Raw genomic sequence first — 106974 nt, forward strand, 5'->3', positions numbered from 1 at the left:
ACTTTTAGAACTGATAGTTTGGAGGTGAGGACTGTTTTGGGTGGAGGCAGTTAATACAAGCTGCTTAAAGCAGCTAAAACCCAAATAAAAAAATAAATAAATAATAAATTTAATAAATCAATGAAAAAAATAAAATTAAAATTAAAAAGTCAGCTGAAAAGTCTTGTAAACAAAAACATCTTAACTTGAGGTTAAAACCCTCGACTGAGTGGAGTGAGTGACCCTAACCCGTTACATTAGATTACATTATATTACATTAGAACAGGAAGAAAAGACCAAAACAGGGCAGTGGTCTGGTTTAAGTCTTCAAGCCAAACAGTCTACGGAAAAACATTAAGAAGGAGGACCTCTTCACAGGTTTTTCTTTCTGCTCTTTGTCTTTTTCTGCTTTTTTCTTATTTTTCTCTTTTTTCTTCATCTTCTTGGTATTTTTCTGCTGGATCTTTTGCAGATCTTTGTCCAATTCTTCAATCTTTGTCACAATTTGAGCTTCTGTGTCCTTCATTGTTTCCTCCGTTTCTTCAATCACCAGTTCATTACTTTCTCTGTTTTTCTTTACCTTTTTCTTTCTCTTTTCCTGATTTTTCCCTTTCTTAGGTTTCTTTGGAACATCCTGCTGGAGTGTTTGCAGACAATTTTCCAATTCTTTCATTTTGGTCATGAATTGAGCTTCTCTTTCATCCAACATTTCCTCAGTTTTTTCTAAAACCAGCTCATTTTTTTCTACATTTTCTTCTTTTTGTTCATTTACCTCCACCCTATCATTTTCCTCCATCTCTTTATTTTCCTCCATCTCTTTATTTTCCTCCATCTCTTCCTCTTCCTCTATCCATTCCTCTTCTATTATCACATCATAGTCCTCCAGGTTCAAACATTGGTTTCTCTCTGTGGTGTTTCCTTCTAAACTTGTGACTTTGTCCTTCAGTTCATCCACGTGATCCTCCAGGTAAAAGAGGCTTTCTTTGAGCAGCTCTGTGGTTTTGATTTCTTCAAACAGCTGGTCTCTTAATTCTATCCTCTCTTTATCAGTCTGATTGATCTGATGGATCATTTCAGGAAAGTCATTTTGTTGTAGTGAAGCTTTCTGGAGGTTCTCCTTCAGCTGCTCCTTTGCTTTTCTAAGCTCCTGGACTTCCAGAATCATCTTAATGTTCCCCTCTCTAAAGCTTTGCGTCACAAACTGAGAAGCTTCAAGAGTTTTTCTGAGCTCCTCCACCTCTGCAGGCAGCGTGTTGGTTAAAGGAGCCACCTCATGCTGGGGAGCTGCTTGCAGTTGTGTTTTCAGCTGATTGTTTTCCTTTTGGAGGTTTCCCACTTTCAGAACCAGCGTAGAGTTCTCATCTCTAACCATTTCTGTCACTCCCTGGCTTTCAGTCACCACTTTCTGCATTTCTTCCAAATCCACATTTTGGTTTTGGTCTCTGAGAATCCGAACTTCTTCTCGCATCTTTTGCAGTTTTTCTTTCATTGCGTTGAAAGATGTCTCATTGCAAGAAAATGCTCTGTGTTTTTGGTTTAAATCTTCGTTTTGACTACGAAGTTCTTGGTTCTGTTTCTGCAGGTTGTTGTTCTTTTCCTGCAGCAGCTGGTTTTCTAATCTGCAGGCTTCATTTTTCTTCTGCATTGTTTCAGCTTCCAATGCTTTCTGTTGGATCTGCCGATGTTTCTCTTCCTCTTCCAGTCTGATCTGTTTTCTGAGCTCAGAGATGAGGGAGTCCGGATCAGAGAAATTCTGCTTTACATGGGGATTAAACCCGACTGGATAGGGATTGTCATATCCGTGATCGTAATGGCGGGGATATCCAACACCATGGTGGTTCTTCCTAGGCTTCTGGCCATGAAAGTTCTTTTTGTTTCTGTTGTTATAAGCCATTTTATCAGAGATGTACGAAATATTCAGTGTTCTTTGAGAAAGAGCGTAAATATTTGCAGGTTTGATCTTGAAAAAATGCTTTAACGTTGGGAACGAGCGTTTCAGTACTCTGCTAGACGTAGCTTGAAGTCACTGAAAAATGGATTTTAGATGTTCAGTCAGGTTATATGAAGGTTCTGCAGGCAATAAAACTGATGTCACATAGATGTCATGTTCTTTGATCAACATCATCATGTGATGATGTAATCATGACATCATCACATGATGATCATCATCACATTCTTCCAGAAAGGCTCTCCGGCTGAGAAACTCTTTCATGATCCACTTTCCTGCAGAGGCATCAGATCCATAGCAGCTTCAGAATTATGTTTTCTGTCCTCCAAAGATCCACAAAGGCTCTTTTAGGAGCCATCCACAAAACCTTCAAGAGCTTAAAATTTCTCATTTTCTCTGTTTGTAGTCCTAACTTTTAATGTACTACATTTGTGTAGAAGTTGATAAAGTAAGAGGCTAAAACAGGCTAACTAGTACATTTGTAATGAAGCAGAGCTGCTCTCTTCTATGGTCTCAGACTTTAAACCCTTCAACATCAGAGCTTTAGCTCCAGGGTTCACATTCTTTCATCTACTGTAATTTTTCAACCATACAATTCCAGCAGATTCTGAAGCAGCCTTGCACTGATGTGTAGCACAGTTGTGAAGTGTTCATGTAATCAACGTTTATCAGTATATTAACAATGACAAAGAATTGTTCTTTTCCTCCTATAATCACACTCCTAAATGTGCTGCTCAGTAGCATAAAAGTAGCGTTTCCTCTTAAACAGTTACCTGCAGTCTAAAATCTTTCTATTTCAGTGAGACAGAGTCTGAGGTTTTAATGATGGCGCATAAAGTTGCAATAGACTGGAGCTAAAGTTTCTATGTTAAAAGGACATCAAATGTTTCAAAGGCTTTTATCCACAATTCCATGACATTTATGCAAAGGTTCAGCATTCAAACTCTACCTATACCTCAGTTAATTATCACTGTATTTAATTAAGCATATATGATTTAAGTGACATTTTTGTTTTGTTTTCTGTCTTTTTAATCTATGCATTTCATCATTTCTGTAATGAGTTTGATAAATATGTGTAAATTCTTTATTGCTTTGACTACAATGCTTGAAATAGATCAATAAAATCAATTTGCAGTTTTGGCCCTTCTTTTTCAGGACCTCTGCTATCCGACTGGGCATGCTCTTTACCAACCAAATCCTGACTGATAGCAACCCATTGTTTCTCAATCACTTCTTGGAGATTTAGTGGGTTTTTGTAGCTCCACCCACCTCTTGAGGGTTGACCACAAGTTCTCAATGGGATTAAAATCTGGGGAGTTTCTAGGCCATGCGCCCAAAATTTCAACATTTTGCTCTCCAAGCCACTTAGTTCTCACTTAAGCCTTATGGCTCGGTGCTCCATGATGCTGGAAAATGCATTAAAGTTGCTGTTGGAGGGTGTTCTGGTACCATCATGGCTGTGTTTTGGGGCTAAATTTTGAGTGAGCCCACTCCCTTGGATGGGAAGCAACCCGACCCATGAAGGGTCTCAGGATGATTTACTGTTGGTGTGACACAGGATGGATGGTAGTGTTCACCTTTTCTTCTGCGGACAAGCCTTTTTCCAGATGCCCCCAACAATCGGACAGAGGCTTCATGGGAGAATCTGACTTTGCCCCAGACCTCAGCAGTCCATTCGCCAGATTTTTGGCAGAAGATCAATCTGTCTCTGATGTTTTTTTGGAGAGAAGTGGCTTCTTTGCTGCCCTTCCAGACACCGGGCCGTCTTCCAAAAGTCTCACTGTGATGCAGATGCGCTCACACCTGCCTGCTGCCGTTCCTGAGCAGCTCTGCACTGGTGGATCTCTGGACCTCTGATCTCGCAGCTGAATCCTCTTTAGTAGACCATCCAGGCGCTTGCTGGACTTTCTTGGACGTCCCTGAAGTACCTTAGCAAGAACTGAATCTCTTTCCTTGAACTCGCCTGTGAAGCCATTCTTATGCAACGCAATGATGTGTTTCTTTGCAGGTCACCATGGTTACCAATGGAAAAACAATGATTTCAAGCATCATCCTCCTTTTAACATGTCATTTCTGCCATTCTAACCCCATCAGCCTGACATTTCGATCTGCAGCTTGTCCTCGTCTACACTCTCACCTGAGTTAACAAGACGATGACTGAAATGATCTCAGCAGCTCCTTTAATGAGAGCAATGAAATTCAGTGTATAGTTTTTTTTGGGATTAAGTTCATTTTAATGGCACAGAAGGACAATGCATTTCATCTGATCACTCTTCATAACAATCTTGAGTTTATGCTAATTGCTATTCTAAAAAACTAAGCAGAAACTTTTCCTATTTCCAATAGTTATATCAATCTCAAAACTTTGGACATTTTTCAAAAGAAGCTAAAGTCCCCTGTTTTTAAATGTGCCATTTCATTAATGCTTATTTTTCCTTTTCTTTGACTTACTTTACTGAGTTTTTAAACATTTAAATGTTTTTATTATATTGACTATTGTTATTATTTCAACAAAATATACCTTTTCTTTAATAATTCTTGTTATTTATGTTGCAATAATATTGTTTATCTATATTTTGGGTGGCAGTTGTGGTTTTCCTGCCTTCAACTCGTCTCTGCAGTCTGACAGGACTTTAATTCAGACAAACGTCTTCATCTCTTGAGATTTTGTGAAAACAACTGAACAAACCAGAGCAACAGAAAGAACAAAAGGATGTTAGAGTTTGTTCACTTCAAAAATCTCCCAGATTTTTATTCTCTATGTTTATGATTTTGTTAAATATTTGAAGTACTGCAGTCAGTTTAAATTAAACTCCCTGGTTTCAGAAAAAAAAAAAGTTCATTTCTTTGTTGTTCTAAGGAAAGTATTGAAGTAAACTGGGATAAAGGAACAACTTCTGAAAATGCAGACACATAATTTTTCTAAACGTGTATTTAAACAACAGTTTCTTAAATATAAAAATAGTTGATACTTCATGAAGACACCACAGGCATTGTCACTGTGAGGATCTGGGCAGAGAAAAGGAAAAACAAAGTGCAGAAGGACCGGAAACGGGATTATTATGCGAGTCATTGATTTAGTTGCTTTGACATCGGCAGACTGTTGGCTTCGTTTACCTGGGTCTGGTTGTTGAACTGTGCCGCTGTGTTGTCCTGATCAACAAGAAAGGGGTGGAAGACGTCGAGGTGGAAGAGGGAGGGCCGAGCGGTGAGCACCAGTCGATCCTCGCCAACATCCAGAAGCAGCGAGCGAGACGACGGCTGCAGAGGGGAGAGCGGCTCAGACCTGGTGACCACCTCATCTGACCACATGCTGCCAGGGGACAACTTCCCAAACAACAGCACCACCTTTGGGTGAAGCAAGCTTCCCTAGAACTGTTCTGGATCAATGATCAAATACTTTTTTGTGTCCGTTTAAACAATTCATGAGTCATATTTGTTGTCCATCCATCTTCCTCCAGGTCCCGGTCAAAGGAAAGATGACTTCCCTCACCCCGGTCACTTCCTCCAGCTCCTCCGGGGAGGCCCAGAGGTTTTCCCAGGCAACTCGAGATATGTAGTCTCTTCAGGGGCCCCCGCCCAGTGGGACATACCCGGAACACCTCCCCAGGGAGGCGTCCAGGAGGCATCTGGACCAGATGCCCCAGCCACCTCAGCTGGCTCCTCTGGATGTGGAGGAGAAGCGGTTCTACTCCGAGCTCTCCGCGGGTGAACGAGCTTCTCCTCCTATCTCTATCTAATTTTTTATGTATTTCTCTTTAATGTAAAACAGGATTTTTGTGTTTAAAACAAACTATAAATAACCTTCGCTGACAGAACAAACTGAGAAGCATTTCCTTCTACACTGAACAAAAATTCTAAATGAAACATTTTATTTTAGCTGTTAGATTAACTTCAAAGTTTGGAAACATTTTCTCCAAATGCAAATTGTATTAGTTGTTGTCTGACTTCATGTTGTACCAAACTGATGTCAGCAAGTGTCCGTGTCTCTCAAAGACTGTAAATGACATGTACAAAACAAATTCCTTCACAAATAAAACGGATCACAGCAGTCTGTGAAAATGAGGGAGGATTCAGAATCCATGCTAAGGACAGATTGTGGACTGAGAGGTCTTACCACTCCAGGGAGATGTATCTCTGCTACGAGGTTCTCAGGGTGTCCAGTAGGGGGCTCCACCAGTAGCCTGAACTTTGGTCTGAAATCACACGAGTTTATCTTTGGTGAACAATAAAACACAGAGACTTCAAACATATGAAGCACCAAAAACATTTGATCATGTTCTTGTAGCATTTTTCTCGTGAAGGAGGACATTTAAAATAATTTACTGAGTTTCTGAGTTTTCTTGATTCAAACCAGGAGGAGATGAAAAAATGCTGTTTATAAAAGCTTTCTTCTGTGACACGTAAAAATGAATAAAAGAGTCTTTTAGGATCTCAAATCTGTAAAAGAGCGTCTAAATCCCATTGTGGACACATCAGAAGACTACAGAGGAACTGAAGGAATCTCTGTATGTTGGGGACAAAGCTTTCAGACAGCACAGTATCAGACAGATTACTGTTTGCTTCAAAGGCAACAGTTAATGACCCACAGATCATGTCAGACGACCACCCACTCTGCTTGAAAATCTCTCAGGAAACTTCCTCAATCTGGAACTTTGATGCCAGATGTCATCAAACTATTTTGAAAAACAGACGTGGTACATCCTGTTGCATTGTAGAGGTTTCAACCGGTACGTTCTCACCTTTTACAGCGGGCAGTAGAGCTCTCCCTACAGAAAAATGACAGGATTTAGAAAACAAGTCTCCACGTCAACATTTGTTTGGTTCCTTCCTGTTGTGAACACGTACTGAGGCTGCAGAACCTGAATTGTCGGCCTGCTCTTTGTGCGAATGTTCTGCTCGCTCACAGAACCCAGGAACTTTCTGTTCTTCAGCACTTTCCAGTCTGCAGAAGAACAAATGCCGTGTAAAGGATGAGCTTCAGCATGAACACCGAAACCCACACCGATTTACCTCTGCTCAGCTCCAGCTTATATTTATTCTCCAAACCCTCTGCAGACACCAAGATGACAAACTGCTGGAATAAAGCGTCTTCCTGAAACACAGAAGAACCAACTTCACGATGAAGAAAAACCACCATCACTTTCATCTGAATCGGAATTTGTGCAAAACGGGGCAGAAAAAAAAGGTTATAGATGACATTCAAATCCATCCGCTTTAAACAACACATATCTGCACCACAAACACACAATCACACAATCCCACAGCCACTCATCCATGCACACGCGTGTGCACACACACCTGGCACTTCTGGAAGAAATCCTGGTTGATGACAACATCATAGGCTGTGCAACTCTGAGAGCCTGAAACCAAAATGTTGGATTAAAACAGAAATGACTGAAGAAACAGATTTAAAAACTGAGACCATGAAAAAAAACTGTAAGTGAGTAAAACTTTGGCCTCTGGCGCTGCAGACATAAGATTTGTATACATTGAACTCTTCAAATGCACACACGTTATTTCAGCAGTGAACTTACAGTAAACGGTCCTAATTTGCTGCCTGGAATCGAGACCATCTATAAACAGCGCAGCAGGAGGAGAGTGACTGAAGTCATCAAAGACAGACACCACCCCACCCACGCATTGTTCCTGTGTGGGGACTCAGGCCATTTCCTCAGACATCACAGGCCTGAAAGCATCCAAGCACACAGTCCAGCAGTAGCAGCCTGTGTAGCACCACAGGCTGCTACTGCTGGACTGTGGTGCTACACAGAAGAACCTTTGTTTTCTAACACTTTGGTTGCCTCAGATCTCCTGAGATCATACTGAGTTAGAACAGCATTAAAAAATGCCAGCTGTGTGAAGCTGAAATGGGAAATGTTTGAGTATTTGAGATATTTGAGAATATCTGAGCTACGTACTGTTATCCACCTCTGTGTGCGGCTCTCCGAGGCTCATGGGAACTCTGTAGCCACTCGGATCCTCGGACTGCAACAGATCCACCAGCTCCTCTCTGGACAGCTCTGGAGGGGGCGGAACCGAGCTGGACTGACAGATGTTGATGAAGACTTTCTCCTTTCCTGGCTCCGTAAATGTCTTCACACACATACCTGGCAGGATTGGAGGACACAAAGTAAAAGAAATATTTTAAAAATATGCTTATAATGAGGTGACTGGGGATTGGTGTACTGTTCCGTTTTTATGAGGGAGTGGGAGAGCAACTTTAACATTTTGTCCCAACCTTTTGTTTTTGATTAAGTGCTCGGAGTTCAAAGCATGGAAGCACTTTTTTCATAAATAGAATTTGATTGAATTATGGCCAAAAGCTCACCAGGCTGAGGACGGATGGATTTGGAGTCTGAGCTTTCCGTCTGCAGCTTCCCCATTGTCTGCAAAGTTTTTTTTTTTCAAAAAAGAAAAATTAGATCCAAGATTTGAAAAACTTCAGAGAAAATGTGATCAATACAACATGTTGCTGCTGGATAGCAGACAAGTAAAGCAACTTAAACTACAACAAATGTGAAGCTTTAACTGAGTAACAAACACAAAACTTATAAGACACAAGTGTGTAAATATTTCCTCCTGTTGACTCGATAGAAGGTTCCATCCAGATCCTCTGGTCTGCTTCCATGAAGACTTTCAAAGACCTCAAAATGTCATCCTTGCAAAGACCTACAGGCTTGTTTTTAGACGTTTTATTTAGTTTTTAGACATTTTTAGACCAGGTTTGAAGATGTTTTAACTTCTCTTTGCTTCTTTATCTTTCTAAGCGTTTCTCAAACTCAGGACGGTTGAGATTTTTTTTTCTCATTCACAGCTACTGTCTAGAAATACAGATGTGTTTCTCAAAAGCCTTTTGCTCCAAACTCAATAGAAACACTTCATTTATAACGAAAACCAACTAACATTGCACTATAAGTTACGGTTCAGCTTTAAGGATGTCATTTTAAAGTTCAATAAAGTAAGACTGCCATTCATTAGCTGCGTTTCCATTGACTATCAAAATGGGAAAATTGGATTTGCGATGATAAATTTGCCTCACGGAAACACGACAACTTCGAAATTCACGTTTCTCACGCTTATCGAAAAAAACGTTTTTGCGCTTGGAGGAGGTGGTTTTTAATATTGACATATTTCCAAAAACAATTTTTTCCAATTGAATGCGTCATGTGACCAACAACCAGATTGGGATGCGTTTTTTGGTAGGAACTGACGGTGTTGGGTTCGACCAATCTGTGTTTTTTGTGCAGGAACTACTAAAGTAAACATGATCCGTTTAGTTTACGTGTTCGTCATGATATCATCAGTCTGTTTTGTTCTTCCTAACGACTTTATCTACAAACATTACAGAGCTGAGCATTGATATGAAGACCAGTATGAACTGTTATTTTTGTGTTTATGATACAGAAACAAGTTCCAGCCGGAGTTTGTCTCAATGTGAAGCTGCATCTGAAGCTGCAGTGGCAGAACAGCGGGGTATTCCAGAAAGCAGGTTATGCTAGCTCCCAGGGTAAGTTTGAGGCTAAGGAAGTTGATAACCTCAGCTTTCAGTTCCAGAAATGGAGGCATGTTTCAGGGTATGCTTAGTTCCCATAGCAACTCATGCTCTGAACATAACCTGGTCTGGAGCAGGTTTAGTTGAAGCTTAGTTTGTTTTCAGAGAGGTGAAGCAGCATGGCGTGTCCATTTGAAGATGATTTAGTGGATGAAGAAGCTCAGATAATACTTTTTCCACCGTGAGAGGGTGATAAAACCACATATGGATGTTGGAAAGATAAACTTTATACTTTGATCTAACTTAATTATTTGCTTCAGTTAAGATAAATATTTTCTTTTAGTTAAGTCAGCTTAAAAATAACACGTAGTTATCAGACAGTTATTTTGCTTTCATTCAAATTAACGGCCGTGGTGCAGCGGTAGGGCGGTCGGCCCATGATCATAAGATTGCAGGTTCGATTCCCGCCTTGCAAGCCCATGAGTCGAAGTGTCCTTGGGCAAGACACTGAACCCCACCTTGCCTCTGGTGGTAGGCAGGCGCCTGTGTTTGGCAGCGGAGCCGCCATCAGTGTGTGAATGTGTGAGTGAATGGGTCTGTGACTGTAAAGCGCTTTGTCCTTGTAGGAAGAAAGGCGCTATACAAGTATACGCCATTTACCATTTACCATTCTATTAAGTGGGTGTAACTTTGGTGCTGCTGTTATATTGACACCGCAAGGAATTGTGGGATACCATTCCCTTTGCCTGTCTGGACAGATTTGGATTTAACTGTGGGTTTTTGACCAAAAAGCTGTTTTACTGTGTTTTGCCGAGTTATTTGTCCTGTTACGATTAATTCTTTCTGCACCATGAGTGAGAGGGAGGGAGAGGATGAGTTTAGCTAGCAGCTCCACTGCTTAGTGGTGTACTGTATTGTTAAAGTAGGAGAAATGGTATATTATTTCATGCTGCAAATCTACATTGTATCTTCCATGTTATTGTCATAAAAATGAGAATATCTGTAGGCTCAAAATTATACATTTGAGAGTTCAAGAAGTACAATAAATTAAGATGGAAAAACATTTAATTGAATTGGAGTAATATGATATTTAGTTAGATAAATATGTTAATTTGAGTTACAAACAACTATTGAGTTGGAAAGATACATAAATTAGGTTGAATAAATTTAACTCAATTACTTGTTACCAATAGAATTAATTCATTTAAGTTGAATAAGTTATATATATGCATCACAATGAAAATAGAAATGAGATAGAAACTCGTGCGTTTACTTTGTCCGTTTTCAAAGCAGCAAGCATAAAAAGAAATATGATCTCCGCTTGGAATTATTATAGGATGAATCTGTTCACATTCATTTTTAATGATAATAAACAAAATCATAATAAAATGCACATCTGCTGGTGACATAACCTTAAAGTGGTTGATGTGTTGTGCTGCTGTGAAAACAGTTTCACATCTAAATGAACAAAAAAGGCTTTTGCTGCAGTTTACCACCTAAAACATTAAACAGAGGAAAATATTTGGATTTGAAATTGATTTAATTCAAACTATCAAAACAAAATCAAACTAAAAAAGTCAAACAACAGATCTTTATATTAACTTTTAAATAAGCTGTAAAATAGCTAGTAACTAATCAAGTCTAACAAAACATCTGAAACTGCTAAATCCAAAAAGTGGACAAAATCAGGTCATTGTTGTAGATTAAACTATGAATTTTGTAGATTTGATTCCAATGTTTTGGTATTTTGGGGAAGATAACAGATTTCCTGAGATGACCCCAAACCTCTGGTGTGACAACAGGGGATCATAATGTGATCAACAATTGAAAACGTAACATTTAAACATCAGAAGTGTACTTAATGTGTACCTAACCCTAAGATCAGGGGGGTATTCCAGGAAGCATGTTTAAACTAGCCTGACTTTGAGCCTGAACTCTGGCTATAATCCGCCTGAACTTGCTTACTCTGGGTATGTCGGTTCCAAAAGACCGGATATGAGTTGGTGTAATTACGCTTGACTTGGTAACCCTGGGTTAACGCACGGTACATAAAGACATTCTCAATAGATCGCCGATTTCTGGAGTCACCATGGAAACGCGTGGAGAAAAAAAAGAAAGCGCGACACTTGAGACGGAAGTGAGACGGAGTCTGAGATTTTAATGACGGCGGTTAAAAATTATAAGACCATCAAAAAAGTAACACGGCTGAAAAATAATTTAAATAATTTAGTTAAATTTATTCAAACTCAATAATTGTTTATACAACTCAAATTTACGTATTTATCTAACTAAATGACACATTACTCCATTAATCCTTTCTCCATCTTAATTACTTATATTTCTTGAACTTTCATATGTCTAAGTTTGAGCCGGCAGATATGCTCATTTTTACAACAATAAAAAGAACGGAAAAAAAAATGCACCGAGTGCAAAAACTCACTAAAGAATTTTCCGTCACTGTCATAACAGCACTAAGCGGTAGGGGTGCTATATAAACTCATCATCCTATCCTTTACTCTCACTCATGGTGCAGAGATGTAAGCATAGTAGGACAAAATAGCTCGGCCAAACACGGTGAAACACAGTAAAACAGCTATACAACTAAACACATTTTGTAAAAAACCCACACTTAAACCCGAATCCGTCCAGACAGTCAAAGGGAATGGTATCCTACAATCCCTTGCGGTGCCGATCTAACAGCAGCATCAAAGTTACACCTACTTAATTGAATTAATTTGAACGAAAGGAAAATAACTGTCTGAAAACTATGTGTAATTTTTAACAAAAAAATTTCTAACAAAAAAAATGATTTATCTTAACTGAAGCAAATAATTACGTTAGATCAAAGTAAAAAAGTTTATCATTCCAACAAGCATATGTGGTCTTATCACCCTCTCATGGTGGAAAAAGTATTATCTGAGCTTTTTCATCCACTAAATCATCTTCAAATGGACACGCCATGCTGCTTCACCTCTCTGTAAACAAACTAAGCTTCAACTAAACCTGCTCCAGACCAGGTTATGTTCAGAGCATGAGTTGCCATGGTAACTTGACCTACCCTGAAACATACCTCCATTTCTGGAACCGAAAGCTGAGGTTATCAACTTTCTTAGCCTCAAACTTATCGTGGGAGCGAGCATAACCTGCTTTCTGGAATACCCCCCAGCTTCTCTCTGCTGGAATGTAAACAACAACTGGTGCACAAACATACAGGTAAACAAACGATACCTGCAACAGCAGCTGCTGATAGAGTTCCTCCTGCTGCTCCAACTCCAGCTCAGTGTTAAGAAGCGACGAATCTGTCATGTTCGGTCCAGTTCGACTGCAAAATATATGGAATGGAGACAGACATATTCATCATGAACAGAAGCCCTCCACAATAAAACCTGTTACTTAGTGGAGATGTTTTAATAACACAGTAAACCAAATTAAACACGAATTAAATCATAATAGTATCCCAGTTCATACAAAAAATGAATTTAAAATAATATATCTAAATATTCATCGGGTAAAATTGTGGGATGTCATTTAAACATATGCTAATAATTCACTATGCTAAGCTAATCTGCTCACTGCAGGTTAGCTTAGCCTCCACGTACGTACACAACATCCTTTATATATGCAAGCCATTTGCGCTCTACTCTTTATGTTTTCTCCTTTAAATGCGTCCACTGATATCGAAATACAGTTACCTATTTTAAAATAGGGGGGGCTTACAGTTGACGCCGAACGCTAACTCCCAGACACGTTGTTTATTTTGAAAGGTTGATGTCGGAAGTCCGGCAACTAAGTTCCGACTTCAACCTTTCAAAATAAAATGTTTAAAGAATGTTTTGATGATTTCAGACTAAAACAGACTTTTTCGCTCACAGAATCAAGACAAATAAAAAGCTTTGCACATGCACCTCACAGATGAGATCCCTATCTTTAATGGATTGCTTTGAAATTTGAACCCTTATTTTATTTATCTTTAAAAACACACAGGGGGTCTAAATCCAAAACATACTTTAGGTTAGGGGCAGAACAAGATAAACATTTAATCGACACGCTAAACCTTAACCTTTAAACCTTTAAAACGTAACTTTTTTTTAACACAAATATGAATAAAAGAGGAATATTAATCCAGAATACATCAAGCTAAACTTTACATAACGATTAGTATTTTGCACTCCATAAAAATAATACAAACATGAACATGTTGCAGAGCAAAACAAAACAAGCCTGGAAATATTAATAAAAAAAAATAACATATCATTTTGTTATCTTTGCTCTTTTGTCATTTTTTTAGAGCTGGACTCCTGTCATTATTTATGGCAATAAGTTCATTTCTGCTTGGTGTGTGACGTCCTGTGTGTGTCTTTGTGAAACGGATCAGAGGGATTTGATTTATTTAAAAACCTCTTATTGGGAATATTATTTTTAGGTCTTATAAAACTTTCAAAACTAAATCATATAACTCATCAGTGGGATTACTCCAAAAATATTTAGCATTTTTCTAATTTTGTGCAACACCAACAGTAGAAATCCTCCAAAAAACCTCAATACATTTATAATCAAACGATCTATTGTTTAATTAAAATCACAAAAAGTGCAGGGGCCTGTTTCAGAAAGGAGGTTCAACCAACTCTGAGGTTAAACTTGAACTCTGAGTTGGTCAATCGAGAGATTAACAACTCTGAGTTTTCTGTTTCAGAGAAGCTGATCGGAGTTAGATCAATCAACTCTGAGTGGACTGATTCGGAGTTAAGCGTGAGCACTGCGACTATAAGAAGCCATTATCAATCGAGCGCAGATATCACGAGTCACCATGGCAACCGTGAAAAAAAGAGGTCTGCGTATTTTTAGCCAGCTGAACTTGACGTGCTGCTGCAGAGTCACAGTGAATATGAGCACATATTCCAGAAGAAAAGCAACACCGCTGCATCTGCAAAACAGAGACAGTTAGCGTGGGAAATCATACCTGCTCAAGTTAATGCCTAAGTTTGCATTTAAATCATTGTTATAAAATATTGGCTGTAATAACTTTTTAAATAGCGTAAGGTGTGAAATAAAAAATGGCGATATTTAGGTGTACTTTTGAAGTGTTATTGCTGGTGTAATTGCATTAAAGGTCGGTAATGTTTAGAGGACTTTTTTGTTAACCTTCCCCTCTTGCAAACGTTGGTCAGTTTAATATTAATACATTCAATTGTGTTTTTAAAAGTGAACTTTTGTCTACCCTTGTATTGATCAAGTGGTATAGGTTTATATGGGATTAAGAAAGTAAGCAGCGCTAGCAAATTGTGTTTCCAAAAAGTAATTGTTACATTAATCTAATTCAATGTCCCTGATTTCCTTTTCATGTAGATGCAATCCTGCAGGAATTAAAAGATCAAGGCAGCAGCTAAAAATCAAGTATAAAAACATAATTCAATCAGGTCAAATTTGAGCATGTCATGGATGTACGCTTTGTTGACAATATTTGACATGTGAAACATCTACATAGCAATACATATCTAATGTTGTTTTCATTGTATATATGTAATTGACTGCAACGAAAAACGGTAACGCTCAAACAAAAACGTATGGAGAAATGACAAAAAATCGAGTCTAGGTCTCAAAATCCTCGCACGACGTAAATGTAATTCTCTATGAATTATTGCAGCCTCCTCGTCTATTGGGTCCTCCAAAAAAGGACAAGCCATTCTTGTCACTTGTCTCTTATGGAAGCGATTATGTAGCATAAATAAAAAGAAAAGTCAAAACCAGAAATGCTTTTTCATTTTCAAAATGAAGCTGCATTTTTGACTCAAAAATATAATGAAAAAGCAAACCACCAAAATGCTTTTTCATTTCCTTCCTCAACACAGCTTATTCTGTCACTTAATTAAAATTAAAATGAAAATGGTATTTGACATTTCATTTTCAAGACGTTCTCTGGTAAATGTGTAGCATAATTCATTTAGAAATGTCTCATTTGACAATTAAAATGGATTAACAGAAATGCTTTTCTTGTCACTTGTCTCTTATGGAAGCGATTATGTAGCATAAATAAAAAGAAAAGTCAAAACCAGAAATGCTTTTTCATTTTCAAAATGAAGCTGCATTTTTTGACTCAAAATTAAAAAGAAAAAGCAATATTTCAAAATGCTTTTTCATTTTATACTTAAAACCGCTTATTCTGTGTCATAATTAAAACGAAAATGCAAAGAGGGGATTGCATTTGCATTTTAACATCCACCCCGCGCACCTTGTCACAATATTCAATTCGAAAAAGCATTAGCAGAGGGGAGGCGGGGCGATGACGTCACTGCTTTCTCCGTGTGTCCGGCTGCTGACTGACGCACACACACACCAGGATCAGACTGTGTTAGCGGCAGAGGGGAGGGTTTTGTGATGGTTGTGAACTTCTGATGAGTTTCCACAGCTTCTCAGGACTAAGTAGCTGCATGTCCGCCTTCTGCGGTCCTCCTCCGGACGCACCGCGGACAAGCTTTTGTTCTTCGGACCGCCAGCTGCCTTCGCACAGCGGAGCGCGAAGCTCCGATGATCGCTGAAGGCGGAAATGCTGCTGCGATCTGAGAAACCATCATATGAATTTGTGTTTCCAGTGGTGTCCAGAACAAAATAAAGACTGATTCCCACATATTTACACATTTATCTGCAGCTTCGCGGTGAATTTACTGTTTGATTTATTAAGATCCAGGAATCCAGGTTTGAGCAGGCCAGGTCCAGCGGTTTTTGAACAGGACCCGATTTTAGGTGATCTTAATGTGAAAAATGCAGCAGAATGTTCCTTTAGTGCCCTCCCGAATCAGAAGCTGTGAATCGTAAGCAAACTTTAGCGTCGTCTGACCGCACAGATTTAAAAACATATGATCGAGCAGAGCAGGCCGTAAAATATTAGCATAACTAATAAAAGCACATTATCAAGATAGTCTCCTGCAGCTTCGCACTGAGTGAGTGTTTTTGGTCCAACCAGCAACGTTTAGCATCGAGAAATCTGCTGTCTGTTGATGGAGCTCCAGCTGTCATCAAACAGCAAATTCACCGCGAAACTGCAGATAAATGTGTAAATATGTGGGTATCAGTCTTTATTTTGTTCTGGACACCACTGGAAACACAAATACATATGATGGTTTCTCAGATCGCAGCAGCATTTCCGCCTTCAGCGATCATCGGAGCTTCGCGCTCCGCTGTGCGAAGGCAGCTGGCGGTCCGAAGAACAAAAGCTTGTCCGCGGTGCGTCAGGAGGAGGACCGCAGAAGGCGGACATGCTGCTATGTAGTCCTGAGAAGCTGTTGAAACTCATCAGAAGTTCACAACCATCACAAAACCCTCGTCTCTGCCGCTAACACAGTCTGATCCTGGTGTGTGTGTGTGCGTCAGTCAGCAGCCGGACACACGGAGAAAGCAGTGACGTCATCGCCCCGCCTCCCCTCTGCTAATGCTTTTTCGAAATGAATATTGTGACAAGGTGCGCGGGGTGGATGTTAAAATGCAAATGCAATCCCCTCTTTGCATTTTCGTTTTAATTATGACACAGAATAAGCGGTTTTAGGTATAAAATGAAAAAGCATTTTGAAATATTGCTTTTTCTTTTTAATTTTGAGTCAAAAAATGCAGCTTCATTTTGAAAATTAAAAAGCATTTTAATTAATTCATTTTGAATGTCAAATTAGACATTTCTGAATGAATTATGCTACACATTTACCAGAGAACGTCTTGAAAATGAAATGTCAAATACCATTTTCATTTTAATTTTAATTAAGTGACAGAATAAGCTGTGTTGAGGAAGGAAATGAAAAAGCATTTTGGTGGTTTGCTTTTTCATTATATTTTTGAGTCTAAAAATGCTTTTTAATTTTGAAAATGAAAAAGCATTTCTGGTTTTGACTTTTCTTTTTATTTATGCTACATAATCACTTCCATAGTCTCTGTGTGACGGAAATGTGGGCAATGAAGGTTAAAGCGAAAATTACCGCTTCGTCTTTAAAAAGGGGAGGGGACCGGCGGTAACCTTGAGTTTAGAGAATAAAACCTGCTCCCGACCAGGTTAGGTTCACAGCCAGACTTCAAATTAAAAATAAAAAGCAATTCACTAAACCACTTTTACTTTTTCTTCTTCAACACCGCTCATTTTGTCACTAAATTAAAATGAAAGAAAATGGTATTTGACATTTAATTTTCAAAAAGTTGTCTGGTAAATGTGTAGCAAAATCCAATTAGAAATATCTATTTGATAATAATAATAATAATAATACATTTTATTTCAAGCGCCTTACAGGTCACCCAAGGTTGTTGTACAAGGTTAAAAATAAGAAAAACAGAATAAAACATCAATAAGAAATTAGCAGAGTAAAAAATGAATAAACATAAAGATAAACATCAAAAAGACATAAAAACAAGATAGAAAAACAGACAAATGAAGTTGTGTTGACAGGGTGGAGCCAGGTTATGGAGTGCTTTGAAGGTTATGAGGATAATCTTACAAACTAATCCTTTGTTTTATGGGAAGCCAGTGTAAGTTTTGAAGAATTGGTGTGATGTGGTGGGATAACAGGGTCCTGGTGATGATGCGGGCTGCAGAATTTTGGAGAAGCTGCAGTTTCTTGCGAGATTTATTGGGCCAACCAAACAGGAGGGAATTACAGTAATCAATTCGAGAAGTGACAAGACTATGAACAAGTAAAGCAGTTGTGTGAGGAGTGAGAGAAGGGCGGAGACGAGATATATTGCGGAGATGAAAGAAAGCAGAACGGGTGATGTTATTAATATGAGATTGGAAAGAAAGTGAGCTGTCGAGGATGACACCCAGACTTTTGACCTGAGGGGAGGGAAGGACAGAGAAGTCGTTGATAGAGATGGAGAAGCTATTGGATTTGGAAATAGTGGATGGAGTGTCTACAAGGAGGACTTCAGTTTTGGAACTGTTGACTTGGAGAAAAGTGGAAGAAGGGAGGAAGGAGGAAGTGATGAGGAGGGTTTAGTAGAAATGTAGAACTGGGCGCCGTCAGCATAGTGTAGCCGGGCGCGCTCTTGCTGCTGGGTGCGTGCCGCATCGGCTAAAATCTTCGGCGTTGTGTCTTCAATGAATAAAGAGTCTCACACAGGGATTGCCATCCATTTAAGGGGATTTACTGTGTGAAAACAAAAATACAGCACATAAACGTCGCTTCAGGTCTCACTTCCACACGCTCCTGAGGAAGGCGGAGAGAAAAACCCCACAGTCACATGTGAGACCATGCATGCTAGCTCAAGTCCCGTCAAGGCTAGCATACCTCTGAGTGCTGCATTTGCCCATAACAATATATTTCACAAGATAAACAAAAATAGAAATGATGTTAGTAAAAGTTTTATCTTGTTAACAACATTTTTTTGATTTTTTAACTTTAACTAAACTCCCCTTTTACCCAAACTGGTTAGAGCAAAATCTGCTGCTTACCTCCTCTCGGCAGTCCTCACAGAGACTGAGGGGAATGCCGCGAAAAGACAGGAAATAGCAGCGAACCACCAAAATAAAAGTCTCTGCTTAAAACATTCCCATAAAAACAACAAAATAAAGACAACAAAAGCGATTTGGGTGAAATTAACACAAAAAAATATTACATGGGCTACATCAGCAATGGAAATTAATGTTGTGTTTATGGTAGAAAGAACCAAGAGGGAGGATGTAAATGATGAAGAGAAGGGGACCTAGGACAGAGCCCTGGGGAATACCAGCAGAGAGAGTGAAGGTGTTTGACATATGAGGTTTATTCATCTTCTCCTTTACCGTTTTTTCCCTTTCGGGGTCACGGGGTTGCCGGAGCCTATCATAGCCACCTGGGCGTAGGCAAGGGATACCCTGGACTGGTCGCCAGTCTGTCGCAGGGTGGAATATCCTCAATCACACATCCATTCACTCTCACACTCACACCTAGGGACAATTTAGAGTTGCCAATCAACCTATGTAGCATGTTTTTAGACGGTGGGAGGAAGCCGGAGATCCCGGAGAAAACCCACGCATGCACGGGGAGAACATGCAAACTCCATGCAAAAGTTTGCACGGTGGCGCAGTGTTTAGCGCTCTTGCCTCACAGCAAGAAGGCCCCCAGTTCAAGTCCCGGCTGGGGGACATGAAAAACTACATCAATGGGGGATATATGAGGTTTAATGTCGATAAATTGACTGCGGTCTGATAAGTATGAGGAAAACCAGAGGGGTGTGAGAAATGCCAATAGTTTGAAGTCTGTGAATAAGAATATTGTGGGAAATGGTGTCAAAAGCAGCAGTGAAATCAAGAAGAATGAGAATGGACAGTGAACCGGAGTCTGAAGCTAAGAGGAAGTCGTTTGTGATTTTTAAAAGAGCTGTTTCTGTACTATGGAGTGGGCAGAAACCAGATTGAAAGTGTTCGTAGATGTTGTTACTGGAAATATGAGCACGGAGCTGAAGAGCAACATCTTTTCAAGGGTTTTGGAAATAAAAGATAAATTAGAGATTGGACAAAGATCATTAAAGTTGTTTGGGTCAAGACCAGGGGCCTCATTTATAAAACTTTGCGTAGGATTTGCGTCAGAAGTGGCGTACGGATGAAACATAGGACGTGCGTACGCACAGAAATATTCGGATTTATAAAACCGTGCGCACGCACATCCTACGCATCTTTCCCTTTATAAATCACAACCGATTCTAAATGCAGCGCAGCTTTTGCGGCTACATGACACGCCCATAGTTGCCCATAAATAGTCCGTGAAACGCCCACAAATTAATATTCATGGCTTGCTAAATCATGGCACACACCGAGGGGAAATCAAAAAAACGTAACTTCAGTCAATGTGAAGTAGAAGTTATCGTTGGCTAGGTGGAAAAGAGGAGAAAAGTGTTGTTTGGGGCACAGTGTGGGCATTACTAATGCCAAAAAGGCACGTGAGCGGCAAACGGTGGCAGACGCCGTAAATGCTGCAGCCTCACAACCTGGGACCGTGGCCGAAATAAAAAAGAAATGAAAGAAATGATCGGACATCAAAGTCGAGGCAAAAAAACGTCTAGCGCTGCATCGGCAGAGTGTGTCCTCCACGTGGGGGGGGGGGGGGGGGGGGGGACCGGAGCTGACCCCTCTTGATGAGAAACTGACCGCTATTATTGGGGAATCCCTATTAAGTCCCCCTTATCGGCGTCCTCCTCCGCCTCAGTCACCTGACTGAGACGGAGGGGACGCCGACGCGCCAGGGTCAGGGTGACACAGGTAAGAGAAATAATTAAAATGAATGCAGTCAAGTCACATGTATGCAGGCTACACAATTACAGATTATTAATATAGAACAATTTTATTTTAGTTGCTGGGTGTTCCAGCGGGGCCAGTGGTTACGATGCTGCAGCTGAGCAGCCGTCTGGCCCCAGCGTCTCCACGGCACGCGGCTCTCAACCCTCCAGCAGTGGACGTTTCCTCACCGATGCATTCCTTGAAATGCAGAGGGAAGTCAGTAGTTCAATCAGAGAGGTGGCCAAGGAGTTGGGCGAAATCAAGATCGCCCTGACTGAAATAAACTGCACGATGAGGGAATTCTTAAATAAATAATATTTTCCACACCTCTTTTTCTTTACAAGCGACGCATCACTTCCAAACGCTGGCGCACAGCAGCAGCAAATGGCTCAAATGCGTGGGGATGGGGTTCAGGGTCGGGGCCAACACAGCAATCAGCGCCAGGGGGTAGAGGCACGTTTTTAAGCTGTGCCACATTGTGTAGCACAGCACATGCCAGCACGATTTGGCACACACTGTCACTTTCACGTGTTTCTTCCATCTGCCGACGGTGTCGCCGTTTCTCATTTCACCCGTTTTTGTGCGTACGCCTGGGTCAGAGCTTGCGTGGAGGACCGCACATTTTCCCGTCAAGTTTGCTTTTTATAAATCTCAACTATTGCGTAGAGAGTGGCGTACGCCTTCTTTTGTGCGTACGCAACGTTTATAAATGAGGCCCCAGGTTTTTTTCAAAACTGGAGTAATAGAGGCGATTTTTAGAGAACGTGGAACAGTACCAGCCATGATAGAGGAGTGAATAATGTTGGTTATTGATGGGAGAAGAGAAAGGAGACAGGATTTAACAAGAGATGTAGGAATGGGATCCAGTTGGCAGGTGGAAGGTTTAGAGTTTGTAATGAGGTTAGAAATGGTTTGGACAGAAGGACAGGAAAATCTTGAAAAGGTCGTTAGAACTGAGGGAGGAGTGAAGGTGTCCACTCCAGAGACTGCAGCTTGGCTTGTGAGCTGTTGATGGATTGTAGAGATCTTAGAAACAAAGAAGGACATTAAAGCATTACAAAAGTCAGGTGAGGAGAGATGATTAGGAAGAGAAGAAGGGGTTTTTGTCATATTGGAAAGAGGTGAGTAAAGGGTCCTAGAGCTATGTCGGTTTGAGTGAATCAGGCCAGAGTAATAAGAAGTTTTAGCAGAAGCTATAGAATCTTTATAGAGGATAATGTGGTTGTTGTACATGTCCTTATGAATTGTGAGTCCAGTTTTATTTTGAAGTCTTTCCAGTGGCCTGCCTTTAGCTTTGAGCTGACGAAGTGCAGGCGTGAACCAGGGTGCAGAGCGGGTGAAGGAAACTAATCTTGTTTTGAGGGGTGCATGAGTGTTTAGAAGTGACTGCAAGTCATTGTTATACTGTAAAACCAGGTCGTCAGGTGTGGCATCAGGATTTACTCTGGGAAGGTTGTTGATATCGACTGAAAAACTAGCAGTATTTATGTCTTTAATCTTACAGAATGATATGATGCGTGGACGGTTGAGTTTGGATAATGTGAGCAGGAGATTAAAGGTGATGAGCTTATGGTCAGTGAACGGGAGTGTGTGAGGTTTGCAATCAGAGCAGCACACTTAGTCCAGAGTGTCTCCTTTGCAGTGAGTGGGAAAATGAATCCCAGGCTATCTAAACAGGATAAGAAGTCTTTGGCAAGAGGATTATTACAGTTATCCATGTGGAAATTAAAATCACCAAGAGTAGCAATGTTCTGAGACTGTGAAGTGAAATGGCACAGGAGAAGCGAAAAGTCAAAAAGAAAATCCTTGTTGTATTTGGGTGGACGGTAGACTGTAGCAACTTTGGTCAGCGCCTCTGGCCTGCGCCTCTGGGAGGCAGTGAATGTTTGTTTTTCTCCCAGCATGTCCCTTCACAGAAGACCTGACTGTAATAATAGTCTTAATGGGATAGACTGGGGGGGTCAGCAGGTCTTGGAACAGAAGAAGTGTTGATGGTTTGTTGGGGGATGTTGGAGGAAACCAAATCTAGTCAGCCACTTCCAATGACCGATATCTGCACGGATGAAGATACTTAAAATGAATGACAGAAATGCAATTTTAGTTACATTTTCACAATGTAACTGCATCAAATGACTCAAAAAATGAAGAATCAATCCCCAAAAATGATTCTGCATTGTCTTCTTCAACATCGCTTATTCTGTGTCATAATTAAAGCGAAAATGCAAAGAGGCGATTGCATTTTCGCTTTCCCCACCACCATTCAAATAAAGTCACATAATTCAATTCCAGTTGCATTTCCAGGGGGGGAGGCGAGGCGATAATGTCAGTTCTATCTCTGTGTGGTCGGCTGCTGAGAGACACAGACATGTAGGAGCAGTGAGGCCAGGCTTGTAGCTTTGTGTTAGCACCAGGGGATTAAAGAAAGTTTTAACATTTAAAATATGAAAACTTACCATCAAAATACTGTGGAGGTGAACAGAAAAAAAAAAGACAACTGAATTGGCTTCATTTCAATGGAGCAGGAAGGAAAGAATTTCGATGGGTGATGTCACACTCACTCTATTTGGTACTTTCATACAAACAATGCATATGACCAACAACAGTAAGCAACAAGATCCCTGCTCTGCAGCATTTTGGATGCATCTACTTGTGGATGACTAGATTTATGTACGCCTGTGTTTGCTTGCATGAGCTGCATGGAATCTGGCAACTGGCAAAACTGCACATCTGGATTCAGGAATTTACTGAGTCAGCTTCCTCTGGCGTCTCAAACTACCAGCAAAGTTAACAGCCAAGTGGCAGAACTGCTGTTTTGCAAAACAAAACAAAAAAAACTACTTTCTGTATGTGGCGTTGCCATCTATGCGTGTTTTCCTAATGCTCAACATCCTCCACCTTTATATGGTAAGGAAAAATGAGAAAAGACTTTTGTGTGTGGTAGGGTGTTCTGACGTCCATGATAAATACTGGTCTGTGTGTGTTGGTTGCCTGTACACTTTTTTCTTTATGTCGCTATCTGTTGGGGCAGGGTCATCCGTCAAAGTCCGACAGGTGACTCCGCTTTAGTGGCAATAAACTGTTTTTATGCACAACCACCAGCTGATGACTGATAAAGACGGAACGCGTCAGTCGAAACCTGTCAGGCATGTTAAAACATAACATTAGGGCGACAGTGGCTCAGGTGGTCGTCCAATGACCGAAGGGTTGGCGGTTCGATCCCCACTCCCACCAGCCAAAAATGTCGTTGTGTTCTTGGGCAAGACACTTCACCCTCCTTGCCTCCAGTGTGGCTCCACTGGCATGTGTGAATGTGCATGAATGCTCCCGGTGATGGTCAGAGGGGCCGTAGGCGCGAAATGGCAGCCACGCCTCTGTCAGTCTGCCCCAGGGCAGCTGTGGCTACAACCGTAGCTTACCATCACCAAGTATGAATGAATAATGGACACAATGTAAGCGCTTTGAGTGTCTTGAAAAGCACAGATAAATCCAATCCATTATTATTATTATTATTATTATAACCCATGTCTGAAAACAAAAGAACCAAGAAGGCAGTTAGTAACTACGACACTGAGAACTTTCTTGAATACATACATGTCATAACAACACATCATAAATCATTAGAGTTATTGTAAGTACTCTGCCTCAGTGCCAGGGATGACCACTTTGCATTCAGTTTGTTATTTTGTCTAATGACAGTAGGGGGAGCCACAGTTTCCCTCTGTTCACTGTTTGTCATGCAGCAGACTCGTGTCAGGCTCGAGTTTAAATGGAGTCCAACAGTTTTTTGAACTGCTAAGTTCTTCTCGTTACTTTGCATATTTTCTTCATAATTCAGTTATTTCCTTAAATTCACTGTGGAATATTGTTCATTTGTCAGTCTGAAGCAAAGGAATTCAAGATTTTTCTCTTTTACTTTTGGTATCTGGATTTTTCTTGGGTTGTTGGATTTATGAGGAGAGCTGCAAGAGCGTCAAAACTGAGGACTTAACACTGGAACTATACGTAACTTTAGTAATAACATATTTTAGAAATGATGTTCCTTATTAATAAGCCTTGTCCTCCCAGAAAGTTGATCCCATGCAACACAAGATCTAAACAGCACCGTTCTTCTCATACATTTGGATCTTGAAAAAGGAACAATCAAATCACCAGAACTGACCTGACAAGTTTGATATTGATGACAACACCCACTTTATAATACTTTATTTACCAAAAATGGTGGGCATTTTCTAAAGATGGCATTATGCATTAAGCATAGAAGACTGAGTTTTAAGTTTTCTTTCAAAAATAAAAGTATAAAATAAAAGTCGATCCAAACAAGTACCTTGTGGATTAGCACATGACATAAACTTTGTTTCCGAAAAGCTACCATTGAAAAGGACTCTCAGTGTTCTGCCATTGCAATAATTTATTATCAATGAAAGAGAGAACAGTGATAGTCCATAACATTTGAGCTTTGCCAACAGAATATCATGGTCGATTACATCAAATGCAGCGGTGAAATCCAAGAGTACAGCACAAGTGAGTTATGAGTTAATCACTGGTCTACCATATGTACTAATGCAGCATTGGTTGAATGGCCTGGTCTGTAAGCATGCTGTGCACTAGTAAACAGATCATTTGAGGTAAATAATAACAATAATTGATACTATTTTTCCCACAATGGGGAAATTCTTCTCCACATTTGACCCATCCCCTGCGGGAGTGGTGAGCTGCAGTCAAGCCGTGCTCAAGCGTCACAAGTCTTGCCTAAGGGCCCTCACTGGGTGACGTTAATTGTTTGCCATTGATATGGTAATTGCCCCAGTTTAATCCCCTCTGGGAATCGATCCCTGAATTTCTGCATGGTAGCCCTCACCTTACCAACAGAGCTACCCAACCACTAAAATAATGTAGCATTTGATTAAATATTAACCTTTCAAATATTTTACTCTAAATGAAGAGAACAAGAACTGGTCTGAAATTTGAAGCAGTAAACTGACTTTTCATCCTTTATTGGATGGAGGTGTAATCTTAGATTGTTTCCATTGTTCAGGAAACACTCCATTGATCAGTGCTCTATTAAAACATTTGCAACTCTTTTACAGATTCTACCATCAATGTAATGTGCGAGAAGCAACTTTTGAAGATTATCCTCACTAACAGGGTCGAAAACCAAAGAAAAAGTTTTATTTTCCATAATAAATTCAATATTTTGTCAAGGAGAATATTTATACAGGATGTAAGCTTTTCAGCTTGGTAATGAAAGAGTCATTCAAATTATTGGCAATATCAAATGGTTTACAAACAAAAATACCATCAGCTTCCAGATTCAAAGTCCTTGTTTTTTTGCACATCTGCTCTTTACTTTCCACATTTGTTTACTGTCATTCATTAAACCACATATTTTTTGGTCCAAAATATTAAATATAGTACAAATATCTTTTTTTAAAAGTTACATAACTTTATTCCTCAACATGCAATAGTTCGTTTGATCCTTTACACATTTAGACTTAGAAGCCACCTTTTTTGCATCGTTTCTCTGCTTCATGAGTGATAAGAATTCCTTGTCCAACCATGGAGCACTATTACTTTTTACTGTTCTTTTGGGAAGTGGAGCATGTTTCTCAAAAACCTTTCCTAAATTTGCCATAAAAATGCTCAGAGAAGCTTTTACATCAATTTCCCGCAAAACTGCCTGGGAGCATAAATCAGGAACGTTAGTGTAAATGTAATCTATATGGGTTGATTTAGATGAATTTTCCACAGCAATGCCCATTGGTTGTGTCATGACCTGTTAAAGATCACATGTATTAGCCATTGTAATTGTGTTCTTAAACAAAAAAACGTTTTTTTTTAAACCTGTCTATATTAAAGTCTCCAAGTGTTTAGTGTTTCTACATTAGTGGGAGTAAACCTGGTTGCTTTGTTCTGTAAGCCATTGGTTGTGTCTTTTATGTTGCACCCACTGAGGCTGGATGTAACAGTATGTTACAATGCAAGGGTAATAAATGCAAATGAATGTGTATCAATTCTTTAAAGTGGATTTCTGTATTTTCTTTGAGATTTTCTGCCTCTCACTGTTCAAATGAACCCACCAGTAGGAAGACTGTCAATTTCTTTTCAAGTGGGCCGTACCCCTAACCCTAACCTGCAAAATCAGTAAGTTTAGCAACAAACACTTCCTGTTTGTAGTCAGTGATGTCCAATTTGCCTCCCTGCGGGCCCTGCATATCTAATGTGCAATTAAACAAAGAGGGGAGGGGGCACAGAGCCAGATGATTTGGGATAAGGGATTCTTTGTGGCCATTTCACCAAATGGATAAAACAAAAGTCGTGTCTCTGGTGCCCGGCCAGCCGTTTGCAGTGCCAATATGACAGGATGTAAGAGACATATTAATATCATATATTACGATTCCCACGGAGAATTGCACTGTTCCTATGATTATTGCACAAAGATTCAGCACAGAAGTGAATAAATTACACAGCACTGCTTTTTAAGTTGTCTGTGTGAGAAGAGGGGGCTGCTCGTGGTTGGTGGGATCTTTCGGGATGTGGGAGACTCGTTTCCTGGATCTGGTTTTGCAGACCTCTCCATACATCATCATGGCATATACATAATGGAAAGTGGCCTTCTTTGGAACTGAGTCAGTGTTGTCTAACTGTCAAAACTCTCCCTGCTATTCATCAAAGCTTAAGAGACAACTTGCTCATTTGTTGGAGCTGTCAGTACTCAAAATACTTTTACCAATTTTGTCTCTGAAGAGTGTATTGATTCAGTCTTGGAGAACAAAAACATCTTACATGTTGCCTGAATACATCTCTGAAACTTGGATGTCTTCCAGACACCCTTTGTTCCACCAGATCAAACCCCTAATCTGCTGAACGGTTGGGTAACACAAATATCTAAATATCCATTTTGTGTGAAAATGGTTTTATTGCGCATGTCTGCCACACTTCTGCTAGACTCCTGTGATAAACCCTTGTGCCATCCTATGACCCCACCCTTACATTGACCTGTTCTCCCTACCATGACAAAGGTGGATAAAGGTGGAAAGACTTCATGTAATCCATGGACACCAGTGAAGATCACAAATCATTGAAGAAAAAAGGTGCAAAACGGAGAAGTCGCAAAGTCTGGTACATTTTATCATCTTATGGGTTGGAGGAGGAGAAGCTCTTCTGTCTGGTTGAGCCTTTATGCCACAACAGCTACATGGAAACCTCATGGTCAAATGTGATGCAATTTGAAAGAGTTTTGGATTGTCGTTTTTAATACTAAATAGCAAATTGTTCATGAATAAAGTCAAAATACCAAAGTAAAAAATAACCAATATTGGGTTTATTTTGAAATGTAACAAGGTTAAGAATTATTTGTGACTTTTTATAATGAATTACAAAGGGTATTTTTACTGAATTGCATTATCTTTCCATCCATCTTCTTCCACTCATCTTGGACCGGGTCTCCGGGGCAGCAGTCTAATCAAAGTTGCCCTGACTTTCTTCTCACCGGCCACTTCCTCCAGCTCCTCAGGGGGGACCCCGAGGCGTTCCCAGGCCAGCCGAGAGATGTAGTCCTGGGTCTTCCCCAGGGCCTCAGTGGGACATGCCCGGAAGACCTCCCCACCCACGAAGGCGCCCAGGAGGGATCCGGACCACCTCAACTGGTTCCTCTGGCTGTGCAGAGGCTCCACTGCTGGATTGAGAGCTTTGCTTTCTGGATCAGCCCTCTCTCTCTCTTTACTACTAAAATACTTATGAATAAAAAAGAAAAAAGAAATTACTGGTTACCATGAGGTTGCCCATCCTGTTTTATCTTCCTCTCATTACACTGACTTCTCAACTGCGGTATATCTTTCCCTTCTTATCAGCCATCCAGCTCCAATCTTCCACCATAATGGGGTGATTTATTGCTCTGTCTATTGCAGCCTTCTTTTTATTTCCTGTCAAGGCTTTCTGTTAACAACATTACTGCATACCAACCCCTACGTTGGTCTGTAAATGTTCTTATCTTTTTTTTTTTTTTTTTTTTTTTTTTTTTTAACTTGTTCTGTCCAACAACTGAGCAAACAGATTAGAGCTGAAGGCTTTTTGTGTTGGACAGGTTTTACTATCACAAAAAGAGGTTATATAGCTTCTAGAAACTAGAGTGTAGATTTGTATAAACCCCTTTTTGTCGTATTATTTTTTATTTATTTGTTACATTTAGTGTGTGTGGGGAGGGAGAGGGGAAGAATGTGAGGGGAGGGTGGAAGAGAGTAAAAGGAAGAAAGGTGAAAAGGTGGGGGATACAAGCACTGATTTGAATAAGTTATTATTTGAAGCTGTTACAATTATACCAGATCTGCTGGAAAGACGAATGTTACATCAAAGGTGAAAATCTGACACTAAGATGAGCGAGAAAAAAAAAATCTGTCCATCAATACACTGTGGGTAAGGAGGAGGGATGAAGCAGACAGGGAGCAGTGTGGCAGTGTGCACGTGCACGTGGGGGTGGAGATACATGCATGCTGCCGACGTGAACCGTGTGTTCATAAGGGGAACCAGATCCTACCCAGCCAGACCAGCCAGACCAGGAGAGGGGAGGAGAGCCCCCCAGGCCAGAAGCCCCCCCAGCTCCCGGACCCAGGCAGCCCGGGAGGGGAGGAGGAGGGGACCGCCCACCCCACCAGCCAGGCACAGAGAGGGCCCCCCTACAGGGTCCCCCCCAATGCCCAGAGGCACAAGCGAACCCAGTGTCCGGCCCCCAGGCCACGAGACAGGAGCGCTTAGCCGTACCAGGCGGCAGCCATGGGGGCCACCGGGCGCCGGACACCGAGACAAAGGCCAGGGACGAAGCCAGGGCCCCCTGGTGTTCTTATCTTTGCACCAGGTGACCTGGCATTGACTGTTCACCTAATTTGGTCATTGGGTTAGCCCACTTTTCTGGCCTCTGTGTATCACCTAAGTTAAAGGCTGACTTCAGAGTGTTGCATTAAGTGTTAATTAAGTGTTGAATTTTCAGAGTTAAAATAACTCTCTTGAGTGTTAATAATTGACACCATCTGTACGACTTTGACACTAAAAAGTCATTTTTACTGTGTGCATTTTAACTTTAAAGATTAACACCAATATTCAGAAAAAGGGGGTGGGGCTTTACAGTTGGTGTTGTAATAACAGATTTGACATTGGGAAATTTCAGTGCACAACACTCTAGCTTGGTCTTCTAGTAAATCATTTTTTATGCAACATGCCGGCCGAGTGGCAGATGGTGGGTCACGTGAACCACTGGACAACAATAGAAATGTGAGGACAGAAAATGCCCAGCAAAGAGGGAATTTAGAAACAAGAGAAATAATTCAATGAAAGGCACAATGAAAAATAAACTGATTCCCATTTCAAATAACGTTCTGTTCTTCATTTAAACACACTCAGAGAGAAAATGCATCTTTCATGAAAAACAGCTTTAATGTTTAAGTTCAATAGCAGATACGACAACAAGCTCTTGAGCTTCACCTAAAGTCTTGTGGGAGGAGACGTACTGAACCACCAACAATTTTTATTTACATTTATAAATCTCACATGAAAACATTAACTCTAGAAAATAAAAAAAAGGAAATAAAATAAAATAAAAAGGGTCAAAACAAGCAACAGTTTGACACATGAATCTATACACTTTTGGTAACTGTTGGCTAATGTGACTAGTTGGTGAATTTTACAAATGGGGGCTTGCCATGGCAACCTAACACTCTCAGCCATGACACAGTGCTAAAAAAAAGTGCTCTTTTAAGTAAAAAAGAAAAACAATAAAAACAGTAATGAAACATTTCAAATGTTTCCTCTCTGTAACATTTGATGATTGACATCCTATGTTTGAGTTTTGCAGCTTATAAAAGGGAAACACAGAAAAGACTTTCACAGTAAATGCATTTTCATTTACAGGCTCAAAGACATAAATGACTAGATATACATAAACGGCCAAATATAAAAAATAAAACTTGTGCTTCGGCCAGAGAGTCAGTGTAACTATATTAGACCCATTTCCTCCTCTTTGTGTCAGAATCCGCCTCTATTATCCCAGTCTGAGCTCAAAAGCTTGCCTGTTGTATCAAAGCAGAGTTCCAAAGAACACAAAACGCTTCCAGTTCCGTGGGTTGCTGCCTATATTTTGGGGAGTTTTAGTACAAGTGAAAGCATGTTTGTGAAATGGACGCTTTTAAAATATTTAGCTCTGACCAGTCTCCTGAGTAAAGTACTGGGTATATTAAAAGGATGTTTTGTAACGATTTTTCCAAAGGCGGTTTCAAATGAAGGATTTGAGATTTTTCAAAAACCATTAAAGCAATGGGAACATGGTCTCTTTCCTGCATTTGTCCTCCGCTGCAGAGTGGATGGAGGGTAACCATAGCTCAGAGGGAGAAAAAGTCATGGAGTCTGTCTGCTGTTGCTCCAAAAGCTGGAGCAGTGCCCACGGATGATGAGAGGGAACATGGGGGGGAAAATAACAGCCGATATGATCACTGCAAACGCCTGGAGAGCTTAGCTCACTGAGTTTAAAACATTTAACTTTAAAGATTCATTTGTTTCCTCTTTGTAACATCTCCTGCCTGACATCCTATGTTTGGGTTGCGCAGCTTATAAAAGAAGAACACTTCACAAATATGACTTTCACAGCAAATGCAATTTCATTTATAGGCTTCAGAACATAAATGAAAAGCATTCAAGCTAAATATAAAAATAAAATTTGGGATTTTTTTTGGCAGAGATCTTAAGAAATGAGACAAACTAATAAAAAAGCTGTCTTTCTGTGTCCCTCCACAGCTCAAAAATTAGTCTCTCATTTGCTCCTCGGTTTACTTCCCAAGGAAATGTTTGCTCCCAGAGTGAAATAAGTCTGTTCAAGGGAGAGGTTTTTTAGGCTTTTTTCCTTCTTCAGTGCTTCGGTCAGAGTCTGGCAGTGACTCAGCGTGTTTATTAGTCCCATTTCCTCCTCTTCACGTCAGAAACAGCACCTTTTTTTCCCCCCGTTTGCAGTCTGCGCCCAAAAGCTTGCTTGCTGTATCAAAGCAGAGTTCCAAAGGACGTTAAAAATCTCCTCTTCTGTTGGATGCAGCCCAAATTTGGATTTCCGATTGAATCTGCAGGAAAAGAAAGAATGTTAATGAAGTGCAGCCCAGCTTCAGAGCACAAACCCAAGTTCATGTGTCTTAGCCGTTTCATGCACAAATACTGTATGTAGGATAAAAATCTGTCACGGTTCCTCTCTGGAGAAGCCTCTCCGGCAGTTCATGTGAACAGTGTCCTGTCAGCATGAGGGGCAGAAACCCTAAACCAGTCGATCTCCAAGGTACTTTTGGTAGATCGCATGACAATTAGATTTCATCCAGTCTGTTTGTTTCCTTAGCCAGGCTGTTATAAATTTGGCTTGTCTGTTAAGCGCCCTCAGGTGCCATCCATCCCATCACTTGATTGATATGCAGGACAACCAGTCGGATGACCTCTGATTTTTTTTTTAACGTACAATTAGGTCACTCAAACAACACCCCTAAGAGCTGGAAAGCTAACAAGTTAGTCGTTAGTTACCTCCCAATTTTCCTTTTCCGCTTTTGTTTTTTTCCTCTTAAACTGCCAGCTGAGAAAGACAAAAGTGACGGAGCTAAAATCCCAGTTGTTGGGACAGCAGCCATTTTTCACACAAGCTACTATGAAAGCAAAAGCTGCCATCATTCCGAGTCAGTTCCATCATCGTTAATGACCAGAAGCCCTCCCAAGATGGAGAGATGGTAAAAGAGGCCTTCGTTGAAGCAGCTGACTCATTATTCTGGTACTTTAAAAATGAAGCACAAATATTGTCTTCGATCGAAGCTCTCCAGCTGTCAGGTGTAGTTACGGCGTTGTGAAGCCAAGGCTGAGGACTTAAACCGGAAAATGTGGAGAGACATCAGAGTTTACGAGTGTTTCTCACTGCAGTTGGATGAATGTACGGACGGACGTGAGTGACACAGCCCAGATGTGCGTTTTCATTCATATGGTGTTCAGTGATATGACTGCAAAAGAGGAACTGTTAACAGTACTGCCCATGAAAGAGAAGACGCGAGGAGAGGACATATTTCAGTCGTTCAAAACCTTCATTGAGAAAACCCAGCTCCATTGGTGTCTCTCACCACAGATGGTGCACGTGCATCGATTGGCCACGTGAATAGATTCAAGGCCAAGTGTAGGCAGGACGATACTCTCCCAGACTTTCTGTATTACCATTGCTATTACCATTACCAATGCTCAACATGAAAGAGATCATGCATGTTGCCTGTGCTATTCGTGCCCGATCTCTTCGAAGACGGTTTAGGAGACGAGGACGATTGCGACCACTCTGGCTTTTTGCTACACACTGACATGAGGTGGCTTAGCCGAGGGAGATTCCTGCAAAATTTTGAGAGCTCTGCCCAGAGATTAAGGAGTTTTTCCGTGCAATTGGGCATGCAGAATACAAGCAGTTGGCATTTTTAACAGATCTGACAAACATGTTGAACAACCTCAATCCAGAGCTGCAAGGAGAAGGCAAAACAGGGATCAATATGATCAGCTCAGTTAATGCTTTCAAATGCAAACTGCAACATTCGTCCTCAAAGCTGCAGCGCTTTTTTTTGGTAAACTTCCAGAACCTGGCCTCAGAGCTGGAGATGCCAGGGAAGGCCTGTGTGCAGCTTGACGGTCACGCTACACGGAGCAGCCTGAGCACCATCTGTCAGAGTTTGACTAACGCTTTCAAGGCTTTTCTTTGCTCGAGCATCTTACTTCAGTCATGTATTTTCCTTTTCGGGAAGATGTGGAGGTTGATTCACTCTCATCACAAATTGCAACACTATTTCACCTGAACTCTTCTGGAGGGGAAGATGAGATATTCACACTACAAGCCGACATTGAGCTGAAGTCCAGAGCGAATGGGCAATTCTGGAAATTGCTAGCAGAGGGAGAGAACCCCAACATGAGGAAATGTGCTATTTTTCAGCTCCACTTATTTATGAGAGGCAGCCTTTGCCACATGAAGATAATTAAGTCCGCCCCACTATGACTGATGAGTGCTTGGAAACATGCCTGAGGCTGGCTGACAGCAGCTACTGTCGGGACTATGCATCCCTGACTGATTCAATTCAGTGCAAGTCATCAGAGTGAACTCTGGAAATGGCAAAAAATTTACATAATTATGATGTGTTTTGCAACATTTGTGATTATGCAACATACATGAACATAAGTTGTAAGAATCCTCAATAAACATTATGGCTAGATCCCTTTGACTTGGTCATTTAAGTAGCTCCCATGCTGACAAAGTCTGCATGGGAGTCCCCAGCCCTAAAGGCTTTGGGGGTAAACACTACCGGATTCTGAGGAGTTCTGGGTGCTTGGCCAAAGAGGATTCTGTCCGGCGGACAGCTGGTTATCGGGTTGCAGAGACAAAACATTTTTTCTGTTTTGTTTAAAATGTGATTCTAAAAAACTTTTTTATGTTGGAAACATTTGAAATGAAAAACCTAAAGCTGCAAACTGTGGGAGAAACAGGATGTTAAATTATTGGAACCTGCAGCGATTGTAAGCAATCCAGTGTCAGAGTGGATGCCGGAAGGGAAAAGAGATGCAGATGTTGAGAAGCATGTGACCCCGTTTGTTTGTTTTTAAAGATGAGTTCAACTTGTGAGTCACATTGATTGAAACGCCGGGAGCAACGCCAAAGCATGTTTTCCTTCTAAAAAGTGTTCATTATTTGAGTCAGCACATAGTGAGTTCAACTTTTCATATTCTGATTGAATTTTATATTAATATCTTCTAGACATTGCATATGGATGCTTTAACACTTTCTTGTACCTACAACTCTTCTCCCTTTTCTTTCTCCACTGTTTTTCACAATAATCTTAGTAAGATAAAGAAAATAATGAGTTTAAATCCCACTCCGATCATCTTTTGATCTCTTTTGAAAGCGTTCCCAGTGCTCTTTTAGTTATGCTGATGCTGTTACTAGCCAAAATCCAAAAACCTGCGTCGTTTTCTAGGGCATAGTTTCTGCAGAAGCGGCAGGAGTTCTATAGAAATTCCCCTCTGAGTTGTGGGCGGGACTGTTGGTGCGGAGCAAGCCTGCCCACACTCCCCATCATCCAACTGTTTCCATGCTCTCCTGCTGGCTTTAAGCCCCTCACACCCCAACCTAATGGTACCGGTGCAACAAAAATGGCGAACAATATCAGAGCTATCCAGCCGTCCAGTTTAGATCCAGATTCAAAGACGTACTATTTGTCTGCAAGTGGAGGCATCAGAAGGGGGCAGAGCAGGAAGCATGCAGCATATTTTCATCAGTAAACATTTTTTTGTGACTAGATTTTGTTCTTAAAATAGGAATGCTTGGTGAGACATTTTTCCTACCCCATTGGTAGATTTTTTATGGCTTATTGAAAGAATATTTTTTTATTCTAAAGTTTTTTTACCTGATTTCTGCAGCGTGCATGTGACTTTGTTCTGCACAGGCAAATGCCTGAGAGGACATTCATGTGAGCCAGAGTCAGTTTCATGACTGCTGCTGTAGATTGGGTGTGTTTGAGGGTCATCTGTGTACACACACACACACACACCGGCATGTATATGCATGTTTGGATGAAACATTAACTAAGCTTGTAAGCTTGTGTGAGTGTGCACTGCAGGAGCGGCTGAATGCGTGTCTGTGTCAGGACTTTTCAGGAATGTTGGCCCCGGGCCAGACTTTGGTAAATGGCAACAAAGTAAAAGGAGCAGAGAAACTAGTGTTTGACTCAAGAACAAAGGAGGAACCTGCAATTAAGTACTCTTCATGTAAAGACATCGCACCCCACTGCACATGTCAAGAGAGTGCTACTGAAAAATATGATGCAGTCAGGGGGAAAATTAAAGCTGCCTGCAGTAACATGAAATCGTATTTTTAGTACATGTGAAAGTATGTTACTGAAATCTACAATTATTAAATCTCTAGCTCTGACCTGTCTCCTGAGTGAAGTGCTGGGTTTATGTAAGGATGTTTTGTTTCTCTTCACAGCAGAATATCCCTTTTCCAAAGGCGAATTTAAATGAAGGATTCAAGATTTCAAAAGCCGTTACAGACATGGGAACATGGTCTCTTCCCTGCATTCGTCCTCTGCTGCAGAGTTAATGAAGTTTGACCAGAGCTCAGAGGGAGAAAACAGCATGGAGTTTGTCTGCTGTTGCTTCGACTCAGAAACCTGGAGCAGCTGTGCCCACGGCCTCACTGACTTAGCTTATTGAGTTTAAGCCTTATGGGGTCATCTAGACCCACTAGACAGTGCACTGAATCTTTTTTCTTCAATGATTTGTGATCTTCACTGGTGTCCATGGATTACATGAAATCTTTCCACCTTTATCCACCTTTGTCATGGTAGGGAGAACACGTCAGGGTAAGGGTGGGGTCATCTGGACCCCACAAGGTAGCACAAGGGAGAAAACATTTAACTTTAAAGATTCATGTATTTTAACCAGTTTAAGATCTTCTTCGTGTGACAGGTTTTACTTTTACAGACCTAATGATAGAAAATGTTTTCAAATATGGGGGGGGGTCCATCCAGCTGCTACGGGTTTTTGGGTTTTTGGGCCTGCAGAGGATGGTACAGCGGAGGAGTTGCATCTTAAAGGGATGAGTTGGGTCCTAAGCTCCTCTGTAAAATCACTAACCACCATCTCCCCAAATCCCTTCATCCGTAGCCCCTCCCACGTGTAAGGACACTGACGTCTCTTTTGATAGATGATAATGAGCGCTAGAGTGGCAGAAATGTGAATGTATCTGCTATCAATCAAAGATCCGACCTTGCACATTTCTGAATGACTCGCACCATAAAGATTTGATGGGAACATGCCTCCTCCTGGGGCATAACACCTGCTGCTCATTGCCACAATCAGCACCTATACACCTACTGGCCGTCACAGACTGCCTGCCTTCCATCCAGTCTACCTGCCTGCCTGCCTGCAAGTCCCTCTGCCAGCCGTGTCTCTTCTCTTCAGCCACGTCATACTAAATCACTTTGATTCTGCCAGTTTGTGTCCTGCACTTGGATTCATTTTTTCCACTACCTTCTCCCAACAGGAAACGGTGTAATTGCACATTTCGAGAATTTCAACAAAGGTTGGAGCATATGTGTGATGGAAACGTGTTAAGTGTATCACAAAGTATTTGTAAGGATAATGTAAATAACACGCACTTATGGCAGACAGGGTGACTGTGTTCTACCACCACACCCTAGTCTAGGGGTCGGCCACTTGCGGCTCTCTGTGGTTTTGTAAAATACCTGTCATGTTCTAAGATTGCCATGGTGCCTCTAACACCGTCGGGATGTGCGAGCGGGCAGGAGGACAAGGGCAGCCCAAGGGCAGCCTGAACGCGCGGAGGGGGGCGTGTCTGAACACGGAGGCACAGGAGCGGCAAAAAAAAAGTTTTCCAGACTACAACCAACCGTTTGGGGGCCGGGGACAACAACTCGCAGCTGCAGAGGGGGTGAACAGGTAGAGGCGAAAAGCAGGTAAAGGAGGTGGGGGAGGGGCTTAGACTCACCTCTTTTGATTCCAGACACCGGAACAGACTAACAGCTGCTTCCTAATAAAAAATAGTTTTCATCTATTAAATTAATACACTTCATTGGGTTTACTGGATTTTATGAAAAGTTAAAGAAAAAAACAGGAGTCTGCATCAAAGGGAATTTGTCTCCATCATCTCTTTCATCTTGGCTCTGGGTGTTTGACAGACAAAAAAAGTCTATTTAAGGTTGTGGAAAATGGACAAAAGATCAAAGGAAACATCAGCGTCCAGCTTAGAAAGAAGAGGAAGAAAAACACTCCATAATGGAATGCATGCAGGGTCCAAAATGAACCCGTGCTAGGTGCCAAATGCGACCAAATCTACTGTTGGAGCAGTAAAATTTGAAACAACATTTGCCACATGTGGGTCCTTGTTTGATGTCCACACAAACTCTGATTAGCCAATTCCCTCATTTCTAACAGTCATGCAACTTTCAAGTAACATGCACTTAAAGAGCACTAACAACACATCCAACCAACGTTGGAGCCTCTGAATAATAAGTACGACTCTTTCTAACAGCTACAATCACCTTTGACCTAACCCGTTTCAAACTATAAGTGAGTCGAATCTTTTCAAACTAAAAAACTAATTTTTTCAACTTTATGTGGAGCAGATGAAATGTTTGCTTAAAACTTAGGATTTGAATTTGAAATTATCGTACAAATGTAATGGTAGTGGGTTTGAGTTTTGTTAAAATAGTGTGCATTCAATTTAGAAGTCTCAGATTTCAGCCCTGCGGCTGCACCCAATAAAGAAACCTACAAAACAAGTTTCAAGAACTGTACAATTAAGACCTGCGATGTAAAACGCTTTTCTTTATCACAAAATAGAAAATAAAAATGTTTAAAACATTGTCCAAGAGCATTGAGAAATAAAAGTCTTTTCAAACATACTTGAAGAGATAAATGATAACAGCTGTGGAGCAGACTGAAACTATTAAAGGGGTCTTTGCAATGATGATGTTGATGCCATTTTTAGCCATAATAAAAAAAAAATCTGTGTTGTTTTCCAAGACAGTGTTTTCCAACCAGTGTGTTGTGAGAGATGGTCGTTTGTGCCTCGGGAAATGATTATTTCTCACTGATCTAAGAACATTTGCCATCACCAGAATGCCAGCTCTACGCTAATCAAAAAAAGCCCAGGTTTCACACTAAGTAGTTTGCCGAGGCCTTCTTCAGTGTCTTTCAACTGGACGACGAGAGAAACTTTGGAAGGTAGCTTCTCCCAGACACGGCGGGAGCGTCGGGTTTATTAACACACTTTTACACGAGCGTTGAGCAGCGACTTTGAAAACCAAGTTTGATTGTTGAGTTCGATTGAGTTCGATGTGAACGGACAATTGATGTGCAGGAAGGAAAGAGGAGTGTCTGACAGGTCTGACGGACAGAATATATGTAGATGAAGTTTCTGCATTATATTTGAATATCCTTCAAAGTAGGCCTGCACAATAAATCGCAAATGTATCGTAATCGCGAGATCAAGCTGTGAAATACGCATATCGCAAAAGACCAATAAATGTAAACCTTAAATGAGCTAATATAAAAGTATTTAAAGAATGAATTGAATCCATTTATGCATTTGACCAATCGTCTGGAGCCCTTTATGTTAGATGTTCCCCTCCTATGTTGAGGAGGGACATGGAAATGATGTTTTTGGTTGTTTTGCTGTTTGTTCGTGTACCGCAGGTTATATCGTCTGGTAGCATCCTAGAAACCACAGTATCATATGCAACACCAATTCTTACAGAGGAAATGTTTGATTCCTCCAAAAGCTTTTCTATCCTCCCTTCACTCTTCAGATGGGTTTACATTGTGAACAGGATTACTATTCATTCATCTTCTAACCCATTTGTTCCCTTTCAGGTTCACGGGGCTGCTGGGGCCTATCCCGGCCACTTGCGGGCGATGGTTTGGGACATCCTGGACAGGTCTCCATTCTGTCGCAGGGCAACGATCACATACCCATGCACACTCACATTCACACCTAGGGACAATTTAGAGTAACCAATTCACCTATGAAGCATGTTTTTGGACGGTGGGAGGAAGCCGGGTTACCCCGGAAAAAACCCACGCATGCACGGGGAGAACATGCAAACTCCACACAGAAAGGTCCCCCATTGATGTTCTGTTTCAGGTCCCCCAGCTGGGATTTGAACCAGGGCCTGTAAGGCAAAGGCGCTAACCATGCAGCCCAGGATTACTATTAAGTGATAGATAACTACAGATGTTCCTCACTACCCGCTTTATGCACTTTGACAGAACATTTTCAAAATCAAAATCATATTTTTAACGTACATTTCTTGTGCAAAAACAATGTACAGTCGTAAAAGTTTTACCCTCAGATGACCTTTGCTCTCTAAGAGCAGTAACAGCTATTGCAGCCCTTGCTGCTGGCTCCAACCACCTGCAGTGGTTCTAACTCTTCCTTTCCAGCAGAGCATGAAACGTGAGACGCATAAAACACATGAAAGAGTGTGGGAGAATTTGTTTGGCTTTATTTACAAGAGTTGGGCTGAGAAACTAAAACTAGTGACAATCTATCTGTATTTTTTCCCAGCATTTGCTTTTAGTTCTTCTGTCTGAGGAATTTCTTGTCATGTATTTTGTTACTGAACATCAGAAAAAGCAACTTCTGCTTTAATAGTTCATGGCTGCAGGGAAACATGTTTTCCCATGTGTCTAATGTCTGACGTGACAAAACAGGTGTGAGAACAATCAGACTAAATGTGTGCGTGACTGAACAAGAGGTGTCACTCGCAGGTAAAAGCGATTGCAACATGGGGGGCTTAAATAAAGCTTTCCTGGCGGCGTTCTGGCACACCTTCTGCTGCTCTGCATGCGTTTTCTCCTTCTGCTTGCCTGCCTGCCTGCCTGCCTGCCTGCTTGCCTATCTGCATGCCTGCCTGCTTGCCTGCCCCCCTGCGCGCCTGCCTGCCCGCCTGCTTGCCTGCCTGCATGCCTGCCTGCCCCCCTGCCCGGCCTGCCTGCCTGCCTGCCTGCCCGCCTGCTTGCCTGCCTGCATGCCTGCCTGATTGCCTGCCCCCCTGCGCGGCCTGTATGCCTGCCCGCCTGCCTGCCTGCATGCCTGCCTGCCTGCCTGCCTGCCTGCCTTCTTGCCTGCCCCCCTGCTTGCCTGCCTGCCTGCTTGCCTGCCTGCATGCCTGCCTGCTTGCCTGTATAGGTACCGGATGTTCTCGGGTTGCCGGATGTTCTCGGGGTCCTTCAGGGTCCTTCAAATGAGTTATATCACTAGAGGAGACATCACGTGGTTCCTCATGGGAGGAGAGCACCGCCATCTTGGTGAGGTCAAGTTTTGAAGCCCAAACCACTTTTATAACATATAATAAAGAGCTCTGTTTTTGCTTTCAATCACTTCATTATATGAAAAAGAAGAATGGCTTGAAATTGCTTAGTTTTGTTCAGAAATACAAACTTCACGAGTACCCCTAACTACTTAGATTTTTTCTATGTTCCTTTATTTTATTTTACTTATGTTTTTATTTATTTGTGTGTTATGTTCATTGTTTCTTTTTTTCCCCTCTATTCTTTATTTTCTATGTCAATATGTTATATTTGGCAATGGTGACTGATCTTCGAGGCAATATTGATTACATCGTTATTGTTCGTTGTTAACGTTAATGTCATTGTTAATGTATGATACCACAATTGTCAATAAAGTTTTTTAAAAAAACTTAGCGACGTTAACTCATTGGTCGTGGCAACTTACAGCCAATCAAATAGTGTGACGTCATCATTGGTCGAAGGACCCCGAAGGACCCCGAGAACATTCGGCAACCCGAGAACATCCGGTACCCACACCTGCCCCCCTGCCTGCTTGCCTGTCTGTCGATCTATCTATTTATGATCAATTGGAGCTTCAAAAGTAGTTTGCATGCCAAAAACATGTGGGCTTAGGTCACTGTCGAAAAAAAAATATATGATAAAATACATAGTTAAGCACAGATTTATACTATGCAAATACAAATTTGCAAAACAGTATGAATATTTCATTTGGTTTTACGTTTGACACGTCTGTTTACGACTTGTCTTTGTTTGAGTATGAGTGACTCCTGTTAGATGACGGTTAAAAACACGTCATGGGTTCACAGGCAGTTATATCGAGTCACCAAAACGTGTTTTTATTGTATAAATGTTTTCTATGAATGTATATCATTGATATATAAACAAACATCAATCGCCACCAACCTTCAAGTCGCAGCAGTGACATCATAAGCAAGAGCCAGTATGGTTTTCAGACAACAATTCAATACAATTAAACAATTTAACCACATTTAGGGGTGTGTGGATAAAGCTACAATAGAACAACTCCTGCCATATGGCAGCTAAAAAAAAAAAAGTTTGCTATTCTGATCGTAATGTTATTCTTTTTCCTATCCCCCACTGCTGTCGGCTTCCAGCCACTTTACTTTGGCTCTGAGTTGGCTTTCTTGTTGTTTTCCATCGTTTTTCTTAACCCGCTAGGTCCCTTTCGAGGCCCCGGGGCTGTCCCAGATACTATTAGGCAAAGGTGGGGTTGGGCCCCTCGGCTGCCTGCTCGCCCATTTTTCTTATTTTTTTAAACATTCTTTAATAATCCTCTTTTTTGAATGAACATGGGTTTTTTTTTTTTACACCTGATAAGTGGCATCAGCTCTTTTTTGGACTGTTTCCCACCACTTCTGGGTCTGAGATGATCTGTTGGTGCATTGTTTACACGATTGACTGGCAACAACACAATGCAGCTGGAGATCGCTGTAATTAATATCTGTTATTTAAATTATACAGAGCTGCACTAACAAAATAATTTCCCCGCCACAGGATCAATAACATTCTAAAAGGTTCTTTTCTATTTCTGTTTCATATATGAGCCTAAATAGGCAAACTCACTCATTCAGATGAATCAATGTTTCTGTACTTTTTTTTTTTTTTTTAAATATATATATTATAAAAAATAAAATAAATAAAAATAAATAAAATAAAATAAAAATAAAAAATGTTTCTGTACTTTTGACAGTAAACAGGAGAAACTTTGTATTCAAGACCACGGGAAAGTTGTTTTCGAAACAGTCATGTTTAACACACAACCACATGTCGTATTCAGATTTTCTTGGAAAGTATTTAACAGTTTTTGTCTTCATGCAAACAGTTCTATTTGACAAAAATCCTACCACATATTTTCTTTTTATTAGAGTCAAAGTTGGCTATAAACACCAGTCATTTAGCTCTATGTATTTTCTAAGCTGTTGCCAGGACAAGTTAGAAAAAAAACAGTCTCTCTGTGTTAACAGATTTATTGTCCAATAAATGTGCAGCCAATTACTGAGAACTCTTCTTAGGTGCTTTTTTCCCTGTGATCATGCCATGTCACTGCCTGTTTAATCGGTACCTGGACCAATAAACAAGTGTTCTGATTGCAGACTGTGTCCAGGTATGTGTGTGTGTGTGTGTGTGTGTGTGTGTGTGTGGTTTTTTGCTCCCTTTTGGCATCAAGCCATTTTTACACTCTGGTTTTAAAAAAAGTATTCTTGCAGTCAAACCGTGGGGAAAAGGGTCCAGTGTGTTGAGAGTTCTTTGATCTACTTCAGTCAAATTAAAACACGTGGTCCAGTTAAACACCTGCACATGTTTTCTGCCAGTAAATGTGCCTCCGTGTGTCCATTTCCACTGAAACACTGGGCTCCATTTGAGCCACGTAGAGTGGCCTTGATGGGCAGCAGGATGCCATCCTGCTCCTAACCGACAGTTAAAAGATAAGCGGTTCAACATCAACTTCAAAGCCTCGGTTACCTGTAACCAGCTGGCAAAGCGAAGGTCTCCTGGATGTGTCACAGCAGGTTATCATCCTGGACCTACGAGAGGGAACAAACCAAAGAAACCAAGAATTACTACTTAAATAGGGGGGAAGGAAAAATCAATTTGGCGATATTTCACGATTAAGAACAAATATATCTTCATTTACCAGAAGAAAAGCACCATGTACATGAGATACAGTCACAGTGCTTCACATTGTGATTAGTAGATGAAATGTACCATTTTATTTTCAATGAATAAGCGTAATTATAACTGATATCATATCAAATGTGCATTAGAGCTGGTACATACTGTACCGCTGAAACTACAAATTCCACAATGCTTTACTAGTTGGCTCGCAGTCAAAACCAGCAAGCGCTCCTTTTTTCTGTTAACAGCCGTGCTCCAGTCACGCCGAACAAATTTATTTCACCCTCCACAAAAATGGGCGGCAGTTGAGCTCAGGTGGTAGAGCAGGTCGTCCAACAACTGAAGGGTTGGCGGATGGATCCCCGCTCTCCCCAGCCAGCTGTCGCCCCCGAGCGCGGCTCGTCTGCAGCTGACCGCTCGATGGGTCAAGATGCGGAGAACAATTTCCCCATTGTGGGATAAAAATTTAAAAAAAAGACCAAATGAAAGAGGGACAACAGGAGTTTTCAAGACATGTGGGAGGCTGATGATCTGTTCACGGAGACAAAGAAAGACCTGTTTGTCTTGTGTGCGGAGCTAACGTGGCAGTAACAAAAGAATATAACATAATAAGACACTATATGAAAAGGTGAAACATTACATATCAGTTGCAGTTAATTTTTTAATCAATATTGAGTTTGGCCTGTGACTTTACTTCACTGCTTACTTCTGTGAATTTGAGTTTGACAGCCCTCTCTTAGAGAGTAAAGGTTATCTGAGGGTAAAACTTTTACGACTGTCCATTGTCTTTTCACAGTCGTACAAAGACAATGTACAGTAAAATAAGTAATGTACTATACTGTACTATAATGTACTACAGTAATGTGCCATAAAAATAAGCTTGACCTGCCTTACTTTCTGTCTGGATCTATCAATGGAGGAGCTGTGTGGGCTACAACTTGTTTTACTCTTTTATACTTAAAATTCTCAAAACTATGAAATGCCGCTTTGAGAATTTGGCTTTATTTAGAAGAGTTGGGCTGAGAATCTGAAGCTAGTGACAGTCTATCTGGTTTTTTTCCCAGCATTCGCTTTTAGTCCTTCTGTCTGAGGAATTTTGTTGTCTGTGATTTTTGTTACTGAATGGCCGTTGAAGCAGCTTCTGCTGTTACTCTTTTGCAGTTTAAATCCCCGATTGCCTGCAGGGAGTCACTTTTTTTCACATGTCTGATGTTTGACCCTGACCTGCAGGTGTGAGAACAGTCACACATGTGAGCGTGACTTAGCAAGAGGCGTCAGTTTGTCGCTCGCAGGTAAAACCGGTAGAAAATGAGCCACTGAAATAAAGCTTTGCCGGCGGCGTTCTGGCTCACCTCCTGCTCCGTGTACATTTTGACCTTCTGGCGCATGTACAGCCACACCAACACTGGCCCAAAGATGGTCGAGATCCCAAAAATCACCACAAGGGTTTTCAACACAATAACACGTTTATCTGAAGAAATCAGAAAAAAACAGACACATGCTTTCAGCTCAAAAATGAACTAATTATGCTTAATAATGACAAATTGTACATGAATGTTTCCTCGTTCCCTTTGTGGGAAGGGTGACTGATTGCTATGAAGTCACAAAATGAAGTATTATGACATTTTTGATCTTCTGACTGGACATGACTTTCTTTAGATGGAATAGTTTAATCTGTGAGGGGCTTGGTCTGGTGTTTTTGGGGGAAAGGAGGATTAACATAAAGAATTATAACAATTGAAAAAAAGCAAAAGATTTTCTTTTTAATACATTATAGAAAATAATAATACAAGTTAATATATTGATCAATTCATCCCCATTGTTGACATAAATTATTATAAAAGAAATATTTAAAACAATGTTAACAACTGTCCAACCTGAATTTTTCTTGCATTGATTTCTACTAAAACTGAAACTTACCATTTTGGTCTGTGGCTCTCTTTTCTGCTGAAAGAGAGAAAACAACGTTTTTTTTTCTTGCTTCAGTATCGTGGATTTTAGACACACACGATGCAAACGCAGTCAGATCAGACCCAAAACATCTTGGTTTTTTTTAATCAATTTTAAATAATGCAAAACATTTTTACTACACAAAAATACACATAGAAAAAAAAAGTAATATATTGATGAACTGATCTTCATGATAACATGTATTTTTTCACAAAGATGTACTTCTGATAAAAGTGAAACTCACGGTTAAAGGGGTCGTCTTGGCAGTTTCTTCCTGCTGAAAGAGAGAAAAGATGTCTTTGTTTCTGTATCGTTGCTGAGAATTTAAGAGACACATGATGCTCAGTTATGTGAAAGAAACAACGCAGCCAGTTTAGACCAAAAACATCTTTAGAGTGAGAATAGATCAGAACTGGAATCCAGGTCAGAGTGACTAAAGAAGTGAGATTTGCTACGCTGCAAAAACAGCCCCCTTAAAAAACTCAAACGTTTTTACAGCATTGGCAGCAGATTGTATTTTCAAAAGCAAACAAGTCTGCAATGATTTAAGGAAATTAGTCTTACCAAGAATCCTTATGTCAAGAAAAAATCTAGCCACCAAGACATGTTTTCTTAAACTGAGATTATTTTACTATTTAAAAACTATTTTAATAAGATACAGTTTTCTTGCAGGACAGGAAATAAGGGTGTATTACTTCTTGATATTCCGTTTTTGCAGTGAAAAATTTTCAAACACCCAGAAACACAAAGAACTAATTTAAAAGTCTATTACCTTAATTGTTAAGATTTCAACTTTTTTATTAGGAAGAATATACAAATAAATATGATTTTATTTGTTTTAGGCATATAAAGCTTTTAAAATGATAGTTTTCTTTCAGATTTCCCAAGATATTTTCTGTTGATTTCTTCACACCGAGCAGTTTATCTGTTGCAGATTCAGTCTCCCATCCTGGTGCAGGTCAACAATTTGGTTTCTGGTGTCCTCAGACAGCTCTTTGGTCTTGATCATAGTGGTGTTTGGAGTGTGACTGTTTGAGGTTGTGGACAGGAGTCTTTTTTATAGATAACCAGTTTGAACAGGTGCCATTAACACAGGGAACAAGTGGAGGACAGAGGATCCTCTACAGAAGAATTTACAGCTCCGTGAGAGACAGAAATCTTGATTGTTTTCTTTTTCTCATTCTGAGTCAATGCTTCTATGTCAACCATCCTCAGGTGAGAGGAATAAGGTTGTTTCCATTGACTATGAAACTGTGCAAATTGGACTTGCAATAATAATTGTGCCTAATGGAATCTCAACAATTTAGGAGCTGGTTTGCGGCGCCTTCCGTCCATGAAACCAGGGTTCGACTCCAGGCTGCTCCCTGTTCCCTTCTCTACCTCTGAGCCGGTCCCAAGCCCGGTTTGAGAAGGTTGTGTCAGGAAGGGCATCCGGCGTAAAACATTGCCAAATTTACCATGCGACTTGTTCGCTGTGGCGACCCCTGATGGGAGAAGCCGAAAGTGGAAGAAGGAATCTCAACAATTTAGAAAAAAACTTGCACTCATCAAAAAAAGTTTTTGCGCTTGTGGGAGGTGTTTTTTATATTTTTTCATATTAACATTGACATATTTCGCAAAACTGCAGTGGAAACACTTTCATCGAATTAAATGAGTCACGTGACCGACGACCGGATGGCGATGCGCTTCTAGGTAGAAACTGGCAGCCTTGAATGCTGCACAGCGGGCGCCACCAGAGGTCCCACAGCATCACAGCTCTTTAAAAGTTGGGCGCCTCATGATGAATTGTTGGATCCACGGCAACTCTGTAACATCAGTTGCAACATCCAGCCAAAATGGCTTCATCCGTGGCCCCTCCCACATGTAAGGAGCTCGCCACTCCACGGTCTGAAGACGATGCCGACGTCTCCTTTGATAGATGACGATGAGCGCTAGAGCCGTGGTGAAGTATTTTTCACATCTACTGCGTGTTGGGTTCATTTGCATTTACGATTTAATGCAAATAGTGTAGTTGTGAATTTATTTTTATTGACATTGCAAGAATTTCAATAATGTTTTGAGCACATGTGTATTGGAAATGCAGCTACTGATTACAGGGCATGTAGAGGCTGCTCATGGCATATAATGACGCCCACAGGGTTTTATTAAAAAGACAGTGTTGTGGTGCAGCTTGAGTGACATGTTTACTGGTTAAGGAGTAATCACTCTCCAAGATCTTTTAAGAAATTTTATTTATGGTTTTATACAACATCTTAATGCTCCAGAGAATAAAATCCTTTTAATCCTCCCCACCACCAGGGACAGCACTCAGTCCTCGATTTCAAAGACCTTAAGTTTAAAATGTATATTGTACTTGAATTTAAACTTTTCTGTTTGTCAAATTTTTATAGTATTGACAATTGGAGCTCGAGTCTGTAATAAAAAATTCTATTCTATCCAACAACTTCTAGTTATATTTTGTTTTCAAGAACCTACACCCAGAATCCTCAGCAGGTTACTGTTTTCAGGCACTTTTACATTTGCAGCATTGCAAGGACAAACTCAACTGCATTCTTCAAGCTTTGAACACACAAAGTGACTTCCACACCCACCGTAAATACACATGTTAGAGGATCTACTCATTGATCTACATATACCATAAATGACCAGAGTCAAGTGTTTCACTACACACAAAGCTTTGACTCCATGCTTGCTAAAAAACAAACAAACAAAAAACTGGCTCCATTGTTTAGAACAGCTGGATTGAGCAACAATAAATTCCTCTCTTCTCCAGCTATAATTCAACTATGTTGTCTTTTGCAAATCGAAAAAGAGCTGTTTTAAAAAAAGCCTGGAGCAAGATTCACAAGATTTGCACAGCTTTGAAATCTGCCACCAACTTCTAATTGCAACATTTTTCACCAATTGCTTCCCAATGACACCCAATCATGATAAATCATTTTTTAATTAAATTCATTTTCACCGGGTACTAGGTGTGTGACTTTTCGCTTTGGTTACCATAAGTTAAAAGCATGTGCATGAATGCCCGTTTAGCACATTCGTGAACATGCATCACATGTCCAGAGTGTACATAGCATCAGAACTATTTTTGCAAAAAATGCATTAAATTGTTCAAAAGAAAATACATTCATGGATTTTTATGAATCCGTACTGTGTTTTCATAATATAAATGGATTTTCATCCCATTTTTTAAAACCTGTATTGTATTTTGTATGTTTCTAATCCCGCTGTTAGTTCTTGGCATTTCCTTTGAAGTTCTTTAACAAAGTAACAGACTAAATGTTATGGTACAGTCACTACTTAACTGTCTTACCATTTTTTGGGTCATTGTATCCAGTGTGATCTGCACTGGTGCTGGCTGTAGCTGTGCCAGTTGGTTTTGGCTGGAATGCCACGGACAGCGATGGTGTTACTGACGGCAATGGTCCTGTGGATGGCGATGGTGTTATGGACAGCGCTGGTGCTGTGGATGGCGATGGTTCTGTGGACAGTGATGGTGCTGTGGATGGCGATGGTGTTGTGGACAGCGGTGGTTTTGTGGACCGTGATGGTGCTACGGATGGCGATGGTGTTCTGGACAGCTGTGGTTTTGTGGACGGCGATGGTGCTACGGATGGCGATGGTGTTCTGGACAGCGATGGTTCTGTGGACGACAATGGTGCCGTGGACAGTGATGGTTTTGTGGATGGCGATGGTGCTGTGGACGGCGATGGTGCTACGGATGGGGATGGTTTTGTGGATGGTGGGGTTGTTGTGGGCAGTGATGGTTCTGTGGACGACATTGGTGCCGTGGACAGTGATGGTGTTGTGGATGGCAATGGTGCCATGAGTAAACAAAAATATGAAAGGGTAAACAGAGAATTAGAAAGTATGTTTGACATCTCAAAACCTAGAAGCCACATGTATCTTTCCACACAAACAGGTAGTGTCACACAGCTTGTAATTTAGCTTTTGCAATACACCTGGGAAGTGTAAGATCAGGTGTGCTGCCAAAAGATAATTACATGTTTAATTAACGTAGGCTGAAGATCAAAGACATTCAAACTGACAAACAACTTTGCAGGTGAAGTGGTTTTTTGTCATCTGAGTGTTAATTCAGTAAATTCAACCCCTTTCAGATTGAAGCCACTTGAGTGAGATAAAGTACGGAGGCAGTTCTCTGTTCTGCTGCCACAAGTTTGAACTATGGGCTAAGTATGTTCCCATACCTCTGTGAAAGAGCAGTGTTCTGGGCTTAAATATGAACGCAGCGTGAGAACATCTGGGCTACAAACTTTGAAACCGCTGTGTCCATAAACTATGAAAGGATTGTGTGAATATTTGCAGTAAAGTGATACGTAAACCAACAGCTGAACTTGACTAAAAAGGCAATGTGGCCCGATCTGCTTTAGAATGCGCTGTTTCCATGAGTTAAAGACAGACTCTAATTATCTTTTCATTTTTAGCCCAAATTAAAAACCTGTCATTTTAAGGACATAGTTTCTGCAGAGCGGCAGGAGTTCATTAGAAATTTGCCAGATTAGTACAGATTTACTGCTGGCATAAAGTAAGCCTGCCCACACTTTCCATTATTTCTTTTTTTACACTCTCTCCCACCAGCTTAGATAGAGAGATATGTCCTAATTGTCATTGTCCACTTGGACAATCAAATTGAAGACATCACCATTTACAGTGCAATACAAAATCAAACGAAGTATAATATAAAAATATCAATATGTACAATAAGTACAAAGTTTACAATGGAAGTGTGCAATAATTCAAAATTGATATATACAGATATAAAAATGTCTGTAATTATGTGCAGAGTGATATGTGATATTAACATGTAAGATGTGCAAAAACAGCATGGAGGCAGGGGATTGTTGACAATTTTTACAATAGAGAAAATACATAAATAAGCAGATATGTAGATATGCATTTATACATGTACACATGTATATATAAAAACATGCCTTGGCATTTGCTGTGGCAGATTTTTTATCTGTGCATTTTGGAGTTTAGGATGGTTATTGCCTTGGGAAATAAGCTGTTTTTGAGTCTTTTTTTGGTCTGAATTCTGTTGCCTCTGTAGCGCCTCAACCTAAAAATTACCGGTGCAACAAACATGGTGAGCAATGTTGACGCTATCCAGCTGTACAGAGTCAGATGTACATTGATCGATTTGTCTGCAAGTGCCTGCATCAGAATTGGTGCAGGGATATTTGGCCCGAACTCTGTTGCACCTACAGTACATACCCTGCTAAAGGTTTTTCCAACTGATTTTTTTTCATCTGCTCCTGATTCACAACAGTTTTTAAGCTTAATTCTGTTGTATTGATGTCCTCCACCAAAAACATGATTTTCGTTGGACTGGGGCTTAAAGCTGCTCCTGTGTTCTGAGCGTCAGAGACGCTTTGAGTTCAACGATCTTCTGTTTTCAGATTGTCCATTCAGCCAATGATTAACGATACTACTTATCACAGCTGTTTTTCGTGAAAAACGTCAAGATTCAAGTTTTACATGTTTTTAATCATTGCCAGATTCTCCCTTTTCTTTAACCCCATGTCAAATGTCAGGTGTCAGGGATTAGTTTGCTTTGTCTTTTCATCTTGTTTTAACCACTTGGTTATCACTTGTGCTATCCTAGGCACTTTAACATTGGGAGTTGGGTCATCTAGACCCACTAGACAGTGCTCTGAACCTTTTTTCTTCAATGATTTGTGATCTTCACTGGTGTCCATGGATTACATGAATCTTTCCACCTTTATCCACCTTTGTCATGGTAGGGAGAACACGTCAATGTAAGGGTGGGGTCATCTTAGATAGCACAATTGACTTCTGTTTAGCCGGTAAGTCCTGACAAATGCATTTGGATTCTCCTCAGACCCGTCGCCACCCAGACTCCAGAACTCTGAGCAGAGGCAGAGTCTGGAGGACCATTGTGGTTTAGAGACAAACATACGGAAGACTAAGTGTCATCTGCATACTTTTATTACCTCAGCTTCCAAAACGGAAGTCCCGCTTGTTTTAAAGTAGTTGGTTTATAGCACTGTTAAAAGTTTGTAAGATCAATGTCACTGATATGACTTAGCATCTGTCTGTGTTAAGCTATAAAGCTGAAGTAAAAATTCAAAGCCTGACAAAAAGGCATGAGGAACATAAAGTTTAAGGAATCTGTTACATAACAGCAGCAATGTAAGACTATATAGGTATAGATTATATCACAGTTCATGACCATCATAAAACTAACAATACACCAAGTGAAACCACTTAAACACTTAAACAAGCACGCAGACTGATTCAAACCAGACCTCCCCTGGCTTCCTGTTGTCTGAGTTCAACAGGGCTACTATATCAGGGACAAACAGTTGTATGTTTATCCTGGAGCTTTCACAAAAATGTGGAAAAAAAGGAAAGGACTGACCTAATGGTGGGAAAGACAACAATATAACACAACCCATAAATCGCCTGCACTCCTCTGACTCCCCCCTTTACTTTCTGTAAGGCTGGTCTGAGCTGTATGGGACAAATTGATCTACAGTAAAAAGCAATTTTTTAAAACTGGCGGCTTTTCTGTTGGTTTATTTTCATTGCAACCATATTATGTTTTGGCCACCTGGGGAAACTGAAAATTAGTTTTAGTAGAATCTGCAAAAGTAAACTTTTGGATTTCCTTAGCAAAGAAAGGTTATTTGCTAACCACGCCCACATTCGTAATATGTTCCTATCCTGTTATATTCTTTTGTTTAGCTCCAGCCTGGGATAATATATTGAATTTTCACAAAATTCCGTTAAAAAATGTTCAAGTCACACAGGACAACGCCACTTTGGCGAGCTCGCCACGTGCACGGCCTTCAAAATCTACAACTTCTATTTGCAACATTTTTCCCCAATGACGCCCAATAAAAGAAGTCATTTTTAAATCAAATTCATTTTTACCAGGTACTAAGTGTGTGACTTTTCGCGCATGTGGCGGGGGTCAAATTTTCGCTCAAAGGCGCAGAAAAGGTTCCGTATGCGAAAACCTTGTGGTCCTTGCATCCACTTACTGCTGCGGCCCAGAACAACACATTACCTGGACCATCAGGTAACAAACACTAAACTACATGCAAAAAGAAGTTTGAATAAAAGTTAACAGCAGCTCTGGGAACTGTAGAAAAGCCAGGATTGTTGTGTGATGCTTTTTTTGCCAGATTTGTACTGAAAGCATAAACACACTTTACTTTGAAAACAGGTGGAAAACAAATTCATTTTACCAAACAGAATTTATTTCTAAATTTTGTTTGGTAAATTCCAAAAACAACAAATAATTACTAAATTTCTCGATGAGCTTCACAAAAAATTTAACAAACAAAGCAAGCAATAATTTTTATATTAATTAGGATTTTTATAAACTTTCAAACACATACAGTTAACGTTATCGTTAAAGTCCTGTGGGATCAAGATTTGTGAGTAATAGACGGCCCTGTAAAGTTTCTGGTATAATCCCTGTTCCCTTGTTTATCATAAAATATATCCGGCATCATTTTTATCAGCTACAGTACTCAGCATAAATGAGTACATCCCCTTTATATAGTACTAATTTAATCAGTAGCTCAATGAACAAAAGAAACATTTCCAAACTTTCCACAAGGTTGAGTTTTCTTGAACACTCCATAACATGAAGTGAAGGTTAGTGATGTAATTTAGATCACATAATCTTCAGTTTTAATTAAGCTGGTTGAAGCAAAAACTACCACATCTAGTGTGTTGTATCCATTTTTAAAGACAGCACCAAGTCTTCTAGCCGTGGAATGAACAAGTTGCCGACATTTTGCAACATCTATCTTTTCCCATTATTCAAGAGGAACCTCTTTGAGAGCCTGGATGCTGGATGGAGAGTGATGCTAAACTTGTTCTTCAGAATTCCCCACAGGTGTTGGATTGGGTTCAGATCAGGAGACATACTTGGCCGTTCAATCACCTTCACCCTGTTTGTCTTCAGAAAAGCAGTAGGAGCTTTAGAAGGGGGTTTTGGATCATTGTCGTGTTGGAAAATGATCCAAGTAGCATCTTCTCTTTCAGTGTAGAGCTGTTCATTGTTGAGTTCATGATCCCATCAATGAAAGGCAGCTCCCCCACACCAGCAGCACTCATGCAGCCCCTATAAGGACACTCCCGCCACCATGTTTCACTGTAGGCACCATGCATTAGTCTTTGCAATCCTCACATTTGCCATGCCATGCAGTGTTCAAACCATTAGTTCCACAAACGGGGATCTTTGTCTCATCACTCCGGATCCCAGAAGTCTTCAGCGTTTTCAGCATGGGCCCTAGCAAATTTAAGGCGTGCTTTTTGGTGCATAATCTTTAGGAGAGGCTTCCTTCGTGGACGATAACCATGCATGCCATTCCTCTGCACTGTGCGCTGTATGGCGTCACAGTCCCTCCAGTTTGGCTTTCTACTGCTTTATCTAACTGCAGTCAACTCGCATGGTGATTTTCTTCAACCCTTCTCATCAGAAGACGCTCCTGTCGAGATGTTAGCTTCCATAGACGGCCTGGACGTCTCTGTAAGATGGCTGCACTTCCATCTTTTTTGAGTTATTTGATCACCTTTACTATCGTATTTTGACTGATATGTAAAGCTTTGCTGATTTTCTTGTAGCCCTCAACTTTTTAGTGTAAAGAAATGATTTGCTTTCTTAGATTTTCTGACATTTCTTTTCCATGCCGTTGCTGGTAGCATCAAATGAGCTGTTCTTTGTTAAGAAATGCCCTTTTCTAGTCACCTGGGTGCTGGACACCTCTTAAATGAATCATGAGACTCACCTGTGGTTGAATACCTGTTCATTAGAATTTTGTAGTCTTAAGCTTGGCTTTTCTCCTAAGAATAAGACTGGGGTGTACTCATGTATATAACGATTCATGCATTAACGGTGTGTGACATATTTTACTTAACAAAAAAAGATTTATGTCTCCATAAGAACCAGTTGGTGGGTTCGAGGGAAAATGCCCAAACAGGAATTGCATGTTAAAGAGGAAAAAGCTTTGGAAAAGACAGAGGTGAGAATGGTGGGAGAAGTTTAAGTCAAGCTCCAGCAGGTAAGCTTGAGTTTGAACATCGACATGTGTGACAGAAGTTGATCTTACTTGAATTTTGCAGCGGCATCCTCGAATATATACTGCGTAAATTTTCTAAAAAGCACAAAAAAAGAAAGACAGAAAAGACTTACTAAAACATAAACACTATGCAAATATCTTCTTACAACAGAGGACAGATCATCAGTTCATCAAACCCAAGCAACCCAGTCAGAAAGATGAGCCATAAAAGTCCACAGAGGCGCACACAACCAACATTTAAAGGGCCCATTTCATGTTTTGGCTTTTTAAAGGAAACTCTGTCCAGGTATGTGATAATATATTACCTTTAGCACCCTAAAGAACGATTTTTAAAAATGGAATATGTTTTATTTTTTCAGCTCATTTTCCAATACGGAAGTAAGACGACTCGAGGATCCGCCTTTGACTCCTTGTGTGTGCCGCCCATTTCATGATTTCATCCTATAGTCGGCCTCAGCAGCGTGTCTGCGTTTCACCCACGAAAACAAAAAACATCCACACTTTTGCAAAGATGGATTTGCATATTGTTCATATAAAATGAAAGCTTTTAGCCGATCACCGCTAGCTCCACTGTGAAAGGGGGTGTGTCTGTTAGCCTGGGTGAGGAGCTGGCAGCGCAGACTCTTCCTGGAAGGGGCTGCTCCTGACTTTGTGATGTCACAATGTGAGAAGCCACTCGTTTTCGTGGATTGGGAGGGGCAGGGGGCAAGTTTTGATGGGAATACTCAGGGATGCGTGAATGAATCAAAATACCACTTTAAGGTTGTTTTTAGTGATGAATGAACATTATAAAAAATTTAAAAGCTCAAAAAGCTGATTTTGCCTGATATAACGCCTTTAAGTCAGTGTTTTAAGGTTAAACATATCTGTAAGACGTTAGAAAAAGAGCAGCTTACAAAACCACATTAATCTGTGAAACTCATCCTGTGATATCACCATTTTTGGTTACATGTTTGCTGCTCATTGACAGTATATGAGAACTGGACTGAGTGAGTGTGATGTCACCTGTATGAACGTCCACTTCCAACCAACTGAAGTCAATTCACTCGCTATTTTTTCGTGATACAGTCGCTGCCATGTTGGAACCAGATAACATCAGTATGCAGTGATTGGTCCAAATCGGTCTGAATCATCGTCTCTATTTCAACCAATCTTGCCAATCAGGAGTAAGCTTAAAGGGACACGCCCCTAGCATTTGAAAGTGGGCTCAGGAGAACATGTCAATACACTTGATCTGATCAGAACCAGATTATGACAACTATGCAAAAGTATAAAATGAAAGACTCAGTAGTGGTGCACATATAAATGATATGATCAGTAACAGACGTACATCATAACGGATTGGGCGCCCTCGCAGCTCCTCCTTCACTTGGGCTTTGTTGCACAGACAGCGTGCTCCAGCGCGTCTCTGTGAGAACGCGCTGGAGCACGCCGTTGATTGCCATCTGATGACAGCGCGCTAATGATGGAAAGGCAAAAGAAAAAAAATTGGGGGCTCAAAACAGAAAACGCAAGAGGGAGAAGGACAGGGATGTGTTGGGAATGAAGAAAAGATTCTCTAAATGGCTGAGAGAGTTCATTTTGTTTGACAAAACGTTTATTTTTTTGGTAATAGTTTTCGTTAATGACCTTTTTTCCTCCAACGAAAACGAAACAATAACTAAACAAAATTTCCTGCTCAGACAGGAAAACTTATTTTCGTCAGCAAATTAAAATAAAAAACAAAAATGCCCTTTGATGACAACATCCAATCATCACACCTGTTGGTGGAGAAAGGCGGGAGCAAAGCGATCCAATCAGAACACAAAGTCCTGCAGCGAGGCCGGGCATGCTTCGTTAACCCGGGCACGGGCTCACTGATACAATACTCAGTTGAAAATGGCCCACAGAAATGTTCATATGGGCCATTTCCAAGATCAGATAAGAAGTAATTCCCGTCATTCCCGTCAATGTGTCCGTCTGGCGGAGCAGATATAGGTGCAGACAGACAGATGGATAGATAGAGAGAGATGCATTAATTGTCCACTGGGGAAAGTTGTTTTCATAGTACAATATTTCTTCATAAGCTACAGAATTATGGTATTCATGCATTTGCCTTTAGTTTGTTTTATTTTTCATAAAACAATGTATGGCGTATGTCTCAACCATTCAGAAAGAAACAAGAAATTGTATTTGCGCTGATCAATTTCCCATTTCCACGTGGATTATTACCGACATCTGTAGCTTGTCAGATGTAATTAAATGGATGGAAATAGAATGCCCCATCACAATGCGTAATGACGCACAATGGCTGATCTTGCGCTCTTAATAGAAGATGTGGCAAATGGAAGAATTCGGAGTGAACGCATCTTTAGACAGCAAGAAGACGTGCTGGCAAACGAGTACGAGTGGCTTATAAGCCGGTTCTGACTTCCTCGAGCCGTCCTCTTGGACCTCTGTGGGCTTTTGGGCCCGGCGTTACAGAGGAGCACTCGGAGGAACCACGCGTGTCACCCAGTGCATCTGGCGCTCCGGTGCCCCCCCCCCTTCCGGTGGCAGAGACACTCTGGCGATGCAGCGCTAGACGTTTTTTTGCCTCGACTTCGATGTCCGACCATTTCTTTTTTATTTCGGCCACGGTCCGAGGTTGTGAGGCTACAGCATTTACGGCGTCTGCCACCGTTTGCCACTCACGTGCCTTTTTGGCATTAGTAATGCCCACACTGTGCCCTCCAAACAACACTTTTCTCCTCTTTTCCACCTCGCCAACGATAACTTCTACTTCACATTGAGTGAAGTTACGTTTTTTTCATTTCCTCTCGGTGTTTGCCATGATATCGCAAGACATGAATATTAATTTGTGGGCGTTTCACGGACTATTTATGGGCAACTATGGGCGTGTCATGAAGCCGCAAAAGCTGCGCTGCATTTAGAATTGGTTGTGATTTATAAAGGGAAAGATGCGTAGGATGTGCGTGCGCACGGTTTTATAAATCCGAATATTTCTGTGCGTACGCACATCCTATGTTTCATCCGTACGCCACTTCTGACGCAAATCCTACGCAAAGTTTTATAAATGAGGCCCCTGGTGAGTTTATAACTGGAATAACTTGCTCTACGAAATAAATATCCGGTGGGAAGAAAGATAATTAATTAAAAAAAGAGGATTATATAGAAGATAATACTTAAGTTAGAAAAAGGTATCAGAGCAAGAATGGGTTTTCTGACCAATTTTCTGACTGAGTAACAGATGTTTATTTCTCTAGAGAAATCTATGGGTTACTTCTAGCGGGTTCTTCCTGTTTGGAACGCCACGGGAGAGGGGCCACTCAGTACAGTTCTCATATGCAGTCCACATTTCTGCTCTTAAAGTTAACTTGTTGTTTGTCTTCATTCAAAAAGATCCAAAGTAAGACCATGAACGCCTAAATATTGTAAAAAGTGGTTCATTTTATGCTTGAGTCTCAAATCAGATAAACAGAAATGAACATTTATTTTACACTGATTTAACACTCGTGTTCTGTTCTTGGCCCTCTGCAGACAGTTTTTAGCTGTGCATTTTAATGATGCTCTATAAAAGGTGACCGCCCATTAGGGTTGGGCGATGTCCCCTAAATTGGCCGTTGACGATGTTTGCTGTCAACCATCGGGATGGACGATGATATCGTCGGGGGTGGGGGGGTGGGGGCTATTTTTACGTTTTTCGTTCTTATATAACTGCTATTCGTTATTTTACTTTTTTTTTTATTTCCCAACTAATGACTAATCCGTGATGATCCAGTATAAACTGAGGGAAGTGACTTTAACAAAAAAAGTAACAAATAAAATAGAAAAGAAGTGGTCCGCTCCCGCACTTAACTAGTCAAGTGGGCCGGCGGAGCGTGGACTTACAGCTTTGTTACATGTGCGGTATGTGTGGGAGCTGCGGAACGGACTGCGATCCGTTCCGCAGCTCTAGGGGTACAAGCTACCGAACTCAGAGCTACCGAACTCAGAACCGGGTCTAAAGTGTGTGTCTCTGAGCATAGCTCGGATCGTCAGCACACACACAGCGGTTTGAGCTTCAAAGCCGAAATGTCGCTCAGTCCTTAGAAAACATTCAAACAATCACGTGGATTTGTGTTTCCAGTCGCGTCCCAACAAAATAAAGGCTGATGTTATTCCCACATGTTTATGTGCAGCCAGGATGCAGCGCCACCCAAAGCTAATGCTGTTAGCATACTGCTAATCCTGGCTTCGTTCAGAAAAAGCACTGACCACGCGGATTAAAATTCAAATGATGAGCGAACAGGTGTTTCATAATAACCGTAACATTATTAAAAGCACGTTTAGAAGATTGTCTCGTATATTACCGAGCCGACATGTCAATGTATATAGCCGCTCTGCGCTATTTAAGATTGTTTTGTATTGAATAGTTACATTCAATAAAGTTTGAAAAAGAAAAAGCCGCTCGGCGGAATTTATGTTTACCTTTCCGGTTTGTCAAACCCTACTGCGCATGTGCGAAGGATTTATTCCGACCGAAAGTGTGACCTTAGTGAACGTTTGTTATATTCTGAAAACATTTTTCTGGGCCCATGTACACGGTTGGATTCTAATCCGACCATTGATCCCATCAAGATATTTTGTACATGTAACCGCGGCTTTTGGGGTCAACTCGCAACGTGGCGGGGGCGCGGCATCACGATGGTGTCTCTCCATCGGGATGTCAGTCACCCATCACGATGGACGATGGTATCGTCCATCGGCACAACCCTACCGCCCATCATCTACTAACATTTTTTTTTCTGTTACTAAAAGATGTACAAGCTAGATGAAGTGACAAGAGCGTTCACACAGCGGCAACTGACCAGCAACACCAAACACCACCGACACAGCCCGGCTTTGAACTTACCGTAGTCGCCACAGCCTGCAACACAAGAGAAACAGAAAACCAAAATGAGGACACAACAGCAGCTTATATATAACAAATAACACATTTTTTCTCGAAACAAGGGTCTTTTTACTGTCTTAAGATTCTGTTTTTTGCAGCGTAAACGCAGGATACACCCTGGACGGGTGGCCAATCCATCACAGGGCAATGCAATCATTCCCACCAAGGGACAATTTAGAGTGATAAGCTGACCTACAGAGCAATTTTTTGGTCTGTGGGAAAAAGCCAGTGGCGGGGGAAAAACTACACAACAAAAACTGGAGAGTTGAAACTTCAGGGCTTTTAACAAACCAGAGTTAGTTTCCACTCTTGAAGTGTTATTTTAACACACTGCGATTCAAATGGTGTTCAGTGCTGGAGTCATTTGTCAGAGTTAGCCAAACCAAGCTAATTAACTCCCGTTTATGGCCCGCCTGGGCGTCCGCCTCGTAAACCCGCCAAGAAAGTACAAGGTGTTGAGAAGTTTCCATGTGCTGCGGCTGGTTTCATTTGTGCAGGAAAAAGTTTTCCACAGACGGTAATGACTCAAATGTTTTTTACAGAGTACTTTGTTAAAACACTACCATGCCTTTAAAATATTAAGTACAACAACAGAACTGAAAATGATACCAATTTTTTGATGTTCAAAGCTCATATGGAGCCACAGGTGAGAGTTTTTTGTCATTCCGTCATGTATCATTAAGTTTTAATTGACTGTATGGGAGAAAAATTCTAGATTTTTTTGAAAATGTCTTTCTAGGAATTAATTCATTTTCGGTTATATAATTTCATCTATTGTATGTACAGTATTGGATATAAATTTTAGATAACTCTAAAAAAAAACCACTAATTTAGGTAAATTAGTTTACTGTTAATTAAGCTCAGTTTAGTGAGTTAAACAAATGACTCTGACTCAGTCTTTATTGATGTAACTGTTTTGAAAGTGTTCATTTAACTCTGTAAAGTGTGGAGCTAAAAAAACTGTTGAAATGAACTCTGTGGGAGTTGAATCAACGCTCCCCTTTGTGCGGTAAGCGACCTCCTCGTCCACTTTGACACATCAGTCCAACAAATCCGCTGGACTGATGGTTCTGAGGTTCCCACGCTTGGCTGTCCATGCAGAACAAAAAAACAAACCCGTGCATGGTAGTGCAGACAGGAAAAGGAAACGCTGGGCATTTTAAGAAGGTATATTTAGCCAATAGGGAGCTTGACTGGCAGGTTAGTTGGAAAACGTGTAGGTTACCGGCCTGTCATACCTTGTAAATCAAGATCCACTGCTTTAGCCAAGAAACACATGAAGTTAAAAACAGGGACCTCTTCTTTTGGCCTTCCCTGGCACTTAATTGTCTAAAAAAAGAAGGGTTAGATCACAAACATGTTCGTCTACCAAAAAAAAAAAACGTAAAAACAAATGTGACAACTACTCACGTCATTGATCTCGCATGTCTTAAGGGCGTTCATTAAGCCCTTCCAGTTGGTGTTATTTTCAAGATGCTCTGGCCACGTTGTGTAATTTTGGTAGTATTTCATTGTACAGTTCATGCTGTCCTGCAGAGAAAGAAGACATACAGACTCTTTCAAAGCCAAGCAAGGCCATGTGTGGATGAATAGAACCAAGTGTTTCAGAGATTACCATTAAATCTCCAGCCATTACAAGCGAAAGGCTTTCATTTTTAAACATAACCTAGAAAAGAAAAGAAAAGAAAAGAAAGAGTAAAATCAGTTTTCTAGATTCGGCTCAAGATTCTCCTTGTGATTATGCTTTTTTTTAAAATGTTCTTCAGACTCTTACAGTATTGTTATGTCATTTAACAACTTTTGCTGTTTGTTCTCTGTTGAAAGAAAACAAGAACTTAAAAAAATACCCATCTTTCTTTCTCCAGTTCATCATAGCATCCTGCTGTTGACGGGTCAATTATACTTAGAAAAGCCTAAAAAAACAAAAGTTTAACAGGAATTAATACATTGGACAGAGATCATCAGAAACTGGATTCATCTTTGTTTCCTGCAGCGTAACATCGGAACTTCAAAAAAACAAAACTTGAACGTCTCAAAAACAGGAAAGAAAGGATATTTACCATCAGAATCAGGTATAATGAGTGTGCAACAGACTTCATGCTGCCTCCGTTTCCTTCAGGCTTATTCTGCAAGGATCACAGCAAAAGAATCTCAGCAACCAGACAAATGAGTCAGTTAGGATTAAATGGTAAAGGTCAAATATATGAGCTATACTGAAAGTGGAAACATTATTTCGTGCCACATGTACCCTGCTCTTAGCTCGCAGTAATGGGAAGGAGAAGAGGGGCGGGGTTGCTCCAAGACATTCCTTTCTAAAGATGCTTTTTAGTACTCTTTTTCCCCTTTTTATTTATTTGTAAACTGTTTTTATTGCTGCTTTCTAAGATATCGCTTTGAGATTTTTTTTTTTAAATGTAAAGCGCATTTCTTTTTAAATAAAATGTATTATTATCATTATTATTATAACTCATAACTATGCTTTGCAGAAGCGCTCTCCTAGAAAATAACAGTTTTCTTCTGTGTGGCTAAAAACGGCATAATCATCAAAAAACCACTGGGAACACTTTAACCCTTGTGCTATCTTAGATGATGATGATTTTTCTTTTTTTTGACACGGATGCTGCCTTTGACCCTTGTGCTATCCTCCCCCCCCCCCTCCCCCCTTCCATTGACGTGTTCTCCCTACGATGTCAAAGGTGGATAAAGGTGGAAAGATTTCATGTAATCCATGGACACCAGTGAAGATCACAAATCATTGAAGAAAAAAGGTTCAGAGCACTGTCTAGTGGGTCTAGATGACCCAACTCCCAATGTTAAAGTGCCTAGGTCAGAGTGTCCGTCCTGTGACTGGAAGGTTGGGTGTTCAAATCCAGGCTGAGTCATACCAAAGACTCTAAAAATGGGACCCAATGCCTGCCTGCTTGACACTCAGCATTAAGGGGTTGGATTGGGGGGTTAAACCACCAAATGGTTCCCGAGCGCGGCTGTGTCTGCAGCTCACCGTTCCCCCAGTGGATGGGTCAAATGCGGAGAACAAATTTCACAGTAAGTCCGACTTTACTGTACTTTAAATTAAAATCTGTTAGAAAATGACATAATTTGTTTTTGTTGTTTGCTAAATCCTAAATATTTGACAGACACTAGTTGAAGGATTCTTTTTACATTCTCTCTCTCACTGTTGAAGTTAATAAATGATGAATATTACCAACAGAGTGCTGCCCAGTTCTGCATCACAGAACAACGTATCATTCCCAGTGATGTTTTTTTCTTTTTCCAGTGATTTTTGAAGGACGGTTCACTAAATACATGTTTATTAACTCTTACAGAGCAACAGATTAATCAAAAAAAAGGAGCAAAGATTTAGAGAGGACGTGAAGCGTTGAAACATTAAATCCAAAATTAAATTAAATCCAACAAAACAATTCACATCTCTTGGTTTGAGCTTTTTTATTTTACTTGAACTTAAATCGCAGAGCTACAGTGGTGGACAAAATTGTTGGTCCCCCCTCAGTTAATGAAAGAAAGTCCACAATGCTCACTGAAATGACTTGAAATGTTTAAAAGTAACAATAAATTAAAATGTATTGAAAATTAAATAATCAAAATCAGCCATTACTTTTGAGTTGTTGATTAATAGAATTATTTTTATTAATGAAATAGGGCTGGACAAAAAGGACAATCCCGAAATAGAAGCAAGGAAAGCTGGGGTGAAGTGGGCCTGCCCAATCCCTGGAATTGTTTCCCCACGTCAATAAAGCTTATCTGAATTGAAATGTGAGCCAACCTAAACATTTTTCTACCTCACATTGCCCCAGTCATAAAACTTGAATGTGACACCCCCCCATCAGAACAGAAAAATTACAAAAGGTTAGGGAAGAGAATAAGGGATTCAGAATGCAGGTTATTCAACCGGCTGGGGGACAAACATGTATTTTTTTTGTCTCATCAGTGGCGCCACATGGCCACCCATCTAGCCACTATAAACTGTGGTAGCATCAATTTAATCCCAAATGCACAGCCAGCAGGTGGCAAGTGGCAAGTCGCCCTGATCACCTAAACCGACCCACACCCTAACCCCCTCCCCTCCCTGCTGCCTCTGCGTGCGCAGACATCTAAAGCTAAAGCTCCTGGATGCAGAACACGGATAAGACGGAGAGGCTGATTTTCCTTCGGGGTTCACTTCCGGGTTCGAACCCTCAGAGCGGGTTCACCAAAGAACCAGTCTCAGTTCTTCAAGAGGAACTGAGAATAACTCCAACTCCTCAACTCCAAAACGTGCTATCCCCCCCCCCTTCCTGCATCGCGTGACGGAGCGCGAGCACCGGTTTCTCCGCGCACGCACGAGCGCGCACACACACACGCAGACACACATCCCAAAACATTACATTTCCTTTCACACCTGTTAAATATTTTCTGTGGTGTCTTTTAACAATCTGTTTACTGTACTTTAGATCACCTGATCTGTATTGTGCACAAATACAATTGCACCACCCCATCACCAGCGGTGGTTGATGTGCAATGACTTTTTATTTGTACTGAAAAAAGATGTCCCCGTCACACACGCAAAATTTGAGGACTGGTTGTTGTGTTACTGCAGCTTGTTGATGTGGGCTTGACCCGTTTACACCTAAAGTCATTAGTTGATGCTTGTGAATGTCAATTTTAGAGAATGAAGAGAAAGTTTACATATATTCTTATTTTAGTTTATTTTAAGAAGAAAAGTGCAGCAGAAAGGGCGGAAGAGATGGTAGGGGAGCAACAGAGGAATAGTGAGGAGGAGGAAGATGAGACAGAGCAGCATGATCCACCATCAGCGTTAATGACAGAAGATGATGGGGAAGACAAACATGAGACAGCATCAGACGAGGAACAGTCAGCATCATTGGTCAGAGAAACAAGGCAGAACTCAGCAAAAGCAGGTCCTCGAGCTGTTCTTTGACCAACAGGTGAAGTTAGAATTATGTTGCCCTAATAATCAAACTGTTTCATGTTTATTGGCCTGAATAGAAATATCTACAGATACATTACAGATATAATTAATAATTAGTATGAAAGGGTATCATTATTATTATCCTTATTGTCATTTTTTTATTATTTCAGGACAACTGACAAGCTTGAAACATAAACACAATAAATCCAAATATATTAGTTGGCATTGAACTTTCTGAATCAGAAAGCCTTTATTGTCATTGTTACACAAGAAACTTGTGACAACGAAATTTCCGGTGCTCTCCAGCTGCTTAAACAATAAAAATAGATAATCTTCTAAAGAACAATATAATTGTGTTTAACTGAAAATATACATATGTACAAAGCTACATAACTATTCTAAATTGTTTATATTGCACTGGGAATTGTTAATATTGCACATTGGTTTCAGATATTGCACGAGTTACAGTTTTTTTTGTGGGATTCACATTTATTTAGGAGGTTGACTGCTCTGGGAAAAAAACTGTTCTTGAGTCTATTTGTGCGAGCCTTGTGTGATCTGTACCGTCGGCCTGACAGTAGCAGTTGGAACAGGTGGTGGTTGGGATGGTGGGAGTCCTTGATGATTTGCCTGGCTCTGCTAGTATGGCGAGAGCTAGCAATGTCCTCTAGGCTGGGCAGGGGGGAGCCGGTGATTTTCTGGGCCGTGTTGATCACCCTCTGCAGCGCCTTCCTGTCTGCGGCCGAGCATCCTGCATACCAGGCTGTTATGCAGTACGTGAGGATGCTCTCGATGGTGGCTCTGTAGAAGGTCACCAGCAGCTTCTTGTCCAGGTTGTTCCTCTTCTGTTAGTTATCTAAAGGCTGTTTCACCACGTTTAATAGAATTAATTTTGAAACTATAGCTCATGGTTTTTGTGTGCCACCCTAAAGGCCCGTACACACCGGGACGAATATTCGCCAGGCGTTATTCGCCAGCGTTTTTCGCCACGTCTTTTGTGTTCACACCCAGGCGATTTTCGCTGACGATGAGCCGAGCGAACATGCAATTTCCTTCCCTGACATTAGATGGCGCTTAATGTAAACAGAAATACTCCTGTACACAAGGTGGCGCTGCGCAACTTTACGATTCTTAAAGTCGCTTTTCACTCAGAAGAAGAGAGCAAGTATTTACGCGCTTGTCAGAATCATACAAAGAAAACATGAATATTTCAAGCATCAGTAGCTCCAACTGGTACTTGGTAAGGGGATATTTTAGAATGTCCGTCATTATTTCTTCGCGGCAGTGTAGACGCTACTTGGCGTCTATCTTCTTCGCTGGTATGTGTGCTCAGCAAGGCAGTTTTGTGTTTGAGCGCACCCAAGTTGTGTTTTACTGTAACTTCAGAAGCTCCAGACACGTGTGCAAAAGCGCCATTCTCATTGGTCGAATAGATTTCGACGCGACGCATCGAAAAAAAACCGAACCCGAGGCGTTTTTTTTTTTTGACGCTTTGTCGCTTGGCGTTTTTTCGCCTCGGTGTGCACACTCACATTGGTGCCCTTTGTTTAGTCACGAGGCGTTAAACGTCGGCGAAAATCGCCGGCGAAATTCGTCCCGTTGTGAACAGGCCTTAAGACTTCTGCCGGCCACCCCCATGAAAAATTTCTGGAGGCGCCACTGTGTCTCATCTGCCAATAGACGGTGGCATTGAAACAATGCCATCTACGCTGACATTATGAAACCCGTCACAAAGAGAATTATGATAGCTTGCAAGACAAACTCTCAAAGCTAAAAAGTGGAATGTTAGCTCAGCAAAATGTGTTACTGTGTATTTCAGTCAGTCAACTCATGCAGTAAAATACTTATTTCACATCTTTTAGTTTGCTTTCACATTCTTTGTTTTGCTTTCACATACTTTGACATTCACTTTCCTTAGCATTCACATTCCTTTAAGTTAGCATTTAACATTCCTTCCAAGTTAGCATTTCGCATTCCTCTAAGTTAGCATTTAACATTCCTTCCAAGTTAGCATTTCGCATTCCTCTAAGTTAGCATTTCGCATTCCTCTAAGTTAGCATTTCGCATTCCTCTAAGTTAGCATTTCACATTCCTTTAAGTTAGCATTTCACATTCCTCTAAATTAGCATTTCACATTCCTCTAAATTAGCATTTCACATTCCTCTAAATTGGCATTTCACATTCCTCTAAATTGGCATTTCACATTCCTCTTGGTTGGCATTTCACATTCCACTTAGTTCACATTCCTCCTAGTTGGCATTTCAGCGGCACGAAGGGAGCACACTATCTAGTGGATCTGCTTTGTGTGACCCAGCACCATAAACCGTTGGGCCACTCCATTTCGAGTATAGCGGCAAGTAGACAATACAACTTAAAACACATAAAATATGATAAAAGCTTTTTTTATTTATTTATTTTTTTTTTAACTTGTCCTGTCCAACAGCTAGGCAGGCAGATGAGAGCTGAGGGCCTCTTGTGTTGGACATATTTTACTTTAACAAGAGGGGTTATTCATCTTCAGACAAACCAAAGGTATGTCTGAATAAACCCCTTTTGTAATTGAGGCCAAACTTTATTAATTTCAACCATGTTTGAAAATTTTTGGTGTTGGACCGGACGGAAAAGGAAAGAAGGGAAGAAGAGAGAGGGACGTTAGAGAGAGAGGGGGGGGGGTGATAGTCCGGCACATATGATATGATATGAGGCTAAGTAACCTCAAATTTCGAGCTACAAGCATATCGTAACACAGCTTAAGAACATCCTAATTTTGAGGCTTCCACCTGGCAATATAGTTTTCCTTTAAAATCTAATCCTAGATTTTGTATGTCATTCTGATACGAACATATTGGTTGATTCAAGTAAGAAAACTCATTGAAACCCGGAGGAGGTTTACCACCCTATCACTTTCAGTGCAGAGTAGCATGTGTGGAGAGCAGTCGTCGTTGCAGGTTTAGATCTTGTTGAAGGGGCAACAATCTGCAGGGAAGCTGCAAGACGAGCAGAAACTGTGGAACTTGGAAGACATCCGACTTTGTTGAGGGTTTGACATCCACCAGAAACTGAATTGCGGACCGGGGAGTATGGGCCGCAAGCTCAGGAAGTGATACATATATATATAGACAAAGCAGTGTTAGTCTTGGCATAAATATATAAATAATGTAGAACTGATTAGTTTAGAATGCTTAATAAATAAGGGAATAAAGTGCTTTTAAGAACAACTCTGAGAAAGAGAAATCAAGTAGTGAGTTTTAAGAGAAGGTTCTATCTGTGTATTCATAGCACCATAGAAAGCCATTAGCACAGATTCCAACAAGAATTGACAGTTAACATGGAACCTGCACGTAATATATCACCAAATATATTTTATATATGCACCAATGGTGCATATATAAAATAATCATTTCCAGAGGGACGCACCAGGAAGGCCACCGAGGAGCAGGCGAATAGAAGGATAACCAAGGTCCAAGGAGATTACGTAGATGAGGGAGGTCGCCATCCCATGTAGCATGGACGGCAGGTCGGCTAGATTTGATGGTATGTACTTGACATCATCGGTTTGCAATAGGTGGACAACAAAGCATGTATAACTTAAAATTAATTGGAAAAGGGGTGCCTGGATAACACAATGAAGACAAATTTTTTAGATTGAAGGGAGATCATAGGTTCTGATAATATTTCAAATGGCTGAACCTTATGCATTTAGAGGCGGATGCCAAAAGTCTCGAAGAGGGGATATTCTTAATCGAGTGTCATATGCTTGAAAGCAGGGCAGACTGAGGATCGGTTTGCGACACAAAGTTTTTAACTCTTGAAACTGAAGCTAAAGAGCATCAGTGATAAATTCTTCAGCCAGGAAATTAGCTCGTAATGCAAGTTATTTAAACACTCAAACCATGTTAAATGATGCCACAGTACTATTTATTATCGCACTCTTGAAATAAGCTTTGTAATAATCTTCCGGGCTGAATTCAGAACCACATGAGCCGTTGATGGACCATTAGAGCTGTACATTTGGGTTAGCGACCAATAATCTCCAGCTGCCGGACATTTAATAAATACGTCTTCATACGTTTTCCTCTCCCCCAAACCAAAGGAGGGTGGAGCCACAAAAAAAAAAAAAAAACAAGTGGAGGGAGACCGAAGACCTGAAACAAACATCGTTATAACAAAAGCATGCTAAGCATAGAGAATTAGAGACCAGAAAAGCAAAATAGAAATATCCAGAACAACGGGAACATGGGGGCCCAGGAAGGAACTACCCAGAACAAGAAAACATGAATGGATGACAGTGGGGAAGGATGCACACAGCAAAATACAGGTAGCCCAACAGTGACCAATTCATATCTTACTTCTAAAGATGGGATAAACGACGTGCAGCACAAACGCGAGAGTTTACATAGAGGCAGAGAGGCACGCATCATAAACCAGAGATTCATGCAGAAATGAATCCAGACGGGCGGAGAACCATACACCTTCCTTAAATAGAGCGGAAACCGAGATCCAAAGACAAGTCGCGACCACGGAGTTGCAAAAGACTGGTTACAAGGAAAATAGAACAGAGAAAACATAAAGAAAATGCAAAACAAAGGGGAGCCCATAGGAATACACTAAGTCCAAATAGTCCAAAATCCAGAATTTAGTTTGGCTGAAGGCCAGGGGAACGCTCTTCTAATTTCCTTCTCTCTCACAGAAGAGACATGTCCATAAACCGACCAATCCAAATACAGGTTAAACTAGCAAATGTACACAGCTTCAAAAGAAAAAGAAGCAAATCAAAGAGCCACCACGACAAAGCCAGCACTGAAAGAAGGCCCACACAGCAGAAACTGGACCTGGTTTTGAAGAAATGCAACGTGGCTTTATAAAGAACTGCAAGTCCCAGGGTCCTTAGGGGGCGTGACGTCACCGATGACCGCGTCGAGCAAGAAATGGAACCCGGAAGAAAACACATCACAGAAGCCGAAAGATAATGCACGCCGCTCACCAAACATTCCGGGGATCACGGCACTCAAGGCTGATACATCTCCCGATCAATCGCCACTGACAACCCGAATGCTGCAGGACGCTTCTTCGTAGACATGCGCCGGAAGATGCGAGAACCGCACCCCCCCCCCCCCCCCCCACGTAAGAAGGGGGATCCAACAATCAGAAAAGAACGGGGGAAGAGCATCATGATGCAGAAGGAGAACAGCAAGCATGGAGAACCGGCGAAGAACGCGGTGCTGCTGTGTAAAGGAGGAGACGAACGCCCCCCCCCATAAGAAGGGGGATCCAACAATCCGATAAGAATGGGGGGAGGACACCATGAAAAAGAACAGCGAGCATGGAGAACCAGTGAAGAACGCAGTGCTCCAGTAAAGAAGGACGAACAGCTTACAAAATTAGAATGCAGCACAGGTGAGAACATTTACTGACCCGCCCTAGGGGAGTGGCCTAAGTAAAAACCTGCTTGAGATTGACTTCCCGAAATGCTCCCAAGGTCGCCCACTTTCTTACTTTTAATGTAAATAACCCAAAGATGGGTTTTTTTACATAAATTTGCTGATTATTTTTATTATTTTATTTTTTGGTGGAGAACCCAGAGAGGATTCTTTGATATCAGACCGGGTTATTTATATTTGGTTATGTGTGGCTGTCTGGGAAACAATAAATGTTTACATTTAGGCACCCCTACGATCGTCACACTGTTTCTGTTTCAAACTGATCCTGGCCCCCGATCAGAGAATGGAAACATCATGTGGCCCTCACTGGAAAAAGTTTGGGGACCCCAGCAACAGGACAACATCATCTGCAAAAGGAAGGCAGGAAATCTGGCAGCTGGGTAGCTCCGTTGGTAAGGTGGAATGACTGTGTGCTTGTGGTAACCAGGGTTCAATTCCCGGAGGGGAATGAGCAATGGTACTGGGGGGGCCATACCTAAAAGATTCTGTCCATAAAGACTGAACAGGACCGGTGATAAAGGGCAGCCCTGCCGGAGTCCAACATGCAGCGGGAACAGGTCGGACTTACCACCGGTGTAGGTACCATAACCATTCGGCCTGCAACGTCACACACTGCCCCACTTGAACAAACTATGTAGCGTGGAGATCTGCATCGGAACAACGGACAGCCGAGCAGATCATGTGACGTCAGCACTAGTTGCAGGCTGAATGGTTATGGTACCTACACCAGCTATAAGCTCCTGCTATAGTCATATACAGAGGCAAGACGGACCTTAGTAAGGCTCTCCTGACCCATATACTGCCAGAGCACCCTTCACAGGACACCACAAACCACGAAAGTCAAACGCCTGTTCCAAATCCACAATTTCACAAAACACATATGGACTGGATGAGAAAACTGCTCCAAACCTTCAAGCACCCTAAAGAGAGTGTAGAGCTGGTCCACTGTTCCTGTTATCTGGAATGTTGAAACTATAAACATGAATGAAAAAACTCAAAACATAACTAAAAGAAGACAACTAACTTAAAGAAATGATCCAAATCTTCAACGCTAATACATACAGAAGCATTTTCTGTGAAGAAAATCATCCACAGCGGAGCGATGAGAGAGCAGCGTGTCGCTCCAGAAGCTCACTTAAAGACCTCTGGTCGGTACTAAAAGTGAGGCAGTATAGGAAGTTAACTCATGTATAATGGCCATATATTGGAAACTTAAAACATTCTGATTTAGTCTGAGGAAGTATTCATTTAGAATACACTACACATACATACTTGCCATATTGTACTTATACTCAAGTATAAATACACTTCAAGTTTACTACTTTTTGCTTTATATTATTATTATAATTATTATTATTATTATATGGTATGATATATGATAGGATATTATTTTATATTATGTTATATTATATTGTACTATTATAATTAGTTAGTCACGATAATTTACAAAGAAAATGAGCATTTCAAGTACAGAATAGATAGATAGATAGATAGATAGATAGATAGATAGATAGATAGATAGATAGATAGATAGATAGATAGATAGATAGATAGATAGATAGATAGATAGATAGATAGATAGATAGATAGATAGATAGATAGATAGATAGATAGATAGATAGATAGATAGATAGATAGATAGATAGATAGATAGATAGATAGATAGATAGATAGATAGATAGATAGATAGATAGATAGATAGATAGATAGATAGATAGATAGATAGATAGATAGATAGATTTTTTAAATGGTTTATTTCAAACACTCAAATAAGAATACACAAAAGCAATACAATCATCAGTTATACATTCATACAACGACGAATCAAACTTAGGATAATTAGACATATTAATAAATATTGCTTGAAAGGGAGTGGAAGGAAGCAAACTTATATAATCCCACCCCTGTTCTACCGTAACCATGTTATTACATGATTTATCATTATCCGGTTCATAACTTTTATCAGACAGAATTGAATCCTGAAATATCAATTAAACACATGACAAATATGAATTACTTAATTATTATGTATAAATAACTTTTAGAAATCATCATGGTAAATAAGGTCTTCGTAGTCCTGGTTTTTCTTAAGGGCCATGGTCAGCTCTCTTTTTTCTGGAGAAAATCAATTTTTTAAGTCATTATTTATTTATTTATTTATTTTGTTTTAAAGTCACTTGAAGATAGTTGTATAGTCACACGCGTCCGTGCTGTAACCCGGACCCGGAAGTCTTTATGACTTTATTGTTTATCTATATGACTTTATTAATCCCACGTTGGGGAAATTTTATATCATTCAGAAGTAATATATGTAATACAACATCAAAAAGGACATCAAAAATGACATTCATTTCAAATTATTAAAAATTATTATGAAAACTAATTATTAAAATATTATTACAATTATTAAAATTATTATTAAAAATGACATTCGTATTAAATGAATAAATACATATTAATATTAAGCTGCGAAAGTGCAAAAACGTGATCAACTGCTAACATGTGATCAACTATATAAAGAAAATCTCTAAGGAAATTTAAAAGATAAAAGATTTAAGTTTTTCGTTTTCCCTGTCTTTATCTTGTAATAATGGCCACTAACAGCAATGACAATGGAACGTTTTTGACGCTGAAGCCTTTAGAAAAGTGACTTTCGCGGCGCACGCGCAGCATGGAGCTCCTGTAGCAGCCTCAGCCTGCAGCCGTCTGCTCTGCGGCGCCTCCTCTGAGGAGAAGTCTGGCTGTGGTTCCTGGCGGGAGCAGCTGGGGATCAAGGGCAGAGCAGATCTGCAGCCTGCGTCCGCGCGCCTCAAGGTTCGCGTGCGGGAAGGGGGCGCTGACGCGCCCCTGAAGGTTCGCGGCGCATCGGGCTTACCGTGATACTGCGTGTGCTGTGCGGGCGGTGCCTCTGCTCCGGTTCCAGATCGCGGTCATAGTCTTCAGCAGAATGCTGGTCTACTTTCGTTTTCGGTCCTTAAGTAGTCCCCCCACACACACAAAATAGCCGGTCACGTGCTTCACGGGTTTTCCACGATGACATCATGCAGCGGCTCAACTACCCAATTTCATAGGGGTATGCAATCCCATTATCAAACCCCCCCCCCCCCCCCTCCACCACACCACACAAACACACAGACATAAATTTACATTATAAAACGTCCCATCCATCCCTCCAAAAGCTATCTAAACACCCCCACAAACTTTAATTGTTTAAGAGTATAAATCTAATTACTTCTCAACTGATCTTGGAAATAGCCCAGTATCTCCCTGTTTCTTTTCCCTCTTCATCATCAGCTGGTCGTTTCTCTTTCTCTCTATCATCATCATCATCATCATCTGAGCCTCTCTCCTCGTTCTTCTGTGTTGTGACTGACTTATGTATGTCTGCACTCGTTTTCCCCGAAGGCCACAGGTGGTCAGCAGAACTTCAAACCAGAATGAGCATCTAGGTTTTTGGGACTTCAAGAGTTGAATTATTCCTCCCTGAAGTCATCTCCGCTCTCTTTTCTATCAGATGCATCACCAACCTCACGTCTGTCTCCTTCACCTCTTGCCTGTGTTCTTCTCCACTAAATCATACGGCCAAGCAAAGATTATTTAATGTGTTCAATATATTAAACATCTGCACATTTCATTACATGAAGATTACTATTTAGAAAAGGACTGACTTGGTATGAACTGGCTTTCCCCTGAGCATCACCATAAGACCAACCTGTTTCTCTCCTCCATCTGTCCTGATTCTTTCTCTCATCCTCACAGCTGTATGATGTAAACGTTGTATTTGGAAGATTTTAAAAGAATACAGAGACTAAACTATATGTCAAAATAGATTTTTTTTAATTGTAATGTAATGTGTAATGTACCGTAAATTCCGGACTACAAAGCGCACCAGATTACAAGCCGCACCCACCCATTTTCACGTGTTTGACTGCTTGTATACATACACAAGCCGCGTCAGAGTACAAGCCGCACATGTGTTAGGCGGTATTGTCATCCTGACCGATCAAGGCCAGCGTTCCAGACCGAGTGCAATTTATTAGCACATTGTGGGTGGTGCCAACTTAGCCTCTGGCTCACGTATTTGAGTGTATCGACATCTGTCAAACAGCATGGACCTATATTCTGTTCACAAGTTCCTCAGTTATGGTGTTTTTATTTCATTTTTTTTTTACTTATTGACAATCTAGGTATCGTACATAAAATTACAAACAGTAACCATATAATCAACATTACATCCCTCAGTTATAATGAGGAAATTTACATCCGCGATTCCACATTTCCCATGAGTCTTAGGGGCTAAAGGCGGGGCCAACGCCCGGCTCGCCATACTGTTGTATGTGTTTAAGAATGAGCAAGTATCAGCAGTGCATGGAGGGGTGAACGGGTAAAGCTCTCCTTCCGCTAGTGTCGCAGCAGCGTTATGGGAGTAACAGGACTGGTTAAAAAACACACCGGTAAAATACAGCAGCGGCGACTGAAAAGCGCGCGCCTCAGTGCGGCGCGTGCGTCAGAATTCAGAAGCCTCTGCACTCCGCGGACGCCTCTGCGCTCCGCTCCCGCCCGCTCCTTGTCTCCCCTTCCTATCTACTCCGACACCTCTGGCCAGGGCGGCTTCAAGGAGGAGCACTTCGTCCCCATTGCGCCGGTGAACGGAGCAAATAGTTTCTGTGCAAAGCAATCGGACTTAATACTGTACGTTTTGTGTATGAGGGGCGGGTGCGTTGTTACGTGTGGGAGCCTTCAGACTGCCATCGGCCCCGCAGCTCAATCAGCAGGAGAAGATGTCTCCAGCTCACACGGAGGCTGTGAGTTTTTCAAAGCAAAATTCCGCTTTTACGGTTTCCTTAGAAACCGTAAATGGAGTGTAAATTCACTCCATGCGCTGTTCTCTCCGTCACGCAGCAAACTGGCTTTTCCAAACCCGTTGGTGACGGTGGACTTTTTTACGCTGCTTTTAACGATTGCTTTTAACTTGAAAGCTTCATCATATTGTAGCGGCGATCACATGCACGTTGGGTCTAATGGCCCCAAAGGATTCTGGGATGCGGCCGGGCATGCGTGTTTCATTTTGTTGAACCATGACTGAAGTGTCTAAGACCTGAAGTCAAGTCCATGCTGTTTGGCTGCGAAGAGGTGTGCTGAATATAAATGACTTGTGCTTGGTGTTAGATAGAGAATTCAAACTATTCACTGAGTTCGAAAGTACGTACATGGCGGCCGCCAGTTAAATCCATAAATTAGCCGCATCACTGAATAAGCCGCAAGGCTGTAAGCGCAGGAAAAAAGTAGCGGCTTGTAGTCCGGAAATTACGGTATATCTCCTAAAATCCAAAGTGTCGTTCAGCCAAAGTGATATTAAAAGCAATAGGCAGTAAACTAAATAGTCACTCAAAAAACAATAATTATCCCAACCTTTAACAATACATATATTCCCCTGCAGGTAGCCCTGGGTGCACACTAGGTTGCCGACTCGTTATCCTCACACATACATTTACACACAGCACACACGACGCCATCATTGGAGTCCGATTGTTTACCCGAAAAAGGTATAGAAATTTGGGGAGTACAGTCATTTTAATACTAATTTGGTCATTTCTAATAAATGACAGAAGTTTTTTTGATGGAGATGTTGCATATCTCTTGTAATATTGATACCCAAGTACTTAAAGCCCTTTGTGGACATTTGGAATGGTAAGGCACCATTTTGTATTTGGAAAGCCAGATCATTAAATGGATAACATTCACTTTTACTTAAGTTTAATTTGTACCCAGAGAAAGCCCCAAATTTCCTCAAAACATGAATTATGTGAGGGATGTTTAGAATGGGCTCTGACAAATATAACAATAAATCATCTGCATACAAAGATACATGTTCCTTGCCGCCCCTGTTACGGCTGGTCAGAGAGGATAAACCCAGAAGCAGGAAGACTCAAACAAATCCATAAAGTTTTAAGCTTTTACTTGGCCCAAACAAGACCCAAACAGAGAAGATGCTCCAACACAAAACACAGAGAGAACAGAACTTAAATAGGAAGCAACATGATTGCAGGCAGCTGTGATCAATTAGTGAGGGACCACAGCTAACCTGCCAGAAATGCAAACAAAAGAAACACCACTAGAGGGCAACCATAACATAACCCCCCACACTAAGTCCGGCTTCTAGACGGACGACATGGTTGATCAGGATGGTCCCGATGAAAGCGATCAATTAGATCCGGGTCCAGAACATGACGTCCCGGAACCCACTGTCGATCGGCAGGACCGTACCCCTCCCAATCCACGAGGTATTGGATTCCCCGACCAACCCTTCTAGAGGCGAGAAGACTGCTGATGGTATAGACTGGTCCCCCATCCACAAAACGGGGGGCTGGAGGAGACGGAACAGTGGAGTGGAGGGAACTGACTCTCACAGGTTTCAGCTTGCTCACGTGGAAGACCGGGTGGATCCGCAAGCTGCTCGGAAGGTCCAGTTTGACTGCCACAGGGTTGACGATCCGGGTGATGGGGAAAGGACCAATGTACCGGGGATGTAATTTCCGAGCTCCCCCTTTCAACGGCACATCGGATGAAGAAAGCCACACTCTGTCCCCCACCTTGTATTCAGGAGCTGCCGATCTGCGTCGGTTGGCCACTGCAGTAAACCGTTCCTGATTCTGCAGAAGTATGTGACGATATCTGCTCCATGTACGTCGACAACGCCTCACAAAAGCAGCGGGACCCGAGGTTGAAGCCGATTGTTCCTGGTGGGGAAAAAGAGGTGGCTGATAGCCATAGGCAGCTTGAAAAGGGGAAAAACCAGAGGAATCTTGAAGGGTGTTGTGTGAATACTCAGCCCAGGGCAGCTGAGAAGACCAAGTGCTTTGGTTCTTGGCACACATGGCTCGTAAGGTTGTTTCCAAGTCCTGGTTGTAACGCTCTACCTGGCCGTTGGTTTGGGGGTGGAAACCTGAACTTAGGCTGACCTTGATCCCAAGGAGTTTGCAGAATTCTTTCCAGAAGGCGGCAACAAACTGCGGTCCTCGATCAGAAGTAATGTTCTGCGGAAGGCCATGTAAACGAAACACATGCTTGGAGACAATAACAGCCAACTCCTTGGCTGACGGCAACTTCCGCAGAGGCACAGCATGGACCAGTTTGGAGAACCTATCAATGATGGTGAGGATGACAACATTACCCTTAGAATTGGGTAACCCAGTAATGAAGTCCATAGAGATGTGGGACCAAGGTCTGGAGGGCACAGGTAGAGGTTGTAGGAAACCGGCGGGTGGTTTTCTGGGTACCTTGACGCTGGCACACACAGGACATGAGGATACGAAAGCCCGAATGTCTGAGGACACTGTGGGCCACCAAAACCGCTGGGCCACCAGAAACGCAGTCCTTGTGACTCCAGGATGGCAAGCCAACCGGGAGGAGTGCCCCCACTTGAGAACTGCTGGGCGAAGAGAGGGAGGAACAAACAGGCAGTTAGCAGGACATCCAGTAGGAATGGTAGTCACATCAGGGACTGAAGATTTGACCCTGCGCTCCAAGGCCCATAGAGACGCTCCCAGCACTAGATGCGGAGGAACAATAGTGGCAGCTGGCGTAGAACCCTCGGATTCCTCCTCCCGCTGAAATTGGCGTGAAAGAGCGTCCGCCTTGATGTTCTTACTGCCAGGCCGATAGGAGATGGAGAAATTGAATCTGTCAAAAAACAGGGCCCATCTGGCCTGGCGTGGGTTAAGTCTTTTGGCTGCTCGAATGTACTCCAGGTTTTTATGATCTGTCCAAACTAGAAACGGTTGATCAGACCCCTCCAACAGGTGACGCCACTCCTCCAAGGCTAACTTCACAGCTAGCAGCTCTCTGTTCCCTATGTCGTAGTTTCTCTCTGCAGGAGTGAGCTTGCAGGAGAAATACGCGCAGGGATGGACTTTGTTATCAGACGCCCTCTGGGACAAAACAGCCCCCACCCCAGACTCAGACGCATCTACCTCCACAATGAATTGTTTAGAGGTGTCCGGCTGAGTCAGGATAGGGGCTGCAGAGAAACGTCTTTTTAGGCCGTCAAACGCTTTATCAGCTCCCTCATCCCAGACAAAACGTACCTTAGCCGAGGTGAGTCTGTGAAGAGGTGCAGCCACGCCACTGAAACCTCGGATGAAACGCCTGTAAAAATTGGCAAACCCCAGGAAGCGCTGTAACTGCTTTCGTCCAGAAGGAACTGGCCACTCAAGAACAGCCTTAACCTTGGCATTGTCCATCTGAACAGACCCTGGGGTTATCACATGCCCGAGAAACTTAGTCCGAGTAGTGTGGAACTCACATTTCTCTGCCTTGCAATACAGCTGATTCTCGAGGAGGCGTTGTAAAACGGCTCTGACGTGCTGCACGTGGGTGTTAAGGTCTGGGGAAAAAACTAAAATATCGTCAAGGTATACAAACACAAATCTGTTAATCATGTCCTTGAGTATGTCATTAATAAGACACTGAAAAACTGCGGGAGCATTTGTAAGTCCAAAGGGCATAACAAGGTACTCGAAATGTCCACTGGGAGTGTTAAATGCAGTTTTCCATTCATCCCCCTCCCGTATGCGAACCAGATGGTATGCACTCCGCAGGTCTAGTTTAGTGAAGATCTGGGACCCCTTAACCAGATCAAAAGCGGACTGTAACAGAGGGAGGGGGTAAGTGTTCCGGACAGTAATGTTATTCAACCCCCTGTAATCAATGCAAGGTCGTAGTCCTCCATCCTGCTTTCCCACGAAAAAGAACCCAGCCCCTGCTGGAGAGGAGGAGGGACGGATGATTCCAGCCTGAAAACTCTCCTGTAGATACTCCTCCATGGCCTCCCGTTCAGGTAGAGACACAGGGTAGATGTGACCTTTAGGTGGTTGAGTCCCTGGTAGGAGGTCTATTGCACAGTCATAGGGGCGGTGGGGAGGCAGGGACTTGGTGCGAACCTTACTGAATACCACACTCAGGTCATGATATTCAGAAGGAACCATACGTAGGTCTAGAGGTTCAGGAAGCGGTTGCCTATCAACAGAAGATCGTACAGCTGCCGCAACCAAACAATTTAACATGCAAAAGGAACTCCAGGACAATACACGTCCGGAAACCCAGTCAATGTGAGGATTATGTTTACACAACCAAGGAACCGACTCACCAGATCCCTCCTATACTCAGGGCGTCCCAAACAGTTCCGGAGGAAATGCCCGGACTTTCCACAGTACAAACAAAGCCCCGCCTCCATACGCCTCCTTCGTTCAGCTGGGGAGAGAGGTCCTGAACGCGGGGGGAATGCAGAAGGGGCACCTGCAGCGTGGGCACCTGCAGCGTGGGCACCTGCAGCGTGGGCACCTGCAGCGTGGGCTTCTGCACGTCCTCGCTCCCTCATTCTTCGATCAATGCGAACCGCCAAGTCGATCAGCTTCTCCAGCTCGTCTGGTACCTCCCTCGCCGCCAGCTCGTCTTTGAGTGCGCAGGAGAGACCCTGAAGAAAAACGTCCACCAGCGCTTCGTCCGACCAGCGGGTGCTGGCGGCCAAAGTCCGGAATTCCACCGCGTAATCCATGACACTACGAGAGTCTTGCTGGAGACGGAGAAGCTCCGCGGCGGCTGTTCGGTGGGGCGTGGTCGGATTGAACACTGAGAGCAGGTGAGAGGAAAAAACTCGAAAAGAGCTGCAAAACTCGGCACGTCTGTCCCACTCTGCCAAACCCCAGCGCTTGGCCCGACCGGTCAGGAAACTCAGAGCAAAAACCACTTTGCTCTGCTCAGAGGGGAACTCACTTGGTCTAAACACAAAATGGAGCCGACAGGAGGACAAAATTGCTTCACAATCCTCAGCTGTCCCATCAAATGGCTCAGGAGATCCCAGCTGGATCTGGTCGGAAGAAGATGGGGAAATGTGCTCTAATGTCGAGAGACGGTCACGGAGTGTCTGTAATCCGTCTTTATATCCCTGCAGTTCTTGGTACAGAGCATCAGAGTCCAGATCTGCAGATGGCTGGGGTAAGTTTCTGTTCTCCATACTTCCCGCTGGGTTTAACATGGTTGGAGCATAATGTTACGGCTGGTCAGAGAGGATAAACCCAGAAGCAGGAAGACTCAAACAAATCCATAAAGTTTTAAGCTTTTACTTGGCCCAAAAAAGACCCAAACAGAGAAGATGCTCCAACACAAAACACAGAGAGAACAGAACTTAAATAGGAAGCAACATGATTGCAGGCAGCTGTGATCAATTAGTGAGGGACCACAGCTAACCTGCCAGAAATGCAAACAAAAGAAACACCACTAGAGGGCAACCATAACAGCCCCTGTGGATTCCACTAATTGATGGTAAAGTTTTAAGTGTGATCGATAAGGGCTCTATTGCTAAAGCAAATAGTAGTGGGCTGAGAGGACAGCCCTGGCGAGTACCCCGTGACAACTGAAAATGTTGTGACCGCTAACCATTACTAACTACGGAGGCTTTGGGTGATTTATACAAAAGTTTGATCCAGGAGATGAAGTTGGGACCATATCCAAATTTTTTTAAACATGCAAACAGATATCTCCACTCCACCCTATCAAAGGCTTTATCCGCATCAAATGCAATTACCACCCCTGCCTCTGCTGCGGAGGCAGGGGTGGTAAATCATGTTAAAAAGTCGGCATACATTTTTTGAATAAGGGCATAAAACCAGTTTGATCATTAGAGATCACATCCTGTACGATCCAGACGAAGGGAGAGGGATTTAGCTTAGATCTTTGCATCGGAGGGAGATGGGTCGGTATGAGCTACAGTCTTTAACATCTTCACCTAGTTTGAGAAGAAGGGTAAGGGAGGCCACGGGATAGAGAGTCATTAAACATATCGAGTAGTATTGGGGATAGTTTGTTTGAGAATTTTTTATAAAACTCTACAGGGTACCTGTCTGGGCCTGGAGCCTTACCATTTTGCATTGAGTGTATTGCATTAGTGATTTCTTTATGGATCAGTGGAAGCTCAGCATTGGTCCTGTGTATTTCTGTTACTAAAGGGGATTCTAAGTTATTTAAAAAAAATTCCATCTCCGAGCAATCTTCTGTCATTTCTGACATATACAGGTCAGAGTAAAAGGAAGTAAATGCTTTGTTGATTTCTGCTGGGTCAATAGTCAGTGTGCCATCTTTTTTTGTTATTTGAAGGATAAGTTGGTGCGCTAAGAAATATCCAACTTTGTCACCGTGTTCATAGAGGTATCCACGTGCTTTTAACAGGAGCTCTTCTGTTTTTACAGTTGACATCAAATTATATTTTGTTTGGAGGTCCAGTCTCTTTTTATAGAGTTCAGGGGAGGGAGAGGCAGAATACTGAGCATCCACTAAGATATAGATTTATTAAGCTCTTCTTGTGTAGTCCTTTTCATTTTGTTGATTTTAGCTGAATATGAGATCATCTCACCCCTGATAACAGCCTTTAATTTTTCCCAGAGGATAGAAGGGGAGATGTCATCTTTTTGGTTAGTTTCTATGAAGTTGTCTATTCTTTGAGGTATCATTTTGCAGAAGCTATCCTCAGGAAGGTTTGTTGATTTAGGATTGGAACGATCAAGTGTTGGATTTATTACACAGTTCAAGTCTCCACCAAAAATGAACTGGTGTGAGTTTTGGTCAGGAATCAATGACATTATCTTACCTACCGGTATACATTTTTCATCATCCCAATTTGGGGCGTAGATGCTTACCAAAAATACAGGCTTATAATACAGGAGCCCAGACACTAACACAAATCGCCCTTGAGGGTCTGGAATAATGGTGGTTACTGCAAACTGGATTTTTTAATGAATTAGTATTACAGTTCCGCAGGTTTTAGAATTAAGATTAGAATGAAATATATTACCAACCCAACTTTTTTAAAGTCTAACTTGGTCTTTAACCAGTAGGTGAGTTTCCTGAAGAAAGGCAATATCACATTTTAAATGTTTAAGGTGATTAAATATCCTAGCTTGTTTAACAGGTCCATTCAAACCTTTTATATTCAAACTATATATCCTCCTGCATCAGCACCGTTCACCATATAAAAAACAAGAGAGAAAAAGACCCAACAGTGACAGCCAGGGTACACAGCTTATTAATTACTTTATCAAAGCAGAAAAGCAGTCCATGCTGCAGAAAAGTGATGATGTTCCCTTCCCCACCCTTAGACAAAACCCCGTTTAAACCTAAACTAAGAACTAAGCCTATACCTGTCCTTCTCCATGAGGCAAGCTGCAGGCTAAACACTATTTTTCCTACAAACTTCTGGTAGCACACTTCCTTGAAAGCACCGTGAGCACACATACACACACACACCCACAGGTTGGTGCGCGCGTCCACGTCATAATCAAACATTTCGCTGTGAAACCATAGTTTCTTACAACAACTCACCCTTCATTTTTACAGTTTAAACATCGGGTGCACACTTGGTCATCAGTAATTTGCTGCATACACATAAATAGCAACGCTTACTCACAGCAGCTCAGCAGCGGCGTCTTAGCCACGCCCCCTCCGTTGACAGCCAAACCGAGGGATTTTTTTTTTCATATATTGTTGTTAATCTTATGAAACAGCTGTTCCCAATTATGGCCCGCAGCAGTCACAGACTGCAAGGACCATATTGTAACTGCTACGAGGGTCAAACACTCAAAAAGGTCCAAAACGTCAAAAAAGTATTTAAAAAAGTTATTATTAGTAATAATAATAATAATAATAATAATAATAAATAATACAAATTAGAGAGAATAATTTAAGCTACAAAATTGTAGACCACTAAACATATATTGGCTTGTGTATAAACATCAGATCCTGAGGCTGAATATGTTTAAAAAAATCATAAGAACAAAAAAAAATATATAATAATAGTAACTTTTACAACAACATATGCCAACATATGTCAACATATGTCACTCAAAGTGCTGTGCATAAAATACAATAAAATTTAAAAGCAAGATGACAAGACAAACAGTGCAACGACACCCCCCCCACACACACAAACACACACACAGACACAGACATACGTACGCACACCATGATAAAAAAAAAGTGATAAAATTATAGAATGTAGAGACCTGGCTTTGTCATGAAGCAGGGAAGCGATATTTTGGGGACATGTCCACATCAGTGACCCCCCACCAAAGTTCACGGATAACACTGCCACAGAACCCCCCAGATCTGATCAAAAGAGTCAGACCCGGGAGATCCCATTGCAGCGACCCCGTTCACTGAGAAGGGTCAGTCACCGATGTGGAGGATCCCTCAGAGGAAAACACTGGAGTTACAAATAAAATATAAAAGGAATAAAATTAAAATATATTTAAAACATGAACAAGAAACAAATAATTACATAAACCTTAATAGACATATGAAATGGTAAGAGTGACTAAAAAATAAATAAATGTATGTACATACACATATAAAACTAGTAAAAAGAAAAGATAAATAATTAAAATATGAAATAAATTCCTAAAATTCAACTACAAGCTAAATTAAAAAGGTAGGTCTTAAGCCTTCCTTTAAAAACATGAACAGTCTCTGCAGCCCTGAGGCTCTCTGGGCGGACGGTATCAGAGGACCTCAGGGTCCGCGAGGGCTCATACTTTAAAATCATGTCAGATAAATACGAAGGCCCGAAACCATAAAAACATTAATAAAACAATAAAAGATCTATAAAATCAATTCTGAATTGCACAGGGAGCCAATGCATTAATTCATTCATTTTCTATTCCGTTTTTCCCTTTCAGGGTTGCGGGGCTGCTGGAGCCTATGCCGGTCACTTGTGGGCGAAGGCAGGGGACAACCTGGACAGGTCACCAGTGTGTCACAGCGTAGGATGTCCACAATCACACATCCATTCACTCTCACAGTCAAGTTGCCAATCAACCTATGAAGCATGTTTTTGGATGGAGGAAGGAAGCCGGAGATCCCGGAGAAAATCCACGCATACACGGGGAGAACATGCAAACTCCACACAGAAAGGTCCCCCATTGATGTTGTTTTTTCACATCCCCCCAGCTGGGACTTGAACCGGGGGCCTTCTTGCTGTGAGGCAAGAGCTAACCACTGCGCCGCCGTGCAGCCCTATGGGGGGAGCCAATGCAGCGATTTTAAAATGGGTGTAATGTGTTCCCGCCTCCTGGTCCTCGTCAATACGCGTGCTGCTGAATTTTGCAGCAGTTGAAGGTTTGCTATCCTTGTTCTGGGAAGACCAGAGAGCAGGGCATTACAGTAATCTAGTCTGCAGGTGATAAAAGCATGCATTAGCACCTCTGTGCTGGCAAGAGAGAGAAATGGGCGGGCTCTGGCTTTTTTTTTAGATGATAAAATCCTGTTTTCGGTATATTTTTAATTTGTGGGATAAAATTCATCTCAGTCAAAAATGACACCCAGGTTTCTCACACACTGAGAAGTTTTGTAATTCTTTAGTTTAGATAAAACTATCTCTCTCTTGTCTGCTATCTACTGATACAATACAGACATAATTAATGATTACTATGAAAGGGTATCATTATTATTATCTTTATTGTTATTTTTATTATTATATCAGGACAACTGATTTGATTTTTTGTTCATTATAGATTTCTCCCAGTCAGGAGCAGAACACCCCAAGCAGACAAACCTAAGCATTAAACAGAAACACAATAAATCTAAATATATCAGTATGCATTGAACTTTCTGTTAGTTTTCTAAAGGCTGTTTATTACGTTAGTAGAATGAATTTTGAAAATATAGCTTATGGTTTTTGTGCGCCACCCCAAGATTTCTGCCGGCCACCCCCATGAAAAATTTCTGGAGGGGCCACTGAGATTAAAGTTATAATTATGAGAAAAAAGTCATGAATCCCGGAAAAAAGTCAGAACTCTAAGAAAAAAATCAGAATTCTATTAAATTCTGAGATTACGGGTAGAGTCAGGTTTCTGAGAAAAAAGTCAGATTTCTAAAAAAGGCAGAACTCTGAGATTAAATCAGAATTCTGAGATTACAAGTAAAGTCAGATTTCTGAGAAACAAGACATATGTCTGTAGTCCTAACATGTCATACCAAAATGTAATATCATGTTTTAGCCTTTACAATATGTCATAACAGTAATAGATAAATGTGTAAATGTGCTGCTGACAATCCAAAGAAAAGTTATACCGAAATGTTCTTTCCAAGAAAAACAATATTTTGTCAAAAGATATTTACACATGTATCTTTAGTATAAACAAGATTATTTTCCATTGTGTATTTTTAACACATATTTGAAAAACAACACTTGTATGAATATCAATGAGCAAAATCTATTTGGTCTTCCTTTTAATTAGTCTGGATTATCGGTGGCGGTCAAGTCTGTCAGGCATTAGAAAGTGAAGCTCAATAATGATCTATCAACTCAAAAATTGGAAGGGAGCGTTTTACTTGGTCCCCCACATTGACCCCCCCCGCCCCCGGCAAAAAGTATTTGTCAGCGATTGATTCTGCAAGTTGTTCCTTTTATAGGCTTAGTATGGTCTGTAATGATCAACATCAACTGGTACACTCATACTAGGTGACTTCAATTTACTCGTAGACACTCCCACAAACTGCTCTGCTGTCGAGTTTTTGGAATTGCTTGACACCTTACAGCTATCCCGGCATGTAAAAGAACCCACACACTCTAAAGGACACACTCTTGACTTGGTTATCACTGACACAGCCTCTATTATCAGCATGGAAGTTCACGACTTGGGCGTGTCTGACCTCAAGGTTATTTCATTAGAAGTACACTGACCAAAAATATAAACGCAACACTTTTGTTATTGCTCCCATTTTTTATGGTATGAACTTTAAGATGTGAAACATTTTCCACATACACAAAATAACCAGTTCTCTGAAATATTGTTCACAAATCTGTCTAAATCTGTGATAGTGAGCACTTCTCCTTTGCCAAAACAATCCATTCCACCTCACAGGTGTGCCATATCAAGATGCTGATTAGACAGCATGATTATTGCACAGGTGTACCTTAGACTGGCCACAAGAAAAGGCCACTCGGAAATCTTCAGTTTTGTTTTATTGAGGGGGTCAGGGGACTCAGACAACCAGTCAGTATCTGGTGTGACCACCATTTGCCTCATGAAGTGCGACACATCTCCTTCGCATAGAGTTGATCAGGTTGTCTATTGTGACCTGTGGAATGTTGGTCCACTCTTCTTCAATGGCTGTGCGAAGTTGCTGGATATTGGCAGGAACTGGAACATGCTGTCGTATACGCCGATCCAGAGCATCCCAAACATGCTCAATGGGTGACATGTCCGGTGAGTATGCTGGCCATGCAAGAACTGGGGTGTTTTCAGCTTCCAAGAATTGTGTACAGATCCTTGCAACACGGGGCCGTGCATTACCATGCTGCAACATGAGGTGATGTTGTTGGATGTACAGCACAACAATGGGCACCAGGATCTCGTCACGGTATCTCTGTGCATTCAAAATGCCATCAATGAAATGCACCTGTGTTCGTCGTCCATAACAGATGCCTGTCCAAACCATAACCCCACCACCACCATGGGCTACTCGATCCACAACATTGACATCAGAAAACCGCTCACCGCGGTGCTCTCTCTGCTCGGAGGGGGGGGTTTCACATTACACCTGAGCCGGGGGTGTCCGTGTCCCTGGGGGTGGGTTCTGGTCCTTGCCCCTGAGCAATGGGCCCCACCAAATTTCCAACTGTGGCCGAGCCTGGTCGGGCCATGTTTACAACACCCCTTGTGGGCCCCCTTTTTTTCCCCGGGGTGCTACCCTCCTGGGCGAGGGCGGCTGGCCCCTGCCTTGGTCCTCCCTGGACCAACTGTGGGCCGGGTGGGTGGCTGCCTGTAGTGCGGAGCGGGTCTCCCTTGGGGGGTACTGGCTCGTACCTGGGGTTGGGGCGGGGGGATGCCCAGAACTCCTGGGTGGTGATGGGGTGCTCGTCTGGGGCTGTGGGTGCCCTTCTCGGGTGGGGCCCTACGTTGGGCTCTTCTGGCGTGGCGGGGGGGCTGCTCTCCTGGTTGGGCTGAGGCGGCGCTCTCTTTTCCCCCCGTGCTTCCCTGCTCTCTGGCTCTGGGGGCCTCGCGGCGGTCCTGCTGGTCCTGGCCTGGGTGGCGGATCTGGTCGCCCGGGGGGCGGTTGTCCCCTGCCTGCTGCTGTGTGGCGTTGGGGGGTTCCGGCTGCCGCTGCTGCTGCGGCGGGGGTCTTGGTGTGGGGGTGGCTGGGCGCTCCCCCTCCTTCTTTTCATATTACACCATCCATTTTAGAAGAACATAAACACTCACCTGAGCACAGGTTTTAGCTCACCTTTGCACTAATAGTTTGCATGATTGAATGAATTAAATATTTCACACTAGTTGGTTTAAAGGCATAAGTATGCGTGTGTGAACACTATCTGTTTTGTGTACATGTTGACATGTGGACATTTTTGCAGCCAGCAGGTGTGTGGATAACATTTGAGTGTGGACAGGCCCCGCCCTTTTTGTACTACATTTGAACCTTGCCGTAATGATAAACAATCAGTAAACTTGCTGCTCTATGCTGCTTCATGGTCTTATCCCCCCCCTCCCACTATCACCCTCCTACCCCCCCCCCCCCTCTCTAACATCCCTCTCTCTTCTTCCCTCCTTTCCTTTTCCGTCCGGTCCAACACCAAAGATTTTCAAACATGATTAAAATCAATAAAGTTTGGCCTCTACTACAAAAGGGGTTTATTCAGACATACCTTTGGTTTGTTCATTCATTCATTCATTCATCTTCTTAACCGTTTATTCCCTTTCGGGGTCACGGGGTTGCCGGAGCCTATCCCGGCCACTTGGGCGTAGGCAAGGGATACCTTGGACAGGTCGCCAGTCTGTCGCAGGGTGGAATATCCTCAATCACACATCCATGCACTCTCACACTCACACCTATGGACAATTTAGAGTTGCCAATCAACCTATGTAGCATGTTTTTGGACGGTGGGAGGAAGCCGGAGATCCCGGAGAAAACCCACGCATGCACGGGGAGAACATGCAAACTCCACACAGAAAGGTCCCCCAATGATGTTGTGTTTTTCATGTCCCCCATCCGGGACTTGAACCGGGGGCCTTCTGCTGTGAGGCAAGAGCGCTAACCACTGCGCCACCATGCAGCACCGGTTTGTCTGAAGATTAATAACCCCTGTTGTTAAAGTAAAATATGTCCGACACAAGAGGCCCTCAGTTCTCATCTGTCTGCCCAGCTGTTGGACAGAACAAGTTAAAAAAAAAAAAAAAAAGAAAACCGCTCACCCACACCACGCTTCACACACTGTCTGCCATCTGCCCTGAACAGTGTAAACCGGGATTCATCCGTGAAGATAACACCTCTCCAACGTGCCAGACGCCATCGCATGTGAGCATTTGCCCACTCAAGTCGGTTACGACGACGAACAGGAGTGAGGTCGAGATCTCGATGAGGACGACGAGCTTCCCTGAGACGGTTTCTGACAGTTTGTGCAGAAATTCTGTGGTTATACAAACCGATTGTTTCAGCAGCTGTCCGAGTGGCCTGTCTCAGACGATCTTGGAGGTACACATGCTGGATGTGGAGGTCTTGGGCTGGTGTGGTTACATGTGGTCAGCGGTTGTGAGGCCGGTTGGATGTGCTGCCAAATTCTCGGAAACGCCTTTGGAGACGGCTTATGGTGGAGAAATGGACATTCAATTCCTTAGCAACAGCTTTGGTGGACATTCCTGCTGTCAGCATGCCAATTGCACGTTCCCTCAAAACTTGCGACATCTGTGGCATTGTGCTGTGTGATACAACTGAAGATTTCAGAGTGGCCTTTTCTTTTGGCCAGTCTAAGGCACACCTGTGCAATAATCATGCTGTCTAATCAGCATCTTGATATGGCACACCTGTGAGGTGGGATGGATTGTCTTGGCAAAGGAGAAGTGCTCACTATCACAGATTTAGACAGATTTGTGAACAATATTTCAGAGAACTGGTTATTTTGTGTATGTGGAAAATGTTTCACATCTTAAAGTTCATACCATAAAAAATGGGAGCAATAACAAAAGTGTTGCGTTTATATTTTTGATCAGTGTAGCATAAGCTCACCAACATCAAAACACAAAACGGGAAATATATTTCAGGAACCTGAAAAACATTGACCATGCAGCCATATAAAAGGATGTACAAAAACTCTCTCTGCCTTCACCACTCACCTCAGTTAATGAATCTGTTGATCACTACAATTCTACACCTCGTCACATTCTGCAATCCCATGCCCCCCTGAAATCAAGAACCATCTCTTTCACAAGATCAGCCCCGTGGTACTTACTTGGACGAGCCATGGAACAAAGACTCGTAAAAAACAACCTGGCAGTACATAAACAGGCAAATCGCAAGCATCAAAAAGTCTATTGCAGAGCCCTTACAATAGTCAGTTCAAAGTTCTATTCTCACAAAATCAATAGTAACACTGGAAATTCAAAACAGCTGTTTTCCACCATACACTCTCTGCTCAAGCCCCCCACACTTACCCATAGTGATGCTAGTATCAGCAGCTGTGATAGATTCATGGATTTTTTCACAAAAAAAATATCTTCCATAAGATCTAACTTCCTGCCCACTACTACTATTCCCACCTCATCTGCAAACCCGACTGTACCAACAGCTCCAAGGACCCCTTCTGAGTTCGCACCCACTGCACAGAAGGAGGTCGAAGCCATCTTAAGAATTGTGAAATCCTCAACCTGCTCACTCGACCCCCTCCCAACAGCCCTGATCAAAGACAACATTTCAAGTATCAGTCCAATTATCACAACTATAATTAACCAATCATTACAAGCTGGTCATGCTCCCCTTGCTCTCAAAACTGCAATCATAAGACCACACTTAAAAAAGCCTGCACTGGATCCCGATAATTTGGCAAACTACAGACCAATTTCCAACCTACCGTTTCTGTCCAAGGTTCTTGAAAAAGTTGTCGCTGCTCAGCTCCAACATCATTCTCAACGCACAGCTTATATGAAAAATTTCAGTCTGGTCTCCGGCCTGCTCCCAGTACAGAGACAGCCCTGGTCCGAGTCATGAATACCTACTCATAGCTGTGGACCAGGGCTCCCCATCTCTACTCTTCCTTCTTGACCTGTCAGCTGCATTTGACACTGTGGATCACGGCATTCTCCTTAACCATCTTCATACTACTGTTGAACTTTCTGGGAACATATTCAACTGATTTAAATCATACCTCACCAACAGGACAGAATATGTGGCTCTGGGGACTGCTAAATCTCACACACACACAGTCACCTGCGGAGTGCTTCAAAGCTCTGTTCTTGGACCTTCCCTCTTTACCATCTACTTATTTCCACTTGGACAAATGTGTGTCAACTGTTACGCCGATGACACACAGTTAGTAAAAATGTATCCCACTCCCACCCTAACTTCTTCTGCCCTCCAGGCATGTCTCGAGGAGATAGAGGCGCGGATGGCTAAAACTCTCTCCAATTCAACAGCAACAAGACTGAAGACCTATGTATCGTTACCCGTCACCAGATCAAAACATCCTCCATCAAAAGCATTCTGGTTTCTGGTCACAACACTCCGCTCTCTTTACCTGTGTTAAATCTTGGTGTCAAAATCGATTCTAATCTAACATTTGATCATCACAGACGTCACCTCTCAAAAGTGTCTTTTTTCCATCTCAAAAACATTGCAAAGCTCCGCCCCTCACTCACCCATTCTGATGCAGAAAAACTGATCCATGCATTAATCTCCTCCAGAGTAGATTATTGCAATGCTCTCCTTGTTGGGATTCCTGGCAGGAGCCTGGAAAAGCGCCAGCGTATCAAAAAACAGCGCTGCTAGGGTCCTGACAAGGAGGCGCAAATTTGACAACATCACTCCTGTTCTTCAGTCACTTCACTGGTTACCCATTCATTCCAGAATTCAATACAAGCTCTGTCTCCTCACCTACCAATGCGTCCATGGAACTGCCCCTGCCTACCTCGGTGAGCTCGTTTTCCCACAAGCCACTTCACGACTCCTCCGCTCAAATTTTACACATTGCCTTCATCAACCAAGGACCAGGTTAACCACAATGGGAGACAGAGCCTTTCAGGCTGCTGCCCCTCGACTCTGGAACGATCTTCTGGAATCCCTCAATCCCTCAGAGCCCCACAAAGCCTTGGCACATTTAAAAAAGGCTTAAAAACCTTCCTTCTTAATAATCCTTTTTAGTACTTTTTTTATTGTTATTTTTGTCTAACATTGTTCTTATTTTAAACCATTGTCATTCCTGCCTTCATTGTAGCGCTTTGAGATTTTTCCAAACTGTAAAGTGCATTCTAAATAAAATGTATTATTATTTTGGTGTTCATAGTGTGCTGTGTTTCCAATTGACCAGGAAATTGCACAAATTGGATTTTTGGTAATAAATTTGCCTAATGGAATTTGGAAAAAACTTGCATTTATTAAAAAGTTTTTGTAAAAAAGGAGGAATTAATAAAGACTTTGAACTATTAAAAAAATTGGAGCAAACCTGTCATTAAATTCCTGCTTCTCCCTAAATAAAGGGTGTCATGAAGGTGATTAGTGCAATGGCAGCAGTCTCCAGATCTTCTCTGCTGTTGGTCTGGTGGCTTTTCCTTCAATTTTCAGAATACCCTAAAGACTCTGTGGGTTCAGGTTGGTTAGGTTGCTTGGTACAAACATTTAACCATTAAACCAGGAATTGGTCCTTTTGGCAGTGTTGGCAGGTGCAAAGGCCACCTGTGAAATGAGTTCTGGAATCACGCTCTGTGTGTGCATGAACCTGGTCAGCAGAATGAAAACAGCTCTAACATTTCCTGGTACATTCATGCGCTGACCTATTGATGTTATTTAAGCCTGAGTCACAACTGCCCTCACAAGTGGTGTGGTGGACCGAGCAGTACGAGGCAAGGTCTGCAAAAAAAAAAGAATCAAAAATATTTAAAATGGGCCCTTAAAAGAGGTCAAAGTATCAGAAATAACTGAAGCTTTAAATTTATTAGAGGTCAAATGAACAGACAAGCAAACTTACTTACTGACCTACCTAATTGAAAACATAAAGGAACATTCTGTATATAGTGGCTGATCAGACTAACTAGACACATAAGGGTACACTGAAAAAGACTAAGACAAAATTCAGCAAACAAACCAAACTAATGTTCATCCTGTGGTAAATTAACATACACAAATGAATGTGACAAAGGAACACCATCAAAGAAACTAAAGTAAAGCAACACAAAAAGAGTTTCTTCTCCCCCGGGAAAGTCCAATCGCAATATGTTGCCATGTTGTTCAATTCCCTCTGAAATGTTGAGAGACCTTATAGAATATTCATAAATGTAGTTCTTGAAAAAAAAAAGATCGATTAATGATTAATAGCAGTGACAGATTCACGGGCGATTATTCCCATAAATTAATAGCGCACCTCAAAAAGACGATTTCAGAATAAAAGCGCAACTCAAAAAGAGTTCAGAATGATGAGACAACAAATCGGCACCTAAGAATATGATTCGGTTTATATCTTTTAGTTGCAAATTATGAGTTTTGGTTCTCAGTTTATGCATTTTGATTTGGCGATTTGGGGTTTTGATTCGAGGTTTTACGGTTTTGATGCTCAACACATTAGGATCTGAATTGACACCATACGTGTTAGCCAAACTCCAACCCTTCTTCCGGCTCCGTTCCGCCAAGAAAAAGAGCACGGATAAAAAACAAACAAACAAACACTTAATAATCATAACAATAATAAAATCATGTGTAGAAGATCATCTGGCTCTCTGCTGCAGCTTGTTTGTACTGAACTCAATCTTTCTTCTTCTACTACCCTTTCCGGTATTTTAGAGAGTTCTGTGCATGTCCAAAGGATTTGTTCCGACCAAAAGTGTGGTAAATGTAAACGTTTGTTATAACTGGATGAAGTTTTTCTGTGCCCAAGTAAACCGTTAAATTCTAGTCCAAACTTTGATCCGATCTAAGATAGTTTGCACATGGAACCGCAGCTGCTGATGACTGACATGTAACTCACATTTTTATTTCTATAGCGCCTTTTATTTCAGTTAAAAACACAAAGTGCTTAACATAAAAGCAGACAATATAGTCATAAAAATTAAAAATGATTGAAAACAGGATGCACAGGACAATCAAACACAGATGGGACCCCTCCCTCACCAGATTCCTCCCTCCACCCACCCAGTTCCACCCGTAGAACGCTGAACAAAGAACTGCAGCTGAAAGAAGGTCTGGCTTGGTTCTGCTGTGTGGAAACAACATCATGGGGATCCATTTATTCTAAGGCCTAGCCAGACCACGGGGGTCATTACCACAGCACCTGCCCAACACAGAGCAGCCTAGGGCCCACTCTACAGCTAGACCACAGAGCGGGACCCCAGCCAACCCAATGAGAACGGGCACCGCAGCAACAGCACCCCCTGCAGGTAAACCCACAACAATGGATCCCCAAAAGGAAACACTGGAGTATGAGACAACATTATAGTATAATGCAATGAGTTTAATAAGAAGGCCCAAGACCATTAAAAACATGTATAAACCATTAGAGGAATCTTAACCCTTGTGCTATCCTAGGCACTTTAACATTGGGAGTTGGGTCATCTAGACCCACTAGACAGTGCGTTAAAACTTTTTCTTCAATGATTTGTGTTCTTCACTGGTGTCCATGGAGTACATGAAATCTTTCCACCTTTATTCACCTTTGTTATGGTAGGGAGAACACGTTAATGTAAGGGTGGGGTCATCTAAGATAGCACAAGGGTTATAATCAAGCCTGAAACTCACAGGAAGCCAATGCAGCGATTTCAATAGCGGTGTAATGTGCTCCCGCCCTCTGGACCTCGTCAGAACTCGTGCAGCTGAGTTCTGCAATAGTTGTAGATTTGGGAGCAGGGCATTCCAATGATCTAAACGACTAAAAATAAAAGCATGCATCAGCACTTCTGTGCTGGCAAGAGAGAGGAGGAAGAAGGAAGATGATGAAATCCTGTTTTCACAACGTTTCTGTTGTGAGGAATAAAACTCAGCTCAGAGTCAAAAAGAACGCCCAGGTTTCTCACACATTCAGAAGGTTTAAAATTCTAAAGTTTTGGTAAAATAATCTCTCTCTTGACTTCAGGACCAATAATTAAAACTTCAGTTTTGTCTTGGTTGAATGAAGCGGTTTCCAGCTTTGCTTTTCTCAACCGCTCCCACTGCATCCATGCTAAGGCTTTCAAAAGGAGTGCCAATAATTAGGAGAGGCTGGAGTGGAGCTTTTGCTACGCATTCAAAAGATGTTTGGGAAATGTTCAGTGTCATGATTTTCTGTTTTTCCAACCAGGGATCCATAGAGAAGCGAGGCTGAGTAGTTACTGGCCATGCCCCTGCTGGCTGATGGACGACCTGTCTACCAGCAAATTGTAAACTGGCTCTAAAACTCCATCATACCAGAGTATGTTGTGACTCCCTGTGTTTTCATTCCTGTGGATCTAAATGGCTCTTTGAGTGGTAGAGGTTGCTGACCTCTGGTCTGATCAGCCACTGTAAACCCTTCTGTTTTCAATTAGGTTGGTCAGTTTAAATGCGTTTGCTTTTCTGTTCAGTTGTCGTCCTGTTAAATTTAAAGCTTCCGTTAATTTTGTTACTTTGACCTTTTTTAAGGGCCTATTTTCAGGCTTCCGTCTAATCAACTCACCTGTTCAGCGTCCTGCTTTAGTTCCAGGTGTGCGGTCCAATCCTCTTCTTCCATTTCGCGAGCTCTGCGTTCGTCACCCCACCCTCCTCCCCGGTTTCCACCTGTGAGCTCCGTTAGTGGTAGTTAAATACCCAAGGTTTTCTATGGAGATCTTTGTTCTATGTATCTGAACGGAGCCTTCTGCCAAACTAAAAGACATATGGAATAAATTTTCTTTACTGCATAAGTTGTCTGACTGAAACAAGACTAGTCTAATTAAGTGAAAACCTTCATTAGCCATGTGGCAAATGTTGCTCCAAATGTTACTCCTCCAACAGTAAATTTGGTCGTACTTTGGCGCTTATTCCCATAAAATAATAGCGCAACTCAAAAAGACGATTTCAGAATCGCAAGCAAGTTTAATTCTGGATGCTGCCTTCATTCCTTTATTCCTTGGAGTGTTTTTCTTCTTTTTGTCTCTAAACTGGACCGCGGATGTTTCCTTTGATCTTTTGTCCGTTTTTCACAACCTCGAATGGACTTTTCCGTCTGTCAGAGTTAAGAGGAGTGAGATGTGTGCAGCTACCATCACTGAATATTTTGGAGGACTGGAGCGAGTGAGTGTGACGTCAGCTATGTGAAATGGCTTACTCCCAGTTCCAGCCAAATGAAATCAGTGTAGTTGCCATATTTTTACTATACAAACACCGCCATGTTGGACCAGATGACATCAGCTAGCAGTGATTGGTCGGAGTCTGAGTCAACATTTCTATGAAACTGCCCAATCAGTAGTGAGCTTGTTGAAAGGCTACACCCCTACTACTCGAAAGCAGGCTCGGGAGAATCCATCATTCATAAGTTTTGAACTGTCGATGTGAGACCACACACTTTTCTTGAGGCATCTGATTGGGTAGTTTATATCTTGAACTATAGAAAAATATCATAAACAAGTGAGGATTATCAAGAACATGTTTTTAGAGCCAGAGTAGTTATTCTAGAATGACAGAGGAACAGCTGTTCATTTCTCTAGAAGTCTTGGAGCCACTTCCTGTTAGGAACGCCAGGGGGAGAGGGGTCACTCAGTCTAGTTCTCCTATTGATGGCTACCACTGAAAAATGAATTACATTAAATAGAAAAAAAGAAATACTCTGTTTTTTTCTGATTTCTGTTCTGCTTTTAAAGACCAAAGTGTTTTCACTTCTTTGTTCAGTGAATTTTATTGCTATTTTATGATTATAAATATATAGATGTTATAGGGAAAAAAGGCCTCCAAGATCAGTTTCAGCACAGAAGCACAGACAGAACAGCTTTTTCTGGCTGAATTTAAACAAAGTTTTACATTCAACGAGGAAACAAAAGCTCCGAAAGACCAACTAACAACAGAATTACTGAAGCTGATGTGTTTATGTCTGACGGTTTTTGTTGAGCCAACATTAATGTTTGGGGTGTTTCTGTGGACAGGACCTGCCCACTGACTTCCAGCTACACCTGACTGTGGTGATGCTTTGTGATTCTACCCCTCTCCTATTTCATGTTCATCATCATCCAACTCCCCCTTTTTTTCTCCCCTTTCTCTTGTAGCCTCATCCTTCATCTCTAACATCCTAATCTCTCCTTCTCTTTTCTGTCCAGTCCAAGAAGAAATGTATAGAAACATGATCAATATAAATAAAGTTTAGCCTCAAATCCAAATAGACGTGTATATAGAGGTGTAAATTTAGACAAATATACACAAATATACACCTCCTGTTTCAGAAGATCCATGAGCCCCCATTGTAACATTAAACTCGCACAGTCCATCACTGACAAAACTTTTTATCTGAATGACTCCTTCACATTGGTGCTCTTGGACTTCCTATGCCTGACGGAGACAAGGCAGCGGGACACGGACCAAAGTCTCAACGATCTGTGCCCCCCGCTCATCAGGAAGGGGCAGGGGTTGACTGGCCGCCGTCTAAAGGCCGGGACTAATTTCGCGCGCGATATTCGCAGACGTTTAACGCCTCGTGACTAAACAAAGAGCACCAATGTGAGTGTGGACAGTGACGCGAAAAAACGCCACGCGTCAAAGCGTCAAAAAAAACAACTTCTCGGGTTCTTTTTATTGGTTTGACGCGCCGCGTCAAATACTATACGACCAATGAGAGTGGCGCTTTTGCACACGTGTCTGGAGCTTCTGAAGTTACAGTAAAACACAACTTGGGGGCGCTCAAACACAAAACTGCCTTTCTGAGCACACATACCAGCGAAGAAGATAGACGCCAAGTAGCATCTATACTGCCGCGAAGAAATAATGACAGACATTCTAAAATATCCCCGAAAACGCTCATGATACATTTTCAGCTCTTGTACCAGTCGATAATTTCTTCATCGCTGGAGCTAGAGCTACTGGTGCTTGAAATATTCATGTTTTCTTTGTATGATTCTGACAAGCGCGTAAATACTTGCTCTCTTCTTCTGAGTGAAAAGCGACTTTAAGAAGCGTGAAGTTGAGCAGCGCCACCTTGTGTACAGGAGTATTTCTGTTTTACATTAAGCGCCATCTAATGTCAGGGAATGAAATTGCATGTTCGCTTGGCTCATCGTCAGCGAAAATCGCCTGGGTGTGAACACAAAAAACGTGTTGAAAAACGCTGGCGAAAAACGGCTGGCGAATATTCGTCCCGGTGTGTACGGGCCTTAAAGAGACAATTCCCCCCTGCTCGAAGCTGAGCTCGGGTTCCATCAGCTCACTTGAACTGCAGATTACCAAGTTTGGATCTGACTCCCCGACCTCCTGGGGAGTTTTTGTCAGGCACTATCATTTTGAACTCTGTACTCCTAATGGGTGATTTTAATATTCACATTGATGATGCTCACTGTGTCTCTGCTTCAGAATTTGTTATTTATAACTGAATCTTTTGATTTTGTTCAACAGGTTTCTGACCCCACCCATAACAAAGGACACACTCTGGACCTAGTCTTCCCCCCCAGGTCAAGATATTAAGCACCTTACTGTAAAAACAGTCACATCAGCGAACCCAGCTGGATTATCTTCACTGTGACTTTCCCCGCCCACCTTCAACCACACCTGTTAGAATACAGCGACGAATTTTAAATCAAAATGTGTCGGATAGATTCGCAGATCTGTTTGATACAATTTCTTGTAATCATTTCATCAATCTAGATTCTTTCATGCAATCTTTTAACAGTCTCTGTGAAACCATTTTAAACACAATTGCTCCTGTCAGACAGAGCGTCACTTCTGATAGGTCATTTCCTTGGATTACGGCTGACATTTGTACCTTCAGAAGAGGTTGCTGTAAAGCACAACGTCTGTGGAAAACAACCAAACTGAAAGTGCACAGAGCTGGTCTCCACCCGAAATGACATGATAAAGCCAGTTAGGTCAACAATTTTTCAGAAACTTATTTCAATGAGCAACAGAAACCCCCAAACTATTTTTAACAACATGAATACACTGACATCACCCTCTTCCTCTCAACAGCCCAATCTGATTGCAGCACTTATCTTCAGGCCTTTTTGGCTAGGATATCGGATGTTGGACATAATATCCTTCCCTTGGCCAGTGCCCGGCCACCACCGCCCCCTCAATTCTCAGTTTTGATCTAACTTTTCTCCAGTTACACTGAAGGTCACGCTCACTCACTACAGCTGTCTCATTCAGTCAATGATTGACACATTGTTGTCATCCCACTCAGGGTTAAGGGGCTGGCTCACATCTGTCTGGTTTTGTGAGGAAGTTCTTGTTTATTTCCACCACATTCAGAGAGGCCTTTATCGAGTCCCTTTATGGTCAGCAAAGGAGTTTAGAGAGATGAGACTTTTTTCTAGAATCAATCTAGAATGAAGGAGCCTGTACTATCAAAGCATCAGTGGCAAAAGGTTGTTTAAGAGCTAAACTGATAAAGTATACGGCAGATGTACCACATCTGTGTGGGTGTGTGTGTGTGGGGGGAGGGGGGCTCGGGCGCAAAAAGTGTGAATGCAGTAAATGCGTTGCATAGGGGCGCCAAACCGAATTTATTCATAGTCTGTGTTTTTTTTATTTCCCAACTGTTTGTGCACATATACAGTCAGACCAAAAGTTTTGAACACCTTCTCATTCAAAGAGTTTTCTTTATTTTCATGACTATGACAATCGCAGAGTCACGCTGAAGGCATCAAAACTGTGAATTAACACATGTGGAATTATATACATCACAAAAAAGTGTGAAACAACTGAAAATACAATAATAATAATAATTATTATTATTATTATTATTAAACTTTATTTATATAGCACTTTTCGAAATCCAGAATACAAAGTGCTGTACAATAATATGAGACAAAATCAGAAAAAACACTTTCCAATATGTAGAAATAAAACCCAGCACACACATGAAACAGTGATAGCGGTTAGTATCAATGAAATCAATAAATCAGTAAAATAATTGAAATCAATAAAACCAATAAAATCAAATGTTTAAACTTAAGAATCAGATCGCCTATAGAGGTAGGTTTTTAAAAGGTTTTTAAATACTGGTAGGGACTTAGCGAGCCTGATCTCTTCAGGGAGACCGTTCCAGAGTTGAGGCTCTTAGAGCAAAGGCCCGGTCTCCCCTGGTCTTCAATCTAGATTGTGGGATTTTTAAAAGCTCTTTTGCTAAAGATCTAAGATTGCAAGACGTCCGAGACGTTGCCCCGCCCTTTGCAGGTGGTTTCCCTGAATGGTGCTTCTGTTGCCACTATCACTCAGGTAACGGAGCCCGTTCACCTTATTATTTCCGGCAACCACCATGAGTTCACTCCAGTGACGTGCAGTCAGGAGAGGCAGGTGAGGCTGTGCCTCACCTTTCCGCATTTGCCGTTCAGATATTTAGAAGTGACGTGCGATGAGGCACCAGCCCGCTGAGCCTCACCTTGGATTGCGCAATACCTATGCAGTCAGACGGTGCTGCTGTCTCTCTGTATGTCGGTTCAATCACTTGTACTATGTGAGCTGAGTTTACATAATTTAGCAGATGTATATGATGTACAGTGTTTGTTTTTATAAATAACTGTATGTGAAGGACGTGTTTCTTGTGCTGAGCGCTAAACGCCGGCGAAAAAGCCGCTGGGTGAGGCCAGACATTCTCGTGCCTCATGTTAGGGGGCGCCGGTGAGCCCTGAGATTATGACGCTAAAAAACAATAGAATAAGTGATAGCAAGCGGCAAGTAATTTTCTTCAGAAGGAGCGGAATATGGACTTTATTTACAAGTAAAGGTAAGATGATAATAACGTTTGTGCTTTTTTCTATGCTGCAGTTTGTATATGAAAAAAAAACACGTTGAAATTATATTTTAAACAAAACACGTTAACTGTTGTCAATTAAATGGTGGATAAGTTACTCAGTATGGTTCATATGTTTGTAAATGTGACTGATGACGTCAGTGCCTCACCAGCCATTAACCCAGAGGTGGGCACTGAGGGCCGCATTCCTGCATGTTTTCCAGCATACCCTGCTCTGGCATGTTCTGATTGGCTGGACACACCTGAACCAGGTAATCAGCCATGAGTAGGGCAAGGATGTCTGGAAATCATGCAGACACACCGGCCCTCGAAGCCTGGAATTGCCCACCCCTCCTTTAACCTCACTGCACGTCACTGGTTCACTCGTTTTTTTTTATTTTTGACTTCCCCCATAACCCCGTTGTGTTGGGATTCCCCTGGTTATCTACTCACAATCCAGTAGTGGACTGGGCCGCTAGTCGCGTTGTCGGTTGGAGTACTTACTGCCATAAGACCTGTTTGCGCTCGGCTCAACGTCCAGGGGCTGATCCCGCTGCCCCAGCTGGGCAGCCGCCCTCACCTGACGTCTCCGCTGTTCCGCCGGAGCACCATGACTTGGGGGGGGGGTTCTAAATTCCAGGCTCCCTCCTTTCCGCCGCACACGCCCTATGACTGCGCCATTGAACTGCGGGCCGGCAACCCTCTGCCTAAGGGCTGACTGTACAATCTGTCGAGGCCTGAGAGGGAGACCATGGAACAGTATGTGGCTGAGTCTTTGAAGGTGGATCTCATCAGACCCTCCTCTTCCCCCCTGGGAGCCGGGTTTTTCTTTGTGGGCAAGAAGGACGGCTCCTTGCGGTCATGTATTGACTATAGGGAACTGAACGCTATTACGGTTAAAAATCACTATTCTCTTCCCTTGATGAACTCTGCGTTCGAATCCCTGCAGGAGGCTAGGATTTTTACCAAGTTGAACTTGCGGAACGCCTACCACCTGGTGCCTATCAGGCAGGGTGATGAGTGGAAGACCGCATTCAACACCCCGCTGGGTCACTATGAGTATTTGGTGATGCCTTTTGCCCTGTCTAACGCCCCGGCTGTGTTACAGTGCATGATAAATGATGTGCTCTGCGATTTTCTTCATCATTTTGTGTTTGTTTATCTAGACGACATCTTTTTTTTTTCCGCGGAACCCGGACGAACATCGGCGGCATGTTCGGCTGGTCCTCCAGCGGTTGTTGGAGAATAAACTGTATGTCAAGGCCGAGAAGTGTGATTTCCACTCCTCTTGTGTTTCCTTTTTGGGGTTTGTCGTTGCCGAGGGGGAGGTGCGACCTGATCCGGCCAAGGTGAGCGCAGTGGTGGAGTGGCCCGTTCCCACCAACCGGAAGCAGCTTCAACGTTTTTTGGGGTTTGCAAATTTCCTACGTAGATTCATTCGTAATTACAGTTCTGTCGCCTCACCTCTGACGGGTCTTACCTCCCTCTCCGTGCCTTTTCAGTGGACAGATGCTGCGGATGCTGCTTTTCAATGTTTAAAGTCATTGTTTTCCACTGCGCCGGTTTTGATCCAACCCGACCCCTCCGGTCAGTTCATAGTTGAAGTAGACACCTCCGACACAGGGGTAGGGGCTGTGTTGTCCCAGCGCTCTGCTACCGACGGTAAAATCCACCCCTGCGCCTTCTTTTCTCGGCGTCCCAAACGGAGACGAGCTATGACGTAGGGGACAAGGAGCTACTAGCTATTAAGCTGGCCCTGGAGGAATGGCGCCACTGGCAAGAGGGGGCGATTCAGCCTTTTGTGGTCTGGACGGATCACAAAAATCTTTTGTACATCCGGACCACGGACCAGGGTGTCATACCGCCCTGGTTCCAAGAACGTTAAGCCTGACGCCCTCTCTCGGCGGCAGGAACTGGTTGTAGAGGACCTGGAGCCCACTACCGTGATCCCAGCTGACCGTGTTTTGGGTGTTGTCACCTGGCAACTAGAGAGGACTATTAGGGAGGCTCACACCCGTGAGCCGTATCCTGGCGGAGGACCGCCCAAAAGACTCTTTGTCCCCAGGTCTGTGCAGAGCCAGGTTCTAAAAGTGGGGTCATGCCACACGTCTTTCCTGCCACCCCGGAGAGACAATGAAGGAGGAACAAACTGAGGGGAAGTAGGAACTTCAAGATTAAATTGATTAGAACCAGAAAGAAAAGTTTCTGTGTGTCGGTGTGTGGCACTAAACTTTGGAACGGGTTAAGAAATGAGTTCAAACAATGTTCAGATATCCAAATATTCAAGAAAATGTAGAAAGAAACTCTGATTTCAGGATATGAAGATGAGATGAGTTAAGGATCAACAGGTGTTTGAATAAATCCAAATGCACGTGTGAACTTGATTGTGGTGAAATAATCAAAGCTCTTTTAATTGAAACATAATGAGTATTACATTGTATAATGTGCAATAATGATTACTGAAAGGGTGTTTCCCATTTTTTGATCCCTTCTGTTACCGGCCGCAGACCTGAGGGTGCGTTCCCAGATCGCCATCAGTTGTACTGTTTGGACACACATTCAAGATTTTAGCTTCTCATCACAACTGTGGGTCTAGAACCGTGAGTTCCCAGAGAGCTGAAGTCAGTGAGGTTTGTTTTGAGGTTGCTGCAAGTGGTGTAGAGAAGTGTCTCTATGCAGCTGTCATGTCACAAAAACAGAGGACAGAGTGTCTAAACAGAATCAACCGAAAGACAAAAGAAAATATATTAAAAAAAAACTTATGTTTCTTTGTACTATGATTTGGGATGAAAATATGATTTAAACTAACAAACTCAAAGTGATTATATAAATAGAAAATATTGAGTATGGTGTGAGGGCTTATTGATTATAATTAAAACATTTCAGTAATCATTATTGCACATCATACAGTTTAATACTCATGATTTTAATTAAAAGAGCTTTCATTATTTCACCACAATCAAGTTCACACATGTATTTGAATTTGTTCAAACATCTGTTGATCCTTAACTCCCCTTATCTTTATATCATGAAATGTGAGTTTGTGCTTGTGTGAGTGGAAATATCCCACGTCCTGAGAATTCCACCCAAAAGCGGTTGTGGCACAACACCTGATCAGTGGATGTCCTAGACAAGATTTCTGCACCCCACTGCGGTGAGGAGGAAGCAGAAACTACCACTGAAATGAGGAAATTACATGTGAGTCATTTTCTCAGTTTTGTCATAAGACCCCTTAAGGTTAACAGAAGGGATCAAAAAATGGGAAACACCCTTTCAGTAATCATTATTGCACATTATACAATGTAATACTCATTATGTTTCAATTAAAAGAGCTTTGATTATTTCACCACAATCAAGTTCACACATGCATTTGGATTTATTCAAACACCTGTTGATCCTTAACTCATCTTATCTTCATATCCTGAAATCAGAGTTTCTTTCTACATTTTCTTGAATATTTGGATATCTGAACATTGTTTGAACTCATTTCTTAACCCGTTCCAAAGTTTAGTGCCACACACCGACACACAGAAACTTTTCTTTCTGGTTCTAATCAATTTAATCTTGAAGTTCCTACTTCTTTGTCTAAAAACTGTTTCTGGAGATTGAATGGGAACCATTTCCCTCTGGCTCTGTATAGAAGTTGTTGGTGTAAAAATCAACAAGGTCAAACAGTTTTAAAAGTCTGTTTTGATCAAATAAATTGTTTGTATGATTGTGGTTATGTACAATTCTGACGGCTCGTTTTGGTTTGTATGTGTCTGATGTGAGGCTTCCAACTTAGTTATCACTACAAACCCTAAGAATTTAATTCCTGTTAGACTTTCAAATGGGACATTATTTATTTTAATTGAGATCTTGGTATCAGCGTTGAAATGACCAGAAAACGTCCCTTTGGTTTAATCTAGGTTCAAAGATAATCTGTTGTAATCCTTAATGATTTTATTTAGACATCTAAAACAGGCTTTAATAGATGCGTTGGCTCTCCCAGATTATTCAAACCCTTTTTGTTTCAACTCTAGACTGCAGAAACAATGACATGACTTCTTTGCTGAGATAAATGTATAGAGACAAACTCTGACTTGTTGCTTATTTTTCTTCTAAGCTTGCTCTTGTGGGAAGGATGTTGCCTGTATGTGTGAAAGCTGCTTCAATGGATGTCTACCACTATTGTGTCACTTCATTCTGTGACTTTGAAAGTGCCACATTTTGTGTTCATGTTGTTGAACTGTCAGTCGGCTGGGCGACACTAGAATAGCTCGTTGATGTTCCTGATAATGATCATGAGGCATTATTAGATCTGCAGCTTGTCATGTCCAGAAGTATTTGGACGACACCGCTACTGTGGCGTGTGTCAAGGGAAGGGGTGAGAGTGAGTACAGGGAGTACATCAGCAGACTCACCTCATGGAGCAGGGACGTTGGTCTTGTGCTGAGAACCTCAAAGACCAAGGAGATGATCATTGACTATGGTGGGAAGGCCTCCCACCAATCAGTGACCATCGATGGAGGAAGAATCGAGGCGGTTATGAGGAAGGACAGAGCAGGCTGTGGGTTATATATTCTTCAAGTTCTATGGGTAATATATTGTTCCAGTTCTATGTGTCAATTTTCTTCACAATCAATAGAAGGACACATCACCACAGATTCAATTCAATGCCACCGCATCCCCCTCATCCTCCTCCCCCAAGCCTCCGCCCCCAACAAGGGCATCATCACCTTTGGGTCCTGGCGCTCGGTAGTAGAGGAAATGAGGCGGACGATGAGTGAACGAATGCAAGGAACGCGACAACATCCACAGGTAACCAAAATATCAACAAACACAGCAAACGAAATCCTAACAGACATAATCACACCAGGCCTGACTTACCTGAAAAAAGGTCATTCACAACAAAACCACTAAAGGCATGACACCAAGCAGGCTGAAATCAAACCAACACAGAAAATTGCCGCCCTTGGAGGGGTTGAAAGGAGAGCCATCTTAGCCTAGAGGACATCACTCAATTACTACAAAAATACCTGAAACAGAAATCAAAGCACACGCAAATCACAAGATGGAAAACACTCATATACGGTTATAAAAACACTCTTAATCATAAAGTCAATAAAATAACTTCACACCCGGATCATGTTTTCAAGAGTATAGTTAGCAATAGGTTCTGTTTTTGCATTGAGTTGTGTTACAGTAGTGTACACGCAGAGTTTCCTATAGATTTAAACTCTTCATGTGAAACTCAGGAATCTAAATGCCAAATCCTCTTCAGAGATCGAAGAACATCCATTACTGTAAAGTTTCTAAAAATGTGCATTGGCAGTTGTGAAACAAAATTCTTCTCACAAATTGAGCATTGTGTTTTCAGTTGTTGTGCTATTGTGTGTAATGATGTGTATAGTGTTTTCATTTTTGAAAGCGTTGAGCGGCTCTTTTACTGTGAAAGTTTGAGTTTTGAAGTGAGAAGGAATGGTTGTGTTTATGTAGCTTTAGAAAAGGCTGTTGTGTTCAGACGTTGGGGAACATGGAGGACACGGTTGTGGAATGTGTTTCAGTATTTAAGAAGAACTGTAACTCTTTTTAAATTGCTTTTCTTCCTTTCTTTGGTCTTTTAGTTGATACTGTTTGGACAGCATGCACTATGTGTTTATGAAATACCACAGGCATGCACAGACATTTCTCTGCACCACCAGCTACCAAAACAAACCTCTCTGACCTCATCTCCTGGAAACTCAGACCTGCAGCCGTAAGGAGAGCCGGAACTCTTGTATGTGTGTCTAAACAGTTTAACTGACTATAATGTTTGAATGCTCTCAGTGGACAGAATTAATCTAATTATTGCCCGTCCACTCCTTGCTTGCAAGTAAAACCTCAAAAGTTTGTGTAGCGAACATTTCACTGCATTTTATACACTAAGCTCACCTAGGACCGGGTCTTGTTCAAAGACCACAGGACCTCAAACCTTAAATTATGCATTAGATAGTAAATAATACATTAAATGCAGTTTCTGATTTGTGAAACCTTTATTTGATTTCTGAAAATGAGGAAGGGAGAGACACGGATGACAGAGGAAGAGATGGGTGAAACTGAAAAAGGAAGAGATAAACTTTAAAATGTCAGGGTCTGGAAAGACAAAGGTGGACAGAAATTTTAAACCAGAATGGATAGACTGTCTTTCCTTTTTACTTAATTTATTATTAAAAATAATTATAATGATTAATTTAATTAAAGTTAAGCACTTCATTTAGACCTTTTTATTTTATTTTGAAAAGCAGCCCTTCTTTTATTTCATCCGTTTGATAACATTGTAAATATCTACTGAGTTACTTTAATGTTGCATAACAAGAAATGAGTCCAAAGGTTTTGGAATTGTACTGAATTGATTGGATCTGATGATCCAGTATTGATCACATATGTCACAGTAAAGAGCTAGATATTATAATCTTCTGGAACTTTGCTTCCAAAAAAAAGATGTAACCCCCTTTTTACATTTAGTTGATACCCCTGTCATAGACCAAGTTCTTAAGTCCCTCTCTTTGCTTCTCCCCCAATAACTGGCACACAGCAGCCACCTTGCATTTTCCTTTCCAGCAGCCGTGAGAGTCACAGTTGTGGTCCTCTCAGTAAATGTCATTTTTATTCAAATGGAAGTTTAGCAACAATCCCTTACATTGGGCTCAAAAACACAAAGTGCTTGCATAGAAGTAGTAGTTTTGTCAGAAGGACACAGGACTAGAACTAACTGGTAAGTAACATGTTCCCATATTTTATCAACTTGGTGTAGTGGCAGCTTGCCAGGTTAAACAGGTGGAGACAGGAAGTGCTGCAGGTGACTGATTCCACTGATCAATGTTTAACAAATAAATATTTTGTCAGACTTCTGTTTCAAAACCATAAAAAAAGGAAGAAAACGGACAAAACTATTTTTAGTGTTGGATAGGTTCTGAATAGTGAGAACAGGATAAAGGCAGCTGACGATCATTCTAACAGAGAACTTAAGTACTTTATAATAATTAAGAAGTGTTATATAACACCACAAGTTTGCAGGAAGGGTATGAATGTGTTCTTTACGATCTAAATCCTGATTTAATCCAGGTTTGAGCAGGCCAGGTCCTGTGGTTTTTGAACAGGGCCTGGCCCTAGGAGGTCTTGGTGTGAAAGTTTCAGTGGAATGTTCCTTTAGTGCCCTCAACAATCAGAAGCAGTGAATAAGAAGCTTCAGCTTTGAAAATTTTTTATGTATTTTTTCTTATCTTAAAGTAGTTTTTTTATATTTGATTTTATTCTTTTAGATTGTTTCATGTCTCAACTCCTTGAATTGAGACCCATCTTTCCCTGTTGTTCGGAAATTTGGCAAAGAGAAAAGTACTTTTGTCTTTTTTAAATCTTTATATTGTGTGGAATACAGTTCTGGTGTACTTTATGCATTCATTTAAAATAATCTAAACCTTTGGATTCCAGTATTTATATTTGACCAAAGATTGGATTGGATGGATCTCTGTAATAACTGCCAACTGCCTGTTGATCTTAAATAGTATGTTTTACATGCATTTCCTTAAATTTCAATACAGTAATTTAGTTATGGAAGTATATATGCAGTGAATTAATATACAGTAAATAAAGCATTTTGTTAT

The 106974-nt window shown here is 41.7% G+C and overlaps 2 protein-coding genes across 13 annotated transcripts; both read right to left on the reverse strand.

Annotated features, from left to right (window-relative positions):
• Nucleotides 1–4841: 4841 nt before the first annotated feature.
• pih1d1 (PIH1 domain containing 1) lies at nt 4842–18871 on the reverse strand. Of its 4 annotated transcripts, none has more exons than XM_023957788.1 (11): nt 18847–18871; nt 12651–12744; nt 8259–8316; nt 7849–8037; nt 7229–7290; nt 6941–7022; nt 6776–6872; nt 6670–6696; nt 6045–6123; nt 5045–5188; nt 4842–4936 (listed from the first exon to the last, which is right to left on the reverse strand). In XM_023957788.1, exons 2-11 carry the CDS (start codon nt 12726–12728, stop codon nt 4901–4903), a joined length of 852 nt encoding a protein of 283 aa, XP_023813556.1. In that variant the 5' UTR covers nt 12729–12744; nt 18847–18871; the 3' UTR covers nt 4842–4900. The 4 variants fall into 4 exon arrangements, with proteins under 4 accessions (XP_023813556.1, XP_004071912.1, XP_011476938.1 ...); XM_004071864.4 differs by lacking the exon at nt 18847–18871 and adding an exon at nt 13140–13225; XM_011478636.3 differs by lacking the exon at nt 18847–18871 and adding an exon at nt 13115–13224.
• Nucleotides 18872–30050: 11179 nt separating this feature from the next.
• On the reverse strand, nt 30051–72459 carry LOC101166556 (soluble scavenger receptor cysteine-rich domain-containing protein SSC5D). Of its 9 annotated transcripts, none has more exons than XM_023957794.1 (14): nt 72338–72459; nt 61152–61217; nt 60939–61004; nt 60707–60757; nt 60502–60621; nt 60330–60420; nt 59053–59067; nt 54210–54254; nt 48413–48742; nt 45344–45376; nt 45070–45096; nt 44502–44620; nt 42997–43058; nt 30051–31745 (listed from the first exon to the last, which is right to left on the reverse strand). In XM_023957794.1, the coding sequence occupies exons 2-13, from the start codon at nt 61188–61190 to the stop codon at nt 43035–43037; spliced, it is 960 nt and encodes a 319-aa protein (XP_023813562.1). In that variant the 5' UTR covers nt 61191–61217; nt 72338–72459; the 3' UTR covers nt 30051–31745; nt 42997–43034. The 9 variants fall into 9 exon arrangements, with proteins under 9 accessions (XP_023813562.1, XP_023813561.1, XP_023813560.1 ...); XM_023957793.1 differs by having other exon boundaries at nt 45070–45093; nt 45344–45373; nt 48413–48868; XM_023957792.1 differs by having other exon boundaries at nt 45344–45373; nt 48413–48868.
• Nucleotides 72460–106974: the final 34515 nt, after the last annotated feature.

This window comes from Oryzias latipes, chromosome 8 (genome assembly GCF_002234675.1).
Source record: "Oryzias latipes chromosome 8, ASM223467v1".
NCBI lineage: Eukaryota > Metazoa > Chordata > Actinopteri > Beloniformes > Adrianichthyidae > Oryzias > Oryzias latipes.

Coding starts and splice junctions, on each gene's coding strand:
- pih1d1 (XM_023957788.1), bottom strand. CDS start 12,728: ATGACAGATTCGTCGCTTCTTAACACTGAGCTGGAGTTGGAGCAGCAG. Junction 8,038..8,258: donor ATCCATCCGTCCTCAGCCTG/GTGAGCTTTTGG, acceptor CAATCCTGCCAG/GTATGTGTGTGAAGACATTT. Junction 6,873..6,940: donor TAAGCTGGAGCTGAGCAGAG/GTAAATCGGTGT, acceptor GTTCTTCTGCAG/ACTGGAAAGTGCTGAAGAAC.
- LOC101166556 (XM_023957790.1), bottom strand. CDS start 61,190: ATGAAGTCTGTTGCACACTCATTATACCTGATTCTGATG. Junction 60,758..60,938: donor AACTGGAGAAAGAAAGATGG/GTATTTTTTTAA, acceptor TTTCTTTTCTAG/GTTATGTTTAAAAATGAAAG. Junction 44,621..45,069: donor GAGAGCCACAGACCAAAATG/GTAAGTTTCAGT, acceptor TGATTTCTTCAG/ATAAACGTGTTATTGTGTTG.